At 50.6% G+C, this 142382-nt stretch overlaps 1 protein-coding gene across 2 annotated transcripts; it reads left to right on the forward strand.

Moving 5' to 3' along the window:
- Positions 1 to 8395: 8395 nt before the first annotated feature.
- KIRREL1 (kirre like nephrin family adhesion molecule 1) lies at positions 8396 to 109884 on the forward strand. Of its 2 annotated transcripts, none has more exons than XM_056123125.1 (15): positions 8396 to 8577; positions 92265 to 92414; positions 93949 to 94098; positions 98791 to 98948; positions 101049 to 101199; positions 102480 to 102585; positions 102695 to 102843; positions 103000 to 103127; positions 103740 to 103914; positions 104000 to 104100; positions 105966 to 106164; positions 108070 to 108177; positions 108340 to 108479; positions 108908 to 108985; positions 109199 to 109884. In XM_056123125.1, exons 1-15 carry the CDS (start codon positions 8526 to 8528, stop codon positions 109673 to 109675), a joined length of 2322 nt encoding a protein of 773 aa, XP_055979100.1. In that variant the 5' UTR covers positions 8396 to 8525; the 3' UTR covers positions 109676 to 109884. The 2 variants fall into 2 exon arrangements, with proteins under 2 accessions (XP_055979100.1, XP_055979101.1); XM_056123126.1 differs by having other exon boundaries at positions 103788 to 103914.
- Positions 109885 to 142382: the final 32498 nt, after the last annotated feature.

A 142382-nucleotide genomic window follows, 5' to 3' on the forward strand; every position in this document is an offset into this window, starting at 1 on the left:
GGGTGGGGGGGGGGGCGACACTCTCCAGATCCTCCTGCTGCTTGATGTGCAAAAAGTCAAGCACCCTTGATGGAGGTTAGAGACTCCTGTCTGTGCTGTGAGTGGACGTGGGGGCTGAGTGGTTCGCACATAGGGGGTGCCTTTGCTGATAAAGCATTTGGAGTGAGTCAGGGGTGCAGGCACAGGGAAATCAGAGTCAGAGCACTATGGAGGCGCAGGAGGCTGAGAGGCAGGAGGTGGAGGCTGTGTCGAGTCCAGCCCTCTTCAGCCTTCCTTTTCACCTTTGACACAGCACTTCACAGCCTCCCAGGGGAAGGGGCTGAACATTGTATGATCCTTCCAGTTTTGTCACTGGAGATTTTCATGGAGATTTTCTTCACTTTTCCCTGTGGTGTTTACTTTTCACACCCCCTCCTCCACACGCACCCTCCCCACCTCAGCAGCCCTGCCCAGGTATTTCTCCTCTCTCTCTCTCTCTCTCTCTCTCTCTCTCTCTCTCTCTCTCTCTCTGAGGTGGGCTCCTCCACTGGGCTGCTCATCTGAGGCTGGAATCTTCCAATCCCTGTGAGCTCAGGCAATGAACTCCTCATTAAACCTAATAAGAGATAACTGGTTCATTTAGCACAAATGGGCTCCCCATGTTGGCGCGGCAATATGAAGCACTAAAAGGGAAGGGTGGAAAGCGCGAGTGGAAAAGAATGGCTCACAGTGGCCCACAGGCGGAACTGGTGAATGGTAAATACGTCGGGAGCCTGTCTTTGCCAAGGTCATTGTTTCTAAGCTTCCGCCTCAAAGAGCTTCACCTTGTCCAGCCCCCCCGCTAAATATTGTGGACCCCCCTCCCTCAGTTCAGTTCTCCTGCTTCTCCTGAAGCCCTGTGGCCTCAGCCCTGTGGCCTCTGACCACCTTATGCCATCTTCTCCTGAGTGACCCCCAAGGAGAGGGGAAGGTGGCTTTGGCCCCTGCGGTTCTTCCTGGCCCTTGCTCCCTCTGTCCACGGCACATAGCCAAGTTTGTCTCACTGTCATGGAGGTCACTGGGAGTTTTGCATATCTCCAATGACTGGCACCTGAGGGGAAAGAACAGCATAGGATTATGGGTGGCACTGCCTCCGGAGAGGCCAAGGCTGAATTACTGAAAGGATTTACCCACTGTAAGACACGGTCTTGAAGAAGGAACCAGAAAAGCCCCTTTGTGTGGGGGGCATGGGGGGTGGGCAGTGGGGCAGTAGGGGTTGCATTTCTTATGCCCTGGGGGAGGAGAGAGACCAGAAGACCCCTGGCAACCCCACCCACTTAAAGTCAGGCTTTCCATTCTCCATTGAGACTATTTTTCAGGCTGCAAACCAAGATCTTGGCCTTTCTGTTTTACATCTTGGGTAAGCAGTGGGAACACAATCCTCTGGCCCTCTAGGGGGAAAGAGGACATTTATAGAATTGCTCTGCTGTTCTTCGCCCTCGTTGAGACAAAGAATTCATTTCCATCTCTCAGGGTGGTTTCTCCTGCTGCTGGTCATAAATTGCCTTTCTGCTCACTCTCTGACCTCTTGATCTTTTTTGCCTTTGTGCTCAAAACATTATTAATACTTCTCTTAACTCCATCTATAACCTTTGGCAGCCTCTCTTCTTTTTATTCTGGGTGAAGCAGAGTCCTCGGGGATGGCTGCCTACATCTCTCTGTCTGCACAACTCAGGCACTGGGGGGCACCAGGCATGGGATGAGACCTAGCCAGTGGGGAGGAAGACTCAGAGGGTCCCTGCGGTGAGCCTCCCCTGTGGAAAGGAACTGCGACCCACACTTACTGCCCACAGTGTGCCTGGCTATGTGCTCAGAAGTGTGTGGCTGCTGGCCCATTTGCTCCTCACAACCAACCACCCTGTGAAGTACTACTAGTGAGTGTCCCAGTTTGCACATCAAGAAACCCAGGATTGGGGCTGGAACAATTGCACAGCGGGTAGGGCTTTTGCTTTGGGGGGCGGGGACATCCTATGTTCCATTCCCAGCATCCCATATGGTCCCTGAGCACCGCAAGGGGTAATTCCTGAGTGCAGAGCCAGGAGTAATCCCTGTGCATCACCGGGTATGACCTCCCCCCCACAAAAAAGAAAAAGAAACCAGCAGGGTTTGAGTTCAGAGTAATTATAAAAAAACAAAAAGAAATTAAAAAGAAAGAAAGAAAGAAACCCAGGATTTGAGAGAAACTGCCCAACGTCATATAGAAGTAAGTGGGGGAGCTGGGTCTGAGGCCCCTGGCCCCTGAGGCTGACTTTAGCACCCATGAATTTTGTGCCCAGCTCTGCTGATGTTGTTCAGATGGGTAGAGTCACCACTGACTACAGACATATGCATGACCACTGTCTGGAAGGAGTGTCAAGTCTAACAGGGGAGACTCATGTCCGGTCTCAGGGATGTGTATCTAGTGTAATGGAATGAATATCGGCTTTCCCTTTGGAGGCATACGTCTGAGGTTAGGAATCTAGCCCCAGGACCACCTGATCGATGAGAGGTATGTGATTAGGCAGCATAGACTTCATTCACCCATTGGTCAGAAGTGAACATCAGTGCTAGAGAGTTGAGGATGGGGTCAACTTAACTAGGATTTACTCCAAAAGGAAAAGAAGGTGATACAGGAATGGCATGAGAAACGGCCGTATGGGGGGATGGGGTGGGGGGTGGGGGGAGGAAGAGGTCATAGTCCCAGATGCAGGGCAGGCTGAGGGCAGTGTTTGCAAACAGGAGACATGTTTGATGGGGTCATTTCCACTCAGGCTGCCCATTATGGTTACCTGAGGAGATGTGAAAAAAGACTGACCCTTGGGGCCTCACCCTAGAATAATTTATCTTTGGGAGGGAAGTAACGGTTTTGTTAGAAAGCTCCCCAGGAGGGGTGAGAGAGCTAGCGCAGCAGGTAAAGAGCTTGCTTGTCTTGCATACCTACTGACTCAGGTTCTAGTCCCTACACTACATGTGGTCTCTTGAGCCCTGCCAGGAGTGATCCCTTAGCACAGAGCTAGGAGTAAGCCCTCAGCGCAGCCCAAAGTGGCTCCAAAACTTTAACCCTTCCTACTCCACACAAAACAAATAAACACTCAGAGGAACTAAGACACTGCTGGAGGCAGGGCCAGTAGTTAGAGTGATAGGATGTCATGATCATTTGGGGCGCGTGGGTGGCAGCGCTCAGGGTTTACTCCTGACTCTGTGCTCAGAAACCCTCCTGGCAATGGTTAGGGAACCAAATGAAGTATGTGGGGTTGGAGTGATAGCACGGCGGGTAAGGCACTTACTTTGCATGCACTCGACCCAGGTTTAATCTCCAGCATCCCATATGGTCCCCCAAGCACTGCCAGGAGTAATTCATGAGTGCAGAGCCTAGAGTGACCCCTGAGCACCGACGTCTGTGACCTAAAAACTAAACACATAAACAAAAGCAAAAATAAATGAAGTACGTTCTGGGGTTCAAAACCAAGTCAGCCGCGTGCAAGGTGAGCACCTTAACCCCCATGCTATCTTTCCAGATCTGTAGTGGCAGCCTGAGAGGTTGGGGTCCAGGCTGCTGAATAGCTTAGCATATTTTATCACACAGTCATCACCATCCCATGCCCTTTGCACCCGCTGTGGTTTCAGGGTAAGGGTGGAGATAGGAGATTAGGGGAGGGATGCCAAGTAATCTGGTAAATGCAATTGGTCGTTTACAATCTCCACAGCAGGGCTAGTCAGACAGTTGATTGGAAGGGACAGGGTCAGCAATAGCAACACTTCAAGGGCCAGCTCAGGGAACTTCCTCTATGTGCTGCATGGCCAGCGGTCACTCTCGGACCCTCTGCTGGTGCCTGAATGGGCAGCAGTGGCTGGCAAGGGCCAGGAAAGACTATTCTCACCCATGAGCAAGTGGCCAAAGAATCAAGGAAAGCCAACGAGACAGAGAGTAGCCAGCACCGGCTAGGAGAGGAAGACCACAGTGCAGCAATGACAGCCTGGGGGACTGAGGATTGGGGTACACAGGAACACGGAGAGACAAAACCATCGAGGAACCAATGACATAGGCCACTGGGGGACCCACAATGACCTTATTAACACTTTTAAATGATTACAAACTTTGTAAACATCTGGAGTTTTGTGTGCTGGCCACAATGGTTTTATTTAGTCATTGTGGATTACAAAGTTATTCATGATTGGGTATTGTATGCTAATTTTAAGTCTATAACTCAAGGACCCATATGGAAACTAGACCATTTTCATGGTAACACTGGCTCAATTTAATTTCTGTTATTTTTTTGGCGGGGTGGGGGAGGGCTTCCCAGTGGTGCTCAGAGGGCTCAGGGGCCCCTTTTGGTAACACTTGGCTGTCTAGGCTGGTGCCTCAGTGCAAGGGCTCTGAGGAATCAGGGCTGTTCAGCCCCTGAAGTGTCAAAGGCCATCAGGGGCACCCCATTGGTGTTTAGGAGAACTTACAGTGCAAGGGATTGAAACATGGTCAAGAGCAGGCAAGGCAAACACACCAACCCCTGCACATCTCCTTGGCCCCACAATTCAAAGCAAAAAGAAATTTCAGGCTGGAGAGCTTGTACAGCAGGTAGGGCTCTTGCCTTGCAAGCAACAAGCAATTGACCGTGGTTTGATGCCCAGCATCCCTCCCTGAGCACCTCTAGGAGTGATCCATGAGCAGAGAGCCAGGAGTAAACCCTTCCCCTTGGCCATTCCCCCCCCCCCCAAAAAATAAACCCTTCACATAAAGGTTGCATCCACGTTTTGAAAAAACAAACAAACAAACAAAAACACTTTTATTTTGGCCATAAAAATCTGTGACAATCATGTGGTCAAATAAGGTAGGGGGAGGGGCTTCTGGAGAAGTGGAAAAGAGTGTTTGAGCAGAGTCAGACAGAATTTGAGCTTAACCGAAGGAGTGAGGAAAATTCAGGGGCCAGGTAGAGGGGTGAGAACAAGGGCCAGGAAACAGCCCTTGTGAGAACAGCCTTGGGTGTTCAAGGGGTTGGGTTTGGCCCTTTGTGGGGCTATATGGACAAGTGAGCTCAGAAGCCAACCGGCCCAGGAAAGCTGTAAAGACCCTGCTCCCAGGGAGACTCTCCCTCATACCTCAAAGCAGGAAGTCAGGAAGGAAGCACAAGACTAAGGGGGTGGGGCTGGAGAGATAATAGAGTGGGTAAGGTGCTTCCCTTGCTTGCACCCAACCCAGGTTCAATTGCTGACACCTCGTATGATCCTCCAAGTACTACCAATGCAGAGACAGGTGTAATCTCTGAATATCCCAGGGGTATGACACAAAAACTAAAAAAAATAAAAAAAAAGAAAAAAGAAAAAGCTTAAGGGTGTGCTATTATCTATTACTATTATTTTCATCCCCCTCCCCCCAGCTCTTCTCCCCAACTCTCTTCTTTTCAGGTAACCTTAGCACTAATATCAATGTCTTCTGCTTTGTCTTTTTAATTTGTTGTGTCTGATTATCACTTTTATATCCTTATATTTCACACATAGGTCAAATCCAATACTTGTGTTATCCTTATAACTTATTCCACTTTGTATAAATTCCCTCAAGTTCCTTCCATTTTGCTGCAAATGACAATATTTCTTAGTTTGTAATAGTTAAATGATGTTTCCTTATTTAAATGAGCCTTGCCTTCTTTATCTATCAGTGACCAATGGCTACTGTGGTTGCTACTCTATTTTAGCCATTATAAAGAGTACAGAAATAAACAGAGTGGGTTTAACTTTTTGTTTTAAAGTTTTCGTATTCTTGGATAGATATCCAGGAGTGGGGTTGCTGGATCACATGGTAGCTCTATCTTTAGCTTCTTGAGGAAGTTCCATAGCATTTTCCAAAATGGTACCACCAATTTGCATTCCCATAAATGAACTATAATCCCTTCACTGGTTTCCGAATTATTCTTTTATTTCTTTTTTAAGAAAAACAATTCCCCCAAATCTTTAGCATCATGGCTCTCCCTTCCATGTACCATCATGCAGGGAGGAAATAAAGGCTGTCTCACTGACACTTCCCAAACTCGAGTGCCTCAGGACCTCTGATGTTGCCTGCCGCATTAGCTCCGGATGCCTGAACACCTGGATGCGTCAATCTCTTCCCATCTCTGCTCAAATGTTGCTTTAGCAAAGAGCACCTTACCTTGGCTGCTTCTGAGTACAGCCCTTCCACCCTCTCCCAATTCCTGTTTATTCTGCTTTATGGTTCCCCTAGCATTTATTACAACCCGGTGCGTAGGCTATATATTTTTTCTACTCTCTCTTTCTCCCTTCTAGAACGGAACACGGTCACAGAGGGATTTCGTTCATTTTTCATTGTTATATCTCCAAGGCCCATAGTTGTGACCGGAAATAAGCAGGCACTAAGGAAATATCTGTAGGATTTATGATTAATGACTGAGTAAATGAAAGGCTCTTAAGTGTGCACATTAGCATGTGGCTGTATGCATTTATAACAATCTTATTTCTCTAGACTAAGTATGGCCTTATTTCTAAACCATTTGCCTGTGCATGTTTTTTTCCCCTAACATATGAAGGATTCTCTAGATCTGTGCGTAATATGCTTCTGATGATGAGCTTGTGTGTTTTTCTTTGCCTATGCTTGTTGTGTGTTTAGAGTCAATTCAGCCTGTTAACGGTGTGTGTGTAGGGGGGTGGTGGAGGGAGGTGTTGTGACCACCTCACACCAGCAGAGGGGACCCAAGAGCCACGTGCTTCAGTTCACGGTGCCCCAAAGGCGCTATCTTGACCATACAGTGCTCAGGGACCCAGGAGACCCAGAATCCAGAAGGAAAGAAGTGGGGACCTCTCTAGACCAACGCAGTACTTAAATGGTCCGATTCAGCTCGTTCCCCCAAGGATGCAGATGTCCAGGCAACCCAGCAACCCTTTGAGCAGATGCAGCGCTCCTTAGCAGCTGGGACAGGACGGGTTGCCAAACTGGGCTCTTCAGAAGATGATCCCACCCACCCACGCACCCACTGAGTGCCCTCACTGCGCCCACCGGGAAGTTCCTCCGTTCCCCGCGTCTCTGCACTCCCCCCCCCCCCATGGCTATCAAACTTCTCAGCCTTTAGAGACCCTCCAGTGGCCGTTCAGTGCTAGGGATGGCTACTTTCTCCTTCCGGAGGGGTTGACCGCCAAGATACAGAAAAGAAGGGGTCCCCCATCCTCCTCTGTGCCCGCGGGCCTCCCAACGTCTCTCCTGGCCCCACCGCGTGCTGGGTAGGCTCTGAGAGCCCCCGCCCTCCCACCTACAACGCCCCTCATTTTCAGGCCGACTCTGGGATGGTACTGGGCAGAAGGACAGCACAGCTCTCTGTCACCCTCCTCGGCACTCAACGAGTCAATGGAGAATTCCCGTTTTGGGGGTGCGAGAGTTCGATTCTGGGTGTGTTTGTTTTCAAGTGCATGGCCCAAGCCAGCCCACCTCTGCTCTCCCTCACACACGTACACGCGCGCGCGCGCACACACACACACACACACACACACACACACACACACTCACACCCTCTTCTCCAGCACCGTTCTCTCCCCAGCCTGGGGCTCCGTTTCCCCCAGCCCTGCCCGGGAGGACCCAGAGCCGGGATCGAAGCGGGAGGGGGAGCCAGCAGGCAGGCAGGCGGGCAGGCGGGCAGGGTCCCGCTCGGCTCGCAGCTCGGGTCCTTTCTCCCCGCGCGCTCCACTCCCGGGCCCGCAGAGGGGGTGAGAGCGTGCGCGCGCCTCGGGGGGACCGCGGGGCGGGGGTGGGGGGGAGAAGGCGCCGTCGGAGGGCGAGGAGACGTCAGGGGGGGGAGGGGAGAGGGCGGAGGGAAGGGGCGAGAGGGGGAGAGCGGAGTTCCGAGGGGGACTGGGAGCGGGGGGAGGGGAGAGAGAGAGAGAAGGGAGAAAGAGGAGAGAGAGAGAGAGAGAGAGAGAGAGAGAGAGAGAGAAGAGGAAGGGAGAGGGAGAGGAGGGAAGGGGAGAGTGGGAAAGGGGCTAGAGAGGGAGAAAAGAGGGCGGGAGAGGGAGAGGAGAGGGGAGGAGAAGAGAGGTGGAGAGAGGAGGGAAAGAGAAGAGAAGGAGAGAGGAGAGAGGAGAGAGGGGGAGAGACAGGAGGGAGAGAGGAGGGAAAGGAAGAGAGGGAGAGAGGAGAGACAGGAGGGAGAGGAGGAGAGGGGAGAAAAGGGGAGAGAGAGGGAAGAGAGGAGAGAGGGAGAGAAGAGAGAAGGAGGGAGGGGGACAGGAGGGAGAGGAGATAAGGCGAGAGAGGAGAGGGGAGAGAGGAGCTAGAAGGGAGAGGGCGGGGAGGAGGGGAGGAGTGAGAGCGCGTGCAGAAGCGGGCGAGGAGCGGGAGAGGCGGGAGAACGGGCGAGCGAGCGGGCGACCGGGCGCGCGGCGCGGGCCGGCCGGGGGGCGGAGGGCGCGCGCGCGGGTGCGGGTGCGGCGCGGGCGCGCGCGGTGCAGGGGGCGGGGGCGGGCTCGGTGCCCTCCTCCCCGGCTCTCTCGCTCGCCAACTCCGGGCGGCGGCGGCGGCGGCGGCGGGCAGCATGCTGAGCCTCCTCGTCTGGATCCTCACGCTCTCGGACACTTTCTCCCAAGGTGAGGTCCCCGCGGCCGGGCCGCCACGCGGCGGGGGGCAGGTCCCCGGGTCCCGGGGAGGAAGCGGGGACGCGGGGGCGGCTGCGAGGACTTTCCCGGCGGTTTGCCCAAGTTCTTTCCTCCGGCTGCGCGGGAGAACGAAGGAGAATCGGGGCCCGGCGGAGAGCACCCGGGGAGCCGAGCGCCCCGACTCTCTCCCCGATCCCGGGCCAGTCCCCGCCGAACCCGGGAATCCGGACGCTGGGGTCCCGGCTGAGGGGAGCTGGGAAGAGGGTGGGATTTCCGATGGGGGGTGCGGTGGGAGGCGCTTGCAAAGCTGGGGATCCGGGCTCCTAGAGATGTTGCAAAGGGGGGACCCTTTACTCCAACTTATCCTCGCCGAGCAGAATCTGAGCCGCGGCGCCCCCATCCCCGCTGGGGACCGCCCCCTCTAGCGAGACAGAAGGGCGCCCCGGGTCCCTGGTGGAGACTGGGACCTCCTCTCTGCTCTTCGGTGCCCGTGGTAGGGTTTGGGACTGTCTTTCTGCTTTCCGGTGTGGAGTGGAGTTTCAAAGGCAGCTTTAGACCCCCTGGGTTTGGAGGGGAGTGCCGGGGGTGGGGGTGGGGGTGGGGGGAGTGGATTTGAACCCCGTACTGTACTTGGGGACATGAAAGTCTCTGGGTGTCCAAGCTATTTTGGACTGGCAGAGAGAGCCAGGAGATGAGCGAGGTTGGGCAAGATGATGACGAGATGAGTCCTGGGGCAGGGCAGGGGTTACCCATCTGCATCCCTGGCTGGGGGTTGTGCCAGCCAATTCTGTGGCCTCCTGGATTCTGGCCTCTTTAATCATGCGGACCTTCTCCTCTCACCCCCGCCCCCCCCCCATACACACCAAATTGAACTGACACAGAAATTGACACACAAACAGCAAAATAAATAAATAAATAAAAACAAAAGCCGGTCCTAGGCAGTGTCGGAAAGACTGATCACTCACCTCCTGAAACACAGCCCCACCGCATCCTGCTCCAGACAGACACATGCACACAAAGACACTGACCGTCTGAGGGAGAGAGTCCTCCCTCCCTGCACATTCATGCACCCAAACACAGCCCAACTCAGACTTGTGTGCTGGCAGGCGTTTGCAAGGACACCACACACACACACACACACACACACACACACACACACATTTATGAGGACGCCTCACACATTTACTAGGGCATCACACACATTTACAAGGACATAGCTCACACACACACTCTGAACACGTAGTTATGAGGATATCACACACACAGAACACGCACCTTTACAAGGACACATTGTACACACCTCACACACATTTCCAAGGAATTATCTCACACTCTCAGACTCTCTCAAACCCATCTACAGATACTAGCCCTCCCGCAAACAAAGAAACTTGAACAGACATTCGTATAGGCAGCACCTATGGCCATGGACAGGAGACAAAATGGAGGTGGTCTCATTTTGGGGTGGGAGACCGTCTGGGAAGAGGAAGTGGGGTGGGATGGGGAACTCTCAGGTATCATCTGCTCTCTGTTCCTTTCCTGGATGGGTGTGTATGTGCCAGGGAGGGGTGAGATGCTTGGTCCTTCCTCCCCTTTTCAGGCCGCTCTCAGCTCTGAAGGCAAAGTTGGACTGACTAGGAGAGTGAGTCTTGATCATCTGTCCAAGTGTGTGTATGGGGGGCGGGGGGGTGTCCATGCCCCCTTGCTGCCTCCCCCAGATCTGTGAAAGGGTGCTGAGGGAAGAGGTCTGTCCCTGCTGTTGACAGTTCAAGCCCGTCCTTTGGCAGGAAGTTGGGAGAATGACTTCAATTCTGACTTGGTTCAGCCAAGCTGCTGGAGAGGGAGGGGGGAGGGGGTGGAGGCCCATATTGGTGGCTGAAAGAGGGTAGCTGGGTCTATCCTGGTATGTGTTGGGGGCAAGCTGAAGTCTGCCCCTTTTCTACTGCACTGGCATATGAACAACATAGATACCAAGGAGCTTTGAGGGACAAAAGCTGCAGTTGGGGTGGAGGACTGAATCCAGCCCCCTTTTGAAACCTCCAGAAAGAGGGAAGTATGAAGTATGTGGTGGGATTTTCTCCCTCTGGAATTGGGGAGGGGCCAGGCGTTAGTGGAACTCCCGCCTGCCCACATCCAGCAGAGGTGAAGGCAAGAGCTAGTGCTGGAAAGTATGTGGGGGAAGCACGGGGGCAGGGATACCCAGGGCGGGTGGGAGAAATACCTCAGAATGGTCCACAGATGCTGAGAAGCTGAGCCAGGAACCTCTCGACCTCCTCTCCTGAGCACGCCTCCCTGGGAAGGATTATCCAGGTCTAGCCTGGGCAGAGATGGAGGGAGCAAGTTTGATGAGGGGCTGTGGGGAGATAGTGGGAGAAGGCTATTGAATTGGGGGGTGGGGGAGTAGAGAGGAGAGGGGAAGGGGAGATTCAGCCTAGGCAGAGAAAATAAAAAATCGCATTTTAAAGAATTTCAATGGGCTTCATCAATCTTCATTTTTCACTAAATAATTTTCTGTATCTTATCTAAATGAAAACCATTATCCTTCCCCCCATTTCCATCATGCGCTGGCTCCTCAGACTGATTGCGCTGAAAATTGAAATATTTATTCATTTTCTGGGAGATTTTCTCGCTCCCTAGTCTCGGGGAGGAGAAATTGAAAAAGAAAGATTATAGCTAATCAGAGCAATGTGGGATGACAGGCCAGCCCAGCAGGAGCTGCCTCCAGAGGGAGGCGGGACTGGGAGTAAATCTGGCCCTCCACCCTGTCTTGATGGGGGCGGGGGGTGGGGCAGTGGCACTTTCTAGAGATTGCCTGTATGTAGCCGAAGCCTGGCCACAAGCAGGAGTTTGGAAGGGAGTGGTGGGGACCTCCTGTTCTCTCCCCAAGCTACAAATGTGTCAAATGTCCCGTGTCTGCCACCAGCCCAGAATGAGACTTGAGGTTGGAAAGAGGCATGGGGGCCTTGGGCAGGAATCAGGCCACTAGGTCACTCGTTAACCTGGACTGGACTCCTTCCCTTCTCTTAGACCGAAAGAGAGTGCGTGAACTTGTTGCCTGGCATTACCTTTTCTCAAGGTCTTGGACCCCAAAGAACCCCAGGTGGAGAAGAGGAGCAGGGGGCCTTCCCAGCATATGCTGACCACATAGCTGGGCCCTGGGTCTACCACTGAGGAGGAATAGAGAAGCCCAGCTAGCTGGTTCCCAGCTCTCGCCCCCTTGAGTTGAGAACCCAGGGGCTCCAGTAGAAAGAAGCTTCTCTAGGGTGTGTGTGTGTGTGTGTGTGTGTGTGTGTGTGTGTATTGGTGGGGTAAAGGGTGGGGCACACCCAGTTACTTCTGGCTCTATGCTCAGGCTTCACTCCTGGTGGTGCTCAGTGGATCATGTGCAGTGCCAGGGGTCAAACCCAAGCCATGTGCAAGGCCAGCACCCTGTCCGCTGTGCTGTCTCTCTGACCCCTCCACTCAGCCCTCTTAACATCCATAACAACCAAGCCTTAAGTTCTCAACTACTCTTTCATTTTCTGTAGGGGGCCACACAAATGCCCGTGATAGCTAATCAGTTGATGGATGGTGAGAGTTGTTACCATGTTGGAAGCAGGGGGCATCGTGACATGGTGATTCAGTCACAGCCACCAAACCCGCACCCTGATGACCCTCAGGAAGGGGCCTTCTCTGAGCCTCCTCTGTAAAGTGAGGAGAGAAAGAATTCCGCCTAGGGGTTTTAATGCATTGATTTGTGCAGAGTGCAAGGAGCAGAGTCTGGCACAGCGAGACGGTCTCAGGAATGCTTGCTGTCCTGGCTTTGTGGCTGAACATCAGTCGACAGGCAGCCCTGTCCACTGGGGAGCCTCTTTTTTTTTCTCCAGCTGCCCTCATCCATGGTCTCGGGCTCCAGTACCTCCTCTGTGGGTTGGGACTGATTGTGAGCTGGTCAAAACCCAGAGGAGTTGTCATTAAACTGCTTTCTTTGGTGGAGACTTCAGAATTGGTGGGGAGGGTCGGGGGAGGGCAAAGAGGAGAAGGGATGTATTCTTGAGGGTCGGGGGGGACATGAGTTCAGGAGGGCAGCATTTTGGAAAGGTACACATACATCATTGACTGAGCCCTGTGCTGATTTTATATGCATGGACCAGCTCAGCACCCTCTTATCCCCATTTCTCGGATGAGAAGTTGAGGCTTAAACAGGTCACGAAGCTTTGTAATAGTGGGAAGACCAACCAACTTCCAAGGCTGCCTTCTACCTGTTTGCTGCCCCCGCCCCCCGCCCAGGCCGGCAGAGCCCTGTGCTCTACTACGGCAGGCTTCTTTCCTTATACTCAGCAGTCTGGAAACCAGGAGGTTGAGGGAGTGAGTGTCACATCAAAGCAAACTCACTCAGGCTTGTTCTTCAAGCCTGTGTTCTCCCTTGAACATGGATCTTGCTGGGTTGTTTCTGTGGTTCTTTTTTTGTTTTTGATGTCCAGGATTGCACCCTTGCTGCAGTGCTCACACTCACACATTGGGTTGTGGTTTGCCACAGTCACACACTGGCAGTGCCAGGGATCACATTGGCAGCTGGGGATTGCTCTTGGCAGTGTGGGGTGGTGCTAGGGATTTGAGGTAGATACATTATCATGAGCCACATCTCCAGCTCCCTAAAGGACATCTTTTATTTGGGGTTTCAGTTCCACACCTAGCAATGCTCGAAGCTACTCCCAGCTCAATGCTCAGGGTTGCTCCCAGTGGGGACCACATGGAGAGCTTGAACTCAGACCCTAGAGGTATTACTCCAGCTAGGATTTTTTTTAAAGGACTTTGCATAATAAATAAAAAGCTTTGTAACTTTCCCTCCCTTTCTTCCTTTCTCTCTTCTTTCCTTTCCTTTCTTTCTTGCTTTCTTTCTCTTAAAATTTTGGTCACATCTGGCAGTGCTCAAGGGTTATTCTTGGCTCTGCACTCAGGTATTAAGCGTGGGAGACTTATATGGGATGCCAGGATCGAACCCAGGTTAGCCACGTTCAAGGCAAACACCCTACCAACTGTACTATCACTCCAGCCCCACAACTTTATATTTCTAATATTAAACACAACTTTATAGCTTCATGGGCAGTCCACAGGATACATAGGGTGAAGTAACAAATGAAGACAATTCTTGGCTGGGGTTTTGAGCGGCCTGGTCTTACGTATCCCAGAGTAGGTGAAAAATGGTGATTGGAAGTGGGTGCATAATCAAAGCATCCAAGTTACCTTTTATTATATTATTACCATAATAATCCCTAGACCTGGTGAAGTTAAGTTTACCTCCTCTATCTGTCATAGTAGATGAAGGAATCAAACTGAGTTTAATTAACTTGCTCACGGCCACACTTGGGGTCTTATTTTATTTTTTACTGTTATTTTGTGGAGAGAAACACCTGGCAGTGCTCAGTGTTTACTCCTGGCTCTGTGCTCATTCTCTGGCAGGCCCTGGGGACCATATGGGTTGCTGGGGATCAAACTCAGATTAGCCGTGTGCAAGGCAAGTACCTTATAGACATTGCTATCGCGGCGCCCCCCCTGAGGGTTTGTTTTGCTTTTATTTTTGTTTTATTTATTTTTGGTTGTTGGGTCATACCCAGCGGTGATCAGGGCTTACTCCTGGCTCTGCCCAGGGATCACTCAATCACTCAGAGAATATGGTGCCCAGGCAAGTGCCTTCCTGGCTCTACTATCTCTCAGATCAGCTGAACCTGGGAACTCAGTTCTTCTCATTACAGAACTTGCCCTGCTGGGCATCTCTCCTGCAGAGCCCGTGTATTGTGCTGCCCACAGGTTAAGGCACTGTGTCCAGGAGACTCTCCCCTTATTCCCCAGAAGTAGACATGGATCCCCCACCCCTTACCCCCACCCAACCCTTCACCACCACCACTTGCTTCCCAGAGCTCAGCCCTAAGGCTCAGCCCACACCCAGTCTCCTGCTGTTCTTGGGTGGGAATCTCAAATCTGCCCCTGGTTTGCCCTCAGGAGGAGGCTTAGAATGCTATAACCTCTTCCCACCTTTCCAGTTTCCTCTTTAGCAACTTTAACATTGTAACATTTTTCATAAGTATCTACTCACATAATAGAGATATACCAGCATTTTGTTACTATTTACCCTCTTTTTTTTTTGGTCACACCCAGTGATGCACAGGGATTACTACTGGCTCTTGCACCTGGTGGTGCTCGGAGGACAATATGAGATGCTAGAAATCGAACCCGGGTCAGCCGCATGCAAGGCAAACGCTCTACCCGCTGTGCTATTGCTCCAGCCCCACCACGAGTGTTTTAGTGACTCAGAGCTATTGACCACCCTCTCTTAAAGGTGGAAGTCACTATCCCCATTTCATAGGTGGACAGAGACCCGAGGAAGTTAAGCAGATTGTCCAGGATTACAGCCTGTGAGGAACAGAGCCCAGATAGAGCCCGAGACAGAAGTTGGGGTGGGGACAGGAGTGATGCCCTTGGAGGCCAGCAGGTCTGCCTCTTCTGCATTATTGCTCTGTGTAATTCTCTGGAATCCTAAACTATTTGCGGTATATGTAGACTTATGTGCATGGACTCACATATGCCCTCATGCATACATCAGCCCTTAGCCCATCTCCCCAAGTCTCTCCATCACCAGAACAGTGGTTTACAGCACTGCTAACTTGGGTGTAGATTTCTATCCTCAGTGGCAGTCTTCCCTGCTTCTTTTTTGTTTTGTTTTGTTTGGGGGCTACAGGCAGTGATGCTTAGGGCTTACCCCTGGTTCTGCACTCAGGAATCAATCCTGGCAGTACCCAGGGGACTATATGGGATGTCAGGAATCAGACCAGCATCAGCCGCATGTAAGACAAGTGCCCTACTCACTTGCTGTGCTGTCTCCAGCCCCCTCCAGCCCCCACTTTTTCTTTTCTTTCTTTTTCTTTTTGTTTCGTGCTTCTTTGAAGACAGTAAGTGTGTGTGTGTGTGTGTGTGTGTGTGTGTGTGTGTGTGTGTGAGGTTTGGGGGCCACATTGATGGTGCTCAGGGCTTGCTCTTGGCTTTGCACTCAGAGATCACTCCCAATGTGCTCAGAGGACAATATGGAGTGTTTGAGATTAAACCTAGGTCAGCCACATGCCAAGCAAGTGCCCTACCCTCTGTATTATCTCTTGGCTCTGAAGCACTACTTCTTAGTCTGATCTTTTGGGCTCTGCACCCCTCTGTACACACACTGCAAGGTTAAGGAAGTCAGAACTCTTGGGTTCCTTGATTCTGTGGTCCATCCCACAATTCCAGGCTCCAGCCTCTGCATTTTCCATCCTTGAGTCACACACACTTTGCATTTAAGTTCCTGAGAACCCAGCATGAAAAGTTACTCTGGCTCCAGACGTTGTCAAAGATCACATCTTTCTCCCCCCCCCCCCACCCCACCCCCGCCCTTCCATCAGCTTTCTCTGAGCTCTTAATTTCTCCCTCCCTCCACATTTAATTTCTGCAGCAATTTTTATTAACCTCTGTAGTCTCTGGGGTCTGACGCCTCATTCCTCTCTGCCCTTCTTAGGCCCATTTAACAAAATTGGGAGCATATTGAAATAAATGGGCCTTACAGCCAGTCAACTTCCTATGGATTAAGGGTCTTAAATCCAGGAGTGTAAATCTCTAGCACTCCCTGACAAATTCCAATAGTTTCCCAGGAGACAATGCTGCTGCTTCATTCTGGGTGCTTAGCCCTAGGAAAGTTCTAGAAGATGGTGAGTCTTCCAGAAGGAGCTGGAGGTAAGGCCTAGATTTGAGGTGCACCTGAATATTTGATACTGTGGGCTTATAGGGCTGTCTCACCCTGGACTATGTTAGGAATAAAAAATTCTGTTGACTAGTTTTCTTTCTGGTCACTCCTGACATTGCTCAGTTCTTACTCCTGGCTCTGAACTCACGGATCACTCCTGGAGGTGCTTGTGGACCATATGCAGTGCTGGAGATCAAACTGCTGTTGGCCCTGGACATGGCAAGCACCTTAACCGGTGTGCTATCTCTTTGGCCCCAGGAATCAAAAATTGTGTACTGGGCCACTTGCTGCTTTTCTTCTCTGCTTCTAGTTCCTTATGAAGCGGTGGTACCTGGAAGGTGCCTTCATCCTGCGGGGGTGTATTGTGTGCTTATTATTGTGCCAGCACAGGTGTTGCAAAATGAAATCAATAGTACCCCTGTTTTCAAAGATCTCTCTTTGGGATTTATGTGCAAGTTACTTGGCTTCTATAAAATGGTGAGATTTTTTTTTCCCCTTCAAATCAGTAAAGGTATATCATTGTATACAGACATATTGAGAGGCACCCTGGAGAGTAATGACCTCCTATGGCCCCCCCACTCAAAGAAGATAAGAAATGTGTGTGCATAGATGCCTGGTAATACCAGATGGGCTCTGGTGGATGCCAGGATAGCGGTGTGCACGGTCAGAACTGCAGAGTTCAGGACAGGGCCGTTTGCTCTGCGCCGCATAGGCCAGGAAAGGCTCCGGGAGGAAGCGGGTTGAAGGATGGACAGGATGTGGATGTGGCAGGAAGAGGAGAACATTCATTACCAGATCCATTGAACTTCCTGAGCCAAGGTGTGGTCTCAGGAATGTGCCGTGCCCACCGAGGCTGACCGGAGCTGAGGAACGGGCTGGGGGAGAAAACAGACGAGAGCATCTGCCAGATTCTGCTCCATAGGCAATGGGAACCGGGGGCTTCTGTGTTTTGTTTTATTTTTTTTTTTTTGCAAAGAATGTGTTAGAAACAAAAAGCAAGCAGTCTGGTCCCTACTCCATTAGTCATCCAATCCTCGCTCCCTCCCTCTTAAACACCTCATGTGCTGGAGCGGCTGTGGAGATCTGCACCTTTCCCGTTAAAAGGGGGGTGGGTAGGGGAGGAGAGGCAGGGCTTGACTTCATAGAAATGCACAGAAAGCCTGAAAGAAATAGCAGGTCCATGTAGGGAAGTCTCAGCTTCGTGCCTAAGTAGGGAAGGCTTTGGGAGGATGAGATGTCTTTTTTTTTTTTTCACAGAACATCTTCAGGGAGGGTTCCGAGAAGATAACCCCCAGGAGAGCTGGCTGCCTTGTGGGCATCTGGGCATGAGCGGAGGCCCTTTGTCCTCTGCAACCCAGACCGAGGCTGTACTGCCTGCTGTCCAGGGCAAATATCCGGTTCAGGTGGAGATGTAGCCATTGAATCTGGATTTAGTGCCTGCTGGGTCAGTTCATGGGCTGTTGTCTCCGGCTAGTGACCTTAGATGTGTGAATATGTGGGGGCTGAGCTTGGAGATTCTGGGAACATCTCAGGTTTTTCAAAGAAACGCTTTTGAAGAATGTCCCCAGCATGCCCTCCAGGGGAGGCCTGGGGTCCAGGTAGGCGAGTATTTTCGAAGCTATTTTCTAAGCTTCCAGGCTGGTCCTGATACTCAGCTGGGCACCAGCGATCCAGAGGTAAGTGAGATTGAGCCCCGTCCTTGAAGCTCTCTCAGCCAGCCTGGGAGATGGTTGGATAAACATATATTGACAATACCATACGATCAAGGTTGTGAGGGCGGTATGTGAAAAATGCTGAAGTCTGGCTGTCAGGAGGGGGGTGGGGGGAGGGGACAGCCGCAGATGTGAGGCTCTGGGCTGCTGCTGTGGCCTCTGGAATGCAGGCCCCAGCAGATCTCCCGGCCTGGACAATCCCTGATTGTGCCCCCTGCTCCGGATGGAAGGAGCAGAGGAATTCCAAGGAGTGAGTTGAGGTCCCTCCCAAAGATTATGATTTCCAGGAACAAAGGCGGTTTATAGAAAATCCCACCTTCCCCCCAATCTCCCAATCTCTTGGTCCAGTTTCCTCCTCCCTTCCCCCTCGCTGTGGAGCTGATTACTAAATTAACTTGGTCCTGATAATCAGCTTAGCGGAGATTCTGTTTTTGTTACTGTTTTCATGGCTCTCTCCTCTTTTCTCTACAAATTCTTCAGGAGCAGGCCTGGGGCCCTATTTGCCCCATTACCCTGCATTGTCAAACCCAGAGGTGATTTTTAACGGCTTCTTCTTCCCTAACTTGGTGATTATTAAAAGGAATGGAGTTGAGACGGACATTTGCGGGGTCAGGGAGAGATCTGGAGAGGGAGAAGTATTTTCAAAGGGAGAGAAACCCGGGGTGGACTGCTGGCCAGTAGTGGGAGGGGAGCCCTGGGAGAGGCTGGGCTTCCTCTGGATCCAGGGCTCTGAGAGTGTGTGTGTGTGTGTGTGTGTGTGTGTGTGTGTGTGTGGCGGGGGGGGGGGGGAGGATGGAAGGACTCCTGAGTAGGTTGTTTTTTTGTTTTTTGTTTTGGGGGTAGTTTTTTTTTTTTTCCTTTTGGGTCACATCTGGCAATGCATAGGGGTTACTCCTGGCTTTGCACTCAGGAATTACTCCTGGCGGTGCTCAGGGGACCATATGGAATGCTGGGAATTGAACCTGGGTCAGCCGCATGCAAGGCAAATGCCCTACCCGCTGTGCTATCACTCCAGCCCCCTGGGTGGGTTTTTTTGTTTGTTTGTTTGTTTTGGAGGTTACTCCAAGTGATGCTCAAGGCTTACCCCTGGCTCTGCACTGAGGGAACACTCCTGATGGGGCTCAGGAGACCATATATGGGTGCTGGGTTTAGATCCAGGTCCACTGCCTTCCCCGCTTTCCTCTCATCGTAGCTTGGACTTCCGGGTTCTGATGCATAAACCTGACACACCATTGTATGCCTCAGCAGCATCTTCAGGGAAATCTACCCTTTCATCTCTCACAGGATCTTCCTCTGCCACCCCACTGATAAGGAGCCTTTCACGGAGCACCCTTCCTTGCCCTTACCTCTCTCACACACATCTGCTGTGGGCAGGCCACAGCATAGAGGATGTTTCACCCTAGGCTGATGTGCCTCTCACCCATGCCCATCTGGGAAGCCTCCTACCTGCCTTCAGGTGAAGTCAGAACACAATCTCCTATCAGTGTTGGAGCCAAATCTGACTTTGCAAGGTGGGGAAAAAATGGCCTGACCACAATTGTGGAATTACACTGAAACACTGCTTCCCATTTATGCATAAAATTAAGAGGCCAGCCTGGCCATGGGTACCCCTGGGACCAAATTGGTGTCCATTGCCTTTGGTTTGATTTATTTATTTTTAGTTTAGTTTAGTTTTGTTTTGTTTTGATTTGGGGGACACACCCGGCAGTGCTCAAGGCTTACTCCTAGCTCTGTACTCAGGGACAAGTGCACGCAGGCATTTGGGGGACAGAGTGAGATCAGACAGAGTGAGATCAGTCCTTGGGAGACACTCAGGGGTGCCGGGTTCAAACCTGGGTCAGCTGCATTCAAGCAAGCATCTCCAGTGTCCTATCTCTCCAACCCCTGGGTCATACCAGGTCACCAAAAGAGCCTCTTTCAACTCAGTCCTGAAACTCAGTAACCACTCAAGTGCCAGGGAACCCTACTCTAGGGCCTTGCAGAAAGCTGGCTATTTCTGAGAGGGACTGCTATCCAGGTGACCACGTTCTGTACGTAAAATCAACACACAAAACTACAGATGCGGATGATGTTCCTATTATGTGCTAAATAGCTTAAGACTGTCGAAGGATGTAGTTTGGGGTCCTTGATGTCCTGGGTCCTCGCTGGTCTGACCCTTCACATTCTGTGTACATCATCCAGTACCTCCATGTCTATGGATCTTGTGTCCCTCAGTGCAACCTTGTGTCCATGGCCAGCAGGTCTCTCGCTGATATCCTGTGGTCCTCCTCTCCTGCTGAGGCTGGCTGCTTTTTGGCCCTTTGTCTTTCCTTTGTTCTCTGGCCACATCCATGTGAGAATTGCTGCCTTTTCCGGCCCCCAGCCTGGGCACAGGTGAGAGCCCCAGGGAGGCTGCAGGCCTCCTGGTTGAGTGTAGGGTCAAAGAGGAAGTTACCCGGCCCCTCTCTCTTTTCAAGTGCTCTTTATCCTAGCCCCTCACCATTTCCATGATTTATTTGACTGGCTATACCTCTTGCCAACAAGACTTCAAATGACTAACTGGTTTTAACTAGATTACCTGGCACCCTGCCACACCCTTTCCATTTCTCCCATAACCAGGTCACTTCATTAAAGCCTCAGGTTTCTTGGTTTTTGTTTTAATTTTTTTAATGGTTTGGTTTGGGGGCCACGTCAGGCCAAGCTCAGGGTTTACTTCTAGCTCTGAGCTCCTGGTAAGCCTCTGGCGACCGTATGTGTTGCAAGGTTTCGAATCTGTATCGACCACAGACAGGGCAAGCGCTGCCGTCTCCTTTCTCTGTACTAACACTCCGGCCCCTAGAGCCTGAGTTTTTGCATTTTTTAAATTTAGGAGCCATCCTTCCTAAAAGGTTGCTGTGAAATTGAATGAAGAAATCTATATTAAGGAGCAGAATCTGAAACAACTGACATTCAATAAATCATTTATTATTGATATCGCATAGTTTCTGCTATAGGGGGAGGCCCCACACCCAGCAGTGTCGGGGACTGCTCCTGCCTCTGTACTTAGCAGGTTGTTCCTGGCAGATCTTGAGGGATCTCGCAGTGCTGGGGATGCAACTGGGAGATCCCTAGAAGCTATTCCTTTTCCAGTATTTGCTTTGTTGAGAGGGTGCTTTTCTCAGTATCCTCCTTAGTTCAAGGCAGATACGAGGAAGGCAGACATTGAATGCATGAAGAGTCCCTGGTAAGGCTGTGTCATAAATGAGGATGGAGGAAACTTTCACCTCTCTGAGCTTTCACTTAGTCACCTATAACATGAACCAAGAGCAACCACTCAGCCCTGCAATAAGTTCTGGACAAGATTTCCAGGACAGTGTCCAGTATGACATCCTTTTGGAAGGGTTGCAGGTGAGGGGTGTCACACCCACCTGTGCTCAGGGCTTAGAGCTTACGCCTGGATCTGGATCCAGGGATCATTTCTGGCTGTGTTTGGGGGGGATCCTACACAGTGCCAGATGCAAGCCGCATGCAAGACAAAGTGTCATACTATCCCTCCAGCATCAAGTATGACATCATTTTAAACTTCTCTCCCCCAGAAGGTTTCTCCTCTGTGTAAGAATGGTGGTTCTCAAACTTGAGCCTGATTTTGAAACACTCAGGATTTTCTCAAGCACAAGTTCTGATTCTGAAGGTAGAATTTCTGCATTGGCCCCAAGTTCCTGGGTGAGGCAGGTGTTGTCCCTGTCCCTCTTGAAAGTATTGAGAGGATGCTTTCCTCTGGGGGGAAATGGTCTTCCGCATCCTAATGGAAAACAGGAGAAGACGGAATTCATTGAAGTGAATTCACTCTTTAACTAGCTTCATTGGAGAGGAGTCCAAGGGATCATTGATGAAGAACAATCGTGTGTCTGTTTCAGGGAAGCAGGCTGTGGGAAGGGGTAGGGTGCTCAGCTTGCCTGCATGCTATTCTTTGGCTCAGGACTAGCCTACCTGGGGTCCAGAGGAATGGCCCAGGATCTCAGAGCATATTAAGGGTGTCTTCTGAGTGTGTGGTTGTGGGTTCAAATCCCTGATGTTCCATCTGCTTCGTGTGTGATCCCGGCGACTGTCCTTTCTGCCATCCCTGGCACCACAAGCGATTTCTAGAGTACCAGGTCCAGGAAGAGCAAGCCCTGGCCAGCATGGGTGAGCTCCACAGTGATGACCCCCACTCCATGAGCACTGTGACTGAGTGTGCAAGCATTGAATGTTCCCCAGCAAGCAGGCACCGCAGCTGAAAATGTGTTCAAGAACCTCAGCCAGGTGCTGCGTGCGCAGCCCCCAGTTATCAAAACACTGACAGTGAAGAGAAGAGGAAATTAAAAGTCTGACCTGCTAGCCTCCTTCCTGCCCCTGCAGACTGCAGCCACTCCTCTTCCAAGGCCCCCCTCGTGGCACAGCTGCCAGCAGCGGAGTTGAAAGCAACCGGCTAGCACGTTGATGGAAACGGAACCAATCAGTCATTTCCAATTTCATATTTTTTTTATTAATGAAAAATGTCTTCCCAATCAAGCTCCTATTTGATGGAGAATTGAGGGAAAAGCCATTTTGACAGAGTTGGCTTTGGCTTGAAATTTGGGTCGTGAGTAAATTGATTGGGAAGGAAGGTGGGTCATAGAATTGACTGGGAGCATGACTTGGGGGAAGCAGGGATGAGTGGTCTGTGACCAGGTCAGTTTCTCGCACTGTCCTGAACCCTGTGGCTATCTGGTGATGGCCCCTCACTCTCTCCCCTTCTGTATGTGTGTGTGTGTGTGTGTGTGTGTGTGTGTGTGTGTGTGTGTGTGTAGAACCTCTGCCTTCAGGCTTTTCCCAGTTCAGTTCTTCCATCCTGGGACCCCTGTCCAGAAGAGGAGACAAGACTGCACCTGAATTCCCCTTCATCCTCTCCTCTTCCTCAGAACACAGGAAGTGGGGGTGTCTGCCTGTCCCCCATGTAACTCTGAGGAGTTTCAGGGTGAAAAAAAGGAGGAAGAAGATCGGAAACAGTCGAGTTGGGCTTTCTAAACAGAACCTGGGGTCAGGAATGAAAATGGAGAGTGATTGAAGAACACCTCCCCCTGTGCACACCCAGGATCTTGGTCTTTAGCTGGAATAACTGGACAGAAGTCATTGATGTCTTTGGAATCCAGTCCTTCCTCCTGGGACAGGCAAAGATAGTCATCAGTTTCTGCTCTCCCACTTTCTTGTCTTATCGCCCCTAATTATCAGGAAGTTTTTTTGTGTCTAACTTGTTGCCCCTTCTTGGGGGGTAAAAATCTTCCTAGGGACTGTGATTAAGTCTTGGGCACTTTTTACATCTGGATAAATGACGTTTCTCCCCTTCAGGGCAAAGCTCCTTGTGATCAAACAGGCAAAGCAGCGAGAGGCCAGACTTAGTCCGAGGCCCCAGCTGAGCCAGAGCAGCTGCTCTCTGGAGGGGTCATCCCCGCTCTCAGTTCCCAGTCCCAGTGGCTCAGAACAGCTGGGGCTGAAGCCAGGGTGACCTTCCCCCCAGCTGATGGCCCAGGACCTGCCTCCATAAGTGCTGCGGCTCCAGCTGTGCATCCAGGTAGCACAGGAAAGGGTGGACCGACGGGATGTGGCCGAGGTGGAGACCCTCTGCCACAGTCAGGGCCTTTCAGAGCATGAGAGCAGGAAAAGGTGCCTCTCAGAATCACACGCACACACCCAGCCTTGCCGGGGAGGGCTGGGTGATGTCAGTGTGGGCGCAGGGAGGAGGGGGTAAGCTGTGGAAGGCGCCCGGTCAGGGCAAAGCGTGGGCATCACCTCCTCAGAACCCAGGGTCTACTCTCTTTGCAGAGGAGCTGGGAGGAGTCTTGTTTATGCTGGGAGGAGGAGTCTTGTTTATGCTCTGGGATAGCTAATTACAGAAGGGGAGAGCCCCAACCCAGCCCACCTTCCTCAGGGCCTGAGCATCCGCTGAGGTCATCCAAACAGCGCTTTGCTGGCCCTGCGCATCTGTGCACAGGAGGATGGAAAGAGAAACGGGGCATGGGGGATCCCTCTGGGAGGGGGCCCTAGAAGGGCACTGAGCAGGCAGTACTGATGGAGCCGGCGCTGATGGGGATAAAGAAGAGCCTCCCCTGACGGGGGCTTGTGCAGGAAGAATGGAAAGATGGTGCCAGCAGACATCTGTGGCCACTGCCCTGTTCACACTGGCCGCGTGACGCTCCCACACGTGCACCTCTGGGAGGAATGTGTGAAAGAGGGTGCGGAGGGGCTGACAGCCCGGGGCTCACAAGCTGGCCTCAGTGTGGAGCCTTCCTGCGGAGCAGCTTGCATTAATTTGAGGGGAGGTTATCTCCCCTCTTCCAAGGGCAGCCAGGGCCCGGGGGTCCTGCTGAGGCAGAGTGGTCTGCACAGTGTCATGAGCCTTAGGGCTTGGCTGCTCCCCTTCTGGCTGTCCTTCCCTGTCTGTGGGTCCGTCACTCGGCAGGAGTGAGAGGTGCCCAGCTCCTGAAGCATTTGGTGCTTGATAATTTGTGGATTATAGCTAACTCTCGATAAAGATTCCCCTAATTGCTTGGCTCACCTCAGGTCCTATCATCAAAGCAAAGCCGTGAGGCCCCCCTCTCGCCCTCCTTTTCTTTTTATTATCTCTTAATTAATCACTCTGGCTTTCACACTTAGCAGATAATTACAGTCTCCTGGGCATGCAGCTCATTTTCATAACCTCCTGCTCCAAGCCGGCAGCAGAGGGGGGCAGGGATGAAGAGGGAGAGAGGGGTGAGTGGGGAGGGAGATGCTGGGGGGCTGTGGGGGCAGCGGGCCAGGCCCAGGGAGAAGGGGCTGCCACAGCAATGACCTTCTGTGGAATATGAGCAGCACATGAGAAACCAAAACCATTTGCCCATAAGCCAAAGAAGCTCAGGGCAGGGCACGGAGGCCCTTCCTGGTCCATGGAGACTGGGCTCGTCTCTCGATCCTTCAGGGGCTGGGCATGAGCTTTGCAGGGGCCTATGCAGGGAAGGGGTGCCAGAATGCTTGGGTAGGAGGAAGTTAGAGAAGGTTCCAGTAAGGTGCATTCCACCATGTGCAGGGAGTTCAGCATGCTGGGGTGGGGAAAGGCAGGAAGAAAGGATGGGTAGCCATAAGGTTAGCACCCAGGTCTTAGCCTGGACATTTTTCCACTTTTGGGGGTGAACAGAATAGGCCTGAAAGCTATGGGGAGTCAAGATATGTATGATCACTCGACGTGATGGGCTGGAGGACTGGAGCAATGGTACAGGCAGTAGGACACTTGCTTGGAACATTGCAGACCTGGGTTCCATCCCCAGTATCCCATCAAGCCCCACCAAGAGTGATCCCTGAGCACTTCTGGGTGAGGTTCCAAAACCAAAGAAATAAAAATGGAAAAAATGATGGGTTGGAGTCGACATGTATTTTATACCCACACTGATAGGCAGGATGCTTTAGATCATTCCCATAACCCCCATTTTACTAGGTAGTTTGCTCAAGCTATCGGTCTATGTGCCAGTGGTACAACTCATCTTCTTAAGCACCAAAGAAGGCTCTAGGCTCTAGGCTCTAGGTGGAGAGCTCGGGACTAGGTGTCAGGGGGAAGCGTGGTCCCTGGGCCCTCCCCCTCTGCCTGCATCAGACTTTGGCTCTGGCAGAGACACGGGGTTTGGAGCTTCCTTGAGCTTCAAACCCAGAGATAAGCCCAAAGGACAAGTGTCCAGATGATGGATTTGAGAGGTTCAAGAGACAGAAGAATTTACCAGGGAGTTTAGACAGAGCTGTGTTGGGAAACAGAGCACTCCATGTACCTTAGCGTGCCTGCGCCTTATTCCTGTGTCTCCTAACGGTCTCTATGGCCTGGACTGCTGCTGGGGAACAGAAGATCCCCCCCGCCTCTCGCCCTCCCACCCCCCACCACACACACGCACACCGTCTCCCTTCTGGACACTCAGTTTCCTCGCCTGTTCCCAGCACAAAGGGGTCATACTTGTACCCATTGACTAGATGGTGTGTAAGTCCTTGGAATAAGTCCTGAAATTTCTTTCAGGAGGAAAGAGTTTCTTCCATGGTCAATGGGAATCTTGGAAAGAGGCTATTGGCCATTGATGTAAAACAAAGCCCCGGCCAGGTGTGTCACAAATAGAAGGGAAGGGGTACCAGAAAGCTTTGGGAGGAGGAAGCTAGAGAAAGTCCCGGTAAGGTGCTTTCCACCATGTGCAGGGGGAGGCAAAAAGAAAGGATGGGTAGCCATATGGTTAGCACCCAGGTCTTAGCCTGGACATTTTTCCACTTTTTTTGGAGCCCCACATTTGAGGTTTCTGCTTTGCTCTTCTGGAAAACACCCAGCCTGTACCCAGCAGAAACTCCAGACATGCCAGCTGTTCTCAGCACAGACGGCCCCATCCCTCTGCACACAGGCTGCTCTGCCGGGGCACACAGAGTAAGTTGTCTGTTCTGGCTTGGCCAATTTGAGCTCCTGCTTGTCGGCACCCAGCGCCACGGCAAGGCTGGCCTTCCCGATGTTGACCTATGGGTGACTGGGCTGACTGCCTACCATAGACCCTAGGACCAGAGGGTTAAACGGGTCACGTCACGTCTCCTGTGACTTGCAGTTTCTGACTCAGCTCCTGGTTTCTAACGCAGAAGGCTGGAAAGAGCACTGAGTTGCGAGCCTGGCTGTGATGTTCAGCCCACCTCTAAGGAGTAACCTTATCCAATCTGTTTCCTTATCACCCCATGAGAAGGGTTTCTGGAGATTCTTTCCTGCGGTAACTTTCCGACTCTGCCATCCTGTGGGAGTTCAGGAAAAGGACTACTTCGTTCTTCCCCAATGAGGCCCCAGATCTTTCTTTTTTTTTTTTTTTTTCCCCCCTCAGAGGCGGAATCCCAGGGACAAAGTTATGCGCTCAGGAACTTAGGGAGGGTCCAGCCCACTCTGGACCAAGACTGGGTGCTTTTGAGAGCATGTGGATATGAGTGTATTCACGAAGAAATATGACTTTACCCTGAACTTTAACTTGGGCTATGAAAAGGTTTCGCAGTCTTGTGGGAACATAAACACTTGGCAGATTTTCCCCTGAAAGCCAGTTCTTTTTCTGGGAACTTTTACCAGCATGCGTGATCAAGGGCCCCTCCACCCTGCCTCTCCTCTCCTCCCTCCCATTTGCCTCAGACGCCCTCCGCCCTCTGCCCTCCGCCCCTCTGCCCTTTTTCTCCCCCAAATGGAAATGGAGTGAACTGGTGGGTCCTGGGAGTCATCTCTTAGCAAAGGGGGCCAAAGAGAGAATTTAGCAGAGCTCCCAGGAGGAGAAATTATAAGAGGGGAGGGAGAGAGAGAGAGAGAGAGAGAGAGAGAGAGAGAGAGAGAGAGAGAATAAGCAAACCCATATCCGTGGTGAAAAGTGAATTCCAGACATTTAAAATTCTTTTGGTTTTAATCATCTCAGAGGCCGACCAGAGCAGTGTTGTTGGGGGAGGGAAAAAATGAAAACCAGGGCGGGTACCGGGAGCCCGGCTCAGGAATTTGTCTGCACAGACCCGGGGCCTCTGCGGGTGCCCCTCAGCCCTTTTCACTGGACCCTTCCCCCGTGGCTCCCCTCCCCCCAGCGCTTCCTGGCCAGCCCTCCCCTTTATCTCACCTCCCCGGCTCAGTTTACACTCCATTTTAAAGCACTGACCTTTCTGTTTTCTACCAGATTGCACACTCCCTAAGGCCCTGGATTCAGTTTTGTTAAAAACAAAACAAAAATAACAAACAACCACCCCCAACCTCTTTCATAAGTCAGGCTTGGGCCTCCTCAGTAAGGGTCAGGCCCCTGGAGAAGCTTCTAGGCCTGTTTTCCTCATTTGTGAAATGGGTTTGAAGAGATGAGCTAAGCCTGGAGGAAACTCCCTCAGGAAAAGGGGTGGGGGTGGTATGGGGGGGCGTGGGGGGCCTGGAGGGATCTGCAGGCCTGGTACCCATTCTAGGGGTGTTGAGTGTGGGGAATGAGAGGGTTGTCCCACTGGACAGGGTGTCTTCCTGCCTTCCCTCAGGGATGAGGCGATGAGAAAATGCAGCAGAAGTCTCTGGGCCTGGACACTGGAGGAGGGGTGGGGACCGGGCTTCGGCATCTCCCCTTACCTCAGCCTGTTTTATTATTTATTTGTTTTTCCTTTTGAGCCGTATTCAGCACGCAGGGATTGAACTGTGCCTGTGACAATCCCAAGTGGCAGAGGTGCCAGGATGGCATTAGGTATGTGGGGTGGTGCTGGGAATCAAACTCGAGACTTTGTGCCTATGAAGCAGACATCTGTCATCAGATCCCCAGACTTTGTTTTTGCAACCGGTTGTGTCTGTGTTGGTAGGCAGGATTTAGACCACACTGAGCAGAGTCTAGGATTTTTCCTGGTCCTGTGCTCAGGAGTGATCCCTAGAGGTGCTCAGGAGACTGCAGTGCCGGGGATCAAACCTGGTTGGCGTCTTGTAAGACATGTGAGTGTAACCTCTGTGTTCTCTCTCAGACCCCAGACTGTTTTTTTTTTTCCCCCTCCTGCTCCCTGCCCCCGGGAGCAATAGCACAGTGGATAGGGTGTTTGCCTTGCACGCAGCCAACCCGGGTTTGATTCCTCTGTCCCTCTCGGAGAGCCCGGCAATTTTTTTTTCCCTTTACCAATACTTATTTTTTACCATGAAGAACCCCAATAAAACCCCACCCCCACCCCTCCCCGTCCCTGTGAGGCAGATGAATTCTAGTTAACACTCTATCTGCTTTGATTAGATTCATTGTTTCAATAAAAGATTCACCACTATTATTTAGAGTTTACCCCCCCCCCCAAATCAGACATGCTGAAAAAGCATTGTGAAGTGATTTGCTTTCTACGGCTGGGTTCAAGAATTAAATGTTGGTTTTGGATTTCTGCTCTTTTACCTATTGACCCTGGAAGTATTTCTACTGAAAGTCAGATAGTTAAGAAATTGGTTTCTGTGTTCTGGAGTCCTGGCCGTGCTGGAGAGCCGCTCGCGGGGGGCAACCGGTGGCCTCGGTAGGGCGTGAAGGGCGGAGCGAAACGCCCCCCTTCCCATGAGGTTTTAGTCGCCCCCACACTCCCGGCTCATACCTGCTGTCCACAAGGCTCCCATGTGGCCGCCATCTTTCTTTCCAGAGAGGAGAGGGCGAATGGGGCAACACCCTTTCCCCTCCGGCAGACTTGATGGCCTGGATCAATGCATAGTCCGTTCACTTTTCTGCTCCAAGCTGCTGGGTTCTGCATTAAGTCCTTGTGCTTCTGGGGCCGTGGCCGTGCTGGAGAGCCGCTCGTGGGGGGCAACTGGTGACCTCGGTAGGGCGTGAAGGATGGACCAGAACGCCCCCCTTCCCATGAGGTTTTAGTCGCCCCCACACCCCCGAGAGCCCGGCAATTTACCGAGAGTATCCTGCCTGCACAGCAGAGTCTGACAAGCTATCCGTGGCATATTCAATATGCCAAAAACAGTAACAACAAGTCTCATAATGGAGACATTGCTGGTGCCCGCTCAAGCAAATGGATGAACAACGGGACTACAGTGCTACAGTGCTCCCTGTCCCCAATAAGAGTGCAACCTTTTACAGCTGAAGGGTGTAGTAGAGTGGATCTTAGACCTGTGAGGTGACCTGGATGTTCATTATCACTCTATTCTGGCCCATTCTATGCCCAGGCAGGGCCTTAGCTTAGTAACCTGTCACACTTGGAGCTCCCTAAATGCGGCCCGAGGCTGAGCCTGGTCTTCATCTTGGGGTTAAAGAGCACGCGCAGAGCTCAGACCGTGGGTGTGAGCCCAGAGCAGCTCCTGCCCACGTCATGCATGGCCCAGAGTAAGACTGTGTCCTTCGTAGGGTTGCAGGGTGGTGTTTGGCAGTCATCGAAGGTGCTTCCAGCTTGCAGTATGTTATCTGTTGCTGTTGAATGGGATCCTGTGTGAAATAATGAAAGCAGCCCCTGTGTTTGCACGGCTGGGGTCAGGTTTCTTCTTCCTTCCTATCTCCAGAACGTCATACAGGTTCATCTCACCAGTTATAGAGTGGAATTCATAAATCTTGTTCTACCCCACCCCTTGGGAATTGTGAATCAAGGCCTTGGGGACAAAGACCTTCACTGACTTGGTCTTGCATCTGCTCCACTACCTCCATTGCCTCTGCACCCTCCGGCCAAGGGCAGTGCCTGGCACAAGCAGGAGATGGGAATTAAGTAGCTCAGTAATCCACTGAGCTGAAGATAGTAATCTGGGAACAAGGAAATTCAGGCTAGGAATGGGAAAGCCACTAACTCAAGATGAGTCGCATGAGCCCATTTCTATAGGGGACTGGTAAGTACACTCTGAGCCATTTGATGGAGTCTCGGATTAGTAAGCAACACATACACACACTCATCTCACACACACAAACACAGAGGTGTGGTACTAAAAAATATCTCCCACCGCCCGCCTTCCCCCACCCCCACTGCAGACCCCAGGATAATAAGTGTGCTTCGATTGAGAACCTCAAGAATGAGTGGGACCTCAAAATTGAGCCTTCTGGGCCTGGGCTTTTGTAAAGTGCCACATTATATTACCCATTGCTTGCTTTACCCAGCTTTTAGACCTTGAGCTATAAGATTAAGAAGGGTTTCTGTTACTGAGTTGAAAATGTTTTGTCCCCTATCCCATTTCGGTTAGGGGCCCACCTGGCAAAGGCAGGTCTGTAGGCAGGTGGTAAGAGTACCTGGCCTGGCAGGGGTGGGCTGCCCTGCCTGACCCTCTGGAAACACACAGTTGGTTCGGGCCTGCCCCTGCTCTGCTCCTCCTGCTAAATGTGGCTCCCTGTGGGTGAGACGAGGTCCCAGGCCCCCGCTGCCCCACTCTGCTTCCTCCCCATAGTCTTTGTGGCTAAACCTCAGAGGGCCTAGGGCAACTTTGTGTGGTTTTATTTTTTATTTAATTTATTTGGGGGGGGGGGTCACACCTGGCAATGCACAGGGGTTACTCCTGGCTCTGCACTCAGGAATTACTCCTGGCGGTGCTCAGGGGACCATATGGGATGCTGGGAATCTAACCCGGGTGGCCCTGTGCAAGGCAAATGTCCTACCCGCTGTGCTATTGCTTCAGCCCCAGTTTTAATTTTTGTTTTATTCATTTGGTAGGGACACGCCCAGCAGGTGGTGGTGGGACCTCATGGGGTTCTGAGAGCCCTGGTCAGGTGCATGCAAGGCAGTCTTCTTAATCTCTGTGTTTTCCCATCGGCCTCTGGGAGCAGTTTTTACAGATTGAATTCAGCCTGAAAGTTACCACCAAAGAGCAACTGAAACCCTGGAAGGTAGCTGACTCACTGCCCCCTGAAACCCTGACCCCTTTCCCCCCAACAAGCACTCAGTACACACCTCCATTCACTTAGGAAAATCACTGTTTCATCCACATCTGGCTCCATTCTAGCTGCATGGGTGCAGAGTTCTTTCCTGAGAGAGAGGCCGGTGATGCAAGCAGTTCACTGCCTGTTTAGTTCATTTCTAGTGGAGGAGGGAGAAAGTGGTGGGCCCCAGAGAAGACCCCAGGAATGCCTGCCAGCGGATCCCCCTACCTCCTAGACACACCCTTTTCCTCCCACCTCTGCCCCTTGCCCCTCCTCTGGGGCCTTGTCCTGCTGTCATGGCAACGAGGGGATTAGGGACTGCTTGGCAGTCTAAGATGCTGGAGGGTTTAGAGAGGATGCAGGGGGAAGGAGGGAGAGAACGTGGGATAAAGAAACAGGGCTGAGTGGGGAGTGCAGGGCACAGAGGAAGGTAAAGGGGAAGGAGGGGATGAGAGAGGAGCCTCATCTATAGTAAGAGAGAAAAAGGAGGGAGGGGGAGAGAGAGAAACCTCAACTTTTATTTAAAATCAGAGAGCAGTTGTATGCCTAGAGTCGTTGCCATGGCAACGGCAAAGAAAAGGAGATAGAGAGCTTGTGAAGCCGTGAAAACCCAATAGGGGTAAATGTTTAAAGCCAGGAACAAAAACCATTCAGAGATAATTAAGTAACAGGCTGCAGGTTCCGTACTCCTGCCCATTGTCAGGGACTTGGCCTGAGCTTCCAGCCTGCTCGCTCCTCTCGCCGGCGCCCCCCTTCCTGCCCTGTCCACCCTGACCAAGATGCTTTCAGAGCAGCAGCGAGGCCTCCCAACCTTCCCTCCAATCTTCTGCCTTTATCAGGAATTGTCCAGTCCCTGACTGGGGCTGGACAAGCTTTCTCTCCTTTGCTTTCGGGACAAATAGAGTACGTGAAGGGAAAACAAAGCAAGACTTGGGCCGATAAGCAGAAGAACTTCTAGACACTGAGTTACTAGGTGGCTAAGTAGCTTGTGAGTTTTCTTCCCTTGGATGATCTCAAGGGGAATGTTGTGGCCTGTCCCAGGCCTGAGATGCTGAGCACTGGGTCCTCAAGCTTTGAATGTCAGGTAGCAGCTTTTCCTTTAGAAGAGGGATATGTAGCATGGAAAAGCTTCCCAAACTTCTTTGGCCTTCGACGTTCTTTCAGAAAAAAAATACTCACTCATTGATTCCCTTCCCCTTTCCATCAAGCCTCAGAGAACAGAAAGTACCTCACTATTTGCACCAAGGCTACTGCCCACCACTGCCCTCATTATCCAGTGGCCTGGGGAGTGGTAATGCCCCAATACCACATCCTCCTAGGTTTGGGAGCTTTGCTGGGTGCATCTATGCTTAATGCTGTCCTCTAATTCCTCTTTCAATGCTCCTTAGAATTTTTCAAGCAGGCTTAATCTTCCCAAGCCTCAAGATGTTCGGAAGCTAAGTTGATATTTTTGGGGTTAGGCATACTCTGCAAAAAATTTTTAATCCCAAATTACTTTTATTTTCTAAATGAGTCTCCCTTAGTCATCACACACACACACGCACACGCACACACACACACACACACACACACACACTCCCCAAACACACACCCCCGCCCCCCAACCACCATCACTAACATCATTACGGCTGCCTGACTCCTGGCTGTGACTCTTCAGGATCATCCTCGAGGAGCCTAAGTAATAGTATAGTGGGTAGGGCGTTCCCTTGTGTGCAGCTCACCCAGGTTTGGTCACTGGCATTCTTTGGGCCCCTGAGAACCAACAGGAGTAATTCTTGAGTGCAGTTGGTAATAACCCATGAGCATTGTCGAACGTGACCCCAACACCCCCCCAAAAAAAAATAAGCAAACAAAAAAGAAAACCAGAAACATCCTTGAGTTCTTCCCAAAGAACTGTGAGCACCAAGGAGCTGGTCTTTCTGCCTGTGATTGGGATGCTGCTCTGAACTCCACACCAGGTTAGCTGCTAATCATGGGAGCCCTGCACTAGCCCAGCACTCTGCCCACCATCTGCAGGCACTTCCTCCAGGTACTCTGCATTTTAACCTGGTACCAAGCCTGACATTCAGAGAGCATGACTCCACACTCAATGGCTTACTCCTAGGAGAACTGTTTCCCCCTAAGAAAATCTAGCACCTCACTAAAGCTGAGTCTTTGGCACCATGCCACACCAACCTGCACCAGAAAACATTCTAGGGAGTAGCCCCAAGAAACTCTTGTATTTATGATAAAGATGTTTGCCAAAACATGGTTCCATGCATCTCACTGGTGTGTGTGTGTGTGCGCGCGCTCGCGCGCACGTGCCTGTATAAAGTTCTGTAGCAGTATCTTTTTTCAGTGAACTACTGGTTTTTATTTTATGGTTAGTGTACCAGAAACTGTGTCACTAATTTGGAGTTTTTCCTCTTTGCATTAGCTTCTTGGAAACTCATCCTCATAACTCCTCTCAGAGATGCATTTCAGAAATTATTCAAATACACTTAGTATGTTAACCTTATCCCAACTTCAGTTTATTTCTCTTGTCCTTATGAACATGGATGTTCTCAGTCACTAATTTTGTTTTCTTCTCTGTTTAATCTCCATCATTCCCATCTAATATCTAGTTTCTTTTATTTTGTATTTATGGTAGAGATGTTGTCCATACCATAAATACGATAGCATAAATACCAAAAATTCCAGCAATGCTTAGGGCTTACTCCTGGCCCTGTGCTCAGGAATCACTCCTGGAGAACTCGGACCATATGGGGAACTGAAAATTAAACTTGGGATCATCCATATGTAAGGCAATAGCCTCACCTGCTGTCTCTCTCTCTCTCTCTCTCTCTCTCTCTCCTGCCATTGTTTTTGTTTGTTTGATTTTGGGCCACACCTGGGGGTGTTCAGGAGTTACTCTTGGCTCTGCATTTAGGAATCACCCCTGGCAGTGCTTGGGGGACCATATGGGATGCCAGGGATTGAACTGGGGTTGGCTGTAAGCAAGGAAAGCACCTAACCCACTGTACTATCTCTTCTAGCCCTGGTTTGACTTACTTTTTCAAATCATTGACTGCATGTGTTTACATATTTTATGGAATCAAATAATTTGATTAAATGAGTTAAGGCAAATAAAACACATGGCATGGTGCCTGGCAAATAGTACACAGATGGCTACTAAAATAGCAATGTTTTATTTGTTTGTTTTCCCACACTTACCGGTGCTCAGGTCTTACTCCCAGTTAGATGCTCAGGAATCACTCTTAGCTGGACTGAAGGGCCATAATGAGATGCCAGGGATTGAACCTGGGCAGGCAGCATGAAAGGCAAGTGGTTTACCTGCTATACTCTCTCTCTGGCCTGGTCAGCAACTATTTTAAGGAAGAAACAATATGAATAGTTTCCAACCTCCCTTCTAGGGGTGCTATAAAGATGGACTGGAGTCTGTGCAGAGCTGTTTGAGTCCCCCAGATTAAAGGCCATTTCTAAATATAGTTAACCTTCAGTTGATCCAGCACAGGGAGCGTGGACATGGATGTTTCTCAGCCACTGATTTTGTTTTGTTTTGTTTTGTTTTCAACTTTTAAATGCATCGTGGTGATAATGCTGATGATAATAATCAGATTGGCTCTGCTTATTAGCACTGACTTGGGTTGCTATTTTAAATGAGTTTCTAATTCCCTGCTGACACCAAGACTGACAACCAAAACCTTCTGGGTGGCAAAGGGATTCAGCCTGCCTAGGATTAAGATTTTCCAGGGATAATCTCCAAAGTGAGGAACTTGTGTATGAGTAACCTAGTATTTTTCTGGGTAGGTTCTGCCTCAGCCAGACTGGGAGAGATGACGAGAGAGACAGACCCAGCATGGCCCTCGTTGTGATTTGTACCTTGGTGTATGAAGGTCGCCATCATTGTTGTGTGCTGTTTTTTTTTTCTCTTGTCTATTCATACCAAGCCACCTTTCATACCCACCCTTCCCTGGAAAAAACTAACACTCCCCCAGCCCCTCACTCCTCCAACAGTTTTATTCTCTTGTGCCTGTTGATATAGTGAGCCCTGACTCCCTGCTGCACTGGGGAGCAGTTGTGCAATGTAGGGACATGCTGTTTGCTTCTTCGAGACAAGAGTCCAGGGAAGCTTTTCTCTCTGAACTGGAGACACTGTTAGGAGGTGCACGGCCCAGGGCATGGCATTTCCCAGCATTCCTCCTACCATACTTTTCCCCTTTCTCTCGCTTCACACAGTACTCAAATACCTCTTTGCTCCTCCTCTTTCCTCTCACCTCTGTAAAACCCATCTCTGCCACTAGCCCTCCTGTCTCTTTCACCCTTTTCCCTGATTTTCAAGTTTCCTACTTGAATATTTGAGATGAATTACAGAGCTAATACAGGGTCTAAGGTTCATACCTTGCAGGTGGACCATCCCTGGCACCACAGGATCCCTAAATACTACTCAACTGCATTTTTAAAAAAAAAATCTTTGAGGGGCTGGAACGATAGCACAGTGGGTAGGGCGTTTGCCTTGCACGCGGCCGACTCAGATTTGATTCCTAGCATCCAATATGGTCCCCAAGCACTGCCAGGAGTAATTCCTGAGTTCTTGAGAGCCAGGAGTAACCCCTGAGAATTGCCGGTGTGACCCAAAAAGAAAAAAAAAATCTTTGAGAAGGAAAATAGCACTGTAAATCCATATAGGAGCTATGTTTTTGGTTTTGTTTTTTCCATATAGGAGCTATTGTCCATTCCCCCCGCCCGCCCCATCTTCTATACTTTAGTTTATTTATTTTAACCCAATTACTTGCAAGGGGGAGAAGCCAACAGCCTTCCCAGTCGCTCAGCTCTTTTGCTCAGAAGACAAAAGATCCTTCAGAATCAGAGGAAGAGGGGGATGGGGGGTGGAGAGAAGGATTCCAGTTTAAAATTTTCATCAGGGTCAAAAACCCTACAGAAAAGCTTTGTTTGAAGGGAATGTGAAGGGGGTGGGGTCTGGGGGAGAGGGGGGGCTGGCAACTAGCAACTCTCAACCTCAAAAGGCTAATATCTTGAGAGTTGAAGGAAATCTAGAGATAGTGAGCGTTCCCATTGAAGTGTTGGAGTAGCTTTGATTTCCTTTTTAATCAGAGAAGCTTCTACTTTTGAGGTTGGAGCAATGTGCTGGCAAGAATTTCTGGGTTGGGGGAGGGAAGGAAACTGGAGAGGATCATTTTGCGGCTCCCCCCACCTCACCTCGCCGCCAGAGTTGTCAAGTTAAGTGGGGCCTAGGCCTTGGCACAGCAGCACTACCTGGTACTTCAAGGGAGGACTCTGGGGACTGCTCTGGGTGGCTGGTAATGGTGAAGCCAGTGACACTCTGGGAGAGATGGGCGGGTAAGGGCAAGGCCAGCAGGAAGTGTGGCTGTCGCACTGGAATGGCCACAATGGAGCTGAAGTAAGGCTGGAGTGAAAGACTTGGTCCAGGTAGACAGCTGGGGTATGGAGCAAGGCTCCTGCAAATTCAGAAATTTCCTTTGACTTGAGAATAAACAAGGGAAAGCCAAGATGGACATGGGGCAGCCCTCGAAGGGGGGTCAAGAACAGCATCTTGAGGGTGAAGGAGGAAACACGGGCTGGAGAGCTGGTACAGCAGTAGGGCACTTCCTTGCATGAAGTCGGCTGGATTAAATCTCCACCATCCTACATGGTCCCCTGGCGCTGCCAGGAGTGATTCCAGAATGCAGTCAGGAGAGACTCCTGAGCATTGCTGGGTGTGGCACCCTCCCCCCCACAAAAGAAGAGGGAAAATGAGAAAAAGGAGGAGGAGGAGGAGGAGAGGATGAAGAAGAAGGAGAAGGAGAAGAGGAAGAAGAAGAGGAGAAAGAGGAGGAGGAGGAAGAGGAGGAAGAAGGGGAAGGGGACACAAAGCTGTACATCAGACAAGAAGGGACCCTGGAATAAGGGGACAGGACCCATGGCTCATTAAGCCCCTGTAACTGCTGCATTTGGGGGGAGGGCCTGCGGGTGTATGGGGGTGCAGCTTGAGAACTATTAGTGATGAGTGTTTAAATCCCAGGCTGCTTTTGCCTTGGCATCTGGTATCCAGCCATCAATTGATGTGTGACGAGGGAATATGAACTGATTTTAATATTAGCCCGAACAAAACATAATTAGGAAGAGAAATTTGCTTCTGCTGTTCTGGCTGCGGCAGCAACAAAGTTACATAAGGCTCATTCAAATGACTTGGGAGCAGCTCTCCCCATTCCTGTCCCCACGTCTCTGGGTTGAACCAAAAAAAAATAATAATAAAATAAAATAAAATAAAACAGGCTCTGAATTGCCAGCCCTGCTTCTAGAACTTCCAGAGTCCCGGAGAGCAGATCTGAGACCTCAGCCTGTGGTCAGACACCAGACGAGGCATAGATCAAACAAGTCTGTACATAATGAACACATGAGCAGAGAGGGGCAGGCGAGAAGAGGGCAGGAAGGAGAGGAACAGATCAGAGGAAGAAGGAATAAGAGCTGGGGGGTGAGGGGGGTGGGGAGCCAGAGGACTTTATTATCCTTAGACAATTGCCAAACAAGATGGCTGCAGGCAGGAATCCACCCTGTAGGTTCTGGATTATTATTACTACCACAGCCGGAGTGAGCTACAGGAAGTGTGTGGAACCTTTCTGGCCCCCAGGATCTTTGGGGGTTGGGTGGGGGGATTGGTAGTGGGGGGAGGTGGATGCTGTGGAATGCTGAGGACACAGACATCCCCTGGAGCTCCAAGCTGTCTCCTGAGAGCAAACTGTTGGCCTGGGCACCCCCCACCCCTCCCGCGGCAGGCAGGCGGGCCTTCGGAGGGAGGGCTATGGAAACTCCAGGCCTAATTGCTAGGTCTTGCTCAGCTCTTCCAGGGAGCGCGGGCAGGAAATTCCTCAGATTCCAGGCTTGTAGGATCATTGCTGAGCGTAACCGCAAGAGCAAAGGAGAGAGGCAGAGAGGCAGAGAGGCAGCCTGCTCGCCACCTTTTCTCCCTCACAGTCTTAAAGCAGCAGCAAATTAGAGGGGTTTAGAGGGGCTGAAGGGGGAGGCGGGGGGAGACACAAGTCAGGCCCCAAACACAACAGTCCTCTGTAAAGAAATTCCCAGATCTGGGAATCCCTGATCAATTGACCATGCACGGACTCAAAGTCTGAGATCTAAAATAGACTGTTTAGACTGGGACAGGAATTTTTCCCATAGTGAATTTCTTTTTAGCTCTGAGGAATAAGCACCGAGGAAGGAGGTTGCTTTAGGAGCCCAAGCAAGAGCCATCTTGTTGAAATAATGATTGTGGCATGGGGAACACAACTGGCGAGGTCTTGGGGCTTTCACTCCAGACAGGGGTGGACCTGGTTAGATCCTCCCCACCCCCCAACCCCACCCCAGAGCACTCCTCGAGAGCACTGGGTGGCGAAGTGAGAGCCGAGGCCAGTCACGAGTCACCTGACTGCTCCCTGAACCACCCAGATCCCAGTGAAATCTGGATTTGCATTCAGGGGAGTTCGAAATGCCTGTCCCGTAAAGTGGTCTCCACTGCCCTTCCCAACTCTTCTTTCCTTCAGGCTCCTAAAGCAAATTACTGAATGTCAACGTGGCACTTAAATGGCCTCAGTCATAGCTGGAGTTTGCTGCTGTGTCTTATTCCCGTTCGTTGCTGCCCTCTCTTTCCCTGTCTCCCCAGCAGGAAGCTGGGTGGCTGCCACCCAGAGGGGCTTGTGGACTCACACATGTGGAGTTATTTCCCCGTTATTACACTGTGAATTATCTACCTGGCAGGCCCTTATTATGAATGTTTAATTCCAAGTCTGGTTCCTCTTCCAGCTAACCCCTTCTGCTCCTTACGCTATTACTTACTGTGTGCTTGGAGAACGCAGACACATTTAAAATATTATATTGTGTAGAACATAATTAGGTGCTGAAAAAAAAAGAAGACTAGGTTGCTTTCCATCGCCCAGAAGAAATAACTTTTGCATTATCCACACCCCCACTTTTCCTCTAATGGTTCAGATAACTGGGACGTGAACGCTTTTATCCAATTGACAATAGACCTCCTTAGAAGGACAGTTGGATTTATTGGGTTGGAGAAAGAGGTTCAAGGCCTCTGTGGTTCTTGTTGTGGCTGAGCATTGGGGGACTTGCACATTTCCCAGAGATGACTAGGCTGGTCCCACCCTCAGTGTGGGCTGCCATGAGGGAAGCATCTCCACCAAAGCCACAACAATTCAGCAAAATGGTTCTTCAGGTATTTCTTGGGATGGGTTTATGACATCAATTGGTTCTTCCTCAGGCCAGGGTGCTCACGTCTGTTGTCCAAACTTTTTCCTGTGTGACTCCTTGAATGCAGCTTCTCCACAAGTGAGATAATCTGGGCGGCTGTGTGATGTCAGAATCACTCTTAGGATTGGCAAACTCCGTCAGCTGAGGAAGGGATCAGGTACTGGGGCATTATCTCTATTTCCTTCCTGATGCCAAATGAGCCCTGTGACACTAAGCAAACAATTCAGCCTTCCTCTAACTGTAGGAAGTGGGACAGGTAGAGACAGAGACTCTTCTTGGGTATGGCTTTTTTTTGTATTTATATGTAAACTGTTCATGTTTATATGTGAACTTTACCTGCTTCCCTTAGCTGGTTAGGAGGCTATGTCTGAAGGGGTGGGCTTTATGAAAGGGGTTTTGCATAGTCCTGTTCACTTATAAAGTTCCAGGGTCAAATTATGCTTGCACTGACTAGGCTATATGTTTGTGTGTAAGCAGCAGTGAGTAAATATAGTGCAACCTGAGATTTTAAATGCTGAAGAGAGATAGGAAATTATACTGGTATGATTATAGATAATGCTAGTTAGATCTCTAAGAGGTTAATCTGGGGCAGAGCTCAGAAGAAATATAGGGGGCAGAGCAATAGCACAGAGAGTTGGGAGTGTTTTCCTTGTATGTGGCCAACCCAGGTTTGATTGCTGGTATCCTATTTGGTCCCTCAAGCACCACCAGGAGTAATTTCTGAGTAACCCCTGGAGATCGCTGCGTGTGACCCAAAAAGCCAAAAGAAAAAGAGAAAAATGAAAGAAGAAATATGGTACAGCTTGCAAGGGGAGAAAGGATTTCACTGTAGGTGTTGGATGGGTCCAGTGAGTGGGGGGACCTAATGATGGATCTGGAGAAGTGGGTCCACATGATGAAGGTAGGGAGGAGGATGTCAGTGGGTTGCAGAGGAGACCAGTCAATGATGAGCAGGGTAGAAGACATAAATTGTCCCCAAGAAGGGTATCTGGGGACTGTTTGTATCTAATCTTTTAATTCCTGCACTAGATGTACCATATTCTGGGCTGTTACGAAGACTTGAGAGGTGATGATGTAGGATGTTAAAGATTGGGATGGGGCATGTCTGCATCTGACCCAGTCAGGGCTAAATGCCCTGATTCAGGACCCTCTCTCTGGCACTCTTTATTGGGCAGCAAAAACCTTCCTTGTAGCCTTCATTCTCCCTATAGCATTTGTGTCTAATGCTGGGGAGAGTTTGATCTTCACATAACCCAGGAACAGTTTTGATTGCTGGCATCCCCTAGAGTCCCCAAACAACTCTACTTAGGTGTGTGAATGTAAAAAAAAAAAATCAAACAAACAAACAAACAACAACAACAACAACAAAAAAAAAAAAACAGGGCCCTTCCCAGAGCCTTTGCTGGCTTCCCAAACCCTGGAACCTGAGGTCTAAATGTCCAGCTTTAGCACAGGCTGTGCATCTCTGGCTTAGGCAAATGCCACACCACCAAGCCCCTTTCTTGTCCTCAGTCTGTATATGGGCATCTGTAAGGTTTGTATAAAATACCCTGACCCCTGTTCTAACTTGCTCTTTCCTCCTGAACTTTGATCTGCTTTGCCCCAGTGTAGTCCAGCAGGGAAAGGGAGAGGATTTGGTCCAGGAGAGGCCAGGAAGAGCCGCCTCCCCCGTCAAACCATGTGGGTTTCACTGATGTCTTCCAGAGTTCTCCTCAGTGCTCTGTAGCCTGTTGTGGTCCCTTTCATGGGCCTGGCCTGCAGCTCTGAAGTGGGCCACAGAAGCATAAGGTTACTGACTTAGAAGACTCTGCCATCCCCTTCTGGCCTTGGAAGGGCACAGAGTTACAAGTTGTGCCCCTAAGCAACCATTTAACTGTCCGATGTCTTTTGTGAGTGATGGGAAGTGGCCTGATGAGAGCTGGCCCCAAGTAGAGAGACTGAATTTTACATCCTCTGTCACCTCCTACCGAGGGCGAGGGCTGCAGAGTGTTCGACCGTCAATAGTAAGCTTTCAATTCACTGTGCTCCGATTCGGCAAGTGTTTATTGAGTTGTAGGCTCTGGTAGGTGCTGAGGAGAGAAGCAAATACAGTCTGGTGGCTTCCTTACAGGAGTAAATTTTCACTGGAAGCCAACAGCACCATCATCAAACATCACGCGAAAAGTAACCACAGGGAGAGGTATTTTGGGATAGAGCACTAGTGGCATAGTTATGGAAAACTCTGACCTTCAGACCAGCAATTTTCCTTTCTTTGATTAGGGGCCAACTTGTCAAGGTGGAAAGGAGAAGTTCACAGGTTTGGGGTGTCTTCTCCCAGGTTTGCCATTAATGCTGTATGTGCAAGTCGTGGCCCTTGGTTTTCTAACTCTCCATTGAATGTGATTAAATAATTTCTTAGGTCTCTTCCATCTGTAAGATGGGATCAGTTCAGGAAGTGCTCTTGGAAAAAATCCAGCCTCAACGAGTTTGAGAAAAATGGGAAGGACGATATTAAGTTATTGTGCTGGGAAAGTTAACCCTATTGTGTGTGTCATCTGGGGGGAAAGGGGCAGGCTTTGGGAGGAAGGGAGCATGGCGATGAGCCAGAGGGCCTGAAATAGGCACTGGGAAGCCATATAGAGGGAACTGGTGGATGTAGAAGAGTTGGGGGACCTCATGTGGATCACCCCTGGAGCATCACAGTTCATAGAGGGCAACTTGGATCAGAGATCTGGCTGGGGAAGTCTGGATGTTTTTCCTAAGGTCACTGTCCCCTCCTCAGCTCGGCAGGACCCACCCACCCTGGCCTCAGAGTTAAACGCAGTTGTCACCAGCTGCCTTTTTAGAAGGCAAGAGGGCGGTGTGGCTAAGCAAGGCAGTAATTCCTCAAAGGTTGCAATTGCTCACCCTGAATTAAGAAAGCCACAACCTTCCCACCCCCACCCCAAAGAAGGACTCCTTCAAATTTGCTCCACCGCAGCTGTGGGCTGCCCAGGGGTGCCTGGTGATACTCTGTCCCCAAGGTGACACAGGGCATCTCCTTGCCCTTTGTGATGGTCTCAGCCCAGGTTTCACAGCTAGTGACACTCACTTGTTTGCTTGGTAGAGTATGATGGTGATGGGCACTGGGGTTGAGAAAAGTCAGAAAATTTATCCCCCAAGTGTTCCCATGTCTTACCATTTGCCAGAAAAGGGATGGAATGCAGCAAATTCCTCAAAAGATTCTGGTTTTTTTATTTGGGGGGGGCAGAAAGGGAGGGGTGGTTGGGTTGGTTTTTCTTAGCTTACTGGTGATACTTAGGGGTCCTCTGGACTGTCTTCGAGGATCTTTCGGCTGCAGGAATCAAGCCCAGGGTGCCCACATGCATTCCAGCCCTTTGAGTCATTTTCCTATCCCAAATAAGCATTTCTTGCAAGGCAGTAGAGACATGGAGTTGGAGTCGAGAGTAGAGGTTTAGGTTGGTTTTTGTGGGGCCAAGAAAGGTCAGGAACTGGAACAAGGGGTAAAGGGAATATTGGGGAGGTGGATGGAGAAAGGGGAAAATAAAGGGGGCAGAGAGTTAGTATAGTGGTAGGGTGATTGCCTTGCTTGACGCTGACTTGGGTTTAATCCTTAGCAACCCATATGGCCTCCCAAGCATGGCCAGGAGTGACTCCAGAGCACAGAGCCAGGAGTAATCTCTAAGCATTTCTGGGTGTGCCATAAAAACCCTACTCCCCCAACCCCCTCCCCACCACCACCACCACCACCACACACACAAATAGAACAAAAGAAAGAGGTGGCCTGGAAAAGTAACAACAAACTAGAGAATAAGGGTTCTGGGCCGGAAAGGAGGCTGAGGATGTGGCTGCGGAAGGATGGATTGTCCAGAGAAAGTATTCTGAGAAGGGAAATGAAGGGGAGAGACAGCCTGGAGAGAAAAAGGGGTGTGGGAGGAAGGAGGAAGAGGAGGCCAGAGAGGAAAATAGCTGGGGAAGGGAAGGGCTGAACAGCATGATGAGAAGGTCAGACGTGCAGCCAGGAATGGCAACAGAGACAAAGGCCAGAGCAGGAGAGATTGGCAGGGAGAAGGGACCGGAGCCCGGGAGCTGGAGATGCAGACAGGAGGCACGCGTGGCTGGTTTCCTGAGCCGCTCTCCTCCTCCGCTCCCCAGGAGGAGCACTGCTAATTACGCCTGCATCCTCCCTGCCTGGGCTGAGGTCAGGAGGGCTGCAGGAATGCCCTCCCCAAGTAGGACATCAGGGAGTGGGGGGCTGGGGCAGGGAGGGGTGCTGGGCCAGCTTGGTGGCCGATGGAGGAGGGGTACACCTACTTCTATGGGCCCCTGTCACTGCTGCCCTTTGAGGGTTCAGGAGAGCATCAGTCTTCTTTTTTTGTTTTTTCTTTTTGCTTTTTGGGTCACACCCCGCGATACACAGGGGTTACTCCTAGTTCATGCTCTCAGGAATTACTCCAGGGGCCTAATGGGATGCAGGGAATCAAACCTAGATTGACTGTGTGCAAGGCAAATGCCCTACCTGCTGTGCTATTGCTCCAGCCCAGAGCCTCAGTCTTGACAAGGAGGCAGGAGAGGAAGGAGCTGCAGGCAGCGCCTTTCCCTGCCCACTGTTGGTGACTAAGTCAAATCACAGGGGCATAGAGAAGAAACCAGAGCAGAGATAGTACGAACCAACCCAGGCTGGACTCTCAGCATCCCATAGGGTCCCCCAAGCCCCAGGACTAAGCCCTGAGCACAGCCAGGTGTGGCTCCTCCTTCTAGCCCTTCTCCTACTTCCTTGTCCTAATTGCCCCATAAGTTCCTCTTTGAGCTCTCCTCTTCGAGCTTCAACGTGCCACTCACGGCTTGCACTGTCCTGTCTCATTCCACACCCACCCTTGGCCTTTACCTCCTACAAATCAAGCTCAATCAAGAATTTGGCCATCCGTGATGAGCTGTGTGGCAGCTCGGGATCTTTTGGCCTGCTCCTTGGGTGGCTGTCACAGAGTCACTGCCACTAGGAGCAAACCGTATCTCCTCCAGGGGCAGTGCTGGGTATGGTGTGCTCCGTCCAGAATGGCTACATGAGTTCATGCAACTTAAGTGAAACCTTGGAAGAAATGGGTTACTTTTTTAGCTTTTTGGGTGACACCCAGTGATGCTCAGGGGTTACTACTAGCTCTGTGCGCAGGAATTACTCCTGGCAGTGCTTGGGGGACTATATGGGGTGCCGGGGATTGAACCAGGTCAGCCGCATGCAAGGCAAATGCCCTACCTGCTGTATATCACTCCAGCCCAGAATTGCGTTACTTCTTTCTATTTATTTATTCCCAAAGGTGGGTGCGCACCCAGCTTTTCACTGTGGCTCAGTCCTGTAGGGATATCTGGAGCAGTCACCTCACTTGCTGATGAGGGGCCAGGCCAGATCTTTGGCCCTGTGCTGAGATAGAAAGCATGGGAAGCTTTCTTCTGGTGATAAATAGTGGATGCTTTAACACCTTAGGACTTTCCACAGGAGAGTTTTTATTTCCTTTTCTCCTTTTCTTCCTATGTAATGTATATCTTATATGTATATCATAATTTTCAATTTGCTAAGCATTTCACAACCCCTTTGCTGACATTTCCCTACAGGCCCCTGAGGTAGGTTTTATCTCCATCTGGAAGCTGGATAAAGGGATCCTGACCCAGCCTGATTCCCTTGCTCTGAGTCACAAGAGCTGGGAAGCACATCTCCTCTGGGCCTATGCTAATTCTCCCCCACAACCCTGTCTGGGAGGAATCACCTACCTGCAGATCTCATTTCTCTTTCCTTTGGGATAAAGGACCTTTATCTCTGTGGTCATCTGCTCAGCCCTCTTTTAAGCACATAATTGTGTCTGCCTCTGGGAGGAGGCAGCCCAGCCCCTGCCCTCTGGGGGCTGCAGTCTAAGCTGAGGCTCTGACACGGTTAAGCCTGTTCAGGGCTTGCAGGTAGCAGAATGAAAACAATGAGTCCACAGCAAAGTATTTATAAGACCGTGCAAGTCAGGGATATGTGTGGTCTGGGTGGGGGGGTGGGGGGGGGACAGATGGAACAACTTCCCAGGCCGCCTCAGCACGTCTCCGCTGTGCCAGACCATGGGACGTCCTTCAAGTCTTCACCATGAATTCTCTCTTCTCTTACTATAACAAATGTTTGTGTGTGTGTGTGTGTGTGTGTGTGTGTGTGTGTGTGTGTGTGCGTGTGTGCAGGCTTATGTGCTCTGTCCTTCTTGCTGATGGTTCTCAGTGGGTTGGTTGTAAGGCATGTTGTTATGGGAATCCTATATTTAGATAATGAGGGAGAAAACTCCTAGCTGTTCTGTAGCCATATAGTAAAGTTTACTCTCCTCAAATATACACTGAATTTATCTTAACACTGAGTGATTTTTATGAGAAGGAAGGAACACTAATGATATGGAAGATAGAAACGGGGAATTCAGATGCAATGCTGAAATCAAAGAGAGAACACCTTTTAATCCTTGACCTGCTAATGTTTAATCACATTCATAACATTGGGCCACCTCTGAGCTTGCTTGTCTTTAGTTGCCTGGTATACAATTGAGAAAATTACCTCCAACTTGTACGGCTATGGAAGAATTGGTAAGGTTGTGTGTCTGTAGCATGATGGCAGTGTGTTTGTATTAAAAAAGTTTTTAAAAAATTTAACAAAGCACAAAAGGGTAAGTGGTGATCCTGCTCTCACTCTCAATTCTAGCCATCATTTCTCTTCTAATGTATTTCATTTCTATGAAGTCTTTATGTAGTGAAGAGCAGAGTTTATTAGGTTCTTATTATTTTTCCTTTTTTGGTTTTGGGTCCTTACTCATGGTGCTTAGTGGTCACTCCCAGCATCTTGCTGAGGGAGATCGTGTGGATGCCTGGGATTACACCTGGGCCCCCCACATGCAGAGTGCTCACACCAGCTCACATGCAGCTCACACCAGCTCACATGCAGAAGATCACCAGTGTGATCTTCCTGACTTCCAGCTCTCTTCTTTTCAGAAATGTAAACTTTAGCTCTGAGATGTTAGAAGTTTACCTAACTTCACCCAGAATAAAGTGATGGGATTAGAACCCATGTCTTTGGATAGTAGCTCATTTTTATTTATTTATTTATTTATTTTTGCACATAACAAATTTACTTTATATTGCTTATTCCAACAAAACTTTAAGAACTGGCAAATAGAAGAATCGGAAAATAAATCAGTAATGGCCAATTAGTGATTACTCTATGACTTTGAGCTATGTAAATAAGAAAATGACAACCATTTAATAAAATACAAAAACTGCCTATTCTCATTTACACATATATGTTTTCAACTCTGAATCTAAAAATGTTACATTTCACTGCAGTTTCACTGTCCTCCCATTGCTCATTCATTTGCTCGAGCGGGCCCAGTAACATCTCCATTGTGACAATTGTTACTGTGTTTGGCATTTCGAATACGTCATGGGTAGCTTGCCAGGCTTTGCCATGCGGGCAAGATACTCTCGGTAGCTTGTCGGGCTCTCCGAGAGGGGAGACATTATGTAAACATTATGTAAAATATGTTACATAAATTTTTATTTTATACTTGGATCTCATTATGATAATAATCATGTCTCACCTGTAATAATATTTTTAAAGCAATTCTGTGTTAATGAATTTTGGAGTTTACATGGAATAGGTAAGGCCTACATATGTAAATTTTTCCCTTACACTTTATATAAGCACTGTTGTACAACATTTTTCATGATGATTTGTTACAGTCATTCAATATTCCAACACCAATCTTGCCACTATTACACTTTCTACCATTGTCACCAATTCTCCCAGCCACCCCTTTAGTCTGTCCCTATAGTAGTCCCCCCACAATTTATTTTATATTACTTGTTATCAATAATTTGCTAACAGAATGATCAAAAAAAAAGTTTCCTTAGAAGAAAGTTAGTGAAAATAGTTGTGTCTCACCAGGGAGCCAGTAAGTCCTTGTATAAGAGATTACTAAGATGTTGTAACAGGTTAAGCCTTCTGTATTTACATTTTGTTAATTGAGATTGGTTCCCTTCACATTCCATCCATCTGGTGTGCCACTATTGATTTATCAGAGTTTTAGAGTTTGCACACTCTTGGAAGTTCAGAATTTTTAAGGAGTGATACAGCTGGAGTTAATTTTTAACTGGGTGGTGGCTTTGGAGAGAGAGAGAGAGAGAGAGAGAGAGAGAGAGAGAGAGAGAGAGAGAGTGTGTTTGTGTTTGATGGGGCTTCCATAAGTACAGAGAGATGGGGGAAGTAACCTATACCAACTCTGGGAAAGCCAACTGGAAATTTCAGTCACAAACCCCTAATGCCTGAATTTTTCAGCTGATTAATTTTTGGGTGAGGCTTGGCCCAAGGTAGTGGAGTCTGGCTGGGGACATGCCTGCAATCATGAAGTATGGGAGTTTTCTGCTGTGGGGGCTGTGTTAGCTTTTATTGTATTCCACATTTCACATTTGGAGGCATGGCCAGAGATGGAGGGCAAATTTGCTGAGTCTTGTAGCTTTGGCACCAAAAATTCTTAGGAGAGCCAGATATGTGGCTCAGCAGTGAAAACATCTCTGGAATCTCAAAATGAAAGAAAAACAAAAAATCTTACGAAAGCCAGTGATTTCTCACCACTACCTCATGCCATTCAGACTTTTGTATATGATACTTTATGATTTCTCTAAAGTTTCTCTACCACAGAAAGTACAGACTATGGCAGCATCACCTTTATGCCCTCCACAGGGTTTTAGCACTGTGGGATGACTTTGTAAACAATAGCACAAACCCAGTCCCAGCAGACCAAGCTCACCTAATTTCAGGCATCTGGAGTTAGTCCTGGCATTGGTATCATTTTAAATTTGTGATCTTGGGCAAGTCCCTCCATTTATCTGGAGTTTCCTCTCCTTACCTAGTAAATGGAGTTAATATCTCGCTCCAAAGAATTGTGAGTTACCATTTACTTGGTCATTTCAGAATGTGAAATTTTAAGCAAACATAAGGATTCTTTCTCCTTGCAAGCAAAAGCAAGGGAACTGGAAAGTAGACGCATATTGGAAATTTCTGCAGCTTCTTGCTTAGTGCCATCCTGCTTGGTGGATGTCCAGCCATGTGCCTTCGCTCTGAATTTGGTGCCCAGAGTCAAGGTCCCCAGTTCTAGTTGTGAGTGCTTCTGGCTGGCTTGTGTAGCATTTGATCATCATGTCATCAAATTTCAGCTCCATCTGCTGTCCCTGTCCAAAGTGAGTACTAAGCCCATTATTAAGACCAGTCTCATTAAGACATCTGTAAGATGGAGCCAGTAAACAGCCTGGTGGGAAAGTGTTCCCACCCCTCCCCCATTCATTAATGATTATGGGAGGTTGTATTCCTCCCAACAAAAGTGTTAATTAGACATCCTCCTGAACAGGGATATTACACGAATGAATTAAACTCAAACCAATCAACAAGCCAGCCCTGTGCTTCAGGTTCCCCAAACAAGAGGAAATTGGAAGCAGTAATGGGAGACAAATGGTCGGATGTCTCCTGTAATATAGAATAATGAGTAGGAATGTGCCCCTCAGTCTACACTACTCTTGAATGGCATATACCTTTGTCTTCCCGCCTCTGCTGCTTTCTATTACTTTTTGTTTTATTCTTTTCTTTCTCCTCTGCATCTTTCTCTTTCACCCATCAGAGTCAGAGAGTTAAGATCATTTCCTTTCTTGTTTAGAAACTGGTCTGAATTTTCTGTAGATACTTGATACTTCCTGTCTCTCTTGGTCTTTAGGCTTAGGAGTGGGAATTGAGAGGTCAGGAGGAGGTTGTATGTAAGACAACGTATCTGGTCAGAGACTTTAAGGGGCCTGCGAGATAGTACAAGGGTTAAAGCACTTGCCATGACCCCAGTTCGATCCCTGGCACTACATATGGTCCCCCTGAGCACTGAGGGGTGTGGCCCATAAACAAACAATCAAAAAGACTAATTCCAACCCTAATCCATCACTCATCACCTTTCCTAGTGGATGAGCCAGTGAGTTTTTTAGAGCCTGTAGTTTTCTCATCAGACACTAGAATGAGTGATGCTTAGAACTATATTTGTAACAGGGACTCACTATCTGTTGAGTCTGAATGACTGGATGGCATCTGGAGACACTTTGTGTCATGGTAGTGAATTCCAGGTACCGTTCCGCCCCTGTAGGCAGAACCGGAAGAGCCAGAGGGGAAAGAGTCCAGTGCTTTGAGTTCTCTCATTTGCGTAGAGGAGAGATTACAAATAGCTGAAGTCTTTTTTAAAGGGAGCAAAACTATCATTTGGTGTTTGGTGGATCAGCTGGGAAGACTGGAGAAAAGATGAAGACTTGGGCTCGGGGCTAAAGACTGTCTGACTTGTAGAGATCTGAAAGTTTGGGGTGCAGACTAGATCTCTCTAGCCTGAGCAGGAAATGAGGACCAATGAGGCAGGAGATTGGTATCACCCAAGCCTGGTTGAGGGGGACTCCCTGAGGGCAAGACTGACTTGGCTTTAGCACCTACCTCGTGCATGGCACACAGCAGTTAGTCAAATAAATGTGTGATGCTGGAATTGATGTTATAGGTATAATGGACTTGAGATTCCGTTTGTTGTCATTGGGGTTAGTAGGAGTCAGAAAGGTATTGATGACAGAATTTAAAAAGAAATTGGGTGGGGGGGGGGGCGCGTCTGGAGTGATAGCACAGCAGTAGAGCATTTTCCTTGCATGCAGCCGACCCCGGTTCTATTTGCAGCATCTCATATGGTCCCACAAAACCGCCAGGAGTAATTCCTGAGTGCAGAGCCAGGCATAACCCCTGTGCATCGCTGGGTGTGACCCAAAAAGAAAAAAAAATGAAATCGGGGTTGGGAAGGAGCTTTGCAGGCACTGCTCAGAAGAGTGGAACTGGAAATCAGACTCAGGTTCTCCATATGCTTTGCCTGCACTCCAATCCTTTGGGTCATTTCTCCAGTCCCTAAAAATTATTTTGTTAAGGAAGAGGTTCTTGAAGATGAAGTATAGAAAGGTTAAATTTATTCAGAGTCCCACCAAGTCTGAATGGAAATGAATATGGTATATCCCTTTCATGAACTCAAGATCACTTTGTCCTGAGGTATCAGAACCCTCTTGCTTACCCTACAAAACACCTTCAACTAGTTTCATCCCAATATTTGCAAATCGACCCCAATATAGATGAAAGATTATGTACGCTAGTGAGAATACTCCCTGCATGTAAGAGAGTGGGCGCTTACCCTCTCTTGAAACACCCAATACATGTGCCTGCATGTACATACACACACACACACACACACACACACACGCACACAATCACAAATTTCTGGGCCAGACTAGTAAACATTTTAGTGTCATTGTTCTATGGTATCTTCTTTGTGCTGCTCTGCAGCTCATTTAATTACTTGTCCCCATGCCACTCCAATCAGGATTTTTGATCTTTGTCTCAAAGCTTCATTCTCTGGCTTGGTCCTTAATAAATGGTCACTAGGTACCATGAAGAGAGAATATGGCATTTTTTATTCCTTCTCTTTGATTTTAGGCACTTCAGTTTCCCATACATTCTCTTCTCCCAATTTTGTTTTTGTTTTTGCTTTTGGGCCACACCTAGCCGTGCTCAAAGTTTATCCTAGCTCTGCACTCAGGGATTCCTCCTGGAGGGCTTGGGGGCCCATACAGGGTGCCGGGGATCAAACCCAGGCCAATCAATCACATGCAAGGCACGCACCCTACCTGCTGTACTATCTCTCGAGCCCCTCCTCTCCAAATTTTGATTCTGTTTTATATCAAGTACTTGGCATTCTTCATATCCTTGACACCCAGACTCTAATAGGATCCCGAGTAATGCCCAAAATAGAAGGAAATTGTCAGATCTGTTATCTAGTAACCTGGAAATTTTACTTTGTGTGGTGTTCCTGCATGTTCATGTCTTGTGAGAAGTTTCCGTGTATTTGGAGACAGGTGTTGGAGAGGTGCGGTGAGGAGGGGGGTATTGATGTCAACCTCATTGTCTCCTTATTGACTGTAAGATCTTGGGAATGTATGGGTCTCTCTGAGATTCGGCTTCCGAGAACTGAATTTATGGTTCAAAAAAATAGAATGGATATGAAAATGATTTGTGACTTATAAAGCTCTTAGTCAAGTGTGAGGGATTGTTCTTTCTCTCACCTTCTGCTAGTCCTTTGTCACTTACCTAGTCACTAGGGCACGGAGAGAAAAGAAACCCTTATAGATGGTCTACAGTTAGGTAGCTAGACATTTTTTAGGTAATGGGGAGTTTCACTAATTTGAAGTTATTGCTTCAGATCACACATTTGTTTCCAATCCTCCAGATAGGTGCTTATTTTTTATTATGAAATTGAAGCATGCAAGGGAAAGCCAACTTTAAAAATTTTTTTCCCTTTTTCTTTTAATTGAATCACCATGAGATACAGTTACACCTTTCATGTTTGAGTTTTAGTCATACAATGATCAAACACCCATCCCTCCAACAGTGTACATTTTCCACCACCAACATCCCCAGTTGTCCCTCCCTCCCACGCATGAAAGGCAACTTTTAGATTCTGTTTCCTAACAAACATTTATGTTTAACTGTGTGTTCCTATTTTTTTTGTCATTCTTTACTTTACCTTATCCTTTTCTTCCATGTCTTTGGGTCTGTCTAGCCTGTCTTGGAATTTGGGGATGGAAGTAGGAATTGGTAGGCGCCATCCATCCGTCCTTCCTCCCGGTGACACAACACTGTCTTTTCTAAGAGATCATTAATTATCTCCCATCACCTTCCTTTTTCTTTGGAAAGAACTTGTTTAGAAAAAGCCCCCTTGGGAGTTGGATCCCAGGCCATGGATGTCCTGGAAAAGGGAGGTCCAGATGCATGTTCCAGTTCCACTGGTGTACCTGTCTTCTCAAGTGTTGGCGGCAAGGATTGCAGAGGGTTCTGCTTGTTCTCTGGCATCTTCCATCAGTTTAGGGACAAAGGTGTCAGGAAGGAATCAAGAAGGACCCTCCCCCCCACCACCACCACTACTTCACACTAGGAAAATAGACCCAGAGGAAAGAGGGAGATCAGTGGAGAGAAATGAATATATACACTATGCCTGCTCTGCTCTGGGTACCGGGCTAGATATTCTACTTACTGTTGACCTACTTGGTGAATTCTCATGGAGCCCAGTTAAATAAAAATTACTCACCCTATTTTCTAGATGAGGTATTCAGACCCAGAAGTAATGACAGTGCTGGGACTAAAGCCAATACCTGTCTGACTCTAGAGGGGTGTGTGTGTGTGTGTGTGTGTGTGTGTGTGTTTTGTGTGTGTGTGTGTTTGTGTGTGTGTGTGTGAGCATCCTGTGACCTCCTAGAGTCTCAGGGAACCACTCTGCTGGAGATGAGTTATGCCCTACGCTGGAGACTGAGTGGCTAATAACAGTAGCTGGATGTTTGGCTGATTTTTATTCAGTTTTATTCATATACTTGGGGCAGTAGTGCCAGTCATTTGGGAGGTACTAGCCTTTGACACACCCGGCTGTGCTCAGGTCTTACTCCTGGTTCTTTGCTCGGGATCATGTCTGACAGGGTTTGGGAGACTCTATGGTATGCTAGGTATCAACCCCAGGTTGGTTACATACAAGGCAAGCGCCTTGCCTGTTGTACTATCTTTCCTGCCCCTAAAAAGATATTTTATATGCTGTGGATGTGGCTCCTTGGTAGAGCACTTGCCTTGCATGGGTGAAGCCCTGGGTTTGATTCCTGGCACTGCAGGTTCCCTTTGTACTGCCAGGTATGGGGGATTCCTCCCCCACAGCTCTGAACCAGGAATAGTCCTTGAGCACTGTTGGGTGTAGACCAAAATCAAACCAAACACTTTCACCACCCCAAAGTTCCAGAAACCAACAGCACCCTACAGAACTTCACAGGGCTGAGGGTATGTGGGATTTCCCAGGGTGTTTTTATGCATTAATAAGATTCGCTGTCAGCATTTAGTTCTCAACAAATGTGGAATACCATGGAAGGGAGAACTACTAACCTAAAACCAACAATTACAACTCACAGACACTATGAGGATCCCAAAGTGCTGTGGGATGTCTATATTTCAGCGAAGAAGGAGGTTTGGGTCTTGACAATGCAAGTCTCTGTGCTTCAGTAACAGACTGCAGTGCAAATGGCGCCCCCTGGAGCACAGAAGCAGACCAGGGAGTTTCAAGTATTTTTTCATTCATTATGATTGCAGACGTACTTTCTGCTTTTATTCCTCATGATCCATACTGGGTTGAGCTTGTAGAACTAAGTGAACATTGTCACCTGGAATTTTGGGGGCAGCGGGGGCACAATCTAGGTAGTTTGGGGACCTGTACTGAGATGGCAGAGGCACAGTTTCTTTGTAAGCCTGGGCCAGGCAGGACTTTCTACTGAGGTCTGAGTGAGCCTGCTGGGGAGCCAACGCTGACAACGGTGAAGGGTGTGGTCGATCCGCTAGGACTGCTGTGACCACACACCACAGACTGGGCGACTCAAACAAGCAAAATATATTTGCCTGCAAGTAGGTTGGAGGGTGTTGGTGTGGGGGTGGCATCTTCGCTTGACTTGCGATGGCCACGTCTTCACTGCGTCCTGTTTCCTCTGTGTGCACAATCCGGTGGGTCTCGGTATGTCCACATTTCTCCTCATGGGAACTCCAGAGTGGCTGGACGCCCACCGTAATGGGCTCATGTGAGCTGAATCACCAATTTGAAGACCCAGTCTCCCAGCACAGTTACATTCTGAGGGACCGAAATTAGGACAGTACCTTTGTCTTTGTCTTAAAAAAAAAAAAAATCCTATTTGTGGTCTGAAGAGATAGCTCAAAGGACTGTAGCTCATGATTTGCATGTTAAAGCCCCAGAATCTATCTCAGGCAACTCATGGTCCTCTTTTTTTTTTTTAACTTTTTATCAGTGAAAAACCATGAGGTACAGTTGTAGACTTACAAATTTTTGTGTGTTTGGGTTTCAGTTATACAATGATAGAGTACCCATCCCTCCACCAGTGTCCATTGTCCACCACCACTAATCCCAGTATCCCTCCCACGCCCACACCCCGATTTCACCCTGCCTCTCAGGCAGGGCATAGTCCTCTTAAGCACTGCCAGAAGCTACCCTCATGGCACTATGCTAAAGTAGCTTCTGAGCATTGCTGGGTGTAGCCCCCACACCAAAATAATAAATTGATATTTGACGGTACATTTTTTCAGTGGAGACAAGAGGCTCAGAGAATGAGCTCCTGGGTTTTCCAGGATTAGAAGAGTTGGGTTCACGGAACCAAGTGTGGTGAGAGTCAGCCAACATAGTCCTGTGACAGGGTGGGCTTCTGGAGGCACAGACTACCAACTTCTGAGAATGGTGGCTGAGGCCCTCCCGGGGCTATCACATGCTGTGGTCTAAGCTTGAGAGGGAAGTAAGGCTGTTTGAAGTGAGCACAGGCAGATTGAGAGAACTAACTAGAGTGAGAGAGACCAGTGAGGTGAGTCAGACTGGAGTGTAGCTGTTGGGGGTTGTGAAGACTGTGGGCTGGATTAATTTTGAATCTCCTGTGTGTGCAAATCTGCACTGCACTTCTCTGTGCCTTCGTTTATTCTTGGTTTGAGTTCATACCCAGCAGTGCTCAGGGATCATTCTTAGTGGGGCTCAGGCGACCCTGTGTGGTGCCGGGGATAAAACCTGCATCACCCCTATACAAGGCAAATTCCCTACTTCCAGTCCTCCAGCCCCCAAGAGCTTCAGCTTGCTTAGGTTGACCCATACAGTTGACTTTCATTTGGTAAAGAAATCCCAGAGGATGTCACTGATGTGGGAGTTGGGGCATGGCATCGATGCTAGTGATGGCATCACTGATGTCATGATACCAACTGATGGGCGACAGAGGGGGTTCAGCGGTACAGCACTTGCCTTACATGTATGAGGCTCTGGGTTCGATCCCCAGAACCACCAACAAATATCACAATATCCACTGATACCATGGAGCAACAGAATCAGATCAGTTCTAATCTCAAACCCTGGTGTCTGCACAGACGAATGTGGCACTTAGTCGAGTCACGTTATTAACTTTTTTCTGCATCTTCCTATTCTTCTTAGGGAGGTGGAACTGTTAAATGACTGGTGATTAGAATGTGCTGAGCATATGTACATGTTCAGTAAGGAGCATTATTGGAATGCCCCTCAAATTCCTAACCTGCTTCACACCTGCCTGTTTAGCACACTGTCCAACCAAACTCATAGGCCTGGTACTCCTGTGCTCTGAACTGGAACTCTTGGGGGTTTTGAGGGTTTTTTTGGGTGCTTTTTTTTTCTTTTTTTTTTTATTTAATTTTTATTAGTGAAACACCATGAGGTACATTTGTAGACTAACAAACTTTCGTGCTTGGGTTTCAGTCATACAATGATGAGTACCCATCCCTCCACCAGTGCCCATTCTCCATCACCAATGATCCCAGTAACCCCCCCACCCCATCCCCCCATTGGGTGGTTTTTCTTTTTTCTTTCTTTCTTTCTTTCTTTCTTTCTTTCTTTCTTTCTTTCTTTCTTTTTTCTTTCTTCCTTCCTTCCTTCCTTGCTTTTTTCTTTTTTTTTTTTTTGGCTTTTTGTGTCACACTCAGCAGTGCTCAAGGGTTACTCCCTGGCAGTGCTCAGGGGATCATATCGGATGCTGGGAATCGAATCCTTGTGGAAAGCAAACACCCTACCTGCTGTACTATCGCTCCAGCCTCAGAACTGGTACTCTTGGGGCTTCACTTCAGGTTCCTGGGTAGACTTGTCCCGAGTGTCCTAGAAACATCATGTCACCAGCAAAGACCGTAGTCCTTCTCTTGTCTCTCCTTGGGCCCTAGGGTCAGTTCCTGACACAGGGCTCAGGGGCCATTGACTGACTCCCTGCGGCTTCTGCCCATTTCCTCACCTACCCATTTCATCACCTGGGCTTGTGTCACTAGACACTAGGTGGGACTAGCCAGCATGCTGGCTACTCAGGAGCTGAGTCAGGGTCTGGATGCTTTTCTTGGGCCTACAGCCTGGCTGATGAAAGAAGGGGGCAGCTGTTTCTTGTCAGTCAGATGTCAAGACCTGAGGGATGGGTCTGTGAGAAGGCCTGGGTGGTTGTCCCTTATGTGAGTTGTGTCTCACCTGTTAGTCCATGGAGTTGTCACTTCAGCAATTATTAGCTGGGTCTCTGCTCTGTCCCAAGCACCACTCTAGACTCTGGTGATGAACAGTAAATAAAAATCCGCTTAACATAGGCAAGAGGGGGTTGACCAGTGACTGGAGTGGGTAGAGAACATGAAATAAGTCAAAAGTATGTCGCTTAGGAATAATGTTAGGATGAGAAAAAATAGGAGGGGTCACAGAAAAGACTAGCATCTACCAGTCCTTTCAAAATGTTCTCTTCTGGAGCAATAGTACAGTGGGTAGGGCGTTTGCCTTGCACGCGGCCAACCCGGATTCGATTCCCAGCATCCCATATGGTCCCCTGAGCACCACCAGGGATAATTCCTGAGTGCAGAGCCTGGAGTAACCCCTGTGCATCACCGGGTGTAACCCAAAAAAGTGAAAAAAAAAAGTTCTCTTTCTCTTTCAAGGACTGCTTCCTGATCTTAGCTCTCAGGCACCACAAAAACTGAAGTTTAAACACATATGGAACTCTAGGGTCTGAGGAGAAGCAAAAAACCCTGTACCACTTGGAGAGCTCCTAGACTGGACCACCAGTTAGAAGCATTCCAGGGTCCTGGTCTTATTCAGAGCTCTAACTGCAGGACCTTATTCCCACAGTGAGTGGCTGCAGAGGGCTGAGCCAGGACAAATGATGAACATAACAGAGAGGCAGAATGCTGGGGGCCATAATGAGGCCAGAGGTATGAAAAGGGCTGTAGCAAGTGGCCCAACTGGGTTCGACCCCTGATATTGCATATGGTTCTTTGAGCTTCACCAGGCGTGATTCCTGAGCTCAGAGCCAGGAGTAAGCTCTGAGCACAGCCCAGGGTACCACCCCCCAAATAAAGGCACTGCTACTGTGCTGCTCAAGGCAAGAAGTACCCCCATTCTCGGTTCATTTTTGCATTTTTGGTTTGGTTTGGCTTTGGCTTTGAGATCACACCCACCAGTGCTCAGGACTTACTCCTGGCTCTGTGCTCAAGAGTCAGTCCTGACGGGCTTGGGGAACTATATAGGGTGCCAGGGATCAAATTTAGATATGCAAGGGCAAGCACCCTACCTACAGTGTACTATCCCTCTTGCCCCCCCCCCCGCCCCACCACACACACACACACACACACACACACACACACTGTGATCTGACTTGAGGAAGCTTACATGAGCATCGTCCATGGTCCTTTCCATGGCCCTGCTACTCCATCTTCCCAGCACCCACCCACCACGTATTTATCAAAATGTTTGGACTCTGCCCTCAGGGCCTCTTGCTTATAATAGAGTTGTCCCCTGTAGAGGAACCCCGACTTCCCAGCATTCAAAAGGACAAATCACTTGGAAATTGATTTCCTTCTCCTGACCCTGCAACTCTGTCCCCATTTTATTTTTCTGTATCAAATTGCCAATAGTAAAATTGTTAGGTGTGCAGCCAGCACTCTGTGCTTCTGTTCCAGGCCCTGGTTCCCACCTCTTGGCTGGTGGAGAAATAGCAGCCTTGGGCAGAAGGCCAGGCTGGAAACTTGAACACTGCCAGGACCCAGCCAAGGTGGAGGAGTCGGGGTAGCGTCACGTGGCACGTGGGCTCACTGCATCCAGATCCACTGTCTTTGCATCAGGACCATTCCCTCCAGCTTCTGAGATTGTTCCTGATCCATGTTTAAGGAAGTTGTGCCTGGACACAGCTGTCCCCTTGCCTCCCTGTGTCTCCTTCAGGTCCCTGGCATGGGCAGTATGTCACTGAGGTATACTCGTGTATTGATTTGCTATTTCTGGGCCTTCGTTCCAGATGGTCTCCAAGTTGCTACCTGTGTGTATGCGTTGTCTCAGTGGAAAGGTCCCCAGAGGCCAGCAATGTGTCTGTCTTGTTCTTTGTAGGGAGTTGTGCTTGTCACCTCTGGGTGTTGTCGTTATGTTTTTTGGTTTGTTTTGATGTGTTTGGTACTTTGTTTTTTGGCAACCGTGCCATCTCCTGGAGGGCTGTTGACTTGCTTATAACGAGAGTTCCAAAGAGAGGAGATAGTTGATGCACAAGGGGTTCTCCTGTCCGGGGCAAGAGACCAGGTCTCCCTGGTGGTTTTGCCTCTGGACGATTCTTCCATTACTGCTCATGCTTAGGGGAGTGATGTAACCCCCAGTTGGTTTGTTCCTTTATTCACTTATTCCTTTACTCATGTATCCGTTCAGTGAATGAGTATGAGGACAACCCATTTATCAAGGACCTGAACATCTCTGGTTGTGTCCCCTGTTGGAAAAAGAAAAAATTGTGCTGGAGAGAAGCATGCATCCCAGGAATGAGGGTCATCTGATCAGAGAGGCGAGACAAGAGGCCCCTCACTCCTCACATGAGGTTGCTCGTCACACAGACAACGCTCTAATGAATGGAGAGTACTAAAATTGTCCTGGAGAGAGAGAGAAAAATAGGTTAAAATCTAGAGTTGGAATTGACCATCAATTGGAGATAAGGATGAAGCCAGAGGACAGGCCAAGGAAAAGTGTCAGAGTCCTGAGTGGGAGTAACAAGAAGGGTGAGGGGTCTTTACTGGGGGGACACTGGCCTTGGGCAGGGATAGGGGGCATCTCTGCAGTCTTTCACATCTTAGAACATAACTGGGGAGGGCCTACCCGCCCCCTTTTAGATGATTGGCCCCTCTGTCTGGAAATACTGATAGTTCAAGGGAGCCCCAGGGGCAGCTCTCAGAAATCAGACAGGGCCCCACAGATAAAATTCTCTCTCTGCATACACATTGCCACTCATTTCTTTCCCATGGTCTGGGTACCCTGAACAATGAACCCCTTGGGAGTGCAGTGGGGGCCTCTGCTTTCCTGGCTCCTTGGTGATGGTGAAAGCCTCAGTATTGGGATACACGAGAGGCAGCAAGGGTCCTACCCCTGCTCTCCCACTAACACCAGCTTAGGGGGTTACCAAGCAGGACTGGCGAGCTGTTCCCACGAAGCACTCTGTTTCTCTTGGGAAGTTCGTCATTACATGCTCCTACTGCCTTCAGATGAGCGAGTGCCTGGTGTTGATGGGAGGAAAGTTGGCTTCGTGGCTCTTTATGACCGTAATGAAGACTGGTGACCGCCCCCCGCGTAGCTTTAGTGGCTGCGCTTCACATGCTTGGTCTGTCTCATCTTTAATAGATGAAGAAACTGAGTCTCCGAGGAGTCATTCTGTGGGTCCCTGGGACTTGGGCCACTCACACAGTGCAGCACAATGCCTCAGTCAGAATCTCTGATGCCAAAGGACCCACTGCTTAGCCTACTTTTCCTTCCAGCTTTGCAAACTATTGGCTTTGTGACATGAGACTTCGTTTTTCTTAGCTTACTGTTTCTGTGGTCAAGTGGATGGTGCAGGGGCCAGGGAGGAAGTTGCCTCCATATATAGTGCCACTGCCCTCTTGCTTCACCCACTCTGCCTCCCCAGGAAAGGACCTGGGGGTGATGAAACCCACTGATGAAAGTCTGCCATGATCACCTGCTCCATGTCATCCACACAGTGGCATGGACACCAGTGTCCCGCAGGCCCATACTGAAGTCACCATGTCCCTGGGGTCTGCTTGATCTTTATGAAGTAGGAATTGGAGTTTTCCCTGGGGCATTATGGCCTCAGGCTTGGTATCTCTGGAACTGGTGTTAGTAGTCCTCAGGGTCAAGGGACTGTTCTTTTATTTTATTGGTTTTGGGGTGCTCGGGGCTTACTTCCAATTCTGGATCACTGCTCTTGGAGCTTAGGGGTGCCAGGGATTGAACTCAGATGGCCACAGGCAAAGCAAGCTCTTTGCTGGGAAGAAAAGTCCTGGTGTCCCATACTAAGGGCTAGCTCATATTTTGCATGGGGGAATCTTGGGTTTAATCACCAGCACCACACTTGGTCCCCCAAGCTTTGCTGGACCCCTGAGCACTGAGCCAGGTGTGGCCCCAAACACACCCTCCAAAAAAAAGGTGAAAGTCAGTCCTGACCTCCAGGCAGGTTTTATAGACTCATTGTCCGCAGAAAAGAAATTTCATTAAAAGGGGAGAGGGGCTGGAAGCAGCTCAGTGGTAGAATGTTTCTCTTGCATGAGATGCTGGGTTCAATCCAGGCATCACCAGCAAAAACAGTAAGATATTAAAAATAAAAGGGGAGAAAGAAAAGCTAATACCTTCAAGAGGGGATATAGGTCTCTAGGAGTAGAAGATGTGTTCCAATGTCCATCATGAGTAGCAATCCCAATGTCTTTTGGGAAAATCCCCAGGGTTTGAAGCTTCGTCAGGTGAAGGTCAGATCTGATCAGAACTTTAAAGGAATCACAAGAACTTGGGTTTTTACTTTGAATTTTTTGGTTGTTGTTTTATGGCTTTTGTGCCACGCCCCAAGCAGTGCTCCGGGCTTACTCCTAGCTCTGCACTCAGGGGTCACTCCTGGTGGGACTCAGAGGACCATATATGGTGCTGGGGATTGTACCCAGATCAGCTGCATGTCGGCAAGTGTCCTACCCACTGTACTATCACTCCGGCCCAAGTTTTTACTTTGAGATGTAGGTTTTCAGCAGAATGCAATGGCATAATTTCTGACAGAACAGAGTGCCTCTAACTACTCTGCAAGAATAGATAGCAAGAAATGTCTGGAAGCAAGAAGATCCATTAGGCAGCCTCCTGGAATCCAGAAATGTGAGGGTATGGGCAAAAGGGCACCCATGAGGCCATGCAAAGTGATCCATCTCTGGAATTCTTTCAAATAAGATCTAGCAGGATTTTCTGATGGATTCAGGGAAGGAGAGAAAAACCTAGTGGAGGAGCTGGAATTCATCAAAGGAGACCAGGTATTGGAGTCAAAGAGGTGGAGGTCTGGAAAGCGGAGTATTAGTACAGCAGGTAGGGAGTTCACCTAGCACTTGGCCAATCTGGGGTTCAATCCCCTGGCATCCCATATGGTTCCCCAGAGCACCACCAGAAGTAATTACCTGAGTGCAAAGCCAGGAGTAACACCTGAACATTGCAGAGTGTGATCCAAAAAGCCAAAAAAAAAAAAAAGGTGGAGATCTGTTTTGAACTTGTTAAGAGTTATAGTGCTGGGGCCAGAGTGATAGTACAGTGGGTAGGGCACTTGCTTTACTTGCCTTATATGTGGCCAACCTTGGTTTGATCCTTGGTATCCCAGATGTTCTCCAGAGCACTTCCAGGAGTGATCCTTGAGTGCAGAGCCTGGCATAAGCATAAAACAGAAAAACAAACGAACAAACAAAACCACAGTTGTAATGCTACCCCCAGTGCAGAAATTAAATAGCAGATCGATAGACGGCTATCAATGGTGCCTGAGGGAGATTTAAGTTGGCCAAGATGTAGAGGTAGTGTTGAAAATCATATGATTTGGGCTGGGGAGGGAGAACAGTGGGTAGGACACTTACTTTTCACATGGCTGACCTGGGTTCCATCCTTGATGTGGTTCCCTGAGTCCTGCTAGCTGTGGCCCCCAAAATAAATGAGCAAAACTAACTAAATCAATCCCTATGGTTAGATGCATTCATGAGGGAGGGAGTGAACAGAGAGAGAGAAGAGAGCTGAAGACAGTCCTGGATCCCTTTGAAGAGGAGGAGGAAGCAGAAGAGGCAACTGCTTAGCACTGGGCGGTTGGAGAAACATCAGGAGAGCCGAAGTCCTACAAGCTCACAAAGGCGGAGGACAGTCATAGCAAGCATATAGATAAGGGCTCAGGTGAAGATTCATGCTGGATATAGCGGCCTGGGGTGTGACTTTATGAGGCAGAGGAGAATTGTGTGGACAATGCTCATGAGTAGTTTTGCTCTAAAGGAGAGCAGAGGTAGGGGCAGTAGCTAGAGAATCAAGAGACTTTTTTTTTTAAAGAAGGCAGAAAATGTAGCCCATTTGTATGCGGAAAGGAAATAGCAGTTTAAGGAACTAGGGATGTTGGCCCTGAGAAGAGGAGACTCTGGAGGCATGTCGTAACTCTCTCACATACTTAAAGGACTGTCATATGGAAGAGAATTAGATTCATTTTATGTGACTCCAGAGAGAGGAAGTAGGCCCGATGGTGAGAAGCTCAGAGGAGGATCGCAGTGCAGTCGAAATCAGAATTCTCTGCATCTAGTTATTTACTCGCTTAAGAAATTGGTGTTGGATGCTCACACTTACCCATGCAGGTCGTGGGGAAGCCTCGCCTCCCTTTGGCCAGGAGACGAGAGCAACAATGACCAGCAATGGTACATGGCAAGGAAGATGCTTCCTCGAGCCTCATGTCTGACTGGGGGTGTGTGGGGGGCTTAGGGGGAAGTTCAGGGAAAGGTCAGGCTGGGCAAAGGAACCTGAAGGGTCCACTGAGGATATTCCACCTCCTGATAACTGAGAACCTACTTGGCGCAAATGCATGAGGCCTGAAACAGAATGTGAACATCAATGATCAGGTTCATTTTCAGGACTGGGCCCTGTACTAGATGCAGCTTAATAAAAATGATGGCTGCCAAGGGCCGGAGAAATAGTACAGCAGGTAGGACACTTGTAGCTTGCACACAGCTGACCAAGGTTCAATCCCCAGTGCTCTATGTGGTCCTTGGAGCCTGCCAGGACTGATTCCTGAGTGCAGAGCCAGGAGTAAGCCCTAAGTACAGCTGGCCCAAAAACTTTTAAACAAAAATTTTTTTTAAATATGGCTGCTAAGTGGGTGGTGGTACTTTGTCCCTTATAGAGCACATTAAGTCCTCACAACAGCCAGCCCTTCTTGTGTCCTTCTGCCATCATTCTCTTTTTGTTTGCTTTTTTTTTTTTTCTGTTTGAGAATCACATGTGGCTTGGTACTCATCTCCAAGCAGTGCAGGGGATGAAACCCAGGGTATGCACAGAGACCCTTCGAGGCATCATCCAGCCCATGGATCATCCTGCTGTCCCTGTATTTATTTCACTGAGGCACAGAGCAGAGAAACTTTGCCTAAGGTCGTAACATTATTATAAAGCTGGAGCCAGTGCCGGACCATGTTCCCAAAGAGTTGGGCCTCTTGCAGAATGCTTCACACCCTAGGCCCCTCCTTTGATAATTAATAGGAACTTTTCCCCAGTCTGTTTCCCAAAAATAATCTACTCTGATTATACTTTATTTTTCTTGATCTCTGCCTGCAACTCTCTTCTACTTCTCCTCTCTGGTCTTGACTGTCCTCATTTGTTTTTTTTTTTTTTTTTTTTTTTGTTTTTGGGCTATAGCTGGTAGGGATCAAACCTGGGTCATCTGCATACAGGGCAGGTGTCTTACCTGTTATACTCTCTTCTCGATCCCTTTCTTCTTGACCTTACTCCAGAATCTCTTAATTCCAAGAGATGTGTAGACGTAAGTTTAAAATTGGAACTCCGGGTTCGGAGTGATAGTACAGCAGTTAGGGCATTTGCCTTACATGCAGCTGACCTGAGTTCAGTCCCCGGCATCCTGTATGGTCCCCCAAGCAATCCCATGAGTGAATTCCTGAGTGTAGAGTCAGGAATAACCTCTGAGCATTGCTGGGTGTGACCCCACCCCCCAAAAGAAAAAATAAAATTGGAACTCCACAAACCTCAGGGTCATTGGGTTTTCCTGATATTGATGAGAGTGCTGACTCCCAAAAAAGGAGGAGGGGAGCATTTGATACCATTAGAAAAGAAAAACTTGGATTAGCATGCCAGGGGACATAATGAATAAAAATATTTGCAAGATAAGGTAGTGTGGAAGGTCAAAAAGGGGGAGAAAAATAGCTTTGGGTTTCTGTTCAATTCAACCAATGTTAGTTGAGAGTCTACCAAGAGTTAGAGATTCTTGACAAGCACAAGGATGAGTTAGGAATAAGCATCTGTCCACAAGGAGCTTGCAGTTTAGTGCTTCCCAGAACGCAGGTGCATGGTGCCACGGGAGTGTGGGCTGGGTGTTGGTCAAGCTGGGGGTTTAAGGAAGGCCCCAGTGCACTCAGCTTGCATTGTGTGGAGGGATGTAGAAGAAGGTTCCAAGTGGCAAAGGGGAGAGTGCAGAGCAGGATGTAAGACGCGGTCCAGAATGTGTGAGAACTTCTGAAGTGAGATTTCTCGGAGGCAAGTCTCGTTGGCAAGAGCAGAGGATGCTGAATTGGTAAACAGCAGCAAGGGTGGGCTGGACTAACCTAATTTGAACTTCATCTGAAGTCATCGGGGAGCCACTGCAGGGTTTCACACAGGGCAGCAATATTAGATTTGTGTTTTTGAAAAATCGTTCTGGCAACTATGTGGAGAGTGGACTTAAGAGGTACAAGCTGGAGACAGGGGAACCCATTAAGCAGAGATTGCAATAACTCAGGGGAAAGGGTCACTGACTTCACCAGGGAATGGGCCTGAACAGGGAAGGGCCGGGTGAGGACATCCTGGGGGTGTCTATAAGAAGGAAGGGAGGAAGAATCTGGGGGAAAGGTCTGATCAAAATGAGCATTAAGAAGTAGCAGGGCCATTGGGGAAAGGGGTAAGAAGTCCCTGCCCACTCATGGACCGCTCATGGCCCAGGAGGGTCATCAGAGCAAGCCCACAGCTATTGTGCTGACCTGTTTTCATAGTGGAGTCAGACCATTCCTTGAAAACTCAGCACATTTTCCCGTGTAAGCCCAACAGTGAGTGACGGGAGGGGAGGCTGGGGGAGAGAGGGCCACGGTGTGAGTTGGTACACTTGAATGTTTGAGTTTCAGGCTACTGCCCTTCTTGTGTCTGTGGCTCCACCCTGGCAGCTCCCAGGGAACAAAGAGGATCAATCCTAAGGTCTTCCCCCCGAACCCCAACCCCATTCCCACACCTGCAAGGGGTCAGGGATGGCAGAAAAAGAAGGTTTGGAGACTGATAGACACACCGGTCATGACTGACCATTAAAGGAGGAGCAGTAAACTGTGAGGGTTATTGGTCCCCAGGTGTGGTGTGCCCTTTGACACACGTGAAGAGGGGTCATGTTCTCTAGACTCGCATATACACAGTGATGGGCACCGATGTCACCTCAAAGAGAAAAAGAAGGAAGGGGTGGCGGGGAGGGGAGTAAAGGAAAGAAGGAAAGAGAGAAGGAAGCTCCCAGACCTTCAGGGGCTCCACAGCAGAGCTGTGGGTTCCGGGAACTGTTTGGGTGGGGTGGGGGTGGGGGGTAGCCTGACCGGGAATGAGGAGAGAACAGTCACGCATTTGGTTTTGCTGTTGACCTGCTCTGTGACTTCAGAGAATTCACTTCACCTCTTTGGGACTTGAGTATTTCATCTGTGAAATAAGAGGATTGGATTAGATCCTGGCAGCTGGTTTCTTCCAGCTCTAAAGCCCTGTGATTATGAAGACTGTACCAGAGAGCTACCATTGGTCTCTCTTTCCCTGGTCCCACTTGCTGCATTTTTTCTAAAATCTTCAGATCAGTTATTGAAAAATTTCCCCTTTCCCTTCCCTTTGTCAGTGTCATTGTATTTGTTGTGGGGATGACCACTGGCACATTTTGGTCTGCTCCGACTTTGCAGCCACTGTGCTAGCTGAGGGTTGCACTGCTTTATTTCCTGTGCACACCTGCTTGCCAGGAAAACATTCTCTTTGGGGGTGGGAGACCTCCTAACAAGTGTTCAGGAGCCCTGAAGCCTCTCCCAGCAGTGCCCAGCCAACAAGACTAGACAGTTCAATACCTGGAACTGATGATGCAGTGCTTGGGGTTCTTGTGGCACAGAGTATCAGCTAGGGGCCTCGGAAATGCCAAGCATGTGTCTCCCCCCTGTAAACTGTCTCCCTGTTCAGAGCTCACACCTTAGTGGTGGTGCTCACACATGTTTTGGTAGTAGTGCTTTCCTGGGGCTCCAGTGCTGCTCACTAAGGTACAAGTATATCTTTTAGTGATGTGAGGCTCGTACATATCTGCCTGTGGTGTGATTGGAAAAGGTTTGTGGCACTGAGGACCATGGACAGCAGAGCTGTCTCAATCACATGGACAGCCCAAGCCAGTACAATTAAGATATTCTCTCTCTCTCTCTCTCTCTCTCTCTCTCTCTCTCTCTCTCTCTCTCTCGCTGGCTTGCTCACTCTCTCTCAGACACACACACACACACACACACACACACACACACACACACACGGACATGGCCCTCTTCTCACTGACCTCCATGATGCCTTATGCTGTTTTTTTTTTCCTGCCTGGAAGAGCTTTCTCTCTTCCCCACAGTCTGTCCTGAAGCCAGGATGGTTCATGAAGCCACCACAAATACCTATGGCTGACAGTCACCATTCATGAAATAATAGCTAATGTTTCCAAGTATTACTATTGTAAATATCACATAATCCTCGCAGTTGTCAAAACTGATTAACTGAGGCCAGAAAGCTAGCCCAGGGGGTGAGGTCCTTGCCTTGCATGTGACTAACTGATTCAATCCTCAATACCACATATGGTTCCCCCACCACCACCCTCCACCTATGGTCAGTCCCCCAAGCACTGCCAAGGTTCACTCCTGAGCCCGAAGCCAGAAATCTCCCCTCAGCAACTCAGAGTGTGGTGTGGACAAATTCTAAAACACCAACACTTCAGCCACAAGGCCAACCCTGAGTCTCTTGAATGCGCTGGATATCTGCTTATTTCCCCTTTGGCGGAACCCAGAGAATGGACAGCCACTCTCTGTTCCCTCATACCTCTTTCCAGCTCATTCTGGTTCTTGGTTACACTGTCCCTGGGATGGAGTAAGTTTCCTAAACTCTGCCTTCACCTGCTCACCATCATTTGCAGGATAAAGTCCATGCTCCTGAGCTGGCGCTCAGGCCACTGTCCCACACACCCTCCTCCAGGGCTCTTGTATTTGCCCTTACCTGCTGCGCGAGTACCCAGGCTGACAGTGCCCCCCATGACCTACCCCCCACATTCACCCAGTTGTTTAGATCCTGTTCTTCTATCTCATTTCTATATTTTATATCAGTTCTGTTTCTCTTAGTTGATGTATTTTATATCAACTCCATTTCTCTTGGTTTTTCACTGTCTTAGTTTACAGCCGTGTAATTTCTCTCCCAGGGCAGTGATGTCGCTCCCTGTTGTATGCCCTCCCCACCCCTACACCTGTTCCTGACAGGGTGTCCAGTTCTTCATTCAGTCCTTTCAGCCGCTGTGATAAAATCTAAACTCTTACTGTACCATTTAAGACTCAGACTGATGTAGTTCTAACATGTGAGCCAACTCTCTTTCTCTCTCTCTCACTCTCTCTCTGTTTCTCTCTGTCTCTCTTTCTCTCATTTCTCCATATCCCTTGTCCTCTTTCCCTCTCCCTTTGTCCCTCACATTCCCTCTCCCTAACTCTCTTTCTCCCTGCCTTCCTCTCTTCCTTTTTCTCCCTCTCTCTGCATTCATCCTTCATGCCCTCTCTCCTTCTCTCCATGTGCCTCTGTCTCTCTTTCCCCCAACCTCTCTCATTATTTTCATAACTTATTATAGATGCTAGAGCCCATCAGAAACTCAAACCTCTGAGTCTCTGTTCACATTTGTTTTCTTTGGGGGGCACTCTCTCCCTTCCACTCCCACATTCCCCTTAATCTTCTCGGTAAACACCTCCAGTTCTTCATAGGCTACGTGATAGCTTCTCTCTGAAGACATGCTGACCACCAGCCTTCCAAGAACATATTGGTTATTTCTTTCTCTCTGTGTCTATTATATCCCTTCAGTATTTTTATCATTGTACCATAACCACATACTTCATCTGTGAGCTGAAGTTGGTACTTCCCTCTCAAGGAGGGATGTGGGATTCCTGCCTTCAGCCTGAAGCAGAGTAGCGCCTGACACATTGTAGAGTAAATCATGCACACGTAAAAGTGAATGAATGAATGAGCCACATTTTGAGTTCAATCTATCCTTTCTGATGTTGCATAAACAATAAGCATGTATCACCTTATCATTGCTATGCACATGTAGCCTGCAAGATTATTTAAGGGGTGTCACTTTTTTTTTTTTGGCTTTGGAGTCAGACCCGGTGATGCTCAGGGCATGCTCCTGGCTCCGAACTCAGAATTACTCCTGGTGGTGCTGGAGGGACAATATGAGAGGCGAGGGGTTGAACCCAGGTCAGTTGTGTCACCAAGGCAAGACCCCTACCAGCTGTACTATCACTCCAGCCTTACTTTTCATCCTCACACTCCTGCCCATTCACAAATACGCAGCCACTCCAGACTATTCCCCATGTACCACACTTGTTCCTGCTTGCTTTTGTCCTCATTGTTCTACATTCAGAATCTCTTTACTTCCATCCTTGCTAGCTCAGGGCTTAATTTTGAATGGAACACAGACACTTCTCAGATTCACTCTCTCCTCCTTTCCCACCATTGGAAATTAATCATTTCTCTCCTAAATACCAAAGCTGACAACTGGCCTGAGTCTTATATTTTACTGAAGTATAAATGCCTCAAGGACAAGGCTCTGCCTTATTTATCTCTTCTCTCCAGTCTTTAGCGTAAACTCTGGTGTGTCGTCCCTCATACTTGTTTGCTGATTACAATTGAATTGAACTAATTGAACTGAATCAATTGTTTAGGTTTTAGAATCCTCCCAGATTCTTCTATCATCACAGCAGAAGGAGATCCAAAAAGTGGTAGGATGGGGCTAGAGCAGACGGAGAGATGGTTTCCAATGACAGAAACTTTCCCACAGAAGTTATAAACAACATTTCTTGCCAGCAAGTTACCTATAGATGTTTCTGGAAGTATATGATTCCTGTTATTTTTTTATGATCCCAGAGGACATGCTGAACACGGATCTGTTTGATAGCCAGTTGAAGCCTGTGCCAACAGCCCATCCTAACATTGCTTTTTTGTTTATTCTTGGTCACATCATATGGTCCTGGGGGTGAGCAGGAGAGAGGGCTACTCCCAGCTCAGTGCATAGGGGTCACTTTAGGCAGTGTCCAGAGGACCGTGCGGTGCTGGGATGCAATCCCGGGCTCCTGTGTGCAAAGTCTGCACCCCAGCCCTTTGAGCCATCTCTCCCCATCCCATCCTGACATTTCTCAAAGTGGTTCTTTGAGCTAGTCCCGTCCTTAAAGGGCACGTATCATCCAGAGAGCTAGAAGGCATTTTACAGATCTTCTGCCAGACAAGGAAGCAAGCAGGGGTCTGGAAATGAGGCTGCCTCGGCCCCTATCTCCCTCACCGGAGAGCTGGAGTGCAGAGCCACTTCTGCCTTGCAGCTGATGTCATTTTTTTTTTTTCTGCTCTGTCTACCAAATTGCCCTTTGCATTCCTCATCTTCCGTCTTCCTCGGTGTTGTCAAATTCAAATATTTGTCTTATTGAGTGCCTACTCCTGCAGAGAGGCTTGTGCGGGGGGGGGGGGGGGGGGGGGGAGATATGGAAGCATCTGCGTTGGAGGTGACCCAGGTGAGAGGAGATTGTGATGAGGCACTAAGGGGATCTCACTTGAATAGTGCAGTTCACTAACATGGTCGAATTTTTTTTTTCCACTCCTTCCTGGCTGCCCCATTCCTGAGGGCTCTCTGCTCTCTCTGTTTTACAACACTGATGAAACTGGAACTCCAGGACGTGAATCTGACAGCTGATTGAGCCTGAGCCCCAAGCCCTTGCCACCTCGCATGCCTCCTGTGGTCCCCTCTGAATGAACGAGAAGGAAGGACGCCAGGGTTGTCTAGCCAGGGCTTGCCTCACGCCTGGAGCCAGGCACGAGGAGCCTCTCCTGGCTGCAGCTGGCTTTTGCTGCTTGCACCGACAGCTGCTCCCTGCTCCACTTCCCCTTGCTCCCCTCTGGCCCTCCTCCCCTTCCTTCTGGACAGAGCACCTCTGGAGTGCTTTCCTTCTGCCGCCCTGATGGAATTGGACGGTAGGCTGGCAGTCTGGGGGAGCTGGCCATGGGGTATGTGTTGAGACACCAAGATGGTTGCCTCACGTCAGCTGTCCCCGTTCCCCGCAGCCTCCTCCCCCTGCCCCGACTCTCCTCCAAGCACCACCGTCTCAGGAATGCCAACACACCGTTAATTTGTGTGCCTTGCAAACACTTTATTGGCATCTCGTGGTGTTGAAAGTCATGTAATTATGAGCAGAATTTATATGTCGCTGGGGCTGCCTGGGCACCCTCCCTGCGTCTCCTTCCAGGCACTGCAAATATTGAGGGCTGGCTTAAAAAAGAATCAAGCCTTACCCGCCTTTCTATCTATGCACCCTGCAGATAAGGTTTTAATTGAAAATTGGTTTGTCTGTTCCCTGTGCCTAATTACAAGCCGCCCGCACTGCCAACAGCTCCACGGACAGGAGCCCAGCACCCTGCAGGCACACCCGGGTGGGTCTCGGTGTGGGGACAGCGTGACTTTGGGTCTTCCTCTCCCCCACCTCCCCCCAGAAAGGTCTGGCATCTCCCCCCGCAGCAGGCACTGGTGTGTGCCGTCTCCCTCGCCTCCCTCCTCTCTCCTGGTCCTGCTGGGGACAGGATCCAGCTCACTGCCTGCTTCCTCCCTTGGCCAGAGTCTGCGCCTCCCACTTCATCCTGCTGCCACCCCTCCTTCCCTGGCAGGTGGGTGAAATATGCCCATTTGCCATCACCAGCTCCCCTTTTCCACCTCTGGGTGTGGCTGAGGTCTTCAGGAGACTCATTCGTTGGTTTATAGCCCAGCCCTGCTCGGGGGTGGGAGTGGGGGTCCTTTCCCTTCCCTACGTAGTTCTTGGAGGCCTTTCCCAGTCCTTTGCCACCAGGCTGAGCACCCCCACTCCCTGGCACCGCACCACCAAGGGTTTTGTTCCTGGGGGAGACGGCCCGGTCTGGAACTCTGATTGTCTTAGGGGACTGTGACAATGGGTGGCGGGGCTGGGGGGGGGGGGGGGGTTGTGGACTGAGATGTTTGATTCCCAGAGGAAGGGGCACACCTGGACCTGTCTGGTGGGCATCTCCCCCCGGTTCCCCCCTCAGCCACTCTGGACTCCAACAGTTGGACTCTCCCTGCCGGGGAGCGGGAGGACAAATTCATTTCCCCGCTCCAGCCGGGCGGCTGTGAAATATGATTTCTAAAGTGTTAATAATGCATCACGTTTAGATAGCACTTTACATCTTCCCTAGCGGCTGCTGGGCAGGGGGGCTGGCAGCTGGGCTTGGGGGTGGGGGGCAGGGGGTGCGGCTGGCTGCTGGGCTCTGTTTCAGGGCTTCCTGGGCCCTGTGCTGCACACGTTTGTCCTCTGAACCTTCTATTCCTGTCTGAAACAGGAAAGGGTTGTTTGGGCCTGGCCTGGTGCCCCTGCCTCTCTCCACCACCTCGTTTGAGATGCCAGGTCCCTTCTAGAAAGTTCTGTCTCTCATTTCTCCCTTCAGTCCTTACACCCCAGCCAAATGCTCAGGACACAGAGGTGCCTGCACCTTTGGGGGCTGGGGTAGGGTGGATGGGATGGGGTTGTGAGGCCTCAGCACCCAGAACTAGGGACCGAAGGGGATGAAATGGGTAATGCTGCTCTCTGCTCCATGTTGGGGGCCAGGTGCCTTCTGCAGGACTCACCTTTAGGGACCTGGAGGAGACCTCAGCATGGTCATCTGCTCCCAACCCCTGACCCTATCTACCTCTAGACTTCTGAGACCTGGGAGCTTTCTCAGAACCCCCTCAACTCCTTCCGTGACTTTCAGCTCTGTGTACCATACATGCCCTTCATCTTTTTATTCCTTCCCAGGGCTTTTCACGGGCACCCACTCTTTGCCCAGCCTTGCCACGGAAGCCCTTAGCTATGTTTCACACAGAGGCCTATGAAATCTTTCTTAGCCCACAATCATTGGCACGGCCTCCAGGACGCCTTCCTCGAGAGAAGCTGTACAGTGGTTATCCCAGGGTACCCCCAGTTTCCCTCTGCTACTCCCCCAAATGCCGCTGTCCGTGACACTCTGGAGTATCAGAATGCTGCCCCCTCTGCCGACTGCCTCCTGAAATGTACCCACAGGTGGTGTGTCTGTCCAATCCTCTTCACTTCTCGCGCCCTGGGTTTCTTTCCTCTGTTTGGGAATCTGGCTCTGCCCCCAGCTAAGGTGCTGAGGCTTTTGGAGAGGTGCTTTTGGAGAGCATTCTCTGATGACATTCCTAAACTCAACACTTCCTTGGTGATTCATGAGGTAAGGAAAAGAGACTCTGGCAAACGTGTCAGTCCATTCTAGTTGATGGATTTCATAGAGGAATTGGGGGACTGCATTGTCTGGGACGGGTGGTGGGTGGGGCGGCCTGTGCTCTAGAGTGACCTCATGGCTGGTCCCAGTCCTGGCTGGCTCTGTCCTGACTACTGCAGAGGGACTCCCTCCCACTTGCTCCCCACTGGGGCTCTCTGTAATCTGTTCTTGCTTCTCCTTGCACCGGTGCCCGGCCGGCCGTGAGCTCAAAGCTTGGAAGTAGCTGGGGGGGATGAGGGGGCCTCTTCCCCTTGCCCTCAGCCCTTCTGACTCTTCTCACTTCCTAGGAAGACAATTCCTCACAAAGTTTTCCCAGTGGGTTGCGCTGCCACTGCTGTTCAGCTGACACCAGAGCTGACGAGTTATTAAAAATCCTTCATTATTATTCTGTGCTGACTCTCTCCCTCCTCCCTCCTTGCCCTGCCCCGGGCTTCCAAGGCCCATGGCTGTCACTGAGAAATGCCTGGAGGCCCCCAGTCTAGCAAAGGCAGCCTTTCTACCTCCTCCTTTCTCCCTCCTTTCTATGCCCCCTGTCCCTCAGGTGGCATTGGCATAGATCCCTCCCTGGGCTGGGTGGGAGGGGAAGGGGTCTCACTCTTGTGCTCCTCATCCTGCTCTCAGCCCAGCCTAGGATTCGGGGTGGGGGGGGGCGCTGCCTTTGCAGGTGCTTTGCTGGGAGGTCTAGGGAGACATCTCTGAGGGATGCACGTTGCAGACAACATCTGGGACCTGGCGCTTCATCCCGTGGGGAAGGTGTGACAGGCTAACTCCATCATCCTGCTCCCTGAACTGGGGGTTCACACCCGCTCATCCATCACACGTCCTCATAATCAGATTGGGCTGCAGCAGGAACAGAAACGGAGCATTCGGCGCCTCTCCCCAGCATCGCAGCCGTGCATCCTGGGAGCCGTGCAAACTTGCTCCTTGGAAATTCCAGGAGGGAAAGTCGGAAGGAGGCAGGTTTCTGCTCCAGAGAGGATCATCCCACAGGGCAATAGGCACCCCTCCAATGGGCTTCTGCACCCTGTGTTTGAGACTTGGGGTTAAGACTCTGAGCCCTCTGAACTGGAACCCATGACTCAGTCTTCTGGTGTCTCACACATCGGTTCCTTCTGTTCTCAGCTTAGTGCCTGTGATCAGTTCCACTTTTTCTAGGACCTGGTCACTGGGACAAAAGGTGAGACTAAGGGAATGAAGCTCTGGGTAGCTGGTTAGAGACAAGAGCAAGCTTCCCTATGGAACCTGGCGATTCAGGTATTGGCATCACCTCCAAATTGAGCTGATGGCTTTTTTTTTTTGACCTGGTGAATTTTATTTTTTAAAAGTCTCTTATTAAGGCATCATGATTTACAAACTTATTTGTATTTGGGTTTGAGACATACAATAATCAAACACTAGTCCCATCCCCAGTGTCAACTTCCATCTACCAGTGACCCCAGATTCCCTCCCAACCCCCAGTCTGCCTCCTTGATGGGCACAGTTTTAAGTTTGGTGTTGATTGTGCATCTACTGTGTTCAGTGTTGTGCATCTGTGGATAGATACATAGATGTATGTCACTTCTATTATACCTGAGGCCACCGTTATACCTGAAGCCCCTGAACCCTGCCCTTGTTACCTTCTGTCTGCCTCTGCCTCAATTTCTTTCCTTCCCTGTCACACTCCTTCCTATATTCTAGGGTCAAAGGTGATCTAGGTATCTCCTCCGTTAATAAAACTTGCATTCCCTTATCCTGTTATTCTCTATACCACAGATACGTAAAATCATCATCTGTTTGTCCTTCTTCTGACCTCCCTTAACATAATGTCTTTCAGGTCCGTCCAAGTTGGAACAAATTGCATGATTTTATTGCTCCTTGCAGCTGCATAGTATGCCATCATATGTATGTGTATGTGTGTGTGTGTGTGTGTACACACACAATCTCACACACACACACATCACCTAGTTTATTCACTCATGTCCAGGTGAATTTTAACTGGGTGCCCTGTCTATCCAGAAATGGGGAATGCAGAATTTAAAAAAGAAATCTGAAATTAGCATTCGTAAGGTGAAATCCTCTTTAGGGACAGTGGCGTTTAGGAGGGAGTAGGACACAGAGAGGACGTGGGTGAGACCCGTGCTCAGAGCAGCATCAGGAGAGGCAGAAGTTTCTGGCTGGAATCAGGACAAGGTGAAGGGTTGGCTTCTGGGCTTATTTCACAGCGAACATTTGCTAATCTCTTCCATTGGCCGGGCAGAGGGAAAGTTGAGATGCCTTGCCTTCAGGAAGCCTTTGGACTTAGAGCAGTAGCATTAGGTTTGGGTTCGAGTAGGGTGATAGATTGCTGTTTAGGATTTGCCTTCCAATAGGAATTAGGGCTAGAGTATGTGGAACTGTTTAGAATGGTGTGAGGCTTCTGTCAAGTTTCTTCTGCTCCTGAATTCTCCCTCCCACTGCTTACCCAAGCTTGTCTCTGCTGTCTAAGGCTTCCTGGACTTACTGGAATCCCTTTAATGACAGCAACCATCTGCCACCCTCCTAGTGATCATCTCTTCCCCTTCTCTCCTGCTCCCCCCACAACCCCCCCCCCCCAGCTGCCACCATATTTCTGGAGGTGGGGCTGATCTCCTTTCTCCACTCCCAGGTGGTGGGCACTGGAGAGGAACTCTTTGCAATCCTCTCCTAACTTCCTGCCCACCAGGCTCTGTTCTTTCCTGCACACATTTAGGATCCTTGTCTTTGTGGAGTCTCCAAAGCTCACATCTTCCCCTGCTCCCCTCTGCCTTGAAGCATCTTTTCTGTCTCTTTCCTTCTATCTTAGGTCCATTTTCCGGAAACTCAGAAGCTCTTCAACTGTTATTTTCCTCTACTTGCTTCTTTGTTGTTGTTTCACTTTGTTTTGGGGTCATACCTGCAGCAGTGCTCCTTGGAGCTTTACTCCTAGGAAGTGTCAAGGATGGAATCCATTTTGGCTTTTTTCAAAGTGAGCTTCTTACCCACTATCCTCTCTCTCTCTCTCTCTCTCTCTCTCTCTCCCCCTCCCCCCAGCTCCCTCCCCCACTTCTTTTTTGTTTGGGCCACATCTGGCAGTGCTCAAGGTTAATTCCTAGCTCTGTACCAAGGAATCCCTCCTGGGGGACTTGGAGGACAATATGGGATGGGGGATCCAACCAGTCAGCCAGTGTCCTCCCACAGGAACACAAGGTGTCAGGGGACACTGGGGTGTGGGGACTCAGCAGGGAAGCTGTTCTTCTCTGCCTGCTTGTTTCATTCCAGGGGAATCTGGGCCCGGCCACCACCTTCTCCCTCCATTAATCTCACACTCAGAATTCATCCTGACTGCATAAAGTAGCAGGTTTTCAGAAGTGGCTTATGATGGGGGTAGTGGGGGCTTGTTCTAGAATTATCTAAGCAAAGATCAAACTGCCATCATCCCCAGATCCCAACCACCAAACTGCACATCAGCCTGCTCAGGTCCAAGTTTCTGGAGGCTTTTCCGGTTTCCCTATTCTTCCCTCCCCTGCTCCCCACTTCTGTGCCTTTCTCCTTGCTCTTGGAGCCCTCCCTGGCTTCCATGGGGTCCCTTCCACCCTGGCTCTTCTTCTGAGGACGTGAGCTGGATGACTCTGATATCTGGGGAAGGCCTCCCTGCTTCTTGGAATGCACAACACCCCATTCCCATGCTGGGAGATAATCGAGGGGGAATATTGGCTCCTCCAGGAAACGAGGTGCTAAATTTGTTGTGAGATTGGTGTCACAAGCAATCAAAGGAAGCCTCTCCCCATGGAGGGCTGGGCAGCTAAATGAGAAATCATTAGGTTATTGCAGAGAACAGGGACAATGGAGGTGAAGGAAGAAGAGACCTTCCCTCTCCATCCCCCTGGGAGGCTACACAGAGGATCAAAAAGGGAAGGCAGCAATCTTAGATGCAGAGCAGTGGAATGAGGGAAACACCGAAAGGGTCCCATCTAAGATCCTTCCTAGATTTCCCCCCTCCCTGCCTGCCCAGAACCTCTTTCTTGGCAAGTGGCTCCCACAATTTCCTCATTCCCCAGCCTCCCTGCAGCTTTAGTGAGAGTTTGCAGCATTAATGACTTCTGACCCCCATTCCTTGGGCATCTGGGTAGTTTGAGGGAAGGGGCAAGGAGAGGGGGCACTGCCCTACAGTGGCAGTGTTTGTCTATCCCCAGATCAGCAGAATTGGGGGAAGTAGAAACTTTGAAAGGTACTTATCTGAGAAGCTGAAGAGGGGAGTTTGGGATGGATGGGTTTAAAGATGAAATTGGAAAATCAAATTGGAAAATCAATCAGTATCTTCTTTATAGCACTTCCAGGACATCTGCCTGGAGGAGAGAGGCTTTGAAGGATGAGCGTAGCCCTGATTGGAATGGCTTGCTAGCGGACAGCTGCCCTGCACCCCATCCATGTAGGTTATTCTCCCCTTCCTGCACAACAGAACCACAAAACTGCCCGGGATATTAGATGCTTTGGGGTCCCAAAAGTATTCCGCGGGTTGCTTGTCCTTGAACAGGAGACCAAGGGTCTCCATGGACCCTTGCTAGGACTCACAATTGGTCACTGCCACTATCAATCCCCCTTTGATGGCCTGGAATTCCGAGAGTACTAAGATGAAGTGCTGAGTGTCCCTGGGTGCTTCCCCAGTCTGGTGGCATTTGTGCTCCAGCCGACAATCCGACTGTCAGAGCGAGGAAGAACAGACACAGGGATTCGCACTCCAGCCCCCAGTCCCAGCATCATCAACCTGAAGAGCTTCCTTCCTGTGCGGGCTGCTGCCGACTGCAGGCCTCCATGCCGAGACGCCGCTCCTACAGCTTTTAATTACAGAGCCTCCACTTCCAGGCTCCCTCCACTCCCACGGCAAATTAACATTCCATGCCTCTTGCACGTGTAGAATGAACCAAGTTAGATGGATCGATTCAGCAGCCGGTGGGAGCTGCTTTTACTTTACGCAGGATTGATCCAGATGACCCCAACTTGGGGCCTCCAGAAGCGTCTTTGCGGGAAATCTTTTTAATGGAGATTAATTGGAAAAGCCGAGAATGTCCTAGTTATGGGCAAAAGTGCCCATTCTCCTTTTGGCGGTTACATAATCAACACTGATTTGTATACATGCAGTAACACTCACCAGCTTTCTTAGCACAGAGATACACGCATGCTACCCTACGCCACCCATGCACTCACACCACCACACGGTGCCTAATTCTTCCTGGGTCATCTAAGCTCATCCCCGAACCTTACTGTGTTATATGTTGTGGCTCTGTAGAGTGTGGATAAACCACAGCTCCCACTTTATCTTTCTGAATCTGAGCTTCAGTTGCTTATGACCCTCTCAGTCACTGTCCAGCCTGGAAGGTTTTAGAAGGCAGAAGAAACCTGAATTGGTCCTCCTCTTTCTCCTCCTCCTTCTTTTCCTTCTCCTCCTCCTCCTCCTCTTCCTCTTCCTCTTCCTCTTCCTCTTCCTCTTCCCCCTCCTCCTCTTCCTCCTCTAACTCCTTCTCCTCCTCTTCCTTCTCCTGTTTCTTTTACCTCTAACTTCTTCCTTTTTTCAGGCTGGAGTGTTTGCACAGAGGGTAGGGCGTTTGCCTTGCACGCGGCCGACCCGGGTTCTATCTCAGCATCCCATATGGTGCCCCAAGCACCACCAGGAGTAATTCTTGAGTGTGTGAGTCAGGAGTAACCGCCAGGTGTGACCCAAAAAGCAAAAAAAAAAAAAAAAAAAAAAAAAAACCTTCTTCCTCTTTCCTCCCACTCTCCCCCCTCTTCCTCTGCTCTTCCTATTTTTGGGTTTTTGTTTTGTTTGGAGGGGGAACACCCTGCGATGCCCAGGGTTTACTCCTGGCTCTATGCTCAAGAATCACTCCTGGCAGGCTCGAGACATGAGGTAGTGGGGATTGAACCTCGATCAACCGTGTATAAGGCAAGAAGAGCCTTACTCACTGTACTATCACTCCGACCCTATTCTCTTTGTCTTTTTTTTTTTTTTGCAATGCCAAGGACAGGACCCAGGGCCTCATTTATGAAAGTCATGTTTTCTACCACAAAACCATATCCCTGGTCCCAGAAAAGTTTGTTTTCTAAAGAGATGTGCCCTTGGTTCCAGTCCCTTTAGGTGCCCAAATTCCAGCCACTTCCAACTGCTAGCTGGCCTGTCTTTAATGTCTCCTTGTCTTGGTTCACACTCTTCCCTTTGTCTGGAAAGCCCTTCCCCCAGTTCTCTGTTGAAATCCTTGTCCTTGTGACTCAATACAAGTCTAGTCAGCGAATTGCATATGTGACCATCAAGGCCTCTAGTGTCTAGGCTGTAACTGTGGAAAGGATCTAGAATGGAAAAAGCAGGAAAGAACGGGCATTAAGCATGGAACTGGGACTTGTAGCAGAAAAAAAAATTCATGCATTGATTTTAGGGGTTTCTCTCTCCATCCCCATCATTCCTTGATGACATGACATCATTCTACATGGCTGTTCTTCGGCGTACCAGTGAGACCAAGCTGCTGCTGTTGTCCCAGGTCTGTCTGGTCCACCTGTTGTCCCAGAGCCCAGGACAGTGCCTGGTGTGTAGCAGACAGTCCGAAAGTGCTTATCATGTAGATGGAAGAATATTGAACTGAGTTGACCTTCTCTGAGAGGTCATTCATGGTGTGTTCACATGAACAGTAAGCAGATTTGAAGCACCTATTTCCGCCATAGTCATTTTGGAAGATGCTTGACACCAGTCGTGCCTTAAGTTTACAGGTAAAGGGTTCAGGAATCAGATCCATGCATGTGACTGCTGGTTACAGCTCCCTGTCTGCATATCTTGCATGGCCAGGTGTAGACTCGCTGAAGTTTTATGGTTGATTTGGGGCAGAAACCTGACTCACATCTTCTTGTCCCTGGTATGGTGTTGCCCAGGGTACACCAGAGGCCGCTGGGTACCATATGTGTCTTACCACATGTGCCTCATCCTCCACCTCTGTCAATAGCCTTGATTTCCACTGTGCTTTGACCTGCTCTTTTTCTGCCACCAACTCTGTTCAGAATTTCTGTTTGGCTTTTGAGCTCTGTTTTTTTTTGGGGGGGGGGCAGAGGATTTGAGTTCACACTCAACAGTGAACAGTCAACAGTGCTTTGAGCTTTCTACTCTCTCTGAGCTCAGGGATTACTCCTGACAGTGCTCAGGAGACCATATGGAGTGCCGGGGGTTGAACCCTGGTCAGCTGTGTGCAAGGCAAATGCCCTACCTGCACTATCGCTCTGGACCCTGAGAGTTTCTTCCTTTAAACTTTGCCAACTATTTCAGTCCACCTTGATCAGACTGTTGCAGATCGATTATTTGATGGGTGTATGTCCAGAGTAAGAAGAAGCCATATGAAGTGTGTGAGTAAAATCATAAGGACCAGAATTGACAGGGAACTAAGATGCTATTCTGATCCCTTTGGTCACCCAGCCTCCCCTTCCACACATCTGGTGATGGGAAGTTCATGCTTCTAGAAGGTTCTGAACTGACTTAAGCAACTTAGGTCCCCTGTGAGGCAGCTCATGCTTAGTACTAAGGCTGGGTACATCCAGTGAAGGATGTGTTTGATGTCCGTTCGTGTGTCTGCCCAGCCAGCCTTTGCGGTGCCAGGACAGGGCTGGAGGCACGCAGGGACCTTCCCCAGGGCCCAGGACCCTGGGGGCTATGTGCAGCTGCTGGAGCTGTCCTGATTTTGAGAGGAGATGAAGGCCCCACCCCTGCCTCTGTCTTCGCTGGTTTAGCTTTCAATTTTGAGAGGAAGATGTTTGGGATGGTGTGTGCAGAAAGTCATAAAACTCACTCAACTTCAAAACAGACAAGTCTTATAGGAGCTCCTGCCAGGGATCAGAAACCAGATTTCCCTCTGTTTTTTTTTTGTTTTGTTTTGTTTTTTTAATTTGGGCTGAAGTAAAGAATGCTCACTGGGCTGGAGCGATAGCACAGCTGGTAGAGCATTTGCCTTGCATGAGCCTACCCGGGTTCGATTCCCAGCATCCCATGTGGTCCCCCAAGCACTGCCAGAAGTAATTCCTGAGAGCAGAGTCAGGAGTAAACCCTGTGCGTTGCCGGGTGTGACCCCCCCCCCCACCAAAAAAAAAATAAAAGAATGCTCACCTTGAGGTTCTTTATTGCAGAAACTGTTAGTGTTGGTTTTAATTTTGAATTTGGGGGCCAACCCAGCTTTGCTCAGGGCTCTGTGCTTAGTGATCACTCCCTGCTGTCCTGGCTCTCCAGGCTTCCAGAAAATACTATGATTATTATTTGTTTGGGGGCCACACCTGGCAGTGCTCAGGGCTTACTCCTGGCTCTATGCTCGAGGATCACTCCTGGCGGGGCTTAGGGGGACCCTCTTTGCTGTGGGTAGCAGGGAGCAAAGTCCGGTCAGGGTTGCATGCAAGGCAAGCATCTGTTGTACTGTCTCCAGAAACTAGTATTAAGGATTCCCAGAGACCTCTCTGGAGACGCAGCGGCCTGCCCACTTCCTGGTTTGGAGCCTGCTTGAACCCTGTTGCCCCCGGCTTCTGGCTTCCTCCCTCCGCAGGCGCTCCATCCCAACCTGGCTTCATCAGAGAATGAGTGAGAGTGGTGCAAGGCAGGAGGCCTTCCAGAGAACCTGGGCTTTCAGGAACAGCCCCGCCCCCTTCTCTCTGCCCAAGTGGGTGCTGGAGTGGGGGCGCGTGGTTATGGGATTTGGCAAACATGGTTAGACCTGAAGACAAACTTCCTGTCTGCTCTGTCTTTGATCCCCCTCCCAAATAGCACCCCACTGGCTTTTAGCCAGCTTCTGAGGCTGGTGTGAAGGGGCAGGAGAAAGGGGAGTGGGGGGAGGACTGCCCCGCCAATGGTTGCCTTTCAAAGTGCCTCAGATAAGGCCTGTCCCCCTCCTCCCTGCCTCCCCTGCCCCTCCTCCTCTCCTTAGCTAATCCTTTGAAAAATCCCATCTATTTCTCAAGGATTTCACCCCTTTTCTTTGACCTAAATGCTGCCGCCCTTGGAATGAGGCCAGAGGGTGGTCACCCGCTGCAGCAGCCCTGCCTCCTCCTGTCTCTGCCCAGCCCTGGGCCCCACTGCCTGCCCTCCCCACCCCCCTCTGCCTCCCCACCCCCCTCTGCCGGCTCCAATTTCTTCTCTCCTGCTCCTCTGTCCTTATCTTCATTCTCATTTTCCTCTCCCAGATGGTCTCATTACTTTTTTCCCCCTTGATTCTCTCCTCTCATTTTTTATCCCTCTTCCCGGTCTTCTCCATCATTTCTCTCTGGCTGCCCTCTGTTCCTCCCTCCCTTTATCGAAGGAGTTTCCAGGGCCTGGAGTACTGCCTGCTCTTGCCTTGGGCGCAATTGGCCTGGATTTGATCCCGGGCACCCTATAGGGTCCCCTCTAGCACCACCAGAGTAAGCCCTGAGCACAGCTTGGTGTGGCCCAAAAACAGAACAAAAAAAAAATACAAAGGCGGGGGAAGGGTCTCCAGAATGAGATTCCTCACGTCTCATACTTGCACCGTTGGAACTGGTATGTGCCTAGCCCCACGGTTGTGGGGTTGGCTTGGAAGGCACTGGGGATTTGAGATGTGCCCTGTGCATACCCTCTGGTGATGACCCTCCCTTTCTCCAAAAATAAAGGTACAGCCTTTGGGTTTAGGGGCCCTGCTGCACCCCTGCAGGTTCCTGCCCCCCATCCCAGTGGCCTCTTCTGCATCACTCCTTGCCCGCTGCTCACAAGGGCCACACTTTCAGCTGTGAGATTTGAGCGCACACTCCAGGCGTCACACTCCCTGGGCTGTGGCAGTTGTGCACATGCTGGCTGCTCAGGTGTCACCACCTGCCTGTCTTCACCTGCGTTGCTGGCACCTGTGGGCGCCACGTGCTGGAGATGCACCCCTAAGAGGCTCGCTGCAGGTGCCTGCTTGCTGGGGACTGCTGAGTGGCCTCTCGCTGGCTTGCAGGACAAGCACTTTGCCATTGAGCTCTTCCACCCTGTCCTCTTTCTTTTTTCTTTTTTCTTTTTTCTTTTTTTTTTTCCTTTTTGGGTCACACCCAGCAATGCATAGGGGACTCCTGGCACTGCACTCAAGAGTTACTCCTGGCGGTGCTCAGGGGACCATATGGGATGTTGGGAATCGAACCCAGGTTGGCCTTGTGCAAGGCAAATGCCCTACCCGCTGTGCTATCGCTCCAGCTCCTCTGACCTCTCTCATACAGGATTTTTGCTCTTCCTTTCCAGTCTGCCTACTTTCCCCCCACGCCATAGGGTCACCTCAGCTCCTTTATGCCTTTGTCTCCATCCTCTTTCCTTTTTGGTTTTTGGGCCACACCCGGTGCTCAGGGACCACTCCTGGCAGGGTTCAGTGGATCCTCTGGGGTGATGGGGATCAAGTCCAGATCAGCCTCATGCAAGGTCAGCCTCATGCAACCTTCCCTGTGGTACTGGGGCTCCAACCCATCCAGCCGGGCCTTTTTTTTTTCTTTTTGGGTCACACCCGGCAATGCTCAGGGGTTACTCCTGGTTCTGTACTCAGGAACTCCCTGGCGGTGCTTGGGGGACCTTGTGGGATGCCGGGGATCAAATCCAGGTCAGCCACATGCAAGACAAATTATCCGAAACTATCCTGCTGTACTCTCCCTTCGGCTCCAGCCTGGCCCTTTCATGGGAAGTGACAAGCCCTTGTGAGTGGACCTGGGCTGGCAGGTGACTCAATGACCTAGGATTACCTTCAGATTTCTCGCCTTTTCCCACTGTGGGACCTACTGAAAGCTTCATGCATGAAGTCACAAGAGCTGTCCTTATCCCCTAGACCAGATAAGGCACCTAAGTCTTCTCAGCCCCTGTCACTGCCTGCCTCCCTCTACACTCCAGCATGGAGGAAGCGCCAGGATGGCCTCGGGTGCACCTGCTTCCTCAGTCCAAGAGAAGGCTCACTTGAGGCTTTCTGTTGGAGCCCCAGCAAGGTGTGGCAGATGGCAGGGCCAGTCCAAGAAAACGTTATTCTGCTTGGAGAAGTTGGAGAAGACGAAGACCCAGGGAAGTGCAGTGACTTCCCAGAGTCACACACCTAGTTGGTGGCAGAACCCGAGCAAGTACCCTCCTCCCTCCCCCGCCTCCTGACTCCTGGCCTACAGTGCTCTGGCCCTCCCTGCCAGCCGTGCTGGGCCAGTGCCCTCAGAGTTCTGTCCTGGCCCTGGCCAATAAATCCAGACATCTTGTTTCTGCAAGCTCGCCAGGCCCTGCCGCTCGCCACGGTGGTCTGCCCACTGCAGGGAACACGAGCCAGATTGCGGCCACTTGTGAAATCCCATCTGGTCCCTGGAAAGAGTCCCCTCTGGCTTTCGCTGCCATGGCCCGCCCTCCAGAGCTGTGTTGACTTCAGGGCAGGTTGGCAGGCAGGTGGCGAGGAAGGAGGCGAGAACTCTTCTGTCTATGGTCCCTGCTCCCCGAAAGACCCAAGGTGCTGAAGGTCGGTGGTGAAGGTCAGGGAAGGCCCTTAGGGCCTCAGATGCGCCCTGTGTTGCCTTACTGCAAACTGTGACCCCAGCACACAGACAGCGTTCGGATATCCTCGAGGCTGGCGGATGAGCACTTGGAAACTTGTCTAGTGTTGGTGTTTGGGGGGAGGGAGGGGGAGGTCGTGCTGATGCTGTATCTCCTGACACCACGACAGCGGGTCCCCAGTGCCTTCTCCCCAGAGAGGGTTGCATATTCTCTGACACACACGGTGGAAGCATGCTCTTTGGGGCTGGAGCTCTGGCTCCTGTCCCTGCATGCGCCCTGTCCCCTCTCCACACACACAAGAATACGAGAAGCACAAACCCTGTTCCTCCTGCCTTTGCTGGGCAGCTGGTTTCTGCCCTCCTCCCCTCTCTGTCCTCACCATGCAGGGCCTCTCTCCCCCTCCTCACCCCACACCTCCATGCCTCGCACCAGATCTCCCCTGCTCCCTCCCCCTCTCCCTCTCTGTCTCCTCTATCAAAAGTGCAAATCTCTCTCCTTTCCTCTTTGTTGGCCCAGCTGAGAGGATTGCAGTCGTCCTTCCTTGGTGAGAGAATGCAACACTGGTATTTTTTCTTCTTCTTCTTTTTTTTTTTTTTCCAGAGCAGAGAGGGAATGGCTGGTCTGGAGGAAGGGAGGGAGAGCCGCGAGAGGGGGAGAGTGGCAGGAGGAAGAGTGGAGTGTGGAGAGATTTAGTTCCATCTGAAAGCTGTCGGTGTGAATCAAAGGCTTCCCTTTGAACCAGCAGCAAGCTGGAGTGGATAGCACGGGGCTGCTGTGGCCCAGGGGGTTCATTACTGCTTGTTTGATGAATCAGGGGAGACAGGGCCTGGCCCCACCTCCCCCGCTCCTGCCTCCCGGCTTCCTGGTTGGCCAAGCTGGCAGAGTCCCGGGAGTGGGACCACCAGGGAATGTGGGCCCAGCACCCTGGCGCTGGCTGCCCACGAGGGGTGCTGTGTGTGAGGCTTCGAGCCTTTCTCTCCTTCCTGCTGTGCACTCGGAGGTCACTTCTGATCGAGGTCCAGAATGCAATCCCACCTCTTTTCCCTCGGAGGGTTTAGTGGGGGAGAGGCCTGGAGGGACCTGAGGGCTTGCATCCATGGGAACAGGGGAGCTGACTGGCCTCCAGTCTGTGAGAAGGACAGAGCCAGAAAGGCAGGACAGTGCTGCGTGAGGGTCTGTGACCTAAGGAACGCGTGCAACAGACATGCGAAGTTCAGTAGGGCTTTATTTTGCGCCAAGCACAGAGTCCAGATACTGATCAATTAAGCGATCAGGGCCGTCTGTCTCCCCTGAGAGCAAGTGCGCCCCTACGTCTCTGCTCCCCTTTTATACCCCCTACCCCAGCTGTCATCGACCCTAACACTGTGGGCAGCATGTGGGAAGCCCTGGAGCAGGGTCAGCGGAAGCTTTGTAGAGGCCAGAGTTCGAGCCCAGAGATCCCAGGGGTGGCATGAGATGGGGAGCGTCAGCCTCTCTCGCTGGGGGGATGGCATTCACAGACTCCAGGGGCACTATTCCTGCCAACTGGGTGAGGCGCTTTGCCCCCTCTCTCGGGGTCCTTTAAGGGGCGGGGGCGGGAGGTGTCCTGGGAGTGGCGAGTGGCTACAGGGCCCTTTGACCTTTCTACTCTCTGGGATCCTGTGAATCAGAAACGCCCCCTGGGGTTCCACTCATCCCCCACAAAGCATTTTCCATCTCAGGAGTGATTCCAGCCCTGCTAACCAGCCAGCGCTGCCCATTGGCCCGCCATGCCATGCGTGATGCCCGGAGGGGTGCTGCCTAGTGGCCTGCTCTCTGCTGGGTTCCGAGCAGGGACTGCAACACAGGACTCCTGGGACCGTCCGGGGGACCCCGGAGCACAAGACTGGGAGTCGCACCCAAATACCACTCAGTGCATCCCCAACACCAAAAACAAAAATGGGAAATGATGTCTGGGGCGTTCTGAGTCGTCGCTTCATGTCTCTCCCTCGGGTGCCCCAAGCATCACTTAACTCCCCTTTGCTGTAAAGCGGGGAGACTAACCAGCCAGCGCTGCCCATTGGCCCACCATGCCATGCGTGATGACCGGAGGGGTGCTGCCTAGTGGCCTGCTCTCTGCTGGGTTCTGACAGGGAGGAGTTGGCTTTACCAAGGAGTGATGCGGAATGAAGAGGGCAGAGGTCAGGCACAGTGACTGTGCTCCAGGGGCAGGGGAAGAGGCAGAAATGCACACTTGAGTGAGCTCTAACCCATGGCAGCTGGTGATGGTGCCGCTGACCAGGAACCCGGACAGTGTGGGAGGCTGGGCCGGGTGAGGGCGGGCAGGAAGGCTGGGGGACAGGGCAGCTACAGGAAGGCCTGGTCTCCCCAGCATCCACCTCTCCTCACACCTCCCCTCACACCCCAGTCGCCCTCAGGACTGTGTCTGCTGGCTCTAGTCCTCGTTTCTGGCTACCCATCTCCTTTAGGTAAGCTTCTGCCTGCAAACCATGGAGGAGCCGCTTGGGAACCTCCTGTCCTGGGGGCAGAGACAGCGCCCCTATTGGAAGGGTGGGCCATGGCTCACCAGCCTCATGGCCTCATTTCTGGAGAGAATCGCAGGAGAGTCCTGGCCTCCAAGGCATGCACTCACCCTCCGTGGCATGTACTCACGCCCCCCCCCCACCCCCCGTGGCACACACTTACCCTTCGTGGCAAGGCATTCACTTCCCTGGCTGTCCTCTGCAGCCTGGCGCTGGTGTGTGCAGCCCTGCATGCCCTACCCAGTGATTGTCTTCACCATGGTGACTCAGGAGCCCTGCTGGTGACTGAAGACAGGGAAGATGTGGGTCCAGAGCAAGTAGGATTCACTTAAAAATGCACGCAATGGGGCCGGAGCAATAGCACAGTGGGTAGGGCGTTTGCCTTGCATGCAACTGACCCGGGTTCGATTCCCAGCATCCCATAGGGTCCCCCGAGCACCGCCAGGAGTAATTCCTGAGTGCAAATCCAGGAGTAACCCCTGTGCATTGCCAGGCGTGACCCAAAAAGCAAATTAATTAATTAATTAAAAATGCACATAAGGACCAACCGCGCTGGCCCTGGGAGCTCCCCCTGAATGGCAACTGCCAGTGGCCCAGCCTGTGAATGCTGATGGGCGCTTCTGCTTCCGTGTGTATCAGTGTCAGGCCCTCCCCGTTCCTCTCACCTGCCTCTCTGGCCCTCGTAGCACAACCCTGCTGCAAGACAGACCCCTTCTGTTCGTTTGTTTTGGGTGTGGGCGCCACACTCGGAGGTGCTTGGGGGCTACTCCCAATTCCATGGTAGGGGGTCATGTGCAGCAACGCTCCGGGATTAGGTAGTGCTGGGACGGGAGCTGGGCCTCTGGGCTCTCTGCAGCCCGACCTTCTAGGATGTTTGGTGACGGCGTTATGTCCTGAGGGGAGCTGGGAACACGGGGCTGGGCTGCGGGAATTCAGAGGCAGGTGTAAGAGAGGGTCTGTATGTCCATGACATCAAGTGACCAGAGAGCCCCTGGACTCTCCAGACACACCTAATGCCCACTATTGGTGGCTGCACCCCCAGCGCTTCTAACTTCCTGCTTGTTTTATTCTTTTTCCTTTTCGGGGGTGGGCAGGGGAGGTTGCCTGGAGATGCTGAGCCTGGACCTCTGCATGCCAGGCACATGTGTCATCTGCAGTTATATCTCTCTGGCCTCTGCTGTGGGGCTGTCCTGCACCCACCACTCACTTTCTAGGCTTTTCCTCCAACAGTCACCTCTTCTCACACCCAGCCCCATCATTGTTATGTCAGAACCTTCCAGACTCCCTCCCAGGGAGCCCTCCCCCCCCTCGCCTCCCCCCCCCCCCCCCCCCCCCCCCGCCACTGACTCCCAGCCCTGTTCTCCTCTCACTGAAGGGCACAAAGCACATGCTTACTCAGGACAGGCTTCTCGGGAAGCCCTGCAACAAACCTGGCACAGGTCTCAGAGGGCATGCAGGCATGGGGGACTTCACAGAGGAGGTGACTTCAGCAGTGGCATGTCCAGGGAGAGGCTTGTAGCAAAGGTTGTGCAGGAGTGACAGACGCTGTGGGCTGAGTGCAGAGGTGTCACTTGGGGCTCCATCCTCTGCAGGGGCCAGGTGGGAGCCCCGGAGGCTCTGGTTGCTGTCCCTGCTCCTCCCCTGGTCACAGAGGCTGTGGGCAACAGATACCTGCGGGCTCCAGCTCCAGGCTGCCTGTCCCTGAGTCCCTGAGTTGAGTTCCCCTCCCTCCTCTCTGGGTTCTCTCCAGGGCTCGCACTTGCCCCTCTGAGCTCCACACTAAATTGCTTCCACAACTCCGGTACATCTACACAATGGAATACTATGCAGCTGTTAGAAAAGATGAAGTTATGAAATTTGCATAAGTGGATCAACATGGAGTGTGTCATGCTAAGTGATAGAATGACTGCACTCATTTGTGGAATATGAAGTAACAGAATGGGAGACTAATACCCAAGTATAGTAGAGATAAGGGCCAGGAGGATCACTCCATGGCTTGGAAGCCGGCCTCACATGCTGGGGGAAAAGGCAGCTGAGATAAGGAAGAAACCACCAAGTAAATGATGCTTGGAGGGCTCGCTCAGGATGGGAGATGTGTGCTGAAAGTAGACTGTGGACCGAACATGATGGTCACTTAGTACCTGTATTGTGAACCACAACACCCAAAAGGAGAGAGAGAGTAAAAGGGAATGTGCCTGCCACAGAGACAGGGTGGGGGACTACTGGGAACATTGGTGGTGGAGAATGAGCACTGGGGAAGGGATGGGTACTTGATCATTGTGTGACTGAAACATAATCACCAAAGTCTGTAAATCTGTAACTATCTCATGGTAATTCATTAAAAAATTTTTTAAAATAATAAATTGCTTTTACAGAACTAAGCCCCAAGGGACTGCTCAGCCCCCAGGCTGGCGGGCATGGCCCTCACTGTCCTGTTTCCTGTGCAGATGTCCGGCCCTCCCTGCCTGCCTAGAGGGCCATAGCTGTGGCTTGATGGGCACAGAGCATGGGATACAGGCAGCTCACATACCTGTGCTCGCGCAGGGTCCCAGAGGCCCCTTGGTGGGTGCTCACCAGCAGGGAGATGGGGCAAGGAGAGGAGGTGACTCGCCCGGACGCTCTAGGTCAAAGGTTTCAACTTCTTGGGCCTGGTGCCCCCCTTTGGGGGCAGTTGCGGGGGGGCGGGATCATTGGGACCATGGAAATCAACCTTCTTTTATGCAAACAAAGAGAAGGCAGCCCCCAGTTGTCCTAAGACCCCTCTCTCCGGCTGGGATGCCCACTTTAGAAATCCTATTCTCAGGCTGGAGCGATAGTACAGCAGGTAGGGTGTTTGCCTTGCACGCGGCCGACCCGGGTTCGATCCCCGGCATCCCATATGGTCCCCAAGCACCGCCAGGAGTAATTCCTGAGTGCAGAGCCAGGAGTAACCCCTGAGCATCACTGGGTGTGATCCAAAAAGAAAAAAAAAAAAAAAAAAAGAAATCCTGTTCTCTACAAACCAGGCCTGCAGCTCTCTCTGCTCTTGAGTTCAGACTTGTCCCCCGGCAGACCAGCTACACTTCCAAGGTCACCCTCCCCCCGCCGCTGACTCCCAGGCTGTCCTGCTATCCCTCCACAGGGTCAGCTGCTGCCGCACACAATGACCAAAGCCAGCTTCTCACTGTCCTCCCCAGGTTCCAGGGAAGCCTGAGCACCCAGGGCCCCGCAGGCCAGCTGTGACTCTGACGACTTCTTGGAATGACGCTCACAGGCCACTCTGCTCCTAAGCCCTTTACTGGGCCCCGGTTGGGGGGGGATGGGGACTGGGGGGGGCGGACACGGGAAGGAGAAACATCAGTGTCAGTGTGGAGAGTTTGCAGCTTGCTAGCTGCTCTAGAGAAATGCGCAAGGGTATGAATAAATTTGAATAATAATGAGGGCAATGCCTGAATTAATAATGCTGCCTGCTCACCTGACCTACCCCCTCCCCCAGGATCTCAGCACCTGCCACCCTAATCCCAGGAAGTTGGGGAGGGGGCCGCAGTTTATCCTTTGCCTCCTTAGAAGACATGGGTGAGGTTGGTTGTGAGGTCACTTGTCAATTCCAGACGGTGTCGGGACAGCTTTCTCTCCGTTTGGGGAGGGCCTAACCGCTGACCTAAGAGCTGGGTTTGCACAATTATCCGGACAGGCTGAAATCACATACGCGTTGACCACTGTCAGGTCCAGCAGGGCCCCTGGTTCTTGACATGGTATGGAGGAGAGCGCCCCCCTCTGGCCAAATAAGCTCTCTGCATACCACCCTTCTCTCCAGCTGCCTTCTAGTCCCTGATGACCCCGACAAACATGGGTACACCCTCTGGGAGGTTGGGATCGGAAGTCTCCTGATGGGTGGCACAGAGAGCTGAGAGATCAGTGTAGGAGGGCTTCCTGGAAGTGGGAGGATATTTGGAAAGAAGGGGAGAAGTGGAACTTGAGGAGAAAGAGAGAAGGGGCAGGAGTCAAGGAGAGAATGAAACGAGGGTCTCACCTCGGGTGTCGTGGAGGTCTGGGAACTGTTTACACACAAGAATGAGGGAAGACCTGAGAAGTTTGGGGATGTGGAGCTTAAAACGGGTTGGATTTAGGGATCAGGTCTCTTGAGCTGGGGAGGAAGAAGAGGGAGTCCCTGACTTCTGTGGATAGCCAAGTTTGGCTGGGATGGCCTGATGCATTCGGCATGTGGCTAGCTCTTTGCTGTCCTCAGACGCTCATCTCCTCTTTCCCACAGCCTGGCATGGGAAGCTGATGGCCATTGGCCCGTTCACCAGTGCCCAACTAGTGCTGGTAGAGTGGGTGGGTGCAAGCAGTGTGTGTGTGAGGGGGGGCAGGGTATGGAACCCACAATCCAATTCCCCGCTCCATTTAGGCTCCACAATTAAAGGCAATTACTCTGCAGTTCTCTAATCAAATGCTCCCGGCCGAGCCGCACTGCCAGCAGGCAGCCATGTGTAGCTCCCACAGCCGGAGGGAGAACGGAGCCGAGTCACATGGCCGGTGCCTCCCGCTGGGCGCACAGGGAGGGCCGTGGGTGGCACGCGTGTGTTTGTGTTCACACTCTCATGCCCCCCCGGTGCTGGAGGGGCAAATGAGGTCAGCGCAGGTGCACCCAAAGGTGGGTCAGAGCCGCTGGGCTGTCCCCACACCCGCAGAGTGAGCCACGCACCAGCACGCGTGACCCTGGGCGTGTTCTTTGCCTGCATCTACTGTAGGGAACGGTCGTGGGTATTGTGGCCGACATGAGTTCCTTCGAGTTTGTTCCTCGGGCACATGTCCCAGGAAGGGCTGTGGCTCCAGGACCAAGGAGCTGTGACATCCCAAGGAGGTCACTGTCACGGTCACTCCCCCTCGTGGCCTGGGGCTGGGGGAAGATTCCAGGCTCCAGTCCTCACCCTACCCTAGCTCCCCAGGTTCCTCGGAGAAGTTTCTTGCCTCCCGGATATCTGTGTCTCCCCCTGCATAATGGGAGGCTTGGGCTCAACCTCACATGAAGCTGCGTGGGCCATGGAGGGAGAAAAGACTCCAGAGGGGCTAGAGTGATAGCACAGCGGGTAGGGCGTTTGCCTTGCACGCGGCCAACCCGGGTTCAATTCCCAGCATCCCATATGGTCCCCCGTGCACTGCCAGGAGTAATTCCTAAGTGCATGTGCCAGGAGTAACCTCTGTGTGTTGCCAGGTGTGACCCAAAAAAGCAAATAAATAAATAAATAAATAAAAGAATCCAGAGCAGTGGGTGGCACCGTCCTGCAGGGGAAAGGAAGGCAGGGCCAGGAGGGACTGGGGCCCTAAAGGGCCTTTCTCTAGCACCCCACCCCTGCAAGGAGAGAGCGAGCGGGAGTCAGAGGGGCAGACTTGGTGGCGTCCCCTGCTCTCACTTCCTGACCTGGGGCCACTTTGCTGTTGGCAGGCACCCAGACCCGCTTCAGCCAGGAGCCAGCCGACCAGACCGTGGTGGCGGGGCAGCGGGCCGTGCTCCCCTGCGTGTTACTCAACTACTCGGGGATCGTGCAGTGGACCAAGGATGGGCTGGCACTGGGCATGGGCCAGGGCCTCAAAGGTGAGTGAGCCTTTGGGCCAGCTCAGGCAGCACATGGCCTCGTTTCTGTGTCCCCTGCCCCCGGCTTCCCCTTAACCCCCCTTCCCCTCCTCACCCAACACCTGTGCTCAGGCCCCGCCTCCTGCCCTGTGCACTCTTCTCCCTCTGCCTGGCGCTGGGACCCTGATCCTCTCCTCATAGTGGGTGGGTTTCAGAGAGGCCTGAACCCAAAGAACCTTTCCAGGAGTCTTCATGGAACACTCTGGAACTGAGGCGAGCACACTGAATCTGTAAACAAGCAAGAAAGGGCCAGTGGTGACAGCAAACGCTAATCTGGGTGCCAAAGAAAGTGAAAAGACATTTAGAAAGGCCGCGGGGCAGAGTTGAGCCTGCATTAAGTCCTGCCATGGCCTCCTGCCGGCTGGGCGCCCCTAGGATACCCACTTCCCCCGCTCTGCATCTCTGTTGGCTCCTGTGGATACACGGCACAATTGTCGTGACCGGCCGGCCCGCCTCTCGGTGGCTTCAGTGGCCCTGGAACCAAATGACGGAAGTTGCTTTGCGAAAACGCTTTTTCTGCCTTGCAATCTAATGATAAAAATACAAGAGGATATGAGGGAGTGTATATTTTCATTCTTATTGTTGTCCAGGGGTTGGATTATTGGCTGTGGGTTCCCTGTCTCCGTTCAGGAAAGGGAAATTTGTATAGAAAGAGAAAGAAACTGGGAGAGGGGGGGGGGGGAGAGAGAGAGAGAGAGAGAGAGAGAGAGAGAGAGAGAGAGAGAGAGATCAATAGATATGGAGTAAGAAGGATCGATATCCTGTGGACAGGGAGATAATGGGAGGGAGCAGACAGAGAGGAAGGGGAAGTAAGAGGAAGCCAGAAAGGGTGAGAGCCTGTGAGAGAGTGAGAAGGAGCAAGGGAAAGGAAAGAGAGAGAGGAAGAAGGAAAAACAGAGAGGGAGAGGCAGAGAGGAGGAGGGGGAGAGAGAGAGAAAGAGAGAGAGCGAGCAGAGAGCGAGGAGAGAGAGAGCAAGAGAGGTCGATGAAGAGGGTGGTGAGGAGAGGCCTCTGGCTCTTCAGACTTAGCTGAGGGGAGGCAGCTGGAGCCAGAGCCCCTCGCCCCCACGGGGGGCTACTGGCCTGCCCTGCTGTTGAGGTCACTGAGGCCTGCCTTGAGTCCCCTGGCAGAGGCCGCTGAGCTCTCTGCGCAGAATTTCCTAGCACCCTCTGCTCTCGCCTCCCCTCTCCTCTCCTCTCCTCCCTGCTGACTGCCTTCCTCCCTTCCCCCCTATTATTATTAGAGACATTTGTCTGCAAACAGCTTCAAGCTTCCATCTCCACAGCCCCCGCCTTCCCCGTCTGCCCCTCCCGCTGAGGGCTCCCGCCTCACTCTTGGGGGCTTGTGTCAAGGCAGCATCTGCCCATGCCCATGTGCCTGCCCCAGGGTGCCAGGACCTGGGAGAAGGTCATGAGTGGTGGGGGGGACAAGGGGGAGCTATATCCTCCAGGGCAGGCTCCTGGATAAAGGTGTCTCTGCTTTCTTCCTCTGCAGCCTGGCCGAGGTACCGGGTGGTGGGCTCCGCGGACACTGGGCAGTACAACCTGGAGATCACGGACGCCGAACTCTCTGATGACGCCTCTTACGAGTGCCAGGCCACGGAGGCCGCCCTGCGCTCACGGAGGGCCAAGCTCACTGTGCTCAGTAATGACCCTTCTCTCTTCAGCGCCCCCCCCACATCGGGCCCATCGTTCCCCCCACCACCAACACACACACACACACACACACACACACACACACACACACACACACACACGAGCGCGCATGCGTGTGTGCAGGGAATGTGGATACCCCACTCCCACCACCCATTACCCAGTTCTGCCCCTTGTTCTGCTGTCCCCTCCACGGCCAAGCTCAGCCAAGCCCACAGCTAGGCAGTGTCATGGCCCCTGTGGGCTATGGTGGGCACCCTCTTTGCTCCACGTCAAGTCTGGGCTTTTGTCTGGCTGTGGCCCAGAGCAGAGGGGTATTGGCCCCTCACTGTCCCCACCTCTCTCCCCGCAACTGGCCCCACTCTAACCATTGCCTCTCTCCCTGCATGTCCCCGCACGCTCCCTCCCCCCCTTTGTCCCTTGTGGCTCCCTTCCCCGCCTCCTCCTCCATGATTTCATTTGTGGCCTCCTTGGGGAGCTGAGCTGGAAGAAACGGGCCTGTGGGCTGAGGACTGGCCAGCTCCGGGCGGCCTCCTGCTGCATCTGGATCGACCCCGCTCCCGGCCCAGCCCAGGCCGCCTCGGCTGCCCACGAGCAGGGCACAGCTGGCTCTGGGCAGGGACACGTCTGCGTAATGAGGGGTTCTCCGGATCCGAGAGGGCGTGAGGCAGGCTGTGAGGCGCCAGGCCTCCCCCAGCCTCCCCAGACATCTCTGGCTCGAGTCTTTCTGGTTACCTCAGCTGTGAGCCTTCCCCGGCCTGTCTCCAGTGGGGCCCCTCCCTGTCTGGCTGGTCATTACTCTTTCCCCTCTTCTTCTTTTTTTAATTTTTTTTTGGGGTTACACCCAGCGATGCACAGGGGTCCTGGCTCTTGCACTCAGTAATTACTCCTGGTGGTGCTTGGGGGACCATATGGATGCTGGGAATCGAACCTGGGTTGGCCCCGTGCAACGCAAATGCCCTACCCACTGTGCTATCCCTCCAGCCCCTCCCCTCTTCTTTGCCTCTATTCGACCTGCCCTTCCTGCCTGCGTCCCTGGCTGTGAGGAGAGGAGCCGAGATTAGAGTGTGGAGTGGATGCTGGAATTCTGGTGTGTGTGTGTGGGGGGGGGGGGGGGGGGGTCACGGCTACTGTCACTTTGTGGAGGTGTGCGGGAAGGAGAGGCCGGGACTACTGGGCGCTGTGACCCCAGGGCCATCTTGCCGCCTCTAGTCTGCAGAGGCCTTGAGGCTGCATGGCAGCTTTCCCCATGGCAGTGAGACCTGATGGTGCCATGCCACTTCTGCTGACCCTGCAGAGGCCTCGGCGGGGCTGTGTGACCGTTGAAGGTCTGCATAGACATGAGAGTCAGATGGAAGAGGAGGGACGGAGGAAGCCCGCAGCAACCTTCTGGGCTAGAAAGACCCTGGAGGAGCTGAGCAGGACTCAGAGCTGGTGGGAAACTTCCTGCTCCTCCCGGTCCGGACAGACAGGACTAGGGACGGGATGGAAGTGCGGGAGCAGAAGCTGGCTGAGTACCAGGCACGGTCATGGATGGCCAGACTTTGTCCCGCATCCCTCAGGGTTGTGTGCTGGTCAGGAGTCACTTAGGAGGTCTCTGTCCCTCACAGTGGCCTTGGTGAGGGCGGGAGTGGTCCCGCCTTGAAGGGTCCCAGCCTAGTTCTAGGGCCTGACCCCCTCCTCCTCTATGCTTCCCACTAGAGCACAGAGACAGTGTTGGAGGCCTAGCGAGCCCTTGGGTGTTGTAGGAGCAGAGGCTTGGCTTTGTGCTAGGAGAGAGAGAGAGAGAGAGAGAGAGAGAGAGAGAGAGAGAGAGAGAGAGAGAGAGAGAGAAGTCTGCACGGGAACTGGGCCTGCTGAATGGCTGGTAGGTGGATGCAGGAGCATCGCAGGGGTCGTGGGTGGGGAGGGGTGGCTGACTTGTTCCCAGGTTTCCTGCTTGCAGAGCATGGAGACCCACAGAGCCCAGCAAGGCTGGGTGGTTGGGGGAGAGCAGCAGGGGGTGCCCTGCAGTCAGACAGACAAACAGACAGACAGACGGAATGTGTGTTGGGCCGCTCCTTCCTCTCCCGTTTTCATCTCCAATCTCCCCATTCCCCAGGCCCTGCACAGCCAGGGCTCATGGCAGCTGAGGATCCTAGGGACAGTGGGCAGGGCACAGGAGTCTGCACAGGGCCCCCCATCAACCCTCTTGCCCCTCAGTGCCCACCCGCAGCCAGCTTCCTGGCCCAGATAGCCTCTTGCTGCCCTTCCACCCCAGGACTGGGAGGAAGCAGGTACAAATGTAATCCAGACCTTCCTTCTCAGCATGACCTCCAGCGAGGTGCCCAGGGCTGACCCAGCCCTTCCGCCCCTGCCCCTTCACTGTGCCCTTGATCTTGAACATACTATCGAGAGCTGTGCATTGGGGTTAATGGCATTTACCATGACAGGGCGGAGAGGCACTGGGTGAGGGGGAGATATGAGCACTGATAGTAAGCATTTAGTGGCTGGCAGAAAAGTGACTGACCATTATGGCACATTAGCTTCTGTGGACTTCACAACCCTGAGCTCACTTTGCCTTCAGAGTAGCTCTAAGGTGCAGAGGCTGAAATTCTTGGGGAAATTTTATACACCAGGAAAAATAATGGTCATAAGGCCCATCTACCTGCTGACATACTGTTTTAATTACAGTTCATAAAATTGGTTTACAAACAACTATGATCATCGATGTGTGCCCTCTAATGGCTATGCACACTCAGACAGACAGACAGACAGACAGACACACACACACACACACACACACATCTATAGAGCCTAGTTTTCCATTGCCCCTGCTACAGAGAGCAGTAGGCAAAGAATTTGGAAAGTTCTAGAAGAAGGTGGACTGGTTACAGGCAAGAGATGAATTATCTTCTCCCAGGCTATAAGTGGGAGGGACCCAGATGGAAAGGAGACACCAGTGGCAGGGCTGAACCCAGGGGTTTCTGTCTTCTCACCCCATCCCCACCCCCCACCCCCGCCCCGCATTGAAGCAGGTGGGTGAGTCATTGGTGCACCAGGGTCAGCAGGCGCTGTGTGTGCTAACCCGGACTGTAGCGCAGACACTTCCCAGGGCTCACGCTTGCCCTGTACTGTCCTTTAAACAAGCACGTGATATTTCTGTGGCAGAAACTGAGACTTGGTGACTGGAAGGATGCACCCAGACTCACCTGGGAGGCAGGTGCAGGTGCCGGGACTTAAACCTAGCCTGACTCTGGGCTACGTGTGCTTCCCAAGCTGCCACTTGACACGCGCCAGTTGGCAGATTGCTGGGACGGGCAGCAAGTGGCCGCTCTGTACCAGGCGTGCCACCCTGCAGACGTCTGTCCCTCGCCTCCCACACAGCTCTGCCTCTCCCTGCTCTCTGTGGGCCCTGGGCCAATGCTCAGGGTCCCCTGGGAAGCAGCCCCACTGGGGCTTCTTAGTTTGCTCACAGCAAATACAATCGTCTTCACTTGTGGTGTGATGAACACTGGGTAGACGAGGAAGGTCACCATCCAAATCCTTGTGCCCCCATCCTTGTCTGTTGTCAGGCCGGGGGACATAGGGCAGCATGCAGGAATGGTACCTGGACCTGACACACGTCAAGCATGTACTCTATCCCCTGAACCCCCGACCTTGGAATGGAGTGGACGCCAGGGCCCGAGTGAGAAGAAGCTTTTGATGTCTCCTCTTCTCGGGCCTCTGTTGGATTCAGTTCTTGAAGAATTTTGCAAGAATCTGCTTTGCCATGTTCTCGGCACTGGGTACAATGTAAATCGCTGTGAGACAGGATCCCTGCCCTTTTTTTGTTTGTTTGTTTTTGTGTTTGGGCGCCACACCCAGGGGTGCTCAGGGATCACTCCTGGCAGGGTTGGAGGGTCATATGCGGTGCCAGAGATCGAACCTGGGTCAGCCTCCTGCAAGGCAACTGCCTCTTCCCCCACTGTCCTATGGCTCTGGCCCCAGGATCCCCTGGAGAGCAGCTTGGGTCAGGGAGGAAGGATGGATAGTCCTAAGTAGCCCAAACCCCAGGTAGCTGCTGCCCAGTTGAATGACTGCCTGGGGACTGCAGGGCTGTGGTGACAGCAGGCTTCTGCTGTGGTGGGGCTGTGATCGAGGGCGGGAGGTGGGGGGTAGCTTCACTGAAGCTCTGAGGAAAGCACCTCTGCTTTCAAATGCCACAGGAGACTTGGATGAGGGTGTTGCAGGATTGAGGAGCCCGGAACGGGCTGCAGTACCTGGAACTCACCCCCGGGATTGGGGGCGCTGGAGCGGGAAATGGCAGCCTCTTAGCTGCACTCTGGGAGAACTTCCTGGCAGGGCTGGGTGGGTGAGGGCCAGAGACCAGGAGTCCCCGGGGGTAGTGACTGCAGCATGGGGTGGAGCAGTTTTGCCCAGAGGTGGCTCGGCCCTGTCCTAACTGGAGGCCACTCCAGCCTGTGTGCCAGGAACCCCAGCTGCAAGTTCAGGGCTGAAAAACGGCTCTAGCTGGGGCCATAGCAACCGGGGATGGGGGGTGGGGGGCACAGGACAGGCCATGCCAGCACAGGGAAGTGGACACAGCGATCGTTGGTGGTGGGGAAGGAGGTGCTAGCCCTGGAGGGGAGGTTGTGCCTCCAAGGATAGCGTAGGGGGCCCTTGACTGCACGCGGGGCTGACCTTGCTCTCTTCTTCCCCACAGTCCCCCCAGAGGACACCAAGATTGACGGCGGTCCTGTGATCCTGCTGCAGGCAGGCACCCCGCACAACCTCACGTGCCGAGCCTTCAACGCCAAGCCTGCTGCGACCATCATCTGGTTCCGGGATGGCACTCAGCAGGAGGGTGCTGTGGCGAGCACGGTGAGACCTCCATCTCCCCCCCTCCCCCCACCTGCCAGCCTGACCTCATTCCAAGTCACCTTTCTCTCTGGGCTAGGGTCTTAGTTAAAAAAGTTATTTGGCCTAATCCCCTGACCTTCACCCCCAGCCCGTTACACAGTTGGGAAAATTGAAGCTCAGAGGTGAAAAGTGAATTGCCAGCTTCCTGATGAAGCTGTGCATTAGTCACACTAAGGTTAAGGATGGTGGTGATATTTGCTGCCCTGATGAGCACCCACAAAGTACCAGGCGCTCTGAGTGCTAAACTCCTGCCGGTCAGTCTTTTTTAATCCTCAGGGAGTCTTCACCTCATGGGTTTTATTTCCTCCCTACAAAGAGGAATCAGATGGTCTCAGAGATCCAGCACTTGCTCAAGGTCACGATTGGTATGCAGCAGAGTCGGTGGTACCTGAATCAGACCCCTCCCTGCACCCTCTCTCTGCTATGCATCACTACTTCCTCCCTTTGGTCTCTGGTTAGGGAGGTAGAGAGGACAGGTTTACAGGTGAGGAAGCTGTGGCAGAGACTTAAAGCAGGTGGCTCGCACAGGACTACCAGGTGAAGTTGATGGAGCCGCGATTAGCATTGGGGTCTCCAGTTCGGGGTCTGCTCTGCAAACTGAAGCTTCCCTTCTGGGGACCCAGCCCTCTGCTAAATTCCTGTGTTGCCTGCTGGCCAGCCCCAGGCCAGCCCAGCTTAGATCTGCCCTAGAGGCCGGATGGCTTTGGACAGTTCCGCTTTCTGGCTCTCACCATTTGATAAGGGAGAATGTGGTTTAGTAGTACTTAGCCCTCACCACCGAGAAATCTGCTATTTCCCACCCCCTAGAGCTATATGTGTTGAAATATTTTGGCAATCAAACTTACTGGCTGGTCTGTCCCCTTGATATGTCCCTTAAAGACAGGGATCCCCAGGTGGCTGTGGGAACTTGTTACTGCCTGGTGGCAGCAGCGCTGTAGTGGTCCCGTGGGGTCATGTATATTGCTGCCAAGCTGCAGACCTTAATTGTTAGCCAATTACGTGGTTTCCCTTAGGCAGTTTGCAATATAGGAATCAACTCGGTGGTTCCTATGACTGTATTTGGGGGCCTCAGGTTGGACGCCACTGAGCCAGCATAAGGCTCTGAAGCTACGAGTTCTTGGTACTGTTAGAGGTTCTGGTTCAGCAGGGGAGTCACGGCTGGTTTGGCAGAACCCACTGGCCCAGGGCCCAGGTTCAGGCTGGTAGAGACCTGAGGGCCACAAGGGACAGGAAGGACTTTAGAGAAGAGGAGAAACTCCGGAAATTCCAACGATGAGGCCCAGCCTTGGGGAAAAGTCCAACACCAGGAATGAACGCTGACTTAAACCGGGTTTTAATTAGTAATCAGGTATCCGCTTTGAATCCTTGGTTATGCTACCCATTTGTCCTGTTAATATGAGGGGAACTGGGGGGATGGACAGATGGGAAGTCCCTGTGTTTCTGTTCAGTGTTTTGGTAAACTTGAAATGCCTCTTTAAAAAGATCTCTTAATAAAAATAAAAGCACATCGAGGCAAGAGGCAAAGTAAGTGGCTGAGTGCCGGTTGAAGAGCAATCACCAGAGAGAGAAAATACAGCGGGGTAAGGAAGGCCTTGGATGTAGTAGATTCCAGTTCAAAGCCCCGCAGCCCACATGGCTCACCAGCAGCACCAAGAGTGACGCCTGAGCACCACTGGACATGGCCCCAAACTAAATGAAATATAATGAACTGCAGTCACCTTGGGAAGTGGCTCCATGGCACGCAGAGTCTGGCTAATATCTAACCCCACTGAGAGCAGCCCTGGTGGCTCCTAGAACATCTGGGGATGCTCCTCCGCAAACAAAAACCAAAAGAACAAAATCAGAAACAATGAAATGCAAGTCCCTGGAGGTCAGGGGAGGGTCCCCAGCCATGGGCAGGGCTGAGTGCTGAGCACTGCTGGCAAGACCCTCAGGATGCAGTCGCAGTGCTGGACAAGGACGGACTCAAGTCCTTGTGCTGACAAGACATATGCCATAGACCCCCAAAGAGAGTGGGGGGGGGGGGGGTGTTCTCACCTCTGTTCCCGGGTCCCCTCCCAGGAACTGCTGAAGGACGGAAAGCGCGAGAACACCGTCAGCCAGCTGCTCATCAACCCCACAGACCTGGACATCGGCCGCGTCTTCACCTGCCGCAGCGTGAACGAGGCCATCCCGAGCGGCAAGGAGACCTCCATAGAGCTGGACGTGCACCGTGAGGAGGGTCCTGGGGGGAGGGGAGCCACAAGGCAGAGGGTACTAGATGGGTACATGCGCTGCCTACCCGACACAGAGAAATCTGGTGGTGATTCTGAGCTGAGTGTCGCTCTGAGCATGATGACGCCCCTTTGGGCCTCAGTGTCCAAGACTGTAAGCCTGCAGAAAATCAGATGTGGGTCCACAGCCTCTTTGTGGAACTTCCTAACTTTGCAAAGGTGCTTTGTTGGCAAAACCTGAACAGGGGCTCTCCTAGCTTTTATGTAAGATGTATTTCACTTGACTCATCTGTGTTTCCTCGCAGATGTTTTCCTGTCTGTTAGGCTGGGGTGTTGTCCAGAGGCGGCTGCTGTGGGGCTGGTGGGGTCCTCTCCCAGTAAGGAGTCCATGCACATCCTCACCCTCCTTGTCTAACATTTGAAAGATCACCAATTCTGAAAAGCATCCTGTCCCGGAGGTTTCAGATAAGGGCTGATACCTGTTTCTCAGGGCAGGTAGCATTAAATGAGATAGAGTGGGAGACCACCTGGAATGCCCTCCTTCCCCGGAAATTCCCTGTGCCAGAGGATGGTTGCATGTGCAAGAGGGAAATGATGCCCCTTTAATGAGCTGAGCGAGCCCACACTGCCACCTAGTGACCCTAGTGAGTCATTACATCCACTTATTTCTTCCCTTGGTCTTGAAGCACCTTAGTGAGGAAGTTGACTGCCTTATTTGGGGGTGCCGGTATATTGCTAACCCAATCTCTAAATGGCCACAGGTGGTGAGGTTTGCGTACCTATGCTTGTGGGAGAAAAAGAAATCCAGACTCTTAACAAACAATACAGAATAAATTATTTAGGATCTGCCTTTGGAGCAGGCTGGGACCCTGTGGTGGGAAAATTCCAAATAGTGGTGGTGAGATGGTGTAATAGTGGTGGGGTTGGTGTTAGAATATTGAATGTAATAAATTATTGTGAGCAACCTTATAAAAATAAAATTTTTAATTTTAATTATAAATTAATAAAAATAATATTTTTTAAATTAAAAAAATTTTTTTTTGTTTTTGGCTCACACTCGGCAATGCACAGGGGTTACTCCTGGCTCATGCGCTCAGGAATTACTCCTGGCAGTGCTTGGGGGACCATATGGGATGCTGGGAATTGAACCCGGGTCAGCTGCATGCAAAGCAAACGCCCTACCCGCCGTGCTATTGCTCCAGCCCCTAAATTTAAAAATTTTTTAAAAAAAGAAATCCGAGGGACAGAGGACCCTGACTTCCCCTCTCCCACTCTGCAGATCCTCCTACGGTGACCTTGTCCATTGAGCCACAGACTGTGCAGGAGGGCGAGCATGTTGTCTTCACGTGCCAGGCCACCGCCAACCCCGAGATCCTGGGCTACAGGTGCAAGAGGCAGGGCCTGGGAGCGCTCGGAGGAGGCCGCGAGGGCAGAGCTGCCCACTGAGGTCCAGGGGTTCAAGTCCCGATCCCCCTCTGTTTGCCTCCTCCCCAGGTGGGCTAAGGGGGGCTTTGTGATCGAAGACGCCCACGAGAGTCGCTATGAGACGAATGTGGACTATTCCTTCTTTACGGAGCCCGTGTCCTGCGAAGTTCACAACGAAGTGGGGAGCACCAACGTCAGCACTTTAGTGAATGTCCACTGTGAGTTTCTAAGAGGGCAGGGATGCGTGGGCAGGGGGGCGGCGGGAGGAGCCGAGGAGGAGGGGACGTTCAGCGGAGGTTCAAGGAACAAGGCTCCTGGGAGCAGAGCCACAGCTGGAGCAGCAGACGCTGAGCACGTGCTTCTCTCTCCCTCAGTTGCCCCCCGGATCGTAGTTGACCCCAAGCCAACGACCACGGATATCGGCTCTGATGTGACCCTCACGTGTGTCTGGGTCGGGAACCCCCCTCTCACCCTCACCTGGACCAAAAAGGACTCAAACATGGTAGATGCTTCTGCCCATCCTGCGAGCTGGGACGGGTTGGGGTCGCTGCCGGCCCGGCATTGAGCTTCCAGTTGAACCTGACCTCTCTGGGTTCTCGGAGTTGAGGGGAGGAGGAACACGCTTGCAGTCAGCCCCTCCTCAGAGGACACCTGTGTAGGACTGTGGTGTGGGAGGTTGACCCAGAGGCGATGGGTGTGAGAGGGACAGATGGCCCCGGGTGGGGGTTGGGCCCCTGAGCCCTGAGAACCGCCTGGGAGTCGGGGACCTTGGTGGGTCACCAGCTGTAGAGCATGCAGACTTTCTTAGAGGGTTGGGGCTGAAGCTGCAGAAAGAGGGATTTCAGAATGCAGCCTCCTAGGCTGCTGGTCAGAGAAGGTTCTAGAACAGGTCATCGGGAGAGCTTGCATCCCCGACCAGCTCTTGCAGCAGCCCCTCACCCTCTGCTGCCTGTCCCTATGCTTTGCAGACAGTGCAGGTTTCAGAGCGGGAGCGGGGGAGGGGAAGGGGTTGGCCTGAGACACCTGCTTGGGGCCTGTGTCCCTCCTGAGCATTCACCTGTGGCCCTTCCTGCTTTCTTCCATGCCTCCCCCCCTCCGGGCCCGCCCGGACCAGGGGCCCAGGCCTCCTGGCTCCCCACCCGAGGCTGCTCTCTCTGCCCAGGTCCTGAGCAATAGCAACCAGCTGCTGCTGAAGTCGGTGACACAGGCCGATGCGGGCACTTACACCTGCCGCGCCATCGTCCCGCGGATCGGGGTGGCTGAGCGGGAGGTGCCGCTCTACGTGAACGGTGAGTGGCCTCGAGCACAGCACAGCGGGACCTGGGCAGGGGGCCTGTGACTCTGAGATGGCCTGATGACCCCTTCTCCCCCCAGGGCCCCCCATTATCTCCAGCGAGGCGGTGCAGTACGCCGTGAGGGGCGATGGCGGCAAGGTGGAGTGCTTCATCGGGAGCACGCCCCCTCCAGACCGCATTGTGAGTGTGGGACCCGGGGGGAGGGGGGACAGATGCCTTCCTCCGCCCTCTGCCCCTCCTCTGCTCCTTCTCCATATTCCAGTTCTGACTTTCTGCCCCTCTGTCCCTTCCCTGCTCAAATGCAGTCTCCTCTCTTACTTGACAGCCCTGAGCAGAGCATTTAGGGTTTTTTTTTTTTTTTGCTTTTTGGGTCACACCCGGCGATGTATAGGGATTACTCCTGGCTCATGCACTCAGGAAATACTCCTGGCGGTGCTCAGGGGACCATATGGGATGCTGGGAATCGAACCCGGGTCGGCCACGTGCAATGAAACACCCTACCCACTGTGCTGTCACTCCAGCCCCGCATTTAGTTTTTGAGCCTCAGTTTCCTCATCCAGGAATGGGGGGATACACGTGACCCCGACCTCACAGGCTTCTGGGGAGGGTCTTCCCTCTCCCACACCCCAGCTGCCCCTGCTCGCCTCACTCCTGGTTCCCGTGCCCAGCCTCCCCCGCCCGTCCCTTTCTGCTCTTCTCGCGCTTGCCGTCACTCCCCCACACCATGAGCCATTAATTCCTTCCATGACCATTAACCGTCAAACCCCTCATCACATTTAATGACCATTTGGCTAACTCCAGGGCTGCCCAGGGACACTTCATTACCACAGCTGCCGGGCAGCGGGCGGTGTGGTCCCGGGGGACTCTCCTTGCAGAACTGGGAGGCTTGATCCCGGGAAGCCGGCCAGGTCCCCATTGCTTCCCTCCCTGGGGCTCCAATTCTGTGGGAGGAGGCATGATGCAGGTTGAGGGCGTGGGTACCTGGGCTAGGCGGTCAGACCAGAGGACCCCAGCAGCGGGGTGGGGTCGGCGAGGAGAGGTCCTGTGATCAGAGTCTATGTGTGGGTCTCCTCCTGAGCCCGCCAGGGGGGCTGTGTGGGCACAGTGCGTGGGCTGAAGGGAAGCTTGGAAACTGGGTCATAGTTAATTCCAGTTTTAGGCCAGTGGAACCTGAAAGAAATGTCAACGCCAGCTTGTTCTAGGGGTTGGGAGCGATCATACAGTGGGTACGGTGTTTGCCTTGCACGTGGCCAACTGGGTTCGATTCCTGGCACCCCTTATAGTCTCCTGAGCCCCTCTAGGAGTGATCCCTGAGCACAGAACCAGGAGTTAAGTTCTGAGCATCACCAGGTGTGGCCTTTAAACAAACAAATGAACAACAATGACCAAGGAAGCCACATTTGCTAGCTCTAATCTATCTTCTTTCTATGGATGAGAAAACAGGAGGGGAACTGGGGCCACATTGGAGAGCTGGGCTGAGCCTATGTCTGCCTCACCATGCAGACCTTCCTACCACACCGGGGAGGGCCCAGGTGTGGGTTCTGTGGGTGAGATGCCCCCAAGCGGGATTGTTACTTAAAAAAAAAAAGAGTCCTAGGGGCCAGAGCCATAGTACAGTGGAGAGGGCGCTTGCCTTGCGTGTGGCTGACCCAGGTTCAAACCCCAGCAACCTTGGCATCCCATATGGTCCCCTGAACACTGACAGGAGTAATTCCTGAGTGCAGAGCTAGGAGTAACCCCTGAGCATCATCGGATATGACCCAAAAAGCCAGTCAATCAGTCAATCAAGAAAAATTTAAAAGGAGTCCTGCCCTTCTGCTTGAGAGTCAGGAACAGGGTCGGTGGGATCTTGGAGGCCAGCAGCACTGGAGCTCGGCTATGTTAGGGAGCCTCTAACTTGTGGGCTGGAGGCTCAGTGTCAGGGTAAGTCATGAGGCCGATGACGGGGTGAGCGTTGGCTGGCCTCAAGGGCCTGCAGGGCACACGGGTAAAGAGGCTGGAAGGTGGCGCCTGCCTCTTCCTTACCCCTCTGTCCTCCCCACCAGGCCTGGGCCTGGAAGGAGAACTTCCTGGAGGTGGGGACCCTGGAGCGCTACACAGTGGAAAGGACCAACTCGGGCAGCGGGGTGCTGTCCACTCTCACCATCAACAACGTCATGGAAGCCGACTTCCAGACCCACTACAACTGCACTGCCTGGAACAGCTTCGGTCCAGGCACAGCCATCATCCAGCTGGAGGAGCGAGGTGAGTCTGGGTGGCCCTGGTGTCCGGCACCCCGCACCCTGGAAACACCCGCAGCCCACCCTGCACTGACTGCGCATGTGCTGTGCACCAGGTGAGGCCGGGACAGGCCTGTGCCATGCCGTTCCCGTCTTCAAGGGACTCAGTGCAGCAGAGAAGCCCAGAGTGTAGGAGATGCCATAAGGTGGAGACAGAGCCGAAGGTCTGTGGGACGGCAGGACGGTTCAGTGAGAGAGTCCTGGGAAGCCCAGTAAGGCTTGGGCTTCAAAAGTCCTTCACCTGCTGGGGATGGAGCGATAGCACAGTGGGTAGGGCATTTGCCTTGCACGCGGCTGACTCGGGTTCGATTCCCAGCATCCCATATGGTCCCTTGAGCACCGCCAGGAGTAATTCCTGAGTGCAGAGCCAGGAGTAACCCCTGTGCATTGCCGGGTGTGACCCGAAAAACAAAACAAAAAAAAAAATAGATCTGTTCTGGTCTGAGAGGACGCCTGTGAGCTCTGGCCCTGCGTCTGACTCACAGTCCCCTCAGAATCTCCCTGAGCGCTTCCCAGAGTGGCCCCCAGACCAAGTAAATAAAACAAAAGAGAATGCCTCGGACATTGGTATGAGGTTGGGGAAAGGCAAGAGAGCCCTTTCTGGCATTGGATGGGCCGCTCGGCCTGGAAAATGAGGGGAATGGCTGGAATCTGTTGGTCTTCACTGTGGTTGCTGCGAGAGCTGGCGGGAGAGAGGGAGCAGGGCCTCTGAAGAGACGAGGCTGTGAGGGGGGCAGCCGCGAGGGGTATGTTTTGGGGAGCCACCAGAGGGCCAGAGGAAGCTGAACCAGATGGCTAGTTTCTTCTCAGTTCTGGGGCTCAGGGCCACCATGGGGGTCTAAAAGCCTGGGGTGCGGGGGACAGGTAGAAGGGTATAGACTGGAGAGTTTGGAGAGCCCAGGTCAGGAAGGAAAGGGACATGGGGCCGTAGCCATAGCACAGTGGGGAGGGTGTTTGCCTGGCACACAGATGACTCAGGTTCAATCCCCGGCATCCCGCATGGTCCCCAAGGCACCATAGCTTGACACAGACCTTAGTTGGTTGGGGCTGAATCTGCAGGAAGAGGGATTTCAGAATGGAGCCTCCTAGAATGCTGGTCAGAGAAGGTTCTAGAATAGGTCATCAGGAGAGCTTGCATCCCTGGCCAGCTTCTTGCCCACTGCTGCCTGTCCCCATGCTTTGCAGACACGGCAGGTTTCAGAGCGAGTGGGGGGGAGAGGTTGGCCTGAGACACCTGCTAGGGGCCTGTGTCCCTCCTGAGCATTCACCTGTGGCCCTTCCTGCTTTCTTCCATGCCTCCCCCAAGGAGCCCACCCGGACTAAGGGCCAGGCCTCCTCCTGATCCCTGAGTGTCAAGCCAGGCGTAAGCCCTGAGCACCACTGGGTGTGACATCCCCCACCAAAAAAAAAAAAATTTTTTTTTTTAATAAAAATGAGCGGGGCTGGAGCAATAGTACAGCAGGTAGGGTGTTTGCCTTGCACATGGCTGACCTGGGTTTGATTTCCAGCATCCCATATGGTCCCCTAAGCCGGAGTGATTCCCGAGTGCAGAGCGAAGAGTCAGCCCTGAGCATCACTGAGTGTGACCAAAAAGGCCAAAAAAAAAAAGAGGAACAAATGACCACTGAGGCCGGCTCTCACTGATGCCTTGGTGCAGAAGGAGAGACTGTCACCCCATCTACCCAGATGCCATGGAGACCATGCTCTCGACCATGGCTCCCCAACCGTTCTCCCCTGTGGGGAAACCAAGCCCTGCACCCAGGCTGGGATGTCTCACAGAACGCACACTGGTCCGACTCACTGACTCAGACCCTGCAGAGCTGGCACCCATCACCTGCCTCACCCCTGCTTTTTTTTTTTTAATCTAAAGAGGTTCTTCCTGTGGGCATCATCGCTGGGGCCACCATTGGGGCTGGCATCCTGCTCATCTTCTTCTTCATCGCCCTGGTGTTCTTCCTCTACCGGCGCCGCAAAGGCAGTGAGTATGGGGCTGACTCACCCGCCACCAGGCTACCTCTTGGGCAGGCAGAGGTAGGAGGTGGAGGGATGTGGGGAGGCCAACGTGACCTCCACCCCCCCAGCCCCAGCCCCAGTCCCAGCAGGACCCAGAGGGCATCTGGGTTCTGCTCCCCTGTTACAGGTCGCAAGGATGTGACACTGAGAAAGCTGGACATAAAGGTGGAGACGGTGAACCGAGAGCCACTGACCATGCATTCTGACCGTGAGGATGACACGGCCAGTGTGTCCACAGCCACCAGGGTCATGAAGGCCATCTACTCGGTGAGCATCTCCCACCCACCAGTCGTCATGTGGCCACCGTGTCACTGTCCCCTTCCTCCATGGGGTACACATGCTCCCTCCCACCCTGGACCCTCTGCGTGTGGTTCTAGTTCTGTCCCGCAGAGCACAGGAGCACAGGTAGGGGAGGAAAGGGGCTGCCTCCTTCATCCTATACTTGCCCCACTGAATCAGTGAGGAAAAGTCCCTCAAAGTTTCTGGTTCAGCTGCCCCAAGTGCTCCTTGGGGGATAGGGCCGCAGACAGCAGCATGGACTGATGGTCATCCCACTGTATCATGCCCACGGCCCTGGCCGCTGCCCACCAGCCCCCTCTCTGCTCTGCGCTAGCCGGTGCCTCTGCACCTGGCAGGGGTGAGGGGCTGGCAGGGCCCCAGGCTCCGGCTCCTGACGCCCCATCGCTGCTCTGCAGTCTTTCAAGGACGACGTGGACCTGAAGCAGGACCTGCGCTGTGACACCATCGACACCCGGGAGGAGTATGAGATGAAGGTGGGGGCTGGGACTGGACCAGGGCAGCGGGGAGGTCTGCGGCATGGAGGCCAGGGCATCGTCTTCTGGAATATTCCGGAGCTGGGTGGAAGGAGCAAAGGAGGCGGAAAGGGGGAGGCTGGGGAGTCAGGGTAGAGGTAGAGCCAGAGGCTCAGCGGGTCACGGCAGGACTTGACGACCCCCTGCCCGCCCTCCTCTCTCACGGCCCCCCAGGACCCCACCAACGGCTACTACAACGTGCGTGCCCATGAGGACCGTCCATCATCCAGGGCCGTGCTGTATGCCGACTATCGTGCCCCCGGCCCAACCCGCTTCGACGGCCGGCCCTCTTCTCGCCTCTCCCACTCCAGCGGCTATGCCCAGCTCAACACCTACAGCCGCGCCCCCGCCTCTGACTACGGCCCCGAGCCTGCGCCCCCCGGCCCCGCTGCTCCGGCGGGCACCGACACGGCCAGCCAGCTGTCCTATGAGACCTACGAGAAGTTCAACTCGCACCCGTTTCCCGGGGCAGCAGGGTATCCCACCTACCGACTGGGCTACCCCCAGGCCCCACCGTCCGGTCTGGAGCGGACCCCGTACGAAGCGTATGACCCCATCGGCAAGTACGCCACGGCCACTCGCTTTTCCTACACCTCCCAGCACTCGGACTACGGCCAGCGGTTCCAGCAGCGCATGCAGACTCACGTGTAGAGCTGGGCCAGGCGTCTCTGCGGGCAGAGGAGAAGGCTCTCGGCTTTCCCTGATATTCAGGGGTGTTGCTCATTGTCCCAGCCCCGGCCCTGCTTCCCTCCTGCCGCCGCAGGGTGGGGCAGGTCCCCTGGAAACACCCCGTCCCGTGGATGGTGCTGTGTGCGTGCCCGCCTCCCGGGCCTGCCTGCCCGGCCTCCTCCTCCAGGAGGGGCCTCTGCCCCGACCTCCCCATCTGCCCCTGTGCCGTCCCCCCGGGACAGCGGGGCCAGAGGAGAGCAGAGGGGCCATTTTATAGCATTCTCTTTCTACCCGGCCCCTCTGCTCTCTAGCCCGTGGACATGTGGGCGTTGTGGGCTCGGGGACAAGCCACGCAGCCCAGCTGTCCTCATGGCCATTCGCCTTGAAGGCCTGAGTGTGTGTCTCTGTCCCTGGGCTGCAGAAGGGCTTCTGCTGGCTTTGTGGGAGGGCATCGCCCCAGCCGTCCAGTCGGACCCTTGTCCGTCACCTGCAGGAGACTCAGGCCTGCAGTTCCACTGCCCCCGCCCTCTCCCCTCCGTGCTGCACCACCCCTTCCCCAGAAGTTAGGGGCTGTGGGGGGCCAGAGGTCAGCGATGTCCCATTCACCAGCAAGACAGCCATGGCTGCCGCATATTCCCAGTGCCCAGGTCAGAGGGCGCCCAGCCACATTTCCTGTCCTCTTCAATGCGTTCCTGTCACCGCCTCACTCCAGCCTGCCCGGGGTGACATGGGACAAAGGTGGGGGTGCTACAGGCTATTTTTCAAAGATAATAAGTAGCAATGAAAACCTCATGGCGGGGGTCGGGGGGGGAGCTGTAGGGATTCTCCCACCACTCGAACAGAAGTTCCGGTGATGTAAAGAACGGAACCCTGGTCTTCTCCCCGCATCTCCCCAACATTTTGCATTATTCATCCATCTCTGAGCACTTTCAGTCCATGGGTGAGCATTCAGGTGGTGAGACTCGTCAGCTAGTGGGCTCTGAGGAGCTTCAGGATGGGGTCTGGCACTCGGACGCTGCCCTCCTAACTGGGCTGGGTGGAGAAGCTGTCTTCCAGGCTTGCCTCTAGATGGGATTGGGCTTGTTGTGTCTTTAATTTATGGACCAGTCCCATTTCTTCTCAACTTTCAGTGCCTTGAGTGTCCAGCTTGGGTTGACCGGCCCTTTGTGGGGTGGCAGTGCAGGGACTGGGTCCTCGTGAGCCCCAGACCTGTTTTTGAATGTTGCAGAGTTTAGGGGTCCGGTGAGTCAGGAGGCCTGGAGAGAAAAGCTGACCAGGCGAGGTGGCACAGAGGGCACTGCGGGTTCCTTCCCCCGCTCCATCTCGCACACTTGCCTGCACACATGCGTTCCACGTGGCCCTTCTCCACTTCCGTCTCTCACCCAAAGAAAAGCCCCCTATCTTACACCCCCCCACCGGCCTGGGAGTTTCTTCCCAAGAAGCAGGGCTTTCCAGGTCTGCGGGGTCTGGGACTGCCTCTTTACCCTTCCCCTGACCATCTCTGCCAGTGGGAACCCACCGTTCCCCCCACCTCAGCCCTGTAATTCCCAGAATGTCCTTTGCCCTTCCTTGTGGTCACCATTTATTAGTCATGTTCACGTTAATGAGCTACATGCTCGTCAGCCACGGACCATCACCACTGTCGCAGATGAGCCTATGGGGTGACATTCCCAGCCTCCCTCTGCTAAAGGCCTGCTAATATCCAGGAAGGAAGTCACTCCAGCGCCAGACTCATGGCCAGTGGGCACCCCGTCACCTGCCGGGCACCAGACTCCCCCATGCATTTTACCCCTGGGAGCTGATAACCTTTCTTCCAAGCCCTTTCACAGGAGCTCAAGGAGAAGGTCTGTTAAGGACGCAGGTTTCTGTGCAAATGAACTCATGCATAGTTTGGTGATTTTCACAGAAACCCAAGGTTGGGGGGAATCCAGGCAGCTTTCCAAGGAGTAATATATCCCAGACATTCCTTGTTGTTGGAGACTTTTGGGTTTCCTCTGCGTTTTAAGGTGGGGCCCATTCTATTGAATCAGAGGAGAGGAGGGGTCTTGAGGCCTCTGGGCAGGTGAGCAGGGCCCCCAGATATTTTTAGGAATCGAATCCAGAGCCACTTCTCTGTTCTTTACCCCTTGACTTGCCTCCTCAGGGGCCCCGGGTAGTACACAGGCAGAGGACTGGGCAGAGGGATTCATCCACACCTTGCATCCTGATCCAAATCTGAATTTGGACCTGCCCGTTAGGCCAAAGAGAATCACTTTTCTGGCAGAGAAAGAGTTGCCCTTGGACACAGAGCAATTCAAGAGGCCCTCCAGCAGGTGGCTCAGTGCCGGCCTGGTCCACTGCAGTCATCTTTATTGCCTTTGATGTTCTTTCTTGTGCTGGTAGAAAGACAGGGGTCAGGAGACCTAGGACCCAGGCTTCAGATGCCCATTACCAAGTCATCTCGACTTGTCTCCAGTCCTCTGGCCTGTGAAATGAAGGGGAAGAGTGACCATCTTTGGAATTCACCTGTTCTTGCTGCATTTGTTGGCCATGGACGGGACTGTTGTCATTCCTAAGGAGCAGTTGGGGACATAAGCAAGTCGAGTAAGGGTGGGGAAATTGAAAGGTTCTTACCTCCTCTTCAGAGAGACTCGGCATGATCTTGATCATCCTTGCAAAAGTCTAAATGACCTTTCCCCTACAAGCTCTTGGGTCTCAAAACAGCCACCAGAAACATGTCTCCGTGAAGTTCCTGTCTGCGGTGGGTGTGGGGAGCCCAGGTTTATCACTCCCCATTCAGAATTCAAATAGTTTTACAAGTGTGCCTGTGTCGGGGCTGGGTGTCATCTTGTTTCTGGTTGGAGATGGAAATGGAGCAGCGGCTGTCTTCTGCCCTGACCCTCCAGATCATTTCCCTGGTCCTGAGACAAAGAACAAGGCCCACTGGCCAAGTGAGTGCTGGCTGTCAGCTAAGGCTGCCCAGCTGCAGTGCAGGCCAAGGCAGCTGCTCCGGACCAAGGGCAGGTCAGAACAGGGGGGCTACAAAGCACAGAGGTGCTGCTCTTCCAGCAATTTCTGGGGCCTGGAGAGGTTGGGTGGTGCTGGGTAAAGAGTCAGTGTTTGTGCCTCCTGCATGGACAGACAACACTTGAGTCCTAGCCCCCATTGAATCCAGACAGACAAACTGCATGGAAACAAAAACCGCAACCGCAGGAAGATCACTAACTCCTAGCTTGGGACGTAGGCTGTTGGCCCTTGTCACTTGCCAACAACACGCTACCTGGAGCCACAGTCATCTCTGGCTCCTTCCCATGAAATGAGCCGTGTAGGGGCCCCTCACCCACATGTAGAGTCCAGGAGAGGAGGGCTTTGCAGTGGCAGGCATTTGTGTGGGAAGACCTCTCAGTCCCCAGACCATTCCAGCCTCTGATCACTGCACCATTCAGTGCTGAGTGTCTTGTGCACAACTCTGCCTCAGTGGGCCCTTCCTCAGCCAGGAGTTGCTTGGCATTTAGTGATGCTCCCCAGCCTGGTGGGACCAAACCAAGAGATGTCATTGGAAAGACGTTTATTTTTGTGAAGAAATTTCTAATGTGTTTGAATAGCCCGTCCCCCTCTCCCTTACTTCCCCTCCTCCCCATGGAATCCTTCTGAAAGTTCTGGCCTCCGCTGGATTTGCCTGTTCCTGCTCCTTCAGGGGATGGGGGAGACATGAGGCTGGAGAGAATTCTGAATTTGGGAGGTGGGGTGGGGGAACCAGCTCCCCTCCCCTCTTCCCCTTTATTTTCTTTGCATCACTGTGAAGGAGCTTCAGGCCCTGGCCCTGGAGAAAATTTTACTGTGCAGAAGTCACAGGTCATAACTGGGCAGCTCTGGCACAAGCCTGGCCACCCCCTCCAAATTACCCCCACTGACATGGAATGGGTTCATTCCCACAGACTCTTCCATGTACTTTTGGGAACTGTTCAAATGCTGCCCAGGGAACTTCCCTAACTGGGAACAGAGCATCCACGTTGTCAATACAATCCTGCTCTCACCTCGATCTCATTAGCAATAGTGACCCAGAGATGTGACCGCCTCCAGTTTTACCACAGAGAGGCCCAGGGCTCCCCCTACCCCTGTCATACTTTCTACCTTATTGTTCTTGGAATTACAAACCTCTGTTTCTGGCTCCAGTTGAATTTTCTCCACCTAAACCCCAGTAATAAATGGGTCCATGATGATAATTACGAAAAAAATATTATTTTTGTTAGACAAACCATCATAGATTTTTAGCAATGTGTAGCCACGTGTCCCTCACACCTTTTCCTATTCTGCCTTTTTTCATTTTCCTTTTTTTTAAATATTATGTACTATATTTTTAGTCTCAAGCACACTATATATTATATATATTTAATTTTTTTATATATAAATATAAATGTTTTAAAAAGTACGACTTGTGTTATTTCCTGCATGCATAGCCTTACGTAAAAGTTTGCCTGATTTGCGTTGAGGTATAGTTTGGGGAAAGGGTGACTAAGATTTGGAGGTTGAGATTGTGGGAACTATTTGTGTCATCTCTTGGCCTGAGGCAAGTGTATTTTATTCACCCAGTTGTGACTTGCAAAACCCATGGGTAAATTTTTCAACAATTCAGATGCAAGGAACTATAGGGAGGTTTTAAACTTTCTTGGAACGTAGCGTGTCAAGTCTGAATATTGGGCTAGGAAAGAGTGAGACAGAATCTGGCGTCCAGATTGTAAAGACCTTTGACAGTAGCGGTCTGTGGGATTACCACTGGCTTTATCTACTAACCTGTAGTGGTTTGGGTAAAAAGCAAAGTTAACCAGCTCTCCACGGCTTTGAACTTGTAGCACAACCAAATGGAAGTACAGGTGACACAGCAGTCTGTACAACAAGCAATCCTGCTGGGACATCCTCCATGCTCTGAGTTTAATAGTTTGCAAGGATTTACTTTATTCAATGTCACAATTTGAGAATGGCTTGAGGATACCCGATGTTTTTAGGTCACCTTTACAAAAGCATTGGAGCAAGAGTAGCGGGTTAAGTGCTTTGCCTTGCACACTGTTGATCCCCAGCACCGCCGTGTGGTCCCCCTGAGCGTCACCAAGACTGATCCCTGAGCACAGAGCCAAGACTATAAGCTCTGAGCACATCTGGGTGTGTCCCCCACCCCATGCCCACACACAACTGCACTGTAGCACTTTCCTCCCATTGTTCATCGATTTGCTCAAGCAGGCACCAGTAACGACTCCATTGTGAGACTTGTTACTGTTTTTGGCATATTGAATACACCACGGGGAGCTTGCCGGGCTCTGCTGTGCAGGTGGGATACTCTTGGTAGATTGCAGGGCTCTCCAAGAGGGATGGAGGAATCAGACCCGGGTTGGCCACATGCAAGGCAAGCACCCTACCCACTGTGGTATCACTCCAGCCCACCCCCCCCAACCACAAACACACACACACAAATAATTGGAGAAATACCAGGGTTTATTGGGTATTTTCCCCACTTCATCCATTCAACAACCAAGCAAGGTAAAGATAGTTCTTTTCTCAATCACTTAACAAACAAGGTAACTTTTCCCCCTGCCCCTCTCCTTGTTTTAGTAGGGATAAGGCACAGGACACAGTGAGATGCAAGAGTATAAACGCAAATACTTAGGAGCCAGAGAGAAAGTCCAGGGGTTAAGGTTTGCTTGCCTTGCTTGCAAAGCCATCCCCAACAACACATAAGGCCCCTCAAGCACTGCCAGGAGTGACCCCTGAGTACTACAGAGTGCAGAGATAAGGCAACCTAGTGGTGGACCAGGATCTAACACAAGAAGAGGCAGGGGCCACTAGAGTCTTAAAAGGATATGGTCAGGATGAAGATATCAAGGAAAGTCCAACCTAGATGAAAACAAGATGCCTTGAAAAATAAATCTCAAGGCTGCAACCAGGTAAGTTGAATTGACAGAAATAACAGATGACATAATAGGTAGACTCTAGAGGCAAACTGAATAGGAAGAGAAATTAAAGAGGAAGCAAGGTCATTCATACATGGGGACTCAGAAAACACTGTTAGGCCACGTTGCTATGTTACTGTCTGCATTGTGTCCCCTAGGGGCTTGTATTCTTTGCTGTGTCAAGCACAAGCGAGCAGGTTCTCTGGGACTAGTATGTGGCCTGAGTGCAGCACCACGGCACAGAGGCGTCAGGGGCCTGATGTCACTTTTCTCTAGGTACAGACAGACCACAGGAGCGTGACCAGGAATAGCCTCATTGTGACAGAACCCCCCAAATTCACTGCTCCCACCTTTGGAACACGACTATAATAGCCCTCTGACCATACTAAGCTTGACAGAGTTCTAGAAGCTGCTCTCATCCTGGAGATCTTCTGCCTGCCTCACAGTAGAACTTCGTGTCCTAGTTATACATCACCACATGCCATATTCTGAGTCTTCTTGATCTTGTCCCAGAGTGCCTTCCTACCCAACTCTCCCTTTCATTTACCCAACATTGCAACATAATAAAATGGAAGGAAGCCTTGTTTGTGGCATGCTCGGGACTTTCCAGCCTCTGCGCTCATCCTACCCTTTGTTCTCTGCTTGGCATACCCATGTCCCATTACCTTCTCATTCACAAATTGTGTCTGCCTTTAGGGCTCAAAGACCATCTCCTCTCAGAAGTACTTTGTTTGATTGTTTTGTTCAATCCCCAGTGTCCCATATGTTCCCCTGTGCACTACTAGCAGTAATTCCTGAGTGCAAAACCAGAAGTAACACTTGAGTATTGCTGGGGCCCAAGTGTCCCCTCTCCAATAAAAAAGAAAGAAATTTCAGGGTTGGTTTTTTTTTTTTTTCAGTAGCTGAGTGCATTCTTTAGTTTGTACAGGGATTCATCTTTTGCTTTTGCTTTTGCTTTAGTTAGTTGGGTTTTACTCCTCTGTTCTCTCTCTTATCCTCCTGCAATAGACTAATAGTGGTCTTCTCTCCCATACAAAGTGCTTAACAGAGTGCCTAGCACACAGTGCTTTGTAAATACTAGCCAATAAAAAGGGGAGCAGTGGGCATCCAGCCCTTCTCTGTCCCTTTCCTTGGAGAAATCACAGATAAAATAAAAATAAAAACTGACCCAGGGATAATGGAAAGACATGGACTCCGGGATGAAATTTACCTTAAAATCCCAGAGAGCCTTCTTGAATTGTTTCTGGACAGATTAGCACAATGATAAGAGCTACCTGTTTATAAAATGTTTTGAGGTGAGGGGCTAACCAATACAGGGATCAAGTCATTTGCCTTGCATGCAACTGACTCTGGTTCAATCCCTGGCACTGCATATGAACCCAGAGCCAGGAGTATCCCCTGAGCACAGGACATGTGTGAGTCCCCCCACCACGCCAATTCTCATCTAAAAGAAAAAAAGAATGTATAATGCAAAGCCAGGTCATTTAAATGAAGTCTTTAAAAAATGTTTTGGGGGCTGGAGCAATAGGACAGCGGGTAGGGCGTTTGCCTTGCACGCGGCCGACCCGGGTTCGATTCCTAGCATCCCATATGGTTCCTTGAGTACCGCCAGGGGTAATTCCTGAGCGCAGAGCCAGGAGTGACCCCTGTGCATTGCTGGGTGTGACCCAAAAAGCAAAAAAATTAAAAATAAATAAATAAATAATGTTTTGAGGGGCTGGAGCAATGATACAGCAGGTAGGGTACTTACCTTTCACTTGCCTTGCCTTGCGTGCAGGCTTGATCCCTAGCATCCCAGATGTTTCTCCAAGCACCACCAGGAGTAAGTCCTGAAGTACAGAATCAGGAATAACCCCTGAGCATCACATGGTGTGACTAAAAAAAAAAAAAAAAACAAGGGTTCTGAAATAACAAGGTCCTTTGTAAATTGCTGTGTTATTCAAAGGCAAATTAATTATTTTGGTCTTTTAAGACTCCATAGCCTCCACCCTGTTCTGCAGCATCTTACACCACCCTCCTTGATTCCATAAATCCATCCCTGCCCCCCACACATTCTCTCTATACCAGTGGCTCTAGCAGTGACCTGACTTAGGAGAATATGTCCATCTAGCTGGGCACAAGAGGCGCAGTCTACTGACCCTTGGAATCTAAAACCAAAAGACAGATTCTTTGGGGAGCAAGACCCTAGGGGAGGAGAAAGATGACTTCATCTCAGCATTCCCTTTCCCATTTTCTTAACTCATAGTAATCAGCACACAGAGGCGACCTCCCGGGGAGAGCAGAGCCATCAGCAAGGCAGATTGAACCGAGCAGCTTTGTCTTTTTGTTCTTTTCCACATAACACTGCTCTCTTGGTGGTCGCTATGCAAACACATTCTGCATTCATTTGCAAGCTAGGGAATATTTCATATTTTGAGACTCAGATTAATGTTCCTCCTCCCTCAAAGAGACACTGGTTGGGACTTCCTTTCTCAGAGCAATATGCCCTCACTCCGAGTGTTGCTGCCAGTGATGCCATGGTTGTGACAATCATGGAACCCTTGGTTCTTGGAGCCCTAAAGTTGATACTTAACTGTGGATAATAGAGTCTTGGAAACTGAAGGGCTCATAGCAGAAGCCCCTGCTCAGCCTGAGAACAAGATTGACTCTGCAATGGAATCTCAGGACACTGGAAAACGGTAACTTCTTACAGAGTTGAACTTGGGAATTGGTTTGGTTTTCCCTCCAGCTTCCCCAGGTCCCAGTTCTGAAACTTTGGGGAGGTCATTCAACCTCTCTGGGTCATATTAATAAAACTCATTCCTTCACTCAACAGATGTCTCTAGGACATTCCTGGGGATACAGAAGGGAATGATGCTATGTCTTTTTTATTGTTGTTTGGTTTTTGGGTTTTTTGTTTTTGTTTTTGCTTTTTTGGGCCACACCCAGTGATGCTCAGAGGTTACTCCTGGCTCTGCGCTCAGCAATTACTCCTGGCGGAGCTTGGGGGACGATGTGGGATGCCAGAGATTGAACCCAGGTCAGCCGCTTGCAAGGCAAACACCCTACCAGCTGTACTACCACTCCGGCCCCAAGGGAATGATGCTATGTCACTGCTCTCCTGGTACTTACACTACAGTGGTGATGGGGAGGGAATGGCAGGAGGTGGGGAGGGGAGAAATGAGACAATAAAAGAATGTTGTCAGATGCTGATCAGTGCAACAAATCCAGGGAACTGCAAGGAGTAGGAGAAGGGAGTTCGATTTTATTCCTCAGAGAAAGCCTGTATGATAAAAAGACAGGTAAACCTGGGAAATACTATTTCAGAGAGGAGGAATGGCAACTACATGACACTGAGGCAGGAATGAATTCAGAGGGTTCAAGGCCAGCAGAGCTGGGGAGAGTGAGAGTGGTGATGAAGCAGGCAAGGGAACAGGCAGATGGGGAAGGCCACACGTGAGGTCTAGGGAAGGTGGGGGGGGGGGGGGGTGGGAGGGCAAGAGTCTCTTTAAGGAAGAAACAAAGCCAAGCTGTAGATTAAAGAAGTCACTCCTCTCCAGCCCAAAGCAGTCTAAACGCAAGGCCGGAAACCTATTGAGATACAGAAAGAAACAGGTAACAATCTAACCAGCATTAGCCCTGGAATGGATCACAGACCCCCTCCCCTCTCCCACCTCCTGTACACAGAGCACAAGCTGTGAGAAGAATATGGAAGAAGAGCACCAAAAGTTCCAGACTTCGGCTGGAGCTATAGCTCAGCAGATAGGACGTTTGCCTTGCAAGTGGCCAACCTGGGTTTGATTCCCAACATCCCATATGGTCCCCTGAAGCACTGCCAGGAGTAATTCCCGAGTGCAGCGTGCATGAGCCAGGAATAGCCCCTGTGCATTGCTGGGTGTGACCCAAAAACAAAAAAAAGAGTTTCAGACTTTCCCCTCAACAACACCTGAGCAGCAGATCACTCATATCTACATAGGAAACCCCAAGGGGGGGCAGTTGGGGCAGGAAAAAAAATCCCTCTAAAACCGAAGCAAAGCAGCGGGGTTCCCTGTTTTGGGATTTGCCCACATCTTAACTAGGCTATGTCCTAAGGGCTCTCTCCACTTTGTTTTTGTTTTTGAACCACATCCAGTTTGCTCAGGGCCCACTTCTGGCTCTGCATTCAGGAGTTACTCCTGGTGGTGCTTGGGGGATCATATGGGGTGCTGGGGATCTAACCCAGGCCAGCAGATTGCAAGGCAAGTACCCTACCGGCTACACTATTGCCCAGACCCCTGACTCTCTCCATCTTGAAGAAGTCCATGTTCGTGTTCTCTCTCTCTCTCTCTCTCTCTCTCTCTCTCCCCCCCTCTCTCTCCCTCTCTCTCCCCCCACCTCTCTCTCTCCTTTTTGGGTCACACCCAGCGATGCACAGGGGTTACTCCTGGCTCTGGACTCAGGAATTACTCCTGGCAGTGCTGGGGGGACCATATGGGATGCTGGGAATCAAACCCTGGTTGGCCGCGTGCAAGGCAAAAGCCCTACCCACTGTGCTATCACTCCAGCCCCTGAATAAGATATTTTACTTCACTATTCATACCCTCCTGAAATTCTGTGAGGGCAGACAAGGAATAGACTTGGGAGATAGTCTTTGCCAATGCAGAGGCAAGGACTGACTTACCTTTTGTTACAAGTGACGTGTGAAGTATGACAGGAGAAGTGGCAGCCTCCAGAGCAGAGTCACTGCATTCCTCTTCACCTACCTCACTCACTCAGGCAGTGTCCAGGAGGGTTAGCATGGTAGAGTCTGCACTGAGCACCATCATTGCTTTGACCTTTTGCCTCGCCATGTCCATACTACAGTTGTCAAACTGTACCTGAGTTCCACCTGATCTTCACAGCATAGGAATTAGTCCCCGCCACCCCAGTTCTTTGGGAGTCATGGATATAGACTGGAATGAAGAATCACTGTTTGGCAGGAAAATCAGTTCTAGTCTGTGCTGGGTCTGCTGCCTATCTCCAAGAAAAATAATTTCAGGAGGGACATAAATGGTAAAGTAAGATAAGTTTACTTAGGAAATAGGGGGGGAAAGAAAGATATTGTGCTCGAGAGAACACTGCCTAGATAAGAGTACATTGCTAGGGTTGTTGCTAAGTGGGTAGAATTAATGCAACCTTTGAAACTCCTTTTCTTGACCTCTGGTCCTGCTGTGTCTTCTCTTGGAGGATTGCAGGTTGGAGAAACCCTATAAAAGTCACCTTGAACAAACAAGGGCACGGATATGCTACCTGAGCCCATGTGCTGCTTGAGCCCATGTGGCCAAGCACATGTGGTACCCCAGCACATGTGTCGCCTGCATCTCCCCTCTTGAGATGTGTACTTTCACCCTTTCATGTCTAATGCTGGGATGTGTAGGGACTCTCTCTGCCCTTGGAGAAGCCAGGTTCTCTCTTGAGCACGTGATTCTTCACTCTCTTCACCACTCTCTCTCCCCTCTACATGTTCAAAACCTCCAAATAAAATCTGTTTTACTTCACGAGAGAGGGGGGGAGAGAGAGAGAAAGATAAAGAGAGAGAGAGATGGGGGAGAGAGGGAGGGAAGGAGGGAGGAAAGGAGGAAGGGAGGGAGGGAGGGAGGGAGGGAGGGAGGGAGGGAGAGAGGGAGGAAAGGAGGAAGGGAGGGAGGGAGGGAGGGAGAGAGGGAGGGGAGAAGGAGGGAGGGAGAACACTGATTTTTCCAGAGCAGAGAGAGCTTAATTTCACATCCCAAGCAGATCTGTGGGTGGACTCCAGGATAATAGAAAATGTCCATGATGAAGTAAAAGAGAGTACACGTCTCAGGCAGGCAGAAATGCATGTTCTGGATTGAGGAAGTGTGTGCCTTTGTCCCTGTGAAAGTTAGTTTACACAGTTTTCCCCAAATGTCCCCAAAATCTGTTGCTTTGGATGTGATCAAGAAAGAGAACTTGGAAACAGAGCAACGGTACAGCAGGTTGGGCACTTGCCTTGCACGCGGACAGCCCAGGTTTGATCCCCAGCATCATATATGGTTCCCCCAAAGACCACCAGAAGTAATTTCTAAGCACAGACCCAGAAGTAATTCCTAAGCATCGCTGGGTCTAGCCCAAATAAAAAAAGGGAGAGAGGATGGAACTTTGGAAGATCTTTTTACAAAATACCATGATTTACAATACTGTCAATTACAGGGTTTCATATATAAAATGTTCCAACACCACAACCTCCACCGGAGTATACCCCACCTTAACATATTCCCCCCAAACCCTGTCCTCCACCATGGAAAGCTCAGATCTGTGGACTGTTCTCAGGTTTCATTTTCTTTGACTATTTATTATTATTCCCTTCTTATTTTGGCCCAGGCATGAGAGCCCTCATTCTGTGTTTGTTCCTCTCCTTCTGACTTCACTAAGCATGACACTCTCCAAATGCATCCATGTGCCAGCAACTTTATGATTTTGTCTTTTCTTATATACAAATATTACTCAATTTCATATATGTACCATAGTTCTTTACCTGGTCACCTGCTCTTGGACACTTCGGTTGTTTCCAGATTTGGGTGTGTGAATAGTGCTGCAATGAATATAAGAGTGCGAATGTCTTTTCTGAAGAGAGCTTTTAGGCCATTGGTGTAGATGCCATAAGTGGAACTATTCAATCATGGGGAAGCTCAATTTCTAGTTTTTTTTTTTCTTTTTGGGTCACACCTGGGTTACTCCTGGCTCTGCATTCAGGAATTACTCCTGGCGGTGCTCAGGGGACGATATGGGATGCTGGGAATTGAACCTGGGTTCGCTGTGTGCAAGGCAAATGCCCTATCTGCTGTGCTATCTCTCCAACCCAATTTCTAGTGTTTTTTTGAGAAAAAGTACATATTGTTATTTCAAAACATTGAACCAAAGTAATCTCCAAAAAAGTTAAGTACCTAGGAATCAACTTAACAAAAGAAATTTTAAAAAAACTTTTTTTTGTTTGTTTTTTGGGTCACACCCGGCATTGCACAGGGGTTATTCCTGGCTCATGTACTCAGGAATTACTCCTGGTGGTGCTCGGGGGACTATATGGAATGCTAGGAATTGAACCAGGGTTGGCTGCGTGTTAGGCAAACGCCCTACCCCTGTGCTATTGCTCCAGGCCCTAAAAAATCTTTTAACTGGTGGCAAGTCATTTAAGAAAGATATAGACGAGAACTTTAAAAAATGCAAAATCATTTCAACATTGTCAAAATGACCATTCTACCTAAATTATATGGTTTCAGTGCAATCCCCATCAAAATCTCAATGACATTATTTGAAAACTTGGAAGTCACTGACAAATTTATATGGAACCATAAAATGCCCCAACAGCCAAAACCACTCTGAGAAATATGAAACTGGAAGATGCTGCATTTCCTGAGTTGAAACTATACTTTGTACAAAGCTATAGTAATCAAAACACCATGGTACATGTGAAAGGGTTAGAACAGGATACCCAATATAAGTCCTCAGAGATATGAATAGCTAAGTTACAGAGGTCAAGCCAGGTCCATGAAGTGGTTACATGTCTAATAAGAAGGAAATGAAGGTTATTCACTGACCGAGCTAAAAGCTCCAGAACCTATAGGGAACTTTATGTAAAGAATAGTTAATTAAGCCCTAGAGTAGGTGTTACAGGTAGAATCTGATGGTGACTCCTGAGAAAGATAGATGATCTAACTCTCAATCCCTAAGAGACAATAAAAGTTCAGTCTAGGGCCAGGGAAATGATTCAAAGAGCTAGAATGTGTGATTTGCATACCCTGGGTTGGGTCCAAGTAAGTACATGGTCCCTAAACACTGTAGGGAGTAACCCCAAACAGCACATGCTTTTAGGTTTAAAACATGCTTTTAGGTTTAAAAATAATTTCCCAAGGCTAGCTATATTTTAATTATTATTATATTAATTTCTATTAATTATATTAATTATTACTATATTATTTTTTATGGGACCACACCTAGCAGTGGTCCCATAAAAAATAATATAGGGATTACTCCTGGTTCTATGCTCAGGAATTATTCCTAGTGGTGTTTGAGAAACCATACAGGATTCTGGGGCCTAGGACCCTGGGTCAGCCATGTTCAAGGCAAGCACTCTACCCACTGTACTATCACTCCAACCCTAATTTTTTCTTTTTTTAAAAAAACCTCCAGGGGACAGAGTAATAGTACAGCAGGTAAGGTGCTCGCCTTGCATGTGCCCAACCTGGATTTGATAACCTGGCACTCTACATGTTCCCCTAAACCCAGCAGGAGTGATCAGAGCCAGGAATTAGCCCTGAGCACCACCGGGTATGGCTCCAAAACCAAATGCAAACAAACAGACAAAAAACTTCAGACTTAACCAATTTAGAATTTATTCAACCTAAGTACAATTCAACTAAGCAATAAGTAATTTTTTAGCTTATCCAAAAGAGCCATAGAACTTCACTCTAAGTGTACACTGGGAGAAAAGGAATGATTCAATGTAGAAATTAATAGGGTTCAGTTAAGCCTCAAATCTCTTCAACTAAAAAATTATAATTTTAAATCATGTCTGTAGGTCACAATACCTTTCATAAAACAAAATTTTAAGGCAGTAGTGAAAACTTCCCCAAATCGCTGACAAATAAAAAAGTCATAGCACATAACATAACAAAAATGAAGCATGAAACATGAGAAGTTAAAAATGGGACCAGGGATGTAATTCAGTGTAAAACACTTCTCTTGCAGGTATAAACTGCCTTCCATTCCCAGCACTATTAGAAAAATAAGAAGGAAGGAAGGAAGGAAGGAAGGAAGGAAGGAAGGAAGAAGGGAGGGAGGGAGGGAAGGAAGGAAGGAAGGAAGGAGGGAGGGAGGGAAGGAGGGAGGGAAGGAAGGAAGGAAGGAAGGAAGGAAGGAAGGAAGGAAGGAGGGATGGATGGAGGGAGGGAGGGAAGGAAGGAGGGAAGGAGGGAGGGAAGGAAGGGAGGGAAGGAAGGAAGGAAGGAAGGAAGGAAGGAAGGAGGAAGGAAGGAGGAAGGAAAAGAGGAAGGAAGGAAAAGGAAGGAAGGAAGGAAGTAAGGAAGGAAGGAAGGAAGGAAGGAGGGAGGGAAAGAGAAAGGAAGGAAGGAGGGAGGAAAAGAGGAAGGAAGGAAAAGGAAGGAAGGAAGGAAGGAAGGAAGGAAGGAGGGAGGGAGGGAGGGAGGGAGGGAGGGAGGGAGGGAGGAAGGAAGGAAGGAAGGAGGGAAAAGAGAAAGGAAGGAAGGAGGGAGGGAGGGAGGGAAGGAAGGAGGGAGGGAGGGAGGGAGGGAGGGAGGAAGGAAGGAAGGAAGGAAGGAAGGAAGGAAGGAAGGAGGGAAAGAGAAAGGAAGGAACGAGGGAGGGAGGGAGGGGGGAGGGAGGGAGGAAGAAGTCTCAAAAAGGAGACTGCAAGAAAGTAAGCAAAGCACTTTATAGGGCACCCAACTTCTCTTGAGCATCTTTAATTGACCTTTCCTAGAACCAGAAGGAACAGAACTTACAAAATTACCTCTTTGAAACTAGTAAAGCACCCGGCTTACCTTACCTCTACTGGGAGGTCATAGGATGATTGGAGAACTCATTGAAGGTTCCCATTGTTGCTGGTGGAGCTTCTCCGGGTGGCTAATGCGAAGCAGGGAGGAGAGGGCTGAGCTTTGAGAAGGAAATCTGCTGCTTTCTCTCCATCCACCTCTGTCACCCCAAGGAAATAGCTGGGGAAATCTAGGGCTGATCACAGTTGAGCCCCTGCATGGCACAGACGTCAAGTCTCACCATCTCCACAACGAAGCCATAAAGGCACACCTGAAGTCCACTTGTTCTGTGTGGCTGATAATTCCTCCCACCTGATGTCTCACTTGCCCACTATACTATTGCTCTGGCCCCTGATTTGTTTCTTTTTGTTTATCTTTTGGGTCACATCCTGTAAGGCTCAAGATTACTCCTGAACCTGTGTTTAGAAATCACTTCTGACTATTCCAGGGGTCAGGTCATGTGCAAGCCGGTGCCTTCACCCCTGTGCTATCTCTCAGTCCCCTATTTGTTTGTTTCGTTTTTCCTTTTTCTTTGTTACTGGGATGAGCAGGGATGAAGGGGTGAGGGTTGCATCTGGCTGGAGTGCTTGAATGCATCGCTGCCATGCTTGCAAGGGCCGCAACATTTTAGTTGCTATGTTGGCAAAAGGACTCTCAGTGTGGTGCTCACCAGGTGCTCCCGTGGTATGGAACTTCTGCCCATGGTGCTCTAGATACTCATTGCATCATGCACTTTGGTGGCAGTGCTAGAACCACCTGCTGCGCTGGGCTGAGTGTGTGCACTTCCCTCCAGACTGGGGGAGAGGAGGATGCCCCAGGCAGCAGAACTATCAGACTGCTGGACACAAGTGGGAGACAAGAATAGCACATCAGAATCAAATTCCAGTGTCATATGTGGACCGCCTCAGGCTTGAACGCACGTACTTTAGCTCCCACCTCTCATCTTTGAAAGTCATCCATTCACCGGCCAGTGCAACACCGGAAGTATGGGTACCAGTCCATTTCCATTTCTGTACCTTTAAAATGCCTGTCTCAGGGGCCAGACTGATAGTACAGTGGGTAAGGCACTTGCCTTGCATGCAGCCTACCTGTTTCAATCCCAGCACTCCATATAGTTCCCTTAGCCCCACCAGGAGTGAACCCTGACCACAGTCAGAAATAAGCCCCGAGCACTGCCAGGTGTGATCCAAAAAACATTTCTTGGAAGGAAGGAAGGAAGGAAGGAAAAAAAGAAATGTTTGGTACAATGGCAGAGGTATGCCTATTTGCAAGTAAGTGAATGTTTATGTGTGATGTCATTGCTAACTATTAGGAATTTGAACAAAGTGCTGCTTTAGCAGCAAGCGAGAGCCATTACCGCTAACTCCTGAAGGCGTCCAGGTGAGGAGAATGTAAAATCCAAGCAGGGCTGGGAGGATGAGAGAGGCAGCTGATTGCTCAGTGCTGAAATAGCAATCCAGCTAGTGGCCCCACCCAGACTTGACCCCAAGATGTGGCTCCCCGGGACAGGACACCAGTATAGGATTCTGGGCAGGAGCACTGAGCAAACCAGCGGTTATTTTTATTTCTCGCTTGCAACCCCCCCCCCCGCTTTATTTTTGAGGTACTGTAATTTAGAGTGCTATTAACAGTGGTTTCATGCACACATGGTTCCAACATCACACCCACCACCCGAGTGCCTATTTCCCTCCATCAGTGGGCCCCAAGCCCCTTCCACCCACCTCCCTGCCCCTCCTCCACGTGAGGTCCTTTGGAGAGTCTCCTGGACCTGAGTGCGGGGGAGAGAGAGGCAAGCTGCTGCCCACCCCCTCAGCTCTGCACAGGGCTCCACGCCTGGTTTATTATGCCAGAGGTAGGCAATTTGCCATCCACCCCGGGGACCAATCTCGAGACAAGAAGGTAGTTTGTTCTCTGTAATGGCTTCTGCTGGAGTGTGGAGGCCTGGCGCCACCTCGTCACTCTCTGCCCTTCCTGGGGGGAGGCAGGGGGGAGGCTGTGGGGGGTGCTCACTGCTGCTTAAGCACTTTGCTTTGTTTTCCCCATTTCCTTTTGTCTTTCTGCCTCTTCTTTTGGACCCTGGCTGTTTCCATACCCCTCCACCTCTCCTCCCCATTCTCTTCCTCTCCCTGGGGGATGCAGGAAGGATAGGCACTGGGGGAACCTGGCTTGTCCCAATTCCTTCCTAGCCCACCTCCCCTTCCCCCTCCTCCTCCCCATGCTCCTCATCAGAAGCCCTGAATACTTCCAGGTGTGGCCCAGAAACAAACAAACAAGAAATAAGTTTCAAAAGAAGGGGACTGCTTCGGCTGGATTCAAAGCGGTCTTGTATTTCTGCTTGGCTGCGCCTCCTTGGAGGATAGAGACGACCCCGGGAGGTCTCAGCATCTGAGCGATGCTGCTGCTTGTACTCAGGAGCATCCGATTGCACCCCTAGCAACATGCCCCTTGCCATACGCCCATACTTTTCGAGATTCTCACACAAGTGATGTAAATGAGAAGATGTACCAAAGCTTGTTTGCAGCTTTGCCCCCCCAACCCCCACCCCTCAAATTAGAAGACTTCATTAGGGTTAGAAAAGCTAGACTAGCCTGAGTTTTGTAGTTTAGAGGATATGACAATCTCTCCCTGGGTAAATAAAGCTGTCTAATTGGGCTCTATTGATTCTGGTGGGCTCTGATGGACCAAAGCAGAACCTTAAGAACACTTTTGGGGCTGGAGTGATAGCACAGTGGATAAGATGCTTGCCTTGCATGTGGCCAGCCTGGGTTTGGTCCCCGACATCCTATATGGTCCCCCAAGCACTGTCAGAAGTGATTCCTGAGTGCAGAGCCAGCAGTGATCACCATGATATTTCCCTGACATGTTCTGTACATGTGGCATAGGTTCTTTCTCTGCTCTTCCGTTGTGCATGTTCCTTGTTCTCCCTCATGGATGAGTTTCCTGAAAAACAGCTAGGATGTGTGTAACTATTTCTGCTGGGCAGATAAAACAGGCCCTTTCTTTGAAGCTGTTCTCCAGGCCATGCTGACCCTTCCCAACCTGTTTCAATGCCAACAATGCCCCTCTTTTCTATTGAGTTGTCCCTGTGTTTTTTCTAAGATGACAAGTAGATGGGAGTGACTGTGGTAAGCAGGTCTGAGCATGGGTGGAGGACAAGCAAATGCTCCAGGTGAGAGTCAGATATACAGAGGAAGATATAAGGCTGGGTTGTGCTAGGCTGTAAGTGTCAGACAAGAAATGGTCGTGGAAATTGGGATGGAGCAAAGGGGGAAGGAGTGAAGTCCAGACCTTCAGGAACCCTCAGAGGTGATCTCCAGGATCCTGGGGGGCATTTGCCTTAGAAAAAGGGACAGTGTGGGACCAGAGTGTTAGAATAGAAGGTAAGATGTTTGCCTTGCACACAGCCCACCTAGGTTTGATCCCTGGCACTCCTTGTAGTCCCCAAAGTTCCATCAGAAATGATTCCTGAGTGCAGAGCCAGGAGTAATCCCTGAGCACCACTGAAGGTGACCCAAAAGGCAAAAGCAAAAATTAAAAAAAAAAAGAACAAGAAAAGAAAAGAAAAAGTTGATGTAGGCAGGTAGATTAGGGAAGGCCTCCCCCGCGCCCCCCCCCCCCAACACACACACCATGGCAATGACATTTCTGGGAAGTAATAAAGCCAGTAGTTCCTAAATCTGATCCACCCTGTGGATATAGAAAGCAAGACCTGATAAGACCTTCTCCAGCAGCATACTCTGAGGAGACTGGACCTCTCCCTACAGAAAGGGGAAAGGAAGGAAATTCTTTCCTTTTATCTGATTAACCCTCAGCAACCCAGACCAGAGAAGGCTGGACCTACCCTCAGAGAGAAGATCCAACAGGAACAAAGGTTAAGAAAAGGGGTTTCAAAGAAAACCACTCCCAACTTTACCCCTTTGATAACAACCCTAGCAATGAACTCTTACCTAGCTAGAAAGCCCCACTTGGGGGCAGATTGGAAAAACCCTATAAAAGCATATGAGCACCTTGAACAAAGTTAGGGTGCCCAAGCCTTTGTGCTGCTTGTGCCCACATGGCTGAGCACATGTGGCACTTGAACACGAGTCTCACCCGCATTCCCTTCTTGAGACGTGTACTTTCATGTATAATGGTGGGATGTGTGTGGAGGCTCTCTCTGTCCTTGGAGAAGCCTGCATTCTCTCTTAAGCACATTTCTCTCTCTCTCTCTCTCTCTCTCTCTCTCTCTCTCTCTCACACACACACACACACACACACACACACACACACACACACACACACACTTTCTCCCCCTTTCGCCTTCCTAAATCCCTCCTAATAAAATCTTTTTGACTTCACTGTCTTCTCCTGAGATTCTTTTCTGCTAGGCAAGACAAGAACCCAGGAACCCTGGGTCAGGCCTAGGGCTGACTTTCCTTTTCTGCGAAGAGAAATTTCTCACTCCAACCTGAGTTCATGGCTCCCTGCAAAATCAGGTGGTGGATATCAACACCCATGCTGAGAAGACCAAGTGGATGTCAGGTGTGGCTTGACAGCCACATGGTGGGGCTGGCAGGGGCTCTGGACAGTGCCGAGCAGGGGCTCATCACAGAATTTATCAGTCCTAGTCTCCCAGCTGGTCCTAGGGTGGCAGAGGTGGACCAGGAGAAAGTGATTGTTTCTACTCTCTGCCTCACATAAGCCACCCGTGGGGTGACCTAAACTTCAATGGGACAGTGTTTTTGAGGACCTGGATTATGCTTGCTGAATCTCCTCCAGAGGTGGTTCCTCACTGGGAGACTAAGAGACTCCAGAGGATGATCATGTGTGTTTGAAGGAAGGGTATGTGTTTACATGTGAGGGACATATGGGGGGGTGGACAGGGTATCTGGCTGGGTGGAGGTGTGGGGAAGGGCTTGTAGGAATGTGGAAATAAGGAGCTCAACTCCAGTTCGGGGGGCCAAAGGGAGAGAAGCACAGAGCTGAGTGGGTAAGAAGTCATGTGGCAGGAGGAGAATAAATGGACCTGACAAGACCACCCGAAGCTGAACTCAAGCGCTGACAAGATGGCTGGGCTGTTCTGCAGAATTATCAAGACAACCCAGCGTTTGCTGGCAGAACCTGTTCCTGGCATTAAAGCAGAACCAGATGAGACCAACGCCCGTTAATTATTTTCATGTGGTCATTACTGGCACCCAGGATTGATTCCCCCTTTGAGGGAAGGACTTTTATCTGCAAAGACTTCTTCCTTTTTTGTTTGCATTTAATAGACACTGTCTTAGAAGCGTTGCAGAATAAGAGCCCAGACATCTTCAGTCCTTTGGTGATAAAATGCACATTAGCAAATCTATGTCGTGTCCTGATTCACTGTTGTAAAAGCATGAGCAAAGGCTAGAAGTATCATCTGGATTGTTGTGAAATGTTTAAAAGCAGTGGCCCTCACTGCTTTTATTCATTTTCCCCACCATGATTTAAGTACAGAGCACTGTGAATGAAGGTAGTTGTCAGGGTTAGCTGCAGAGGTAGGGGTGTTTTTCTTTTCTTTTCTTTCTGAATGGTAGTTTTATATTGTCTGGCTCCTTTCCCTCTTTTTTATGGTGATCAAATTGTATTGGTTTAAAGCAGCTAACCCGTTCTTTAGAATATACTCTCTAGTCAAGCTTAACTTTATTTAGATGCTGTATATGGACAAGCTTGATTGTTTGAACAAAATAGGAGCATTCAAGAAACATCACAGCACTCACTAATAAGATTGTGACTTTGCTGTCAAGTGTAGAATCCTCCCTTTAAGAAAAAGCTTTGTGATCATTTTGTATGGCTTGTCTGGAAACTTCTGTAAATCTTATGTTTTAGTAAAATATTTTTTTTATATTTTAAAAACATGGTCAATTTTTTTAAGAGAAAAATGAATAAATGGGCCTGACAAGGATCCATTTCTCAGTTACAGGTTGTAGGAAAGAGAACAAAGCCTGGGAAGGAGGCAAGCCAAGAGGGAGGGAAGCGATGAGCCAAACCTAAAGGAGGAGGAGTTTGGAGGAGGAGGGAATGGCCCAGGCCTAGAGCTGATCCAAGGAGAGAGAACTAGGACCAGTGACAGTCAGAAGCCTGTGCTGAGCCATTGTGGGTTTGCAAAGGGGAAGGAGAGGCAGCCCCGCTGGAGAGGTCAGACCAACTAGGGCAACCTGGTAGTTTTACCAGGAGACTGGAAAGTCAGTGTTGGGAGGTGAATTTGGTGATCTCATCTGCAGGGTCAGAGAAGGCCTGAGGGAAGTGCAGGCAGAGGAGAGACCCTGGGGTCTGTGTAGGCACCCTCTCTGCAGACCCAGGCAACAGATCTGGCATAAGAAGAAATTTTATTTTATTTATTTATTTAGCTATTGGACTTTTGGGTCACACCGGTGATGCTCAGAGGCTACTCCTGGCTTTGCACTCAGGAATTCCTCCTGGCGGTGCTTGGGGGACCATATGGGATGCTGGGAATTGAACCTGCGTCAGCCATGTGTAAAGCAAACACCCTCCCCACTGTAGTATCGCTCCAGTCCCATGGAATAATCTGCTTTGAAGGACCAAGGAGGCCATGCTTTGTGCTAAAGAATATGGCTTGTGGGGCTGGAGTGATAGTACACTGGGGAAGGCATTTGTCTTGCATGCCGTCCACCTGGCTTCAATCCACGCAATTCCATTATGGACCCCAAAACACTGGTATCCCATATGGTCCCCAAAGCACCACTGGAAGTAATTCCTGAGTGCAGAACCCCTGAGTATTGCCAGGTGTGACTCAAACAGCTGAAAATAAATAAATAAATAAAATGTTATATATGTATACATATTTATATATACATATATAACATTATATATATATTTATATATATATTATGTATTATGTATCCAGGCCAGAGAGACAGGGCAGGGGTTAAGGCCAAGGCCCTTGCCCACCAGGTTCAATTGCAGCATCACTATCCCAGCACCACCAGGAACAACCCCCCCACACCACACCACCCCCAGTACAGAGCCAGGAATAGCCCACTCCACTTCAGCACTACTGGATGTGGCCAACTGACTTCCCCCATCCCCCCCAAAATTCACGGCCCTAGGGAATGGCTGGAGACAAAAGGTCCCTCACAGAAGCATTCTCTGATTGGGAAGAAGCAGCTTTGGATCCATCCGTAGCGCTCTCACTCCATCACTCGCCTCCTGTTACAGACCAAAGCCTCTCCCAGGGCCTCGGTGCTCAATAGATGTTCCACATATAAATAAGCGCAGATAGCAGCTCACCGTGCACTAAGCAGGAGCCTCCTTTTGCTGTTTTATTGATGAGGAAGTCCAGGCTCTCTTTTAGCTGCAGGAAGATTTGAAGCTAAAGCGTGAGCTTCTCTGAGCTGGAGCAATCTTTTTCTTTCTAAAAAAAAAAAAAAATGAAAGTGTACCATTTTATACCTTTATTTTTATTAGCTTCCATACTGGTCAACATAAAGTAATTAAACATTTAAGATTGCAGTGGAGAGCAAAGCACTGCCGTTTACAATTTTTAAGGAACAGTGCCAATTTGTGGATTTTATGCGATCGTCCAGGTTTTCTCCTGGAAACATTAAAAAATAAATAAATAAAATTCCTGCCATGCAGCAGGAAAAGTTCAGATAGGAATGGCAAGGACAAAAGTGAGTGGGCAGTGCATAGGGGGTTGGGCAATGAGGAAAAGGAACTGAAATTCTCTAGCAGAGTCGTGTCCCCCACTTTCCCATTCCATACAGCCTTTGTTCCAGGGTCACCACAGGGTACCCCCCTTTCTGACCCGTGTAGCCCCCTAGAATAGTCTAGTTGGACGAGGCCCACCAGCTTCTGTCCTCTATTGTCCTTTAGCCTTGGTCATGTCAGGAAAAGTGTGTGTGAGTCAGTTCAAGTTCATCCCAGTTATTCACAGTTCCACTGTCCACCAGCTTAGAATGAGGAATGTGTAAGCTGCCCCAAAGCTCCTTGTCCTTAGGGATGTTCACCCCTGCATTCCTTGGACCCCACACACGGTCAGGAGGTTATCATCCCTGGAGAAAGGTAAGGCCATGCACAATTTGTCTTTGTGTGATTAGTGGCTGCATAGTATTCCATTGTGTGCCTATACCACAACTTCTTTAGCTATCCATCTGCTGGACATTTCGGTTGCTTCCGTATCTTGGCTATCGTATTAAGAGCTGCAGTGAATGTAGGTGTGCATATACATTTTCAAATGAGTGGTTTTGTTTGGGGGGTAGATACCTAGGAGTGGGATAGCTGGGTCTGGGTCAAATGGGATACCACTCTTACATTTTTTTAAACTTCTTTACTGAATCACTGTGAGATAGACCTTTACAAAGCTGTTCATGATTGGATTTCACTCATATAGTATTCCAACACCCATCCCTCCATCAGTTTACATTTCCCAGTACCAGTGTCCCCAGGTTCCCTCCCATCAACCACTCTTACTTTTTGGAGAAATCTCCATATTGTTTTTCATAGAGGCTTTCACCAATGATAAAGAAGGGTTTCCTGTCAGCATATCCTGCCAGCATTTTTAAAAAATCGATGCCATTCTCCCTGGCGTGGGGTGATCCTTTGATTTTTTTCCTTTGCTTATTGGCTGCTCATATGTCTTATTTCTGGAAGTGTCTATTCATCTCTTCTCCCCATTTTGTGGATGGGTGTATTAATTAATTTGTTGCCGGAGTGATAGCGCAGTGGTAGGGCATTTGCCTTGCACGCGGCTGACCTGGCCATGCCAGGTTCAACTCCTCCGCCCCTCTTGGAGAACCCGGCAAGCTATCCAGAGTATCTCGCCCACATAGCAAAACCTGGCAAGTTTCCCGTGATGTGTTAAATATGCCAAACACGGAAACAACAAGTCTCACAATGGAGACGTTACTGGGCCTGCTTGAGCAACTCGATGAACAACGGGAGGACAGTGCTACAGTGCTACAGTGCTATTTATTTATTTATTTTTGTCATTGCTGTTGGTGACCTCAGTTCTTCACTGCTGAGTATGATGTTGGCTGTTGGTTTGTTGTAAATCACCACGACTGTCCTTCCCAACACTCTCCCCCCGCCCCCGCTGAGGAATCAAGTCTTGGTTTCACTAACTCTTTGTATTATTTTATTGTTAGTTATATAATTAATTTCTGCTCCAATTTTTTTTTCTGATAAACTCAACTTTTCTGGAGTAATTTGCCTTCAAGCTATGCTCAAAACCACTTGGTTGGTTCTGTTTTTGTTTGGGGTCACACTGGCAGTGCTCAGGTCTTATCCCTGGCTCTCTACCCAGGGATCATCCCTGGTGAGGCTCCCTATGTGCTTCTGGGGATCGAACCTGGGTCAGTCGTGTACAAGGCAAATGCCCTACCTGCTGTACTATCTCTCTGACCCCAAAATACCCTAATTTGGGTCAGGTAAAAATTCCTCAGTGCTTAAATTGAAATATATAGGATTACAGGATTACAGAAGACATCTGTTTTGGACAAACTTGCAGGCTATCGAATGTAGCCTGCCCACAGGGCAGAGTCTGGCAAACTCCCCGTGGCGTACCAAATATGCCAAATTCCAGTAACAATGATGGGTCTCATTCTCCTAAAGAGCCTTGAATATAATCTCAGGGCTAGGATGAAAGAGACGTTACTGGGGCCTGCTCAAGGCAATCGACAAATAACAGGATGATGAAATGAAATGAAATGAAACAGAAGACATCAATTTTAACTGCAATATAGTTATTAAAACACACAGAGACAAATCTGTGGCACAGTAATCAACTTTATTTAGTTTAGTTTTGTTTGTTTGGAAGCCACACCTGACTGTGTTCAGTGCTTATTCCTGGCTCTGTACTCAAGGATCACTCCTGGAGGGCTTGGGAACCATATGTAGTACTGAGGATTCAACTGGGTAAGTCTCATGCAAGCCAAGCTCCCGACCCACTATTATTGCTTGGGCTTCAGTATACAACTTTAAGAATCCAGCTGTAGGGGCAGAGTTAATAACTACCTAAGTTGTGAAGACTGTAAAGACAAGGGATCTACAACAACTAATATGAACTCGTCTTGATTTCTTTTAATAATAATAGGAATATGGACATTGATGATACTACTAGAGTTTGTAGGAAATAGAAAACTTTCATAGAAGTTTGTAAATAAGTACACTTCCATCCAAGTACCAGACCCTATCCCTCACCAAATCTGTCCATAGATGACTTAACTAAGATTTCGATCAAATACAGGACCCTTAGAGTGAGGGTTTTCCCCCTTAAGTAATGACTCTAAGAAATTGCCTATCCCTGAAGTAGACCAAAGGCTTGAGGAACCCACCCACTCTGAGATACAAATCCTGAGGTCTTTGAAACAGGGAGAAATGAGCCACAACCCAGATGCAGAAACTGAGGCGCCACCTAGAAAAGGGTGGACTAGGGTTGGAGTGATAGTACAGTGGGTAGGATGTTTGCCTTACATGAGGTGACCCGGATTTGATTCCCAGCATCCCATATGGTCCCCTGAGCACCGCCAGGAGTAACTTCTGAGTGCAGAGCCAGGAGTAACCCCTGTGCATTGCCAGGTGTAACCTAAAAAGAAAAAAAAAAAGAAAGAAAAAGATGAACTACCTCAGAAAAAAAGACGTTTCTAGAGATCTAAAGGTCATGATAAGAATATGAAGTTGGTAGGGAATGGGAGCTATTACAGCAGGTAAGGCACATCCCCAGTACCACATATGGTCTCCTGAACCCTGCCAGGAGTGATCCTAGAGCAAACAGCCAGGAGTAAGCCCTGAACAGTGCTGGCCCCCAAATAAACAAGCAAATAGGCAAAGAATATGAAAGGAACATCAAGAGTACAAGGCTTTTTTCCGGTTACAGCACCAGACAAACTTTTCTGTATGTCGAGAACTCCAGGCCAAGAGAGTTTGGAGGAAGCTCTATATAAAACGAACTTTGTAAAGACAAGTGGAGTTTGGTCCACAGCTCAATCCAAAATGTGTCGTCCTGCCTCTCTTTTTCCCTCTGGAGAAGCCCATGTTCTCACCTGAACATGGTAAAGGTAAAGGTAAAGGCCCTCCCGTTGATCGTCGATTTGCTCGAGCGGGCCCAGTAACGTCTCCATTGGAGACTTTGTTGTTACTGTGTCTGGCATATCAAATACTCTCGGTAGCTTGCCGGGCTCTCCGAGAGGGGCGGAGGAATCGAACTCAGGTCGGCCATGTTGGCTGCGTGCAAGGCAGACGCCCTACCCGCTGTGCTATCGCTCCAGTCCGAACATATATATATATGTATATATATATATATATAGAGAGAGAGAGAGAGAGAGAGGCTCAAGCAATAGCACAGTAGGTAGGGCGCTTGCCTTGCATGCAGCTGACCTGGGCCGACCCCAGTTCGATTCCTCCGTCCCTCTCATAGAGCCCGGCAAGCTACTAAGAGTATCACACCCACACGGCAAAGCCTGGCAAGCTAACCATAACGTATTCAATATGCCAAAAACAGTAACAAGTCTCACAATGGAGACGTTACTGGTGCCCGCTTGAGCAAATCAATGAACAACGGGAGGACAGTGCTACAATGCAGTGCTCTCTCTCTCTCTCTCTCTCTCTCTATATATATATATACATATATATATATATATCTGTCTTCCTCCTCTCTCTTTCTCTCCCCTCACCTTTCTCTAGTAAATTTCTTTCAATCAAACTATTTTATGTCATTGTTTTGTCTCCTGAAATTCTTTTCTGCGAGGAAAGAAAATGTTTCTGGAACAGAACAGCTTACTAGTTAGAGGTTACAACGAATGTTCCTTTCCCAGCAAAGAGCCCCTGGTTCCCTGGGAGTGATGTTAGTGGGTCCACAAGGGTGGGAAGAGGAGGAGAGATATGGTCACTTTCTCCTGATCTGCCTGTGCCATCCCAGGACCCAAAGTTTCTGGGTTTTTGTCTTGCCTTGCATAAAACAATTTCAGGAGTAGAGGAGCAGTGAAGTGAAACATTTTATTTGGAGGGTTATAGGAAGGAGAGGGGGGAGAGAAATGAGAGAGAGTGACGCGCTCAAGTGAGAATGCGGCCTCTCCAAAGGCAGAGAGAGCCCCTGCACAAACCCCAGCATTAGATAGGAAAGCACACATCTCAAGAGGGGGGATGCGAGTGACATCTTCTCGGGTGCCGTGTGTGCTTGGCCACATGTGCACGAACAGCACATGGGCTCGGGCAGTACATGCATATCCTTCCTTTGTTCAAAGTGGCTTTTATACGGTTTTTCCAATCTGCCCTTTCTAGCTAGATAAGACTCCTTTGCTGGGATTGTTGCTAAGTGGGTAGAGTTGGAGTACTGATGATCCTCTTTGAAAACTCCTTTTCTTGACCTTTGTTTCTGTGGGACCTACTCTCAGAGGGTGGGTTCAGCCTTCTCTGGTCTGGGCTAGCTGAGGGTTAATCAAAAAGAACTGAGAATTCTTGAGGAATTTCCTTCAGTCCCCTCAGGGTCAGCTGCTGGAGAAGGTCTTATCAGGTCTTGTTTTCTATATCACAAGTGGGTCAGACTTAGGAGTGGTGGCTTTATTACTTCCCAGAAATTTCATTGCCATGATGGGGGATTGGAGAGTCTTCCCTAATCTGCCTGCCTACATCAGGACCTGAGTGACAGGAACTAAGTGATGGGGACCAGTTTTCTCTCTCTCACCCTGCGGCCCAGGTGGACTGCAGATGCAGCTTGATGGGACACTGGTACCCGTCCTGGGTGGTGCTCGGAATAGACTCTGCTAGCCCTAGCACACTCCAGGCATTTTCTCCAGGTGGCTGAGGTGGGTCGCCCAGAGAGGTGGAAGCACTGCTTTTTCCAGGCTTCCTCCCTGGCTTCCCACTTTACCCAAATCACCTGCAACATACTTGTAGACAGCCAGGAGTCTGGTGACCTGCCACAGAATTCAGGAGCTACTCAAGGGAACCCTGGTTAAGAGTAGAATCAAGTGACCGATGCAGTTTAGGGTGTGGGAGACAACTCAGCTGGCTGAGGACAAGTTTTGTATGCAGGAGACAAGGAGCAGAGTAGCTGCCTGTTTCCCCATAGCTGTGTGGGTGTGTGTATGTATGTGTGTGTGTGTGGGGGGGGGGGGGGGGGGGTTGTGTGTGGGGGAGGAAGGGGGACATGTAAACCTACAAGAATTTAGAAGCCACCAGGAGTTTATCTCCTGATTCCTGACAGTTTCATTTTCTGTTCCTCATTAGGATGAAGACAGGCAGCAGCTGAAAGGGCCCAGAGGGGTGCTATGTTGAAACCCACCTTTTACAAAGCTCATTGGAACTCTTCCCTTACCTTGGCCATCACCCCTATGGTCATCAACTGCCTTTAATTATTCATGGTAGAGAAATGTACCAACCATTGAAACTGATGCTTCAAAGAGATACTTCTCTTTTTGTTTGTTGGTTTGGGGGCCACACTCGGCAATGCCCAAGGGTCACTCCTGGTTCTGTAATTAACTCCTGCAAGTGCTTGGGGGCACCATGTGGGATGCCGGGGATCAAACTCATCTTGTCCCGTGCAAGGAAAGCGGCCAGTGCCTTACCCGCTGTCCTGTTGCTCCCAGCCCCAGAAAGATACTTCTTGAAGTGGCCCTTCTTGTGGTAGCACAAGAACTTACATTTTGTTTTTTGAAATTGGGAGCCTGCTGTGCTGATCTATTCATGGAGCCGGCTGCCCTCTGGTGGTAAGAAGGTGAAACTACGGGTGCTCAAATATTTTAGGGCTCTCGCTCGAACAAATCGATGAACTACGGGAGGACCGTGACCGTGACCTTTCAGGGGCACATGGGGGTGTAGTGAAGTTGTCACTACCTGTCCTGGGCACAGATGAGGATGTTGTCCATGCAGAACTCGAATTTCAGCATCTGGGCATATTGTTTACTTTTTCATTTGGGGGCATACCCAGCAGTTGTCATGACTTATTCCTGGCACTAAGGATCACTCTGGGGCAAACCCAAGGTGAGACTGGAGAAAGCACTTTCTCAAGAGCCACTAGCCTGAAAACTTGGGGATTTCTCCCCTCCCTCCGCCCCCCACGTCCCTGCACTTCTGGAAGCCCCCGCAGCCACATACACACCCAGCTGCGCTGTCAGGTAAGTTCATCTACCAGCACATCAAAAATTTCTCTGATACCCAGTCCCAGCTGAGACCTCCAGGGTGGTTTCAAGATGGGGGAGAGTCAAGTTCCTACCCTACCAAAGCCTCAGCTGATGCACTCACACCCCAACAGCTGTCACCATGCCTTTGCCAGACTGCCCAGTTACATATTCTGGATTTTCTGAAATGACATCTCCAAACTCCAAAAAAATAACAACCCAGTAGGAGCACACCAGATTAGACGGTAATGTAACATAAAAGCCAACCAATCTCAACTAACAAAAACATTAACAGAGGGGGCTTACTTGCAACAACAGCTTAGTAAACCCTCAAAAAAGGACTTAATATCCCTATGGTATACAACCATTTTCACAAATTTTCTTGTACTGAAGTATTTTGGATCATTCCATTGGTCATTTGGTGGTAACAAGCAATATAAAAGAAATTATTGTGAGCCTGCTATGGGGGCAGGCCTGACGGGAGGTTGGGAAATGGGGAAAACGGTGGAGGGAAGGTGACAGTGGTGGTGCTATTGGTGTTGAAATATTGAATGCATGTAACAAATTATCATGAACAACTTTGTAAGTCATGATATTTAAATGAAGTGAGGAAAAATCCCACAAGAACCACACAGCCTGATCCCAAAAGAATAGCTAATATTCTTTGGTAAGATATTTTGCATTTTACCCAAGGTAAGCTTTTTTCTAAGCCTCAAGCTGTCCTGTGGTAAAATACTTTACAAAATAATGGAATGGAACTTAGAGAATTTAAATCAGTAGTTCTTAAATTTTTTTAGTTTCGGTATCCTTGGGGTTATAGTGGATAAGGGTCTTACCTTGCACACAGCCCACCTGGGTTCAATTTCCAGAACCCAATATGGTCCCCTGAGCACTGCCAGGAGTGATATCTGAGCACAGAGCCAGGAGTAAGCTCTGAGCATTTCTGGGTATCCATGCAGGCAAGGCAGAAGTGGACGCAGCAAGTCTAACTGTTCGAACAGTCTAACAGCAAGTCTCTCTGTTCATTCGTAATTTCCAGGTTCTTCAATAGTTTCAAAAATGAAAATATTGAATAATAAAAATCCTCAGACTCAGAGTTTGAAAGTAGAAAAGTTTATTTTAAAGTACAAGAGAGAAGAAAAGAAGCTCTTCAAGTAGGGAGGAATCTAATATAGAATAAGTTAAGAGAGTTTTGTGTAAGCCCTTTTGACAAATGTTACAGAGGATGCAAGGAAGTTACAGGTAAAGGTTTTTCCTGTAGACCCTTTTCGGTGGAAATTGGGGTCTTCACATTTCTTATCAATTGACAGATATTACAGAGGATGTAAAGAAGTTATTGGTTTGTCTTTCTAGCCATTTGCCTCAGGTGTTGTGGGCTCCCTGTGAGCCTATGCTCCAGGGAAGGATTTTATGGTTCTGGGTAACACCTGGAATGTTAAGACAGGACCTTGAGGATGAAGGATGTGTTAGGTGGAGGGGGAGACTTGAAGCATCTGGCAAGGGAAAATGGTGACTTCCTCTTTCTGGCAAGGGAAAACTGAGGCTGCTTCCTTTAGTATCCGACCCAAAACAAAAAAAAACAGTTTCAGGGGCTGGAGCGATAGCACAGCAGGTAGGGAGTTTGCCTTGCATGCGGCCAACCTGAGTTCTATTCCCAGCACTGCCAGGAGTAATTCTTGAGTGCAGAGCCAGGAGTAACCCCTGAGCATTGCTGGGTGTCACCCAAAAAGAAGAAAGAAAAAAGTCAGTTCCAACCCTTTAAAAATTTACTTTAAAATTACTTTTAAATTTACTTTGAAAATTTGTAAAGGTGGTCCTTAGAGACATGTTGACAGCTGAGTAATCCCAGGAAGGTCCAGCTGCCTTAGGGCCAAGATCTCTCCTGAGAACTGCCAAAGTGATCTCTGTGCACAGAGCAAGGAAAAAGTCCTGAGCAGGTGTGGCCCCCAAACCAAAGTAAAACAACCACAGAAAAAAATCCCAAATTTATGGAGGACCCTGCCTGGCATTTCTTCTGTGCCAGACAAAGTCTCTGGGATTTATATAACCCAGTGGAAGGTTTTAGGTTACACAATGCCTAGAGCATCAATATCCCCATCCCATCCTTGCCTTTCCCAGATCCTACTTGGTCTTTTGCTGTTTTGGAGATGGGCTTTCTCCCCTCCCCCACCAATCTGGTTGTGTTTGGGGCTCACTCCTGGCAGTGCTCAGAGGGTCATGTATGTGGTGCCAGGTATCAAATCTGAATCTGTCCTATGAAAGGCAAGCAACTTATAGTGCATCACCACCGCCCTATCTCTCTGGCCCTCAGATTCCACTTTGGAGCGGCTATTGGATTGATTATTGGCCTAAGTGAAGTCCACAGTCACATATGGACCACACGCTTCTTGAAGGAGGCAGCAGTATTTAACCCTCTTGTCCTCCTTCCCGCCAATGTGGTGGGTGGCTTGTGGGAGTCAGTACTTTGTAGCTTGATGCCTAGAATTCAGGATCTGGGGGGCACAGGCAGACAGTCTGAAGGTTCCAGGCATAGAGGAAGGGCACTCCGGCACAAGAAGACAATACAAACTCATACTTGCTTGTGGTATATTAGAGCACAACATTTCAAAGCGAGGGAGTCAGGGCCAGAGTGGGTAGGGCATTTGCCTTCCACATGGCTAATTCAGGTTTGATCCCCAGCATCCCATATGGTCCCCCAAGCACCGCCAAGAGTGATTCCTGAGTGAAGAGCCAGGAGTAACCCCTGAGTAATGCTGGGTGTGATCCCCCCCCCAAAAAAAGCAAGAAAAATAATCCACCAACAATAAAGGGGGAGTGTTCCTCCACAGTGTGGGAAATTGTGCAGGAGGAAAGAAAATCCAGCTCTCCTTTGAGTTTTTTTTTGGGGGGGGGTGCGGGCATCAGCCTTTCTGTTTGAGCTTCTGGGCCTTACTTTCTCATCTGGAGGATAAATAACCTGACTTTCCTGGCATGCAAAGCAGAACAAAGACACTTAATGTTAAGGTCCTGTATATAAAAGATGTATACCTAACATAATAAAATATGATACATTTAAGAATAGTGAAAAGTATGAAAGTTCTAGCCCAGAGGAACTTGGTAAAGATCCCCACTCCTGTGGGTCACTTAATCAAAGCCCTTTTGGGGGTGATTATCCCCTGTGAGAGTCGTCGGAGCCTTCTGC

Source organism: Sorex fumeus, unplaced genomic scaffold (assembly GCF_029834395.1).
Source record: "Sorex fumeus unplaced genomic scaffold, SorFum_2.1 ptg000047l, whole genome shotgun sequence".
In the NCBI taxonomy this organism is placed as follows: Eukaryota; Metazoa; Chordata; class Mammalia; order Eulipotyphla; family Soricidae; genus Sorex; species Sorex fumeus.

What these genes read in the sequence shown, in the direction of transcription:
- KIRREL1 (XM_056123125.1), top strand. Translation starts at nt 8,526, where the DNA reads ATGCTGAGCCTCCTCGTCTGGATCCTCACGCTCTCGGACACTTTCTCC. An exon ending in CCAAAAAGGACTCAAACATG is followed by an intron (nt 103,128 to 103,739) that starts GTAGATGCTTCT and finishes CGCCCGGACCAG; the next exon opens with GGGCCCAGGCCTCCTGGCTC. An exon ending in CGCCCCCTCCAGACCGCATT is followed by an intron (nt 104,101 to 105,965) that starts GTGAGTGTGGGA and finishes CCTCCCCACCAG; the next exon opens with GCCTGGGCCTGGAAGGAGAA.